Here is a 144,179-nt window from a genome sequence, read left to right as displayed (position 1 = left end):
TTTCTAACTAAGCTAAACTCCTATGAATGTAGAAATCCAAATTTATGAAAAAATAGCTCAGTGATGTTTTTAAACAATATGTTGAATTTATTGAGGCCACCCAGCATTCAATTCATAATTATAGATTGTGTATCTTTTTAACTGGACCAACAGGATGAAACACTTTTGAGTAAGCTGGGAGTTAAATACCATTCAACTAGGTCTAATGAAAACCAGATAAAGTGATTTTACTTCAATCTTATCTTGTTGAATATAGCTCCAACCTCAACATCCATTTTTATGCTTAATATAAGTTGTCTAGAACTCATTTGTACCCCTTCCCATTAGCCTAGTTAAAACTTGCCCTTCCTGTATGGTTGTGATTTAGCATATTTTATTTATCTCATTGAGTCAAACCCTGCCCACACCACAGATGCTGATCTTGACAAAACCTAATGGTCAACCCCAGAACTCTGTAGATAAGTTCTTCCCTTCCCATGTATTTTCTTTTAGCTAGTCAATTCACAACCCTTATTGTGAAAGCTTAGAGAAAAAGGCCCACAGGCCTTAATAAAACTGTAGTCCCACGTACCCTCTTTCTTTTGCTCCCACCTGCTAGTTGAGCTCCACAACACCTATGTACTTCCTTTTTTTTCCTGTCTTATCTACTTTGGTACTGGTATTGAACCCAGGGCCTTGCACATGCTAGGCAAGCACTCTACCTCTGAGCTACATTCCAGTCCTGTACTCCCTGTCAATGTCCTGTGTGCACCCCTAACCTCTCTGGAACTTGTGTGTAATCAGTTCCTTCTGTTATATGTATTTTAGCTTCATGTTCTCATTCCCCACCCCACACACACCTGAACTTTCCTCCTCCCCCATCAAAACTCTCTTCAGAGTGACTATCATGGAATATTGTCATTTTCAATGAGGACATTTCAAAACCAAAGTAGAAAGATATAATAAATATAGAAATCTTGACTATGATAAATGACTAACCAATTTTCAAGAGTCATTTTTAGTAAGAATCTTCTTGAAAAAATATCTAAAGTAAATCTATCATTCTGTGCTGGAGAGCAGTGGGGAATCCTATCTCTGATTTATTAGCACTACTTTTTTTTTCAAGAGAGGGTCTCATTATGTAGCCCAGATTGGCCCTATAAACTTGATCCTTCTTCTTTAGTCTCTTGAGTGCTAAGATTACTCACACAACGTCTGGCATTACTGATCTTTTGATTGTCAAGATGGTGAGAAATTACATTAATACATATCTGATACCAACTGATGCTTAATAAATGCATGACAAAATTGTACTTTTGATATTTTTATATCCTCATTTTATCCATGATAGTTTCACAATGATTCTTGTTAGTGTTATTTCATTTACTGATAATCTCCTTGCCTATTCCCTAGCATGTTACTTTATTTTCCTCAAAATAAAATAACAACAAAGAGTACCTGGTTTAGAAAGACTGAAAGAGAAATGCAGAAGAAGGTAGAGATGACTCTTTGGTGAATGGTGCTATCTTACTTTGGGGTGCTATAGTACCATAGACTGGATGGATTAAATAACAAGTTCATTTTTGGTGTCTTGACATCCCTAAGATCAGGGTGGAATTATAATTGGAGCCTTGGGGACAGCATTCTTCTTAATTATGTCCTTATATTATCTTCTTTGGTATATGTGTGCAGAGAGAGAGAGAGTCCTTGTCACCTCTTTTTTCATAACAGAATCAATCTCATCATTTTGATAGCACTCTCCTGACCTGTTCTAACCCTAATTGCCTTCCAAAAGCCCCCTCTCCAAATGTGATTCCATGGAAGTTAGGTTATTCACATATATTTTTGGGAAACAAAGAGACAGATAGTCCATAACAGGTGGTTCTTTAAGTTGTCCCTGTTGCTTTCTTATTAGAACCTATGCTGCTCACTTACCAACATCAAACACTCCAAAATATTTTTTAATTTAAATTGAGATATAGACTCACCAGCAAGAAGGCTTACGAAAGACACCAGATACACTCCCCACTGAAAAGAAGAATTAGAAAAGAAGAACAAACAGCTAATATTTGGCTAGAATATTTGGAGGGGAGTGCTAGAATGCAGAATAGAAAAAACAGAAACTGTCAATCATGAGGACTCTGGTAAGGAAGGGAACAAAGTACCTCATATGTAGTACCCTGTTGCTCCAGTAAAGACCTGTTTGAACCTGGAAAAGTCCTCCCACAATTCAGAACATGTAAATGGGAGAGTCCAATTGCCTCCTCCAACTGTGTAGACACCTGAAGTTATTGCTGTTAGAAAATCTTGCAGTCCTATTCAGGAGTTTTAACGGAATGGGTACCATTTTACTGCTCCAGAAAGGGAACCCCAGTACATCTTGTTCACTTGCCTACCTAAGCTATTGCTGCTTGGTAGGTTTTAGACCAAACCCAACTATACCTCACCTCCACTGTCATATACAACTCTGCAGAGTGGTTCTACCTCTGCACCATCCAAGAAGATTGGTAGCTGCATATTGCACAAGTTACACAACATTACCCAGTCATGCTAGATGTAACATAAACCCCATGCACAGCAGAGACTGACAGGTGTGCTCTGTGCTACAAAGGTGCCATGCCCTGGCTATCACTCCAGTTGTGCCTTGCTCACACGGGTATGCTTGAGTGATCCCAGGAGGCCTTCACAACATCCAGAGTCTTAATGGGTTAATGTTACATTTCAAAGGCACCCTGAACCTACTGCCACATGAGCAATGATACCTCTCTAGAGTATGCTGAAATAGCTATGTCCCATGCTCATTGGAGACTCAGTAGTACAACTTAGTCACTCACTTGTGCACTGCACCACATCTACCCAAGCCTGGTGGAATGGAACCACCCTCATGTGGCCCACAGATACACTTCTGCCACCATGCACCACATCTACCTGGTCCTATTGTATTGGCCACACAGCAGGTGCCCCACCTTCACTTCTGTGTACATCACACCTGCTTGGGCTGCTAGAGTGTACCAACACCTCTGTGACCAGGTTCCTTGATGCTACTCCAGTATTTATCAATCCCCAAAGTCATCAACTGCAACTGAAGAAAATTTATGAGGACTATACAATGATACTCAGCTGGAACCAATGTAACCTATAAACAAATGCCCTAAAACACACAGCTTTTCACTACTTAAAGCCACCCCATAAAATTAGTATAGAAAACTGGTCTACAAATGCACATTTTTCATAGATGAAAAAATGAAGTAAAATGTCTACAAATGTACACAATGATCCTCTGGCAACAGAACCCAAAAGAAAATGAAATGAATGAAATCCCTGAAAAAGAATTGCTTTGAGGACATTCACTAAGATACAAGAGAACACAATTTATAGTATGAATGAGAGATTTAACCAAGAGATAGAGATCATCAAAACCCAAAAAGAAATGATAAAACCAAAGAACTCAATAAATCAAATAAAAACATAGTTGACAGTTTCAACAATAGGCAGAAGACAGAATTTCTGAACTTGAAGGCAGGTTTTCTGAAATAACTCAGTCAGACAAAAGGAAAAAAGAAAAAATTAAATGAAGAGAGCCTTATGAAATGATGGAACACCATTAAAAGGATAAATATTTGAATTGTAGGTATTCCAGATAGCCAAAGGAAAGGACAAGACGTAAAAATCTGTTCAAGGAAATATTATCTGAAAAGTCTCTAACTTTGGGGAAGATATTGACATCTAGATCCAGGTAGCCCAAATGAAAGCAAATACATTTGGTTCAAAAAGTTATTCTGTTTCTGCCTGGTAGAGAGGAGGTGAGGGGAGAAGGAGGGGGTGGAGGGAAAGGGAAGGGGTGAGGGGAAGGGGGAAGAAATGACCCAAACATTGTATGCACATATGAATAAAAGAAATTTTAAAAAAAGAAAAAAAAAGTTATTATCTGAGGTGTATTAAAGCCAAAGTGTTCCAAAAGTCCCAGATGGGGAATTATTAAAACAGTATAGTGAAAGCGCTAGATCACATTTAAGGAAAGCCCCATTAGATGATGGCAGGTTTCTCAGCAAAAACCCTACAGTTTGGAAGAGAAGGGGATGACATATTAAAAGTTTTGAAAGAAAAAACTTTCAATCAAGAAATAGAAGAAGGGCTGGCAGAGTGGTTCAAGTGGTAAAGCACCTGTCTAGCAGCTCTATCACTTGAGTCAAATCCCAAATTCTTTTTTGCTTTAGCTATTTTTCAGATAGTGTCTCATTCCTGAAAACTAAAATTAGCTGGCAGAATGGCTCAAGTGGTAGAGTGCCTGCCTAGGAAGCATGAGGCCCTGAGTTCAAACTCCAGTACTGACCATAAGCATTATCATATATACAGAACATGTTTCTAAATGTGAGGATGTTAGAGAAGACTAAGTGATGAGGAAAAGAAGGAAAGAATGATAATGAATAATAATGAAATATTGCATCTTTGTAGGAACAAGACATAACAAAACATACTGAAAACTGTTGAACAACACAGGACAGGAGGAAAAGGTAAGGAAGAGTAATGTAAGAGGGTTAGATTGGCTTAGGCACAATATATTTACAGGTAAAATAACCACAGCAAAATTCCCACTGAACAGGAACAAACACCTAACCATGAAGAACAGGAACTTAAAATAGGTCATACTAAGAAGAGAGCACTAGTGGGAGGGGGAGGATAAGTGAAGAAAGTAAACAGGATGAATATTGTTGATATACTTTGTATACATGTATGAATATGGAATATTGAAACTTGTTGAAGTCCCCACAAAAAGGGGAATGGAGTAGGAGGGAGAATAATGGAGGGACTATATAATACGTACGTATATGGAAATGTCACAATGACAATCCCTGTGCAGCTATCATAAACTAACAAAAGTTTCTTTTAAAAAATGAAGGACAGAAAGATAAAACAGGTCCTGTCCAGGGTTGGGTATTGGTGGGAAGGGGAGGACATAGGACAGGTGAAGGCGAGAAAATATGGTGGAACTATTTTGTATTCATGTATGAAAATAGAACAATGAAACATGTTGAAATTGTTCTAAGAAGGCAGAGGGTGGATAAAAGAGAAAGATGGAGGGGGTGAATCTAAGAGATATTTAAGCACTTAGGTGAATGTCACAATGTACCCCCTGGACAACTTCAATATGCTAATAAAAAAGAATACTATACCCAGAAAAGCTGTTCTTTTGAAATTAAGGAGAAATAAAGACTTCCATGAAAAGCAAAAACTGAGAGGATTCATTACAATCAAGCTGGCATTTTAAAGGGTGCTCAAAGGAATCCTAGATCTAGGAGGGAAAGAAAGGTAAATGAGAAACTAAAAAGCTCAGGAGAAGAACAGATACACAAAAGAAAAAGGCAAAAAATTCAAAGCTTGTCAATAAATAAAACTACCAAGCCATAAGAACAAGCAATAAGAGAGGAAGAAAAGGACAAAAGATATCTCAAATAACCAGAAGAAAATTAACAGAATGATAGGAGTCTTTACATATCATCAATGAACCCAGAATGTAAATAGATAAAAATCCCCAAAATATTGGCTAAGAGCATGAAAAGCAAAAACAAAAACCAAAGAAGATGCAATGATATACTGCCTATAAGACCCTCACATTACAGATAAAAACACGAACAGACTGAAAATAGTGAGAAAAAATATCCTATACAAATGGAGCCCAAAATTTATCAGGAGTACCTACAAGTACATATTTTAAGTAGGAAAAAAACCCCCCACACTTGTAAAAACAGATAAAGAAGGATACTCTATGAGTATCATAGGGTCAATTTAAGAAGTGGGTATATAATTGCAATCATATATGTGCCTAGTTACAGAGCACCAAATTTTATAAAGAGAACATTATTAGACTAAAAAGACACAATGCAATAATTATTGGGGATTCCCATACCACACATTCACCAATGGACAGACCATCCAAACATACAATCAACAAAAATATCATAGTTAAAGCTATACCATAGAACAAATGGACTTGCAAGGCACTTATAGAACATTTTACCCAATAATTGTAGAGTATGCAATCTCCTCTTAAGCATGTGGAATATTCTCTAAGATAGACCATACGTTAAGCTACAAAACCCATGTCAACAACTTAATGCAACATCTAGACCAATATGCAACAAAATTAGAAATCTATAATATAAGGAATTTTTACATATTGTAAAAATACATGAAAACTAAAAACATTAAAAAATTGTTAGTGCATATTAATTGTATGAAGTAATGAGCTTCATTATGACATTTTGATACATGCATATAATGTACTTTGATAATATCCATGCATTCTATTGTCCTTTCTTTTCCCCCTTCCTGCTTCCTCTTTCCACTTCCATATCCCTAACAGTCCCCTATCCCCAATACCACATATACAGAAAACATGCGATATGTGTCTTTGTGAGTCTGGTTTGTCTCAGACAACATGAAGAGCTCTCAGGAAGATCTTGTTTTGAGCCAGCCAGGGCCAAAAAAATTGGTGAGATTCTTATTTCAACAAATAAGCTGAGCATGGTGGTTCATGCCTGTAATCCTAACTATGCAGGAAGCATAAGTAAGAGGATTACAGAACAAGGCCAGGCCTGGGCAAAAATGTGAAACCCTATCTGAAAAATACCTAAAGCAAAAAGGGCTGGAGGTGTGGTTTGAGTGGTAGAGTGCTTGCTTAGCAAGCCCTTAATTCAAGACCTAGTGCCGCCAAAACAAAAATGATAATTTTCAGTTCCATCTGTTTTTTTCTGCAAACAACAAAATTTTGTACTTCTTAAGGTTGAGGAAAAAGAATATCTTACAAGAGAAGAAAAAAAATGCAGTAGCCCCACTTTTGATTCCAAAAAGAAGATAAAGAGGGTTTTCTGCCTCTCTTGAGCTTTCAACAATTGAACTCCCATGTTATTTGATCAAATATATTGCGACTGTTTCCTAGGAACAATGTAAGAAATATAAGGATGACTTCAGTGCTAAATATGAATACAGGGTTTTGTACGGCATCATGGAGACTGATGGCATATATCTAGTAAACTAGATGCACAACTGAAACCTCTCATAAGAGCTCAAAAGACTGTATGAATGTACAGAATGAAGTCTTACAAAATTATCAGATGAAGTCTTGACCAAATTAACATGAAGAAAATACGATGTATCTGCATAACCAGCTGATTCACATCAACATTAATCAGGAATCTGGCCAACAGAAAGCAGAATCATGGTACTAGGACTTTCCGTGGACAGTAACACAGGAATAAAAATAAGCTCATTCATTAAAAAATGTAACATTGTTCATGCATAGTATAAGGAACTAGAAAGATCCATGCCAAATTCTTTGTGGTATAATTATCTTTAGGGAGCTAAAATAGGGTTTGATGATTTTTTAGTGTTTTATGTTTGTTTTTTTGTGGTACTGGGGGGTTGAATTCAGGACCTCACACTTGCTAAGCAGGTGCCTTACCACTTGAGCCACGACCCCAGCCTTTTTTTGCATTTTATTTTTTGGAATATGGTCTCATGTTTTTACCATGGGCTGGCCTGGACTGTGATCCTCCTATTTATGCTTTACACGTAGCTGTGACAGCAGGCACTCCCAGTTGAGACAGAGGGACCTCCGGAAACCTCCATTATGAATTTCCTGTGACCTTAAAGGGTGGAAAGAAGGAAAAGCACGACAGACTAGAAGAAGGACAGTGTGAGGACTAGTACAGAACCAATCAAAACGCTGCAGGCACAGCCAACAAGAATGCTGCTTTCTGCACACCTAATTAGTATAAAGATTGAGCGATGCCCTGGAGAAAGTGGATAAAAGCCTGAACCACAATCACTTCTCAGGCACCCTCTGCTGGCACACTCCCACCCCCAGCTACTCTGGGGACTCTACTCTGCCGCTTTACACTTTTCAATAAACTCTCCTGTTTTACCCGTTCTTGTTGTCCGTGGAGTTCATTCTTGGGCTTTGTGAGACAAGAGTCCTGAACACCGACCTTCCCTGTGGCTAGACACCTAAGCCAGCAAGGTTGAATGGAGGCTGTCTGTCCTACACAGACCTCCCGGGTCGTGTTTGGTACGTTGGCTGGGAATTGCATTCATCGCCCTCAGGAGACAATGAACTCTGCGGCTGGCTAACAACACTAAGCCTCAGCCAGTGCAGAGGATCTCCGATCTCACAAGAAGATTCTGGTTTCATCATTTGAGGCGCTGCTGTGATTTCATGACTTCTTCAGAAGGGGTGAGTAAAACTGAGCAACAGATCCATTTCTCTGCTTTTTTCCCCCAAATCCGACTGCTCCTCATAGCTACTGACTGGAACCGCCCTAATCATGGAGCCTGGAACCAGAGACGCTAGCCACTTCTTCTCCATGGAAACCGGCGCTCTAGCCCTCAACTCCTCTGCTCTAATCCTGGCGACCAGACCGCTCTAGCCATGAGGAGCCGATCTCTACTGCTCTTTCCTATGGGATCCACCACTAAGGGCCAAGAGGCCAGCTCACTTGAAACCCTCCCTAAGCTTTGATCAGAGCCACTCTCTCATGAGCTATGAAAAATTCGAGGTAGAGCCTGCTCCAAAACCCTGCCTGTATAGTCAGCCCGATGCCCAGTGGGCACACATGTGGGCTTCCTCTGTGCTTCTTGGGTTCAGCTATGACTCTCACTGGTGGCTTTGTCCCACAAGACCACCAGCCTCTGGGTTTTGACCTCTCACCTCGGAAAAGAAACCTTCCTGTTTCAGGTAAAGCTGTGAGGACCTCCTACTGGCCATTATTCTTAGTGTTATCCAACCCGCATGCCAGACCAAAGTAAAAGGCTTCCCTTGGTAGAAACAAGCTGCTCCCAGATAGGCGGTTTTTTTTTTTTTTTTTTGACACTTTCTTAGATATGCACCTTCTCACAAACTCCAACATTCTGGCAGTAGATGCTTCACCATTTGTTTATTTAAACCTCCTTTACTAAGGTCTGGAACCTGACCAAATAAATGGGGCTGTTTGTAAGTCAATTTATATCACAGAGGTCAAATGATAAGGATGGAGGGAAATACAGATCTCAGATACTTACAGAAATCAAGATACTCACAGCTACTTACTGCTAAATCAAGATGCATAGGCATATCCCTAAAGGACTTTGGGTCAAATGCAGGTTAAAGGTGCCTAGTCCTACTAAAGCCTGATTCACCAGTGCTAAATTGTTTACACATCTATAGGTCCACACAAGGTTGAATGGTGTGGGGTAGGCCAAGCAGGTAAGGATGACTGTAGACCTTGATTTCCCTCCCTCCCCCAGGTAGAGTGTAACATGTCCATACACATCCCTACCACAAGTTTGGACGTTTTATTACAACCTAAGATACACTCCAGACCCAAGGGAGACAGGAACACACATGGGAAGAAAGCCTCCTGGTTTGTTTCTTATCTTTCAGATGGGTAACCATCTGCAATATGCCCTCAGGAGTGTATCACTGGAATTCCTTTTAACTCATAGACCTAACAAAAAGTGCCTAACAAATTGGCTAATAGAAAAGCTTCCCCCCCCAGAAAATCTTTCACCCTCCTTAGACCTTTGTTTCCTTTCTGTGATGCACAAGTCTTCCAGATGCACAAGTCTTCCACTCATCTTATCTTGTTCTCCAGTCTATTCTTTAGTTTGAAAAAAGTCTCTTAAATTGGTTCCAATCCCTTCCAACTTCTAGGGACTTCTGGGAGCCCAATAGGGAAAAAGAAATTCCCCATTTGATTGCTCTGTGCTCAATTTTTGTTTTGTCCATATATGTTGTATGTAACATGGCTTTATGTTCCATCTAAACACCCTTTGGAAAACCACTAGGAGGTGGAGGTGTGCCTTAAGTGGTAGAGCGCCTGCTTAGCAAGCATGAAGCCCTGAGTTCAAATGCCAGTATGGCCATAAAAAAAAAAAAGCAAAAGAAAACCATGTGGTCATAGAAAATGTTGCCACCATGATGGGGCCTCCACACTTCCTTCAATGGCCCACAACTTCAGCAGCCATTTGTACTGTGGTGCTGGATGGCCAACACATGGCCTGTGCCACCTTGTTTCCCCCTAGGGGGATTATAATTAATCTACGGTTAAATTGTTTAAGAGTACTCGAAATTCATATGATTATATAAATGTGTGTATTAGTCTGTCAAGCACTGGGCAAAAACTTTTGCCTCTGGAATTCCAGAAACAACTGACTAGTTACTCAGGCTGATTTTCAGGGGTCTTGGGTTTTTTTTCATTTTTGTGTATGCTTCAGTCTTGGTATTCCTAAAACATTTTATACATGTGTACTTGTGTATAGACAACTGTAAAATGATTCTTAAATTATTATTCTAAAGCTAACAGAAAAAAATTGTACAAGAGATTTTGGATCTCCTGTCCAATGGCTTCTCTGACCATTTGGGGCTATTTAAAAATTTTGTGTTAATAATTGGCAAAAATACCAAAAATAAAAACAACAACAAAAAAAGTAAGATAACAAAAAAATCCAGGGAGTTTGTGTTGGCGATCTCTGTTGTAAACTACCTAAACTTTTTTATATATACTTATGTAAACATCTTAAGGATAATTCTTATTGTAGAGTTAATGCAAAGGAATTGTTGCATCTGTTCTCTGTCCCCCCCATCTCTTCTACTGCTACATAAAAAAAACCAATTTCTAAACTTATTTCAAACAGATCTAACTAACATAAAAGCATTCAAGAATTGTCCTGAAAAAGGACTCTATGAATAGTAATCTTAATATGTTACATTCTGTCATAAGTGTAACTTACACTCAACTCTTACAATCACATCTATTAACAAATGTGTTTTTGTAAATTATTTTTGTACAGGGAAACAGTTTTGAGATTGCTTTCTTTCTGTTTTTCTTTTTCATATAAGAACATTAGGCTACTAAGAGTGTTTTATTTTACTTGAAAAACCATTTCATTTAAATTTAAAAGTTTTCTAAAAGTTATTTTAATATCCAAGTTAAGAAAAGCCAATAAGTAAAAAGGATATAAAAAGGTATTGGGTATGCTTTTTGAAAAAAAAAAGGTTAAAGGAAAATGTTTTTAGAAAAATGAAAGGATTGTGTAGGATAAGGTTTGTCTTAAAGGCTTGTTTCAATATAAAAATGGACAACACCTCAATTTTCAAAGGGTAACAAAATATATAAGTAAGTCTTAAGTATATAAAAGATGAAACATAAAAAACATGTATTTGATTAATATGAATATGACTCAAATAGTTATATAAATGATTTCCTAAAGTGAAAATTTAGTAAACTAATATAAAGCTAACATCTAATTCTCTGTCTTAAAAATATTTTACTCTTAGTATTTGCTAAAAACTGGCTTATAGGAGAGGTTTTATCAAGATACATAATTACTTGTGCTCTCCTAACTTTATCAGGGTTTTGACTACTAAGGTCATAATAACTAAATGAAATTTTATTTGAGAGTCTGTTTATGTCAAGTCTTCTAAAAGACCACCTCATAATTGTGGTTAAACCACTATTACCCTAAGTGATTCTAATACAGTTAGTGCCCTATACATCTGTAACTAAAAACATATAAAGCTGTGTGTCTAAACTTTATCCAAATATTGTAAAAACATATATAGAGCAAAAATGTGTAAGTTTAGTACAGGTAAGATGACCAGCTGATGTGTTCCTCTCTTTTATCTATATATAGAACACATTTGTACATTAAAAGATAAGGCTATTGGGGTCACTGACACTGCTCCTCTAACTGGTGAAAAAATCTAGGATTTGGGGTTTTGGTAATGCTGTACACCTGTTATCTATCAAAAAATTCAAGATTTTATTCCCAAAGGTAAAAACTAAGTTAATACATGTGTATGATATGTATATATATATATATATATATAAAACTATAATTCTAGTTGTTGCTGACTCCTTTATATGTTAAATGTATTTGTAAACTTTCTAAAATACAATGTCAAAAATACTATATCGCCTGGCTCCGGTGGCTCATGCCTGTAATCCTAGCTACTCAGGATTACAGATCGGGAGGATCACAGTTCAAAGCCAGCCTGGAGAATTAGTTCGAGAGACCCTGTCTCAAGAAACCCTTCACAAAAGTTGGGCTAGTGGAATGGCTCAAGGTGAAGGCCCTGAGTTTGAGCCCCAGTACCACAAAAAAAAAAAAAAAAAAAAGAAAGAAAGAAAAAGAAAAAAAATACTGTATCAAACTGGTATCCTCTAAATTAAAACTTTTATGATGGTAGGCAGTTACAGGGTTGTGTACAAGTGTTCCAAATTTTAATAAGGAGTGCTAATGTAATGCTGTCAATTAACTGTGTCAACACCAAAGATTTAAACGTTTTAACAATGACTGTCATCTGCAATGTGGATCCTTCTCTGAGGCATTTACAATCAAACTCATGAAAAACAGCTCTAGCAAGTATTCATTTTTCAAACATTTATTTTTTTTTACCTCTGCATTGTGAAACTTCTGAAGAGGACATATACTAAGCCCCTAAATTACTCCCAGTTGTCTTTGGCCACACATGGTCCTGAGGAAACTCCCTTGGCCTTTTTAAAATAGATTGAAAAAAGTTTGACCAAACATACTAATATGACCTTTAACTTCTATGAGGGACAATTAATATCAAAACATAAGTTCATAAACCAGCCTGCTCCAGAAAAAAAACTTCAAAATATTCCATTAGGACCTAAAAAATATCTTAGTCTTTAAAAACTGACTACAAAAATATTTTGAACAGGGATAAAAAAACAAACTTCAGGAAAAAAGGCCCTAAAAAATGTCAGCCCCAGTGGCCACTCTGAGAGAGACTAATATAAATGGACACCGCCCCTAATAGAGAGGATATAGTCAAGCCTGCTTTAAATACAGTCATAAAGGGCATTTCCAATGACAATGTATCTAGAGAAAAGAATACCCAAAGCCCCTGTCCCCTTTGCAAGGGAGATCACTGGAGGTCTGACTGTCCCCAGCAATGAGGGTCTCCATGGCTAGATCCATTCAAAATGGCTCAACAACAGGATTGAGGTGGCCAGAGGTGTCTTAATTAACTCCCATTCTTTGAACTGACATCTCCAAGCCAGAACCTCTGGTAATTTTAAATGTGGAGAAAATACCCATCAATTTCCTCCTCCAAAGGGGAGCTAGTTACTTAGTCCTTCTCCTCCACCCACCAAATAACTGTAAAGGGTGTATCACGAAAGCCTCTAACCAGACACTTCTCTAGCCTCTCAGTTGTAAATGGGATGACTTCCTTTTCACACATGATTTCCTAAATATGGCAGAGAGTCCAACTTCCGTATTGTGAGAGACACTTGGCATATATGCACACTACTATTCTCATGGCACTGGGGCAGCTGTTATATCGACCTTCAGTGGAGGTAGACATGGATCCAGAAGTGTGGGGCACTCAAGTAAAATAAACAGAGCAATTGAAGCCACCCCTGTTACAATTCATCTTAAAGACCCCACAGCTTTCCCTCACCAGAGACAATATCCTCTAAGCCTAAAGCGAAACAAGGATCATAAACTAACAGCTATTAATACTGTTTCTATAAATGGCAGGAGTTTTCAGTAGATGCTATACATTTCCATAAATGTTTTTATGTTTCTTCTTTAAAATCCTATTAGTTTTATCCACATATAAACATCTTTTTCTTTAAAGGATGGTTTTCACTAATTTCTGCTTGATTTCTCTTTTAGTCAATAATAACTGGATTTTTCCTGGCAACTCATCAACTAAATTTCCAGACAACTAAGTTTCCTTTGTCATCTCTTAAACTTAAGATAGAAATAGGAGCCTCAAATAAAGACCTCCATCTGCTACCGTAGATGGCCCTCACTGCTGTCCCCTACTGATGCCCCTTTCTAGCTTGAGGCAGCCAAAGAGTAGTCATTGTCTATTTTTCCTAATGGCAATTAGGGTTACTTCTTCAGAGGGAGGAATGAGACAGAAGGAAGGGCCCCTGGAAACCTCCATTATGACCTCCCTGTGACCTTAAAGGGTGGAAAGAAGGAAAAGCAGGACAGACCAGAGTAAAGATGTTACAGGCATAGCCAACCAGAATGCTGCTTTCTGCACACCTAATTAGTATAAAGATTGAGTAACGCCCTGGAAAAAACAGATAAAAGTCTTGGACCACATCACTTCTCAGGCATCCTTCTTGGTATCCCCACCCCAGCTACTCTGGGGGCTGTACTCTCCTGCTTTATACTTTTCAATAAACTCTCCTGCTTTACACTTTCCAATCTCAATAAACTCTCCCAGTTTACTTGCTCTCATTGTCCATAAAGTTCATTCTTTGGCTTTATGAGATCAGAACTCAGAATACCAGCCCTCCCAGCTAAGCCAGCAAGGTTGAGAGGAGGCTCTCAGTTCTACACAAATCACCCATTTCATAGCTATTGTTTGTGATGGGGACTCACTAACCTTTTGCCTTGGCTAACCTCAGACCACATTCCTCCCAATATCTGCTTCTCAGCCACCATGCCTGGTCCTGATTTTTTTTTTAAGTATGTAAGTATTACTTTTAAATGCAATATTGAAAGGGACAAAAGTAAAATTACAAATAATTCACTCAGTTCTCTACATTATTTCCCAAAAAGAAGTCGGCAGATATTATTATGGTAGTCAATATCCTTCTAAACGTGCATCTGATAATCTTTTCAAATCCTATCACTCCGTGACTGGAAAAATAAGAAGAAACCACTCTAATAGATTGATTGTTCCAATAAGAGCCCTTGTTAACTCTCACTTTCCAGGTTTTTCACAAACCTCTGGCTCTCCCTAGCTCATCCCTTCTCTTAAACTTAGTCCACTCATTATCAAAGCACCATCTTTGATATCTCATATTCTAGGATGATGCACTTAATCTTCAAAGCTATGTGCTCTGAAAAGACCCTATTTTTCCATTCTTTTCACAATTATCACATTGTTCTAAAATCACATTTTTGAGCTTTTAAGGTCATTAAGGGTAAGAATATATACATTATCTTGCATTATGTGTCCATATCTCAGCACCTGATACAATATGTGATTAATATAGTTATTAAATATGTGGATGATTTAATAAATGGATGAATGAACAAAATTGGGTTTTCCAGTTAGGAAATGAAAAAATAATTCAAGTATATTTGGCAAAGGGCCAAAATAGGATCTACTCTCTGATGGTTTCCCTCTGAAGAATACATCTATGATGGTTAATCTTGATTGTCATCCTGACTGGATTGAGCAATGCCTGGGGATTAGTAGCACATATCTGTGTGTGTCTCAGAGGGCATTTCTAGAGAGGGCTGTCATGTGGGGAAACAGTTGAGGGGAAAAAACTGAATGTGGGAAACACTGTCTAATAGAGAGAGTGATAGGTAGCAGCTAGACATAAGTGGTTGCCACAAGAGGAAGAAAAGAAAAAATTCATTGTAATTCAATTTACCAGCTCCACTAATCTCCAGTAAGATCAAGTAGCAAGAACTTAAGGTTTATCACTGGATGCTTTGAAGTCAGCCATTCACCTAACGCTTAATCCACTCTTTACTCAAGAGTAATCCACATCTTAAACATCAGCTAGGCCTGGGAGTTTACACAGGTAAGTTTAACAAAACAAAGACCCAGACCTAGGAGCTGGATAGAGTAGAGGTTAACAATTTCAAACAGAAACTATCAATTAAAGCAGGAACTGGTAGTTTACACAAGTAATCTCTCTCTCTCATTTAACAAGACAATGACCTAAACCCAGGAAATTATCCCAGGGGCCAAAAGGGCCAAAAGCTAAAATTTATTCAATAAATATTCTAACTTTAAAACCTGCTGGGTTGTTTTCTCTCTTGAGGCAACCCACTTTCAGTCTGTTGAAAGTGTATTCCTTTCCTAATAAAATTTACTATTACTTTTACTATAATCTTTGTGTCTTGCTTGAATTTGTTTCCTGTCAAATGCAAGAACTGAGGTATTTTATCAGTGATATTTTTCCCAGTAGCAAGGGGACTCAGATGGAATAAAAGTAGAAGAGGAGAAGCCAGCCAGTGTGTGTAAATTCCATTGTTCCTGAGTGCATTATTGCTGTTGTGTAAGGATATCACTCTCCATCCAGCCTGAAAAGGCTTCAGACTAGGATTGCAGCAGTGTGCCAAAATATATCTTTCCTCTCTTAAATTGCTTTTGCCAGGTATTTTGCCACAGTGAGGCAAGTTCTAACTAAAAGAAAATTGGTACTTGACAAGTGGGGCCATTGCTGTGATTAACTATTGAGACTGGAAACTAGGAGATAAGGACCAGTTAGGCAGGTTAGGGAAAAGGAGACTCACTGGGATTTACATTGGCCCAGAGGCAACAGAAGCACAATGTGACGAGTCTTGAAATAGCTTGCTGACACCTTGAAACTGTTATAGGAAACTTGAACAGCGACATGGGACTCTGAAGCAAGGAAGCAATGCTTTCCTTGAGCAATAAACCATGAGCCGGCACAGCAGACTCATGTCTAAAGGCTTAGCCACAAGAACAAAGGGGTCTCACCTTATGTACCCTTGCAAGCAGATTACAGAGGCAGTAAAATTTTAACGTAACAAGATTTAAACCATATGTGGTTATGTTGGGTCTGGGAACCTAAGGGACAGGTGAGTGAATCAGCACCCCATCCCCCATGGAGAGCACTATGAGCCCTGCACTCTGAGGAGGAGTTACATGTCCTCATAAATCTGCATTCCTGCACTCTGAGGAGGGGATACATGGTCTCTTAAATCTTCCATGGGGCTGACAGATAGGATTCTTTCAAGGTTGTTTCCCCCTAGTAAGGGGCAAACAGACTAGCTCATTAAAGAGAGCCCATGCACACGAATCCACGAGCAATGGAAGGAACCCACCTAACCCTTACCCTAACCAACAAAAAAAGCATCCATAAAAAGGCCCCGTCTTCACCTCATCAGGGAGCCACCATCTTCCGGGCTCTGTTGCACTGCTCCAGTTGCAGCCTTTTCTTTTCCTAATAAATCTATCTCTGTGTGCACTCTCTGTTTCTCATGAGTTTATTCCTAAGCCTAGCAAAGACAAGAGCCCCTGGAGTGGCCCCCCACTACCCCACAACATTTGTGGCAACCACAAAGGGATCCCCCCAAAAAACAAAGGTTGGAACTAAAAGTGCCTAACCAGCTTGAGGAGCCACCATGAGCATCCAGTGCCCGTGCGGATTCGGATTCTCTCCTTGAGGGAGACCCCATGACACAAACTAGTCAAAGGCAGAATTCCCTGTGTGCTTTCCCTTCACTTTCACCTCCTCTTTTCACTGTTGTAGGGACTTTCCCTGGCCAGCCATTGTTTTCTCTTGGGCCGAGCTCACTAAGGCTCATCAGCAAACTGTGACACATCCCTCTTTGGAGTGCAATGCATCAAGTTTGCTTGGGGATTTTATGAGACTGCCTAATGCTATGGGAGTAGCTGAGAGAGATAACTAAAAGTCAGATCTTTTCCTCTATGATGGGCCAGACTTTCTGTCCCTACCAAACACAGCAGACATACTTTTACTCACACACCCCCTCCCTGGTCCCTCTGCCTTGTTCTTAGTCTCTGTCTGCCTTCCCGTCCCTGTGTTTACTGTGACCCTGGCTTCCCATGGGGAACTCATACCATAGTGTCTTATGACTTTCTGGAGTTACTCCTGCACCTAGTTTGCCATGCCTCTTGGTCCGCACCAGTTCTAAGTTGGCTATTAGGTACTGGTGGAGGTGAAGGAACCACACAGACCCACAGCCTAGGGGCAGACCCAGCGGCGGTGGTGAAGACTGACATGTGCCCTAAGACTGACATGTGCCCTAACCACCCCCCCATATGAGGGGAGGAGGGGAAAACGCGCGCACACACACACACACACACACACACACACACACACACACACCAGCTTGTCCTGCCGGGCTCCCTGGGTGAGGCCATTATGCCTGCTGTAGCTAAGGAAATCCATGGGAAGGGCCTGGCTCATGTCCAGAGTTGCCACTGCTGCCAGTCTTGCACAGCAACAAACTACGACCCCTTGCCACTCCCCTGAAAAGGGATGGGGGAAAGAAACGTGCATGGGCGAGAGAAGGAGCTGCGGCTGCAGGGCAGGCCAGGCGGAGGGGGAGGGGTTGCTCACCGTGGGTGGGGGTTGCTCACTGCGGGAGGGGGAGGGGTTGCTCACTGCAGGTGGGGGAGGGGTTGCTTTCTGTGGGAAGGGGTTGCTCACTGCGGGTGGGAGAGGGGTTGCTTACTGTGGGTTGGGGAGGCGGTGGTGCTTTGGGGAGCTGCAGCACATGCCCAGCCTGGCCAACTTGGCCATTAGAGCCTGGGAACAACTGAAAGAAATGGGCGTTGCCATGGTCTTCAGACCCCTCATTTCAAACTTCTCACACTTTTGGCCTCAGCATACAGAGTTTCTTCCAAATACTGACACTAGTCATCCCTTTGTGACACTATGATTGTCCTGGAACTCCCTCTGAGTGCCATTCTCTAACTTCACAGGCACTTCTCCAGGTGATTCATCCTTTTGTTAAGGAGGTAGCCTTCCATTTGGCTGCTTGCTTTGGGTAAAAACACCTTAAATACCTGGGATGTAAGGCTAACAGGCAGGAAAGGTTGTCTTTCTCCTAGACAGTGGAGCCCATTTCTCTGTCTTACTAGTCTCTCCTGGTCCCTGGTCCAATAACAAGCTTATCATTTGGGGCATATCTGGCCAGCCCCTAGATTGTTATTTTACTCAGCCTCTGGCCTGTTCTTGGGGAGACCTCCACTTCTATCACTCTTTTCTCATAGTCCCTGAGAGTCCAGTGCCCCTGCCAGGATAGGATTTATTATCTCAACTAAAGGCTCATTTCTACTCCCCCTCAGGAGACTATCTCGGTTTTCAGGAACAAGTAGTTCTCACAGTGTAGACTGATGGAATGACTGTAGGGAAAACAAAATGGCCCTCTCAATTGAAATACCAATATAAAATGAACCCATCCTGCCCCTCAATGCCTCCAAAGTTTACAGGGGTCAATTCCACTGGGGGAAGTTTCCAAGAACCTTTATGTGAATATCACATAGTCAACAAAAAACACTCAGTCCTTGTTTTCTCCTGGAACTTATTTTGTTTGTGGAACATGCCTTTTCCTAAACAAGGAATGTTGCTTTTATACTAACAAATCTGGGTGGTCAGAGACATGGTCTGTCAGCTAAGAGAACACATTACAAAAAGGAGACAAGAGCTAGCCAATTTGTGGTCCTTCTGGAACAACATCTTGAGCTGGGCTCCTTGGGCACTACCTCTGGCTGGCTGCCTTTTTATGCTTCTTCTAATACTCCTATTTGGGCCTTGTATAATAAATGCTCTCTCCAGGTTCATATCTCAACAGGTCCAATGGATCAAATTCCAGCTCTTAGTCAAGGAATACTCACCTCTGCCTACTTATGATCCCTCTGTCCAGTTTTATTAGGTTCCTCTGCAGACTACATGCATAAACCCCCGAGACAAGTACCACCACACCTACCCCCTTCATCCAATCAGCTAGATGAGTCATCGCCCCTCTCCCCAACAGCAGTTGGGTACTTGTCTCAGAGGGAGGACTTGTTGGGTCTGGGAACCTAAGGGATAGATGAATGAGTCAGTATCCCAACCCTCATGGACAGCACTATGAGCTCTGCAGCCTGAGAAAGAGATATATGGTCTCATAAATCTGCATTCCTGCACCCTGAGGACGGGATACATGGTCTCATAAATGTGCCACAGGGCTTGTAGAAAGGATGCTATCAAGGTTGTTTCCCCCAGTAAGGGGCAAACAGACCAGCTCATTGAAGAGAGCCCGCATGTGCGAATCCATGAGCAATGGAAAGAACCCATCTAAACCTTACCCTAACCCATTAAAAAAAAGCATCCACAAAAAGCCCTAGCTTTCATCTCAGCAGGGAGCCATCAGTTTCTGGGCTCTGGTGCACTGCTTCAGTTGCAGCCTTTTCTTAATAAATCTACCTGTGTGTGCACTATGTGTGTCTCATGAGCTTATTCCTAAGCCTAGCAAAGACAAGAGCCTCTGGAATGGCCCCACTGTACCCTGCAAATTCTACAGGCTACTTCACCCTAGTGCTAGTGCCCTTCTACCCCTAATGCTATGTGACCTTTTTCATGTTCGGATTCTTTAGGTTTTATCTCTCTGCTATGCCCTCCCTTCCCCCTGCTACTTTATCAGAATACAGGCATGTCTGTTTCTCTTCTGGTCATCCTTATGCTACATCATTCCCCCATTTGATGCTCAGAACCACCTAGGGTCAAAGAGCATCGCCTTTATTTAGAGGTTTATATTTCCATAGCATCATTACATGGGTGGCTGTTTTTCTATCTATAGTGTCCTCTCTAATGGTCCTGATGGACCACAATACCAAGGGAACAAGGCAGAGTTACATCAAAAATGCTTCCAGCACAAAACCCATTATCCTGCTTTCCATGCTGAATGTTGCCTGCGTTATTTTCTTTACTCTGAGACTTTTAGTATCAATTACTGGCAACTTCACAAACCTGGGGAGTATATGAGCCAATGTAACACCCGACCTGTTGGTGGGTGTATGTTACAAAGTATGGCTGTGAGGAGGTCCCAACAATGGCTTTCTTGTAACATTTGGTACATGGGGGAAACCTTGCAAGGGCCAAGCCAAAAGGTAAGAGTACAAGTATGTAGAGGAGAGCAGGGCTGCATCCCATGTTTGAGCTTCTGCTGTGTGTAGACTAGTCAGTTTCCAGAGTGACTAGAGCAGGGCTGTTGTCCCATTGTTCATAGTTTCCTGTTGTCTCCTGGGAAGTGGGGTCCTGCTGAGGAAGGGTGCAGGCATTTCGGAGGGTGATCTTGCATGGTGAGGCTGGGTCAGGGATCCAGTCCCACTCAGCTTTACTCAGCTGTGGTAGATCCAGGGAGCAATTTTTGCTACTTTAACTGCAGTGGGGATAGACAAGATAACAACAAAAGGGCCCTTCTAAGGGGTTTTAATGGTTGGACATTTTATTCTTTTACCCAGACAGTGTTTTTTGGTTTCTTTTTTCTTTTTTTTTAATTGAGTAGAATTACAATGGCAACAATATATTATTAATATACATGTCCAAGAAAATGCGTTGTTTAAAAATGTTAAAACCCCCATCTTTCAGTATCAAGGGACATGTTTAAAGCCAGTAAAAATAGTCATTTTGTCTCTATTTAAGTAGAAGACCCTGTCTAAAAGTAGTTTATGTCTGGAAGGGCTTTAATGCCAAATAACCACACATATATAAGAACTATTTCCTCAATCCTCTTGGCCTTGAGAGGTCTGGGATGAGTGACTCCACTTGAACTTTGATGGCATTCCCCCCTTGTCTCCAAACTGTTTGTCCTTGAGCAGTCTCCTCTGAAGATCTTTTTCCCATCCAAGTACTAACCAGGCTCAGCCCTGCTTAGTTTCTGAGACCAGATGAGATTGGGGGTGTTCAGAGCGGTATGGCCATAGACTGAAAATCTTTCTCAATTGGCCATTTTCTTTCTTTATCATGAGGATTTGCTCTTTCCTGAGTTTTTGTTTGTTTGATTTTGGTCCTATGTTGAGGCAGGAAGTAATGAGTGATCTGGTGGGAGTCAGTGTCAACTAGTCCCTTTTGCCAAATTTAAGCAACAAAGAGGCTTAGAAGGAGTGGCCTTTAGGCAGTGGGCTTCTAGACAAGGACAATATAACACAAAACACAACAAAGGCAGATGTCTAAAATACTAACCTGGTTGACACATAAGTACTCATTAGAATCATTCTTTATGGACTTGATTGTAAATGTCCCAAAAGGATTAGAACTATAATGACAAAAACCTAAAAGATCCAAGGTTAAATTTTTGATGGACAATTTAGTTTGTCTTTATCCTTTTTTTAAATTTAAAAGTTTTTTTAACTTTTTATTTTTTAAAAATCATATCCTTAATACCTTATACATATATGTTTTTTTACTTGTTGAAAGTAAATCATGTACTTTTTAACTTAGAGTGTTATGTTTGTATGGAAAAAAAACAAAGAAAGAAACTTGAAAATTATTTTTTATATAAAAACAATTTATAGAAAACCCATTTGTTAATAAATCCATGTATTATAAGGGAGAATTAAATCCCAGATTTTATTTATGACAGAATGAAACAGGCTAAGGTCAACTTTTAACTACCCAAATTTTAAGATTCCTGCTATAGATTGTGGCCCCACTTTTCTTTTTCTCTCCTCTGGTCTGAGACAGAGTGTTAACCCTTGAATGTCTGCATTCTAGTGAGATCTGATTGAAATAAGTTTGAAAACCAGTTGTCTTAAAGGAGCAGTAGAACAGAGTAAAAATTTTTTTACATTGACTCTATAATAAGAACCATCCTCAAGATATTTACATATTCATATGTAAAAAGCTTAAGCAGTTTATAACAGAGATCTTTAAAACAAACACCCTGTTTTTTTGTTACCTTGAATATCATATTAACCTTATAATAGCAGTTTAAGAACCATTTTGAAGATGCTTACACGCACACACACACACAAAATTTTTATAAATTAAGCATGCCAGAAAAAAAATGTCTCCTTAAGTCCACTTAAGATGAGCTGGAATTTCAGGAGCAAATTAAATTTGTCCAAAGCTTTAAACAAATTCACACACACACACACACACACACACACACACACAATTAGAATAGATTGTCAAAAAAAGAAAAATCTTTAAAATTATACCCAGAGGGCTATCTGGTAGAATGGTGGATGATGCATCTGTTCTCTTGTGAGTCTCCCTCTTTGGAATTGAATTTTTGCTACCCATCCCTTAACCTCGGATGTGGCTATTTCCCAGGAAAATCTCAACCTCTCTAATTTCCAGGGGTGTCTCACACACTTTCATCCCACCCACTAAACCTGAGAGACACAGTTTCACCCCAAAAGGTGGTTACTAATGGTCCCTGGGAGGTGATCAGGCTTGCCTTCTGCCTCCCAAAGGCAAGCCTATTATTTGAACCTGGGTTCTTACCATTCTGATGGGTGGTTCTCCCCTTGCTGTTTCCTGCACCTCACCAAGTTCCATTGTGTGTCCAAGGTCCTCACCCGGACTCACTGAGAGCAGGAATCTCTCCTTTAGATTAAGTTGTGCATTAGCACCTGGTGGGATCACTTCTCCCAGTGGTGTGGAGTACACGCTCCAGTGACAAGGGAGATGGAAAAATCACACTCTCTGCAAATTCTGGCAATGAGCCCCCAAGAAATGTTATAGGAAACTCAAACAGAGACACAGGACTCTGAGGCAAGAAAGCAATGCTTTATTGCTTTATTACTGGCACAGACTCAGTGGACTAGTTTCCAAAGGCTCAGCCCCAAGAACAAAAGGGTCTCACTTTATGTACCCTTGAAAGCAGGTTACAGAGGCAATAAAAAAAAAGCTTTCACTCATATATGGTTATATGCAATTCTATAGGCTAATTCACTCTAGTGCTAGTGCCCTTCTACCCCTAGTGCCATGTGACCTTCTTCACATTTGGATTATTTAGGTCTTATCTCTCTGCTATACCATCCCTCCCCCCTCTGCTACTTTATCAGAACACAGGCCTGTTGGTTTCTCTTCTTGTCCTCCTCCCTGCTACAAAGGTACTACAGCCTATGGACCAAGGGTGATTGAACCCCAGGACCAATGAGAGATGGACAAGAAAGTATACATGGCAGACTGATGACAGCTACTGGTTGACACCAGTAGGCAATTTGAATGAGCAAATGGTATTGGGACACAGTGGTCTTCCCTTCAAAGGGGAAATAAGAATACAAGACAAAGGATCCTTGAGCTGCTCAGCCTTTCTGAGAACCCTTCTATATGGAAGCTTTTCTTCTCTTTTCCTCTCTGCTTAATAAAACCTTACTCTTTTGCTCACCCCATTGTCCCTGACTTTCATTCTTTGATTTCATGAGACAATGTTCCCAGCAACTACCATAGCACTCACAAGACCATTGCATCAATATGACCATGTGGTTGATAAACCTTTGGAATTTGTTTGTGTGAAGAATTTGGTGAAGCAGTCTGATAGTAGCAGTTAGACATAAGTGGTGGCCATAAGAGGAGACAGGGAAATTATATTATTTTAACAAATATTTAAAGGGTCAGACTTTGACATGGGAACAGGGAGATGCTAAAGTTACAGAACCAGTGAGACAAAGAGGAGCTATCTGCTTCTGCTTTCCTCTCTGAGATGTTAAGAAGCTACCAGTATCCTTGGATGGGTAGAGAGTAATGAATAGGAAGTTCTAAAGCATACCTATTGTCTCTGTGACTTGGGTGGGATATGGGTGTGAGTGGGTTGATTTGGGAGGGTGACCCTCTCCTTGTTTTGTCAGCCATCTCAGCCATCTAGACCTGTTATCTTTGACCAAGTGTATTTCCCCAACTCTCCAATATAAAACTAGGAGTTGGAACCACCATTTTGAGTCTTTGCTCCCATTTCCTGTGTGGGGAATGGGGAATGCTTCTGTCTCTTTTCTTCCCCTGACTCTGTTGTTCTCACTCTAGAGAAAACTCACTTTTAGTCTGTTGAAAGCATATTCCTCTCCTAATAAACTTTACTGCTATTTTTGCTAAATCTTTGGATTTTGCTTAAATTCTCTTGCTGAACACAAGAACTGAGATAATTTTCAGAAGCATTTTTCTGGTAACACAGGCTAGAAAAACCTTAAAATTATATAAGCAGAGCTTAATAGGTAAGTTGGTGTGATTTCAAAAGACCAGGTGCCTGACAAGAATGTGGACAGTGACAGTCAGGCTCAAGAGATTTCAGGTGCAAATAGGAACTCTGTTAGGAATTGGACTAGAGGACATTCATGTTACAGTCTGGCAAATAATTTGTCATATTTTTTCCATGTCCTGAAACTTTGAAATAGGCTGAATTTATAAGTAATGGACTAATTAATTTGGTGGATGAAATGTCAAGATAGCATAGTGATCAATAGCAGTTAGACATAAGCAGTGGCCACAAGCGGAAGGCAGGAAGAAATCATGTTAATTCAACTTCCTAACTTCACTAATTTCTACTTAAGATCAGGTATCCAGAGCCAGAATGCAAGACTAATGGCACTAATCTCTTTAACAACCATATTTTCCTTGTCTACAACTTTATTTATTTATTTTTTTCATTTATTCATATGTACATACAATGTTTGGGTCATTTTCCCCCTTACCCTCCACCTCCTCCCTTTCACCACTGCCACCTCCATCTCCCCCCACCCCTTGCTTTCAGGCAGAAACTGTTCTGCCCTTATCTTTAATTTTGTTGAGAGAGAGTATAAACAGTAATAAGAAGGACAAAGCATTTTTGCTAGTTGAGATAAGAATTGGTATACAGGGAGATTCCTAGCATTGCTTCCATGTACACATGTGTTAAATTCTAAGTTGATTCTTCTCGAATTGACTTGTTCTCTAGTTCCTGATCCCCTTCTCCTATTGGCCTCTGCCACTTTAAAGTTTCTGATAGAATAATAATGTTGCCATTTTGTGAATCAGCCAAGATGGCAGCCCTGCCCTTAAACAAATTCCCGTGCTCTAAGACAGCCCTACCCCTATCAGAGACTACTGCACATGTGCTAACTTCCTTACCCTCCCCTTTCTATAAAAGCCACTGCTCGAACAGGCTTGGGGCTGGGCCATCTTTTCCCTGGACAGCCTGGCAGTTTGGGCCTGCCATTAAGCTTTGCTCTATGGACGTGAGTTTTCTCATGAGCTTTCTTTGAGAGCTGCGTTTTTCCTAACATTTGGTGCCAAGACTGGGGATTGGGTTGAGTTCCTGGCACTGACCTTGCTCTCCTGGCTTTCCTCCGGGATCTGAGCTGCTTTACCGGGACCCCTGATCCTAGAAAGTGCCACTCTCTCACTAGCGCATAGAGAAGTTCCTCTGCCCCAGTGCACCTCCAACTGCCATCCACCACTGGCCAATCTTCCCTTACGGTCCTCTCTCCCTCAGTGAGTCCTCCTCGCATGCTGAGCTATGGTCTCTCATTTCTTCAAAAACCCTAGCACCAGGTTGCAGCTCGCTCTCATCCTGGGAACTGGGTTCCCCACTTGGGACTCTGGACATCCCCATGGTCAAGACGTTCCCTCTGGGGGTTGTTTTCCACATTTCTCTCTCTCCTGAGGACCTGATATTTCGGGGATGCCCGCCATATCTCTCCTCAGGTCAGGCCTTCACCATGGGAGTTGGATCATCCCAAATTCCTTCAGACTCCCCAATGGGATGTCTCCTGGCCAACCTTGGGCCCCTCTGCCTAACACCTAATCTTAAGCCACGAAAGCTCATTTTTCTCTGTAATCAGGCCTGGCCCCCAATATCCATTAGACAATGCCTCCAAATGGCCACTTAATGGCACTTTCAATCCCAATATCTTAAGGGATTTATACAATCTCTATGAGTGTGCTGGTAAATGGAAGAAACTTTCCTACGTCCAATCCTTTCCCTATCTCTGCATCAAACCCTCCCTCTGTACTTTCTGTTCCCTTGCACAGATTCTTTTAGCCTGTAAACCAGTTTCTAAATCAGCAAATTCCTCTCCCAAACCTCCTCCTTCCCCATGTAAGCAGACTTCTTGCACTGCTTACCATAGCTATCTCCTCCTATCTTCCTGAAAAACTTTCCCCGTCATGGAGTTAAGCAAGCCACTCCTTGCCAATTCTGGCCTCAATGTGGTTCCAGCTCTGGAGAGCTCATGCTCCCTTCCTGTTTGCTGAGACAAAGCCCCGGATTTATTTGGCAGCCAGAGAGTAGAGGTTTCGTTTTGCTGAAAGCCTACAGGACCAATAAATGGGAGCAACCTAGAGACACAGGTGATGGCTAATCCCTCAGGCCTGTGTCATGCCTCCAGGCTCTGCCTTCCCCTCCCTTACCTAAGATGGCAGCTCACCTTTTCTGCCTCCTCCATGGTCTCACCACGTGTCCTTTGTCTTTGCCTTCCCCTCCCTGGGCTTACTGGGACCCTGCCTCCCATGAAAAACCTGTAGCATGGTACCTTATGACTTAAGTTATTCCAACTAGTTTGCCAGGCCTCTCAGTCTAAAGTAACTTTAAATCAGCCACTTTACAAAAGTGCTTACAAAAAACTGAGGCTGCCACGCTTATGCTCTAAGCATAAGGTAGGGAGGAGGGAAAGCAAACAGGCGCACCTGTGCACAGGATGCCGGCTCCTGGACACAGCAAAAACACCTGCCATAGCTAGAAAAATCCATAGAGAGAACTCAGTACATCCTGGGCTGTCAGCCACACATGGTGATGGCTGAGGCCCCCCGCCACTACTTCCCCTAGAATAAATGTGCGCAGAGTACACAGGAAGGGGGGAGGGGCGATGGGCAACAGGATCAGGCCTAGGCAGTCAGGGTCATTTGTCCCAGGTGTGTGTGGAGGGAGTGGTGCCTTGCACAAGTCCTGCTCCTAGCCCCACCTCACACCTCAGGGCATCAGACCCTTGTAAGTCAATTGTTAGCTCAAGGTTATAGCTCCAGAAATAACAAAATAGACATTACTGTGGTCTCTAAACTTCTCATTTAGAATTTTCTATACCTTTGGCCTCAACATAAATTTTCCCTCCAAATATTAACACTAGTTGTTCCGTATGGCACTGTTATTGGCCTGAAATGCCCTCTGAATGCCCTTCTCTAACTTTACAAACGATTTCTTTGTTAAAAAGGTAGAATTTTATTAAAGAGGCTGCCTGCTGTTAGCTAAAAGACAGGATCCTAACGTTTTGTTCTTTCTAGATGGGACCTGCATCTTCCAGTCTTCTGGCTGGTAGATGTTGGAAGCTTTGTACTGAGGTCGGCCTCAGTATGCCTTGGGTGACCAAGAGAAGTGGCTTTCACAAGGCTCCTTAAATTACAACAGATCTTTTCTATAAAAGTAAAAAAAGTAAACTGAGGTCCCCTATACAAATTTCTACCTTCTAAGTCACTCCAATACTCAGAACCTCTTAACGAGTGCTTCCTTCTTCAACAGGCAATGGTAAGAGGAGGACAAATCGTATGTTCCCTTCCAGTTATCAGATCTAAGGGAAATTTAAAGCCACCTAAACAGCCCAAATACATTCAAGCCTTTATCTCTTGACTAGATCAGACTCTTATCTCATTAGAAAAGCAATGTGTTTGGGCCCAGGCCACTCAGGTTGGAAATGATTATATGGCTCAAGCAGTAGAGTGCAGCTTTATAAGCATAAAGTCCCGAGTTCAAGCCCAGTACAGCCAAAGTAAAAAAAAAAAATAATAATATTTGGGGCTGAGGAAGTAGCTCAATGGGAGAATGTCTGCCCAGCATGTGCAAAGCCCTGGGTTCAATTCCCCAGCATTACTAAAAAAAAAATAAAAATAAAAAAAATTAAAAAATGGTAAAGAAGATAAATGGCATTAATGTCACTTCAGCCATCTCATAGTAGAAAACGTAGTTTAACCTAGACCAGATCCCTCATTCTTCAAGTGAGGAAACTGAGGCCCAGAACAGTTCAGAGACTTCCTCTCCAGAGTGTCAGGTGTCAATGTAAAATAACAACTTTACTTTACAGCAACAACCTATCAGAAAGCATACCACGGTGGACTCAGAGTCACAGGTGAGATAGGTTCTCCTCAAAGATAAATTTCTAACAGTCACTCCCAGATATTTTTAAAAACTCAGACTGTGGCTGAAGGGAAAAGTCATTGAGCCAAGTAATAAAGCTAGCCATGTCTGTATGTCCAGGACCTTACTAACAGGAGAGAAAAAGATAAGAGACACCATGGCCTCATTGCTGCTCTCAGAGAGGGCCCCACCCGACTGGGGCCTGTATCCTGAACTTGCTACCATGGTGGACAGGAGGGGCACTTCTGCAGAGAATGCTTAAGGGGGGACAGCCCCGGAGACAGCCCCACCCCCAACTGGGACCCTGCCCTCTCAAGGGTAACCACTGGAGGTCTAAGTGCCCCCATCACCAGATGGAAGACAAGGTGCCACCTTCCTATGGATTGATGGATCCAAGCCTCCTTGCCACACTCCACTTCTTGGCATCAATGTTGAGAAGCCATAATGGCAGGAAAACAAAAGGTCATTTTCCTCTTAGACAGTGGAGCCCATTTCTCTGTTTTACTTTTTTCTCCTGGTCCCCGGTCCAATGACAGAAGTTATCATTGGGGCAAATCTGGCTAGCCCCTAGAGCACTAGTTTACCTGGCCTCTGGCCTGCTCTTGGGGAGACCTTCTCTTCTGTCACTCTTTCCTCATAGTACCTAAAACTCCAGTGTCCCTGCTGGGATGGGATTTACTATCTTAATTAAAAGCTAAAATTCTCCTCCCCCCAGGCAGCTATCTCTGTTGTCCCCTCCTTCAGGAACAAAGAAGATTCCACAGTGTGGACTGATGAGATGAGTGTAGGGTGAGCCAGGATGGCCCTCCCTATTCAAATAAAACTCAAAAATCCCTCACAGTTTCCACACCTAAAACAATATCCCCTCAAGCCTGAGGGATGATGAGGCCTTATGCCGATCATAAATTCCTTAAAACAACAAGGGCTACTAGTTAGTTGCTCCAGCCCCTATAATAAATTTAAAATTCTTATAAAAGTTAATTTTAAAATACAAGTTACAAAGTAAACAACTGGAAAGGATATAGATAGGTAATACATGTATTTTTTGAGATGTTAAAGGAAAAAGGAATTTTTTTTTTTGGATGAGAAGGGATTTTTTTTTTAAAAAAGGGTTTATCCTAAAGATTGTTTCAAATAGGAGGGATAAAAACAAGCCATCAAAGGGTTTAGTATATTATATAAAGATCTAAGTAAGTTTTAAAAGTGCATAATAAGAAACTTCAGTGTGTGATAAAGTTAAAGTTAAATATAATCTAAGTGTTGCCTAAAAGATTTTTAGGGTCATGTCAAACTAAAATCAAATCCTTTATGTATATAAAATAACAAGGTTATCTTAATATTGTTCTGCTCTGAGAAACATCTACAAAAAACCATTACAGAGAAAGATTTTATCAAAGAAATTATTTGTGTTTTCTGCTGATCTTGTCAAGCTTTTAAGTACTACTAAATCAGAGTTCATTTATATATTTGCTTATGTGTCTTAAATGACCACATTGTAACAGTGTTATGTTATACTTTATCTAAAAGTGTAACTTGTCAATTTATATAAAAAGTGTCAATTTATATAAAATAATGAGCTAAAGCTCTCTTTTATCCAAGAGTGTTACATTTAAATCCTGATAGCCCCTGCCTCCCACAGGTCACCTACCTAGGTGTGGCCTTAAAGGGACAGACTCACTCCCTGAGTCATAAGTGCATCAACCCAATCTTCTGTTTCCCAACCCCCATACCATAAAACAGCTTACAGTTTTCCTGGCAGTTATAGGATTTTGCAGAATTTAGATCCCTAGGTATGTAGTCCCTGAACAGACACCTTTTTATGTTCCTCGTAATATTCCTATTTGGGTCTTAGATAATGTATGGCCACCCATTTCTCTCTCTGTAGTTGGAGGACTCTTGAAATTGTCTAGGGAACAACATTTCACAGTGGTTCTTCTGGCCAATGCCCATCCTAATGCCTATGTTCTTGCTCTCCTATTCTTAAGCTTCCTCCCTTGTATCATACTGCATTTCTGTTATTGCTAATCAAAAGTTTAACCAGTTGTACTTCCAGGGATATCAACCTCTCCAAAACCACCCTGAAAACTACTGTGAAGGCCCCATTCAGGACACCACAGGAGCCTGAGGATCTGCCCCACACAACGCCCCCTGCCAGCAGGAAGCAGTTAAAGAGATCAATGCTTCGCCCCAATTCCTGATCCTCAGCCCCTACCCTCATCATTATTAAAGAAAGAATGGGGGAATGATAGAACAATAATGTTGCCATTTTGTGAGTTAGCCAAAACGGCAGCCCCGCCCTTAAACAAATTCCTGTGCTCTAAGACAGCCCCACCCCTACCAGAGACTACTGCGCATGCCCTAACCTCCTTACCCACCCCCTTCTATAAAAGCCACTGTTCGCCCAGGCTCGGGGCTGCGCCATCTTTTCCCTGGCCAGCCTGGCAGTTTGGGCCTGCCATTAAACTTTGCTCTATGGACGTGAGTTTTCTCATGAGCTTTCTTTGAGAGTGGCGTTTTTCCTAACAGTTTCTATATTAGTTCCTTTGCATTGAGGACATCAAATACTATCATGTTTTTTGGGTTTCTTACCTATCCTCATATCTCCCTTGTGTGCTCTCGCCTTATCATGTGACTAAAGTCCAATCACCTTGCTGTATTTGCCCTTGATCTAAAGTCCACATATGAGGGAAAACATATGATTAGTGGTCTTCTGAGTGATGGGAACTGTCTCTTCTGCAGCCTAAGCTGCAGCTGGTTTCACTACAAACAAAACCCACTGTTCCTTATCTCCCACCCCCCTTCCTTTACCTGCCCCTAGACCTTGCTTCAGCAGCCAGTTTCATCCTCTGCTGGTCAAGGCTCACTGTTTCTTATTTCCCGCCTCCTCCTTTGCCTTGCTCCTGCAGCTGGTTTCTTCCTTTGCAAATCAAAGACCATCCCTTGTCCTGCTTTCTCCCAAATGCTACTTAAGACTAGACTGGCCAAGAGAAGCTGCTGTGCCATTTTCTCTCGGCCAGCCACCCTGCTTATTAAACTTTTGGACATGAGATAACTCTTGTGAGCCTCCTTTGTGTGCGGTGTGTGGCATTTTCCTAACATTTGGTTCATTGGCTGGGAACAGGTGAACTTCCAGCATTGATCTTGCTCTCCCAGTCTGTGACTCCAGGCATTCCCGAAATATACTGCACTCCCAAGCCTACTTTGGCCACAAGGCAGACATTCCCTGTATAGGGGTGCTGGGCTGAGGGTTTATATCAGCCTGTCAATGCTACATAGGTGGGAGCTGCCTTCCTTAAGCCTGGATAAACTTACTGGGATCTGAGCTGCTTTGCTGGGACACTTGTTCCTGGACTAGTGCTGTCATCACCACTCTTACTCACAGGGAACCTCCTCAAGGTCAGTGCGCTTCCTGTAACTCGCCCACCACTGGCTGATTTACTTGGCCCTCCCTTGGTGAGTTCCCTCATGCTGCCACACCTTGAGTCGTGATTCCCCCTCTCAGTTGGGAAATTCCTAGTACTAGGTCCTGACTCACTCAGCTCAGGAACTGGGTTCTTGAGGCATGGGCGATCTCTCAGTGAAGACGTTCTCTTGAGGTCCCTCCATTTCTCTGTTTCGTCCAGGAAAGGAATATCTCGGGGATGCCTGCCATATTCTTCCTCAGACCAGGTCTCACCATGGGCACTGGATCTTCCAAAATTCCCTCAGACATCCCTCTGGGCTGTCTGCTGGCCAACCTCAAGCCCCTATGTCTTTAGCCTGATCTAAAGGCAAAAAACCTCATTTTTCTTTGCAATCAGGTTTGGCCAAAATACCAATTGGACAATAACTCTAAATGGCCACTAGATGGCACACTCGACCATGACATTCTTGGGGATCTCTATAACTTCTGTGAACGCACTGGGAGATTACAGGAAATTCCCTATGTCCTAGCGTTTTCTTATCTCCACTCTAAACTTTATCTCTGCACCTCTTGCTCCCCTGCCCATGTCCTTCTGGCTACAAAAACCCCAGTTACCCTCCCTGACCCTGACATTTTCCCTTCCTTCAATCCTGCTAATGAGCCTCCACCTTATCAGACAGGAGCCTCCATTGCTCAGCAGCCGGCCCCGCCGCTTCCCTCGCTGCTTCCCCCGCCTCTCCTTCCACTCCTTCCTCCACTCCTCCTTCCGTTCCCCCTTCCACTTGCCCTTCCACCAACCCAAAGCCACAGGATCCCCTAAGTACCCCCCACACTCACTCTCACAGCCCCCCCCCCCAGCCAGTCAGCTTCCCTCTACCTTCTCCGGGAGGTGGCCGGCGCTGATGGTATCATGTGAGTTCATGTACCCTTTTCTCTCACAGACCTGTCTCAAATTGAAAAACACCTTGGTTCCTACACCACTGACCCTGACTCTTATATTAAAGACTTTCAACGTTTGGCTCAATCCTATCGCCTCACCTGGCATGACATTTATACCATCCTCTCTTCAACCCTCCTCCTGGACGAGAGACAAAGGGTCTGGGACAAGGCTAAGACACATGCAGATGAGATTCACCACACCACCCCTGCCCACCCTGTGGGAACGCTGGCAGTTCCAGAGGCAGAACCCCACTGGAACTATCAAACTAATGACCTAACTTCCAGGGACCAGATTGTCAACTGCCTAGTGGCAGGGTTAAAGAGGACTGCCCAAAAGGTTGTTAATTTTGACAAACTCAGAGAAGTTCAACAAGAGGAAAATGAAAACCCAGCCAGTCTCTTGTCCAACTTACAGAGGTGTTACGAGGCCACAAAAGTAGACCCTGAAACTAAGGACGGGACAATTATCCTTATGACCCACTTTATCTCCCAGTCAGCCCCAGATATTAGAAAGAAACTTAAAAGACTGGAAAATGGCCCTCAGACTCCACAGGCTGAAATTGTAAATGTGGCTTTTAAGGTTTATAATTACTGTGAGGAACAGCAATGGGCTGATAAGGAGAGGAGAGATAAGACCAAATTCCAGATGTTGGCCCAAGCCCTCCGGCAAAACCCTCCAGCTCCCAACTCATAAGGCCAGGGAAAATCCCAAATGCCTCCTGGCCCATGTTTTCAGTGTGGCCTTGAGGAACACTGGTTCTGTGTCTGTCCTAAGATACGCCTCCCACCAGGACCATGTCCTAAGTGCAAACAGGAGGGCCACTGGGAGAGGGACTGCCACCCCCATCTCTCAAGACGGGGGGGGGGGTCTAGACCCCCTCAATGTTCCTCCTCCCTAAATGATTTTCTAGGATTGGCAACAGCGGCAGAAGACTGACGGAGCCCCAGACTCCCAGGCCCAAAGACCATGACTTCACGGGAGCCCAGGGTAATGGCCATCATTGACAGTAAGCGTATCTCTCTCCTCATAGACACTGGCACCATTTTTTCTGCCTTGCCGGAGTTCTGGGGACCTACCAAGCCTTCTTTATCCTCCATAGTTGGGGTGGAGGGAACTCCCACCCAGCCCTTAATGACCTTTCCCTTAACATGCATACTGGGAGATACCCTCTTTACCCACTCCTTCCTAGTGCTACCTAATTGTCCCACTCCACTCTTAGGTAGAGACATTTTAACAAAATTTCAGGCCACCCTCACCTTACATCCATCCCCACAAAAGCCGCAAGCCATCAACCCCTTGTCTCCTTCCTCACAGTCCCTCCTCATCGTCATAGGTGCCTTGCTTCCACAAACTTCTCCCAACTACTTGCCCTTACTGGCAACATTAGTGGACCCCATTGTACGGGATCTAAAAACCCCTCCATTGCCTCACATAATGAGCCAGTTGTCATTACTCTCAAAGATCCTTCTACTTTCCCAAACCAATCTCAATATCACATCTCTCTAACCCGCCTACAGGGGCTAAAGCCTATTATCTCAGAGCTTCTTGCTAAGGGCCTGCTTCGCCCAACACAGTCTCCCTACAACACTCCTATTCTGCCTGTAGAAAAGCCCAGTGGATCTTACTGGCTGGTGCAGGACCTCCGCTTAACCAATGTAGCAGTGACTCCTATACACCTGGTGGTGTCCAACCCCTACACTCTCCTGTCTCTCATCCCTGGTACCACCACCCATTTCACAGTCCTGGACCTAAAAGATGCTTTCTTCACTATCCCTGTCCACCCACGGTCCCAAAACCTCTTTGCCTTCATCTGGACTGATCCAGTTTCTCATACTTCCCAACAATTGACCCGGACTGTTTTGTCTCAGGGGTTCTGGGACAGTCTCCACCTCTTTGGCCAAGCTCAGGCTAGGGACCTCCTCACCCTCCATCTCTCCCCGAGTAAACTCCTCCAGTATGTAGATGACCTCCTGCTCTGCAGACCCTCACTCGAGGATAGCCAACAACACACTGCCCTCCTGCTTAATTTTCTGGGGAAAAAGGGATACTGGGTGTCCCCTAACAAGGCTCAACTGTCTCTCACCCAGGTAACTTACCTGGGCCTGTCTATCTCCCCTGCTCATAAGGCTATCACCATAGATTGTAAGGCCTTATTGGTTTCTCTCTCTGTCCCCACCACCAAGGCTGAAATTCTCTCCTTTCTCGGTCTGGCAGGCTACCTCAGGGGCTGGGTACCTAACTTTAGTCTAATAGCCAAACCTCTATGTGAGGCATCCAAGGGCCCCATCCAAGAGCCCCTGGACCCCTCTCAGCCTGTGTCAGGTCATTTCCAGTCCCTCCTACAAGCCCTAGCACAGGCCCCGGCACTTTGCCTGCCGGACCACGCTCATCCTTTTTCCCTTTATATCTCTGAGAGACAGGGCTTTGCCCTAGGAGTTTTAGGACACAACATAGGGCCCTCCTTTGCTCCAGTAGCCTACCTCTCAAAACAGTTAGACCCCACAACCAGGGGATAGGCCCCATGCCTCAGAGCCCTAGCAGCTGCTTCTCTCCTAATTCAAGAAAGTAAAAAGCTCACCTTTGGGTCCCCCCTTACTGTTTACTCCTCTCATAGCCTCTTGGAGCTCCTTACATATAAGGGACTTCACTCCATGCCCCCCTCTCATATCCTGTCCCTTCATGTGGCCTTGGTTGAGGACCCCACACTAACTTTCATCTCATGTCCCCCACTTAACCCAGCCACTCTTCTTTCTCTCTCTTTAACACCCTTCATTCACTCCTGCCCTGAGATCCCTGAGGAGCTCCTCCCCTGCCCAGACCACATTCAGGAGGGCACCCTTTCTCAGGCTGACTACACTTGGTTCATTGATGGCAACTCCTTTATTCACAATGGACAATGAAAGGCAGGATTTGCTATTGTCTCTATTTCCACTGTCATTGAGGCATGCCCTCTCCCTTTAGGTACAACTTTTCAGAAGGCTAAACTAACTGCTCTGGCCAGAGCTCTAACTCTGGCTAAAGACAAAACTGTTAATATTTACACTGACTCTAAATATGCCTTTCACATTTTGTTGTCCCACTCTACAATCTGGAAGGAAAGGGGACTCCTAACTACAAAAGGAACCCCCATTATTAATGCTGCCTTAATAACCCAGGTCCTGGAAGCCTTGTGCCTCCCTTCCCAAATAGGCATCACCGATTGTAAAGCTCATCAGACTGATTCCTCCATTTTTACCAAAGGAAACAACCGAGCACATACAGAGGTAAAATGAGCAGCCCTCCAACCTGCACCCCAGACCATGTACCCCCTTAACCTGGCCTCCCTTCCTCCTCTCACTAAGCTCTCACTCCCCTCTTCTGAGGTCAAAACTCTTCTGTCCTATTTACATATGCTTTTTCATCCTAATCTTCATGCCCTCTGCACCTTTCTCTGTCAGTCTCTTTCCCTATCAACAGAAGACTTACAAAACCTTAAACAGATCACCCAGTCTTGCTCTATTTGTCAGTGTACAAATCCTAACTCCAATGTTAGGTCCGCTCCCTTTCCCATGCACCAAGCCAGAGGATACTTCCCAGCCATGGACTGGCAGGTGGACTTTACCCACAAGCCCCCAGTAAAGAAAATCAAATATCTCCTGGTACTGGTCGATATCTTCACAGGATGGGTGGAAGCCTCCCCACAACTAACAAAAAGGCCTCCACAATAACAATCCTGGTCATAGATATCATCCCATGGCTTGGCCTCCCGGCCTCCATCCAATCAGACAATGGGCCTGAGTTTGTTTCCTCTATTTCTCAAAGGCTGGCACAAGACTTAAATATTCACTGGAGATTTCACATCCCCTATCACCCCCAATCCTCAGGCAAGGTTGACTGTGCCAATCGCACACTCAAAAATACTCTCACAAAACTCTCTGTTGAACTCCACCTAGATTGGGCAAAGCTCCTGCCCTTAGCCCTTCTCTGCCTCCGGGCTCTCCCAAAGAGACTACTTATGCTCAGCCCCTTCAAGCTCCTCTATGGCCAACTGCTTCTCCCTATCACAGTTCAGCCAAAGCCCCCCAATATTCCCTCCTCTCTCCTCAACCCTCCCCTTACCTCTCTTAGCTCCCTCCTCTGGTCTTATGCTCATAACCAACTACCACAACCCTCTGATGCTGCTAAAGTGCCTCAGTTCTCTAGGTGGGAGATCTTGTCTATCTAAAAGACACAGCCACCCCCGGCCATCTAACACAAAAATGGAAAGGCCCATTTAAGGTCATCCTTACCACACCTATGGCTGCAAAGCTAGCAGGATTCCCCTCCTGAGTACATGTTCAAAACCTAAAACTGGCAACCCCACAAAAAACCTATCAATCTCTTCTTACAGGACCAGCTAAAATAAAGATCTCCTGCCTCCCTAAGATGCCAGAAGATGGAGACACATATATGGAAATTCCCAGGACATAAGTAGGAGCCCTATGCCTGGGGACCTGGCATCTCGCCTACTCACTCTTTTTTTTTTTTTTTTTCATTTTTCTTTTATTATTCATATGTGCATACAAGGCTTGGTTTATTTCTCCCCCCTGCCCCCACCCCCTCCCTTACCACCCACTCCACCCCCTCCCGCTACCCCCCAATACCCAGCAGAAACTATTTTGCCCTTATTTCTAATTTTGTTGTAGAGAGAGTATAAGCAATAATAGGAAGGAACAAGGGGTTTTGCTGGTTGAGATAAGGATAGCTATACAGGGCATTGACTCACATTGATTTCCTGTGCGTGGGTGTTACCTTCTAGGTTAATTCTTTTTAATCTAACCTTTTCTCTAGTTCCTGGTCCCCTTTTCCTATTGGCCTCAGTTGCTTTAAGGTATCTGCTTTAGTTTCTCTGCATTAAGGGCAACAAATGCTAGCTAGTTTTTTAGGTGTCTTACCTATCCTCACCCCTCCCTTGTGTGCTCTCGCTTTTATCATGTGCTCATAGTCCAATCCCCTTGTTGTGTTTGCCCTTGATCTAATGTCCACATATGAGGGAGAACATACGATTTTTGGTCTTTTGAGCCAGGCTAACCTCACTCAGAATGATGTTCTCCAATTCCATCCATTTACCAGTGAATGATAACATTTCGTTCTTCTTCATGGCTGCATAAAATTCCATTGTGTATAGATACCACATTTTCTTAATCCATTCGTCAGTGCTGGGGCATCTTGGCTGTTTCCATAACTTGGCTATTGTGAATAGTGCCGCAATAAACATGGATGTGCAGGTGCCTCTGGAGTAACAGTCTTTTGGGTATATCCCCAAGAGTGGTATTGCTGGATCAAATGGTAGATCGATGTCCAGCTTTTTAAGTAGCCTCCAAATTTTTTTCCAGAGTGGTTGTACTAGTCTACATTCCCACCAACAGTGTAAGAGGGTTCCTTTTTCCCCGCATCCTCGCCAACACCTGTTGTTGGGGGTGTTGCTGATGATGGCTATTCTAACAGGGGTGAGGTGGAATCTTAGTGTGGTTTTAATTTGCATTTCCTTTATTGCTAGAGATGGTGAGCATTTTTTCATGTGTTTTCTGGCCATTTGAATTTCTTCTTTTGAGAAAGTTCTGTTTAGTTCACCTGGCCATTTCTTTATTGGTTCATTAGTTTTGGGAGAGTTTAGTTTTTTAAGTTCCCTGTATATTCTGGTTATCAGTCCTTTGTCTGATGTATAGTTGGCAAATATTTTCTCCCACTCTGTGGGTGTTCTCTTCAGTTTAGAGACCATTTCTTTTGTTGAACAGAAGCTTTTTAGTTTTATGAGGTCCCATTTATCTATGCTATCTCTTAGTTGCTGTGCTGCTGGGGTTTCATTGAGAAAGTTCTTACCTATACCTACTAACTCCAGAGTATTTCCTACTCTTTCTTGTATCAACTTAAGAGTTTGGGGTCTGATATTAAGATCCTTGATCCATTTTGAGTTAATCTTGGTATAGGGTGATATACATGGATCTAGTTTCAGTTTTTTGCAGACTGCTAACCAGTTTTCCCAGCAGTTTTTGTTGAAGAGGCTGCTATTTCTCCATCGTATATTTTTAGCTCCTTTGTCAAAGATAAGTTGCTTATAGTTGTGTGGCTTCATATCTGGATCCTCTATTCTGTTCCACTGGTCTTCATGTCTGTTTTTGTGCCAGTACCATGCTGTTTTTATTATTATTGCTTTGTAATATAGTTTGAAGTCAGGTATTGTGATACCTCCTGCATTGTTCTTTTGACTGAGTATTGCCTTGGCTATTTGTGGCCTCTTGTGTTTCCATATAAATTTAACAGTAGATTTTTCAATCTCTTTGATGAATGTCATTGGAATTTTGATGGGAATTGCATTAAACATGTAGATTACTTTTGGGAGTATAGACATTTTTACTATGTTGATTCTACCAATCCATGAGCATGGGAGATCTCTCCACTTTCTATAGTCTTCCTCAATCTCTTTCTTCAGAAGTGTATAGTTTTCCTTGTAGAGGTCTTTCACGTCTTTTGTTAGGTTTACACCTAGGTATTTGATTTTTTTTGAGGCTATTGTAAATGGAATTGTTTTCATACATTCTTTTTCCGTTTGCTCATTGTTAGTGTATAGAAATGTTAATGATTTTTCTATGTTGATTTTATATCCTGCTACCTTGCTATAGCTATTGATGATGTCTAGAAGCTTCTGAGTAGAGTTTTTTGGGTCTTTAAGGTATAGGATCATGTCGTCTGCAAATAGGGATATTTTGACAGTTTCTTTACCTATTTGTATTCCTTTTATTCCTTCTTCTTGCCTAATTGCTCTGGCTAGGAATTCCAGTACTATGTTGAATAGGAGTGGAGATAGTGGGCATCCTTGTCTGGTTCCTGATTTTAGAGGGAATGGTTTTAATTTTTCTCCATTAAGTATAATGCTGGCTGTAGGTTTGTCATATATAGCTTTTATAATGTTGAGGAACTTTCCTTCTATTCCTAGTTTTCTTAGAGCTTTTATCATGAAATGATGTTGGATCTTATCAAAGGCTTTTTCTGCATCTATTGAGATGATCAAGTGGTTTTTGTCTTTGCTTCTGTTAATGTGGTTTATTACGTTTATTGATTTTCGTATGTTGAACCACCCCTGCATCCCTGGGATGAAGCCTACCTGGTCGTGGTGAATAATCTTTTTGATGTGTTGCTGAATTCGATTTGCCATTATTTTGTTGAGGATTTTTGCATCAATGTTCATTAAGGAGATTGGCCTATAGTTCTCCTTTTTGGAGGTGTCTTTGCCTGGTTTTGGGATAAGTGTAATAGTGGCTTCATAAAATGTGTTTGGCAGTTTTCCTTCCCTTTCTATTTCATGGAACAGTTTAAGGAGGGTTGGTATCAGTTCTTCTTTAAAGGTCTCATAGAATTCAGCAGAGAATCCATCAGGTCCTGGACTTTTCTTTTTGGGGAGACTGTTGATTGCTGCTTCAATTTCATTTTGTGTTATAGGTCTATTCAGGTGATTAATTTCCTCTTGGTTCAGTTTTGGATGATCATATGTATCTAGAAATCTGTCCATTTCTTTTAGATTTTCAAATTTATTTGAATATAGGTTCTCAAAGTAGTCTCTGATGATTTCCTGGACTTCCATGGTGTTTGTTGTTATCTCCCCTTTTGCATTCCTGATTCTACTAATTTGGGTTTTTTCTCTCCTCATTTTAGTCAGGTTTGCCAGGGGTCTATCGATCTTGTTTATTTTTTCAAAGAACCAACTTTTTGTTTCATTAATTCTTTGTATGGTTTTTTTGGTTTCTATTTCGTTGATTTCAGCTCTTATTTTTATTATTTCTCTCCTTCTATTTGTTTTGGGATTTGCTTGTTCTTGTTTTTCTAGGAGTTTGAGATGTATCATTAGGTCATTGATTTGGGATCTTTCAATCTTTTTAATATATGCACTCATGGCTATAAACTTTCCTCTCAAGACTGCCTTAGGTGTGTCCCATAGGTTCTGGTAGGTTGTGTTTTCATTTTCATTGACTTCTAGGAACTTTTTAATTTCCTCTTTTATTGCATCGATGATCCATTCTTCATTAAGTAATGAGTTATTTAGTTTCCAGCTGTTTGCATGTTTTTTGTCTTTACTTTTGTTGTTGAGTTCTACTTTTACTGCATTGTGGTCAGATAGTATGCATGGTATTATTTCTATTTTCTTATATTTGCTGAGGCTTGCTTTGTGCCCTAGGATATGATCTATTTTGGAGAAGGTTCCATGGGCTGCTGAGAAGAATGTATATTGTGTAGAGGTTGGATGAAATGTTCTGTAGACATCTACTAGGTCCACTTGATCTATTGCATATTTTAGATCTTGGATTTCTTTATTGAGTTTTTGTTTGGATGACCTATCTATTGATGATAATGGAGTGTTAAAGTCTCCCACAACCACTGTGTTGGCGTTTATATATGCTTTTAGGTCTTTCAGGGTATGTTTGATGAAATTGGGTGCGTTGACATTGGGTGCGTACACATTGATGATTATTATTTCCTTTTGGTCTATTTCCCCTTTTATTAGTATGGAATGTCCTTCTTTATCTCGTTTGATCAATGTAGGTTTGAAGTCTACTTTGTCAGAGATAAGTATTGCTACTCCTGCTTGTTTTCGGGGGCCATTGGCTTGGTAAATCTTCTTCCAGCCTTTCATCCTAAGCATATGCTTATTTCTGTCGGTGAGATGAGTCTCCTGTAAGCAACAAATTGTTGGATCTTCTTTTTTAATCCATTTTGTCAAACGGTGTCTTTTGATGGGTGAATTAAGTCCATTAACATTAAGTGTTAGTACTGATAGGTATGTGGTGATTCCTGCCATTTAGTTATCTTAGTTGTTTGAAGGTTTGATTGTGTGTACCTAACTTGATGTTACTCTCTACTGTCTTGCTTTTTCTTATCCTGTGGTTTGGTGCTGCCTGCCTTTTCATGGTTAAGTTGGGTGTCACTTTCTGTGTGCAGGATCCCTTGCAGAATCTTTTGTAATGGTGGCTTTGTGGTCACATATTGTTTTAGTTTCTGCTTATCATGGAAGACTTTTATTGCTCCATCTATTTTGAATGATAGCTTTGCTGGGTAGAGTATCCTGGGGTTGAAGTTATTTTCATTCAGTGCCCGGAAGATCTCACCCCACGCTCTTCTTGCTTTTAATGTTTCTGTTGAGAAGTCTGCTGTGATTTTGATGGGTTTACCTTTGTATGTTACTTGTTTTTTCTCTCTTGCAGCCTTCAATATTCTTTCCTTAGTTTCTGAACTTGTTGTTTTAATGATGATATGTCGTGGAGTAATTCTATTTTGATCTGGTCTGTTTGGTGTCCTGGAGGCCTCTTGCATTTGTATGGGAATATCTTTCTCTAGATTTGGGAAATTTTCCGTTATTATTTTGTTGAATATATTACGCATTCCCTTCGCTTGCACCTCTTCTCCTTCTTCGATGCCCATGATTCTCAAGTTTGGTCTTTTGATGGAGTCAGTGAGTTCTTGCATTTTCTTTTCACAGGTCTTGAGTTGTTTAATTAGTAGTTCTTCAGTTTTTCCTTTAATTCCCATTTCATCTTCAAGTTCTGAGATTCTGTCTTCTGTTTGTTCTATTCTGCTGGATTGGCCTTCCGTTTTGTTTTGCAGTTCTGTTTCGTTCTTTTTTCTGAGGTTTTCCATATCCTGGCTGTTTTCTTCTTTATTGTTGTCTATTTTTGTCCTCAGTTCATTTATCCATTTATTCATTGTGTTCTCTCTTTCACTTTGGTGTTTATACAGTGCTTCTATGGTTTCCTTTATTTCTTCTTTTGCTTTTTCAAATTCTCTATTTTTATTGTCTTGGAATTTCTTGAGTGTCTCCTGTACATTTTGGTTGACCCTATCCAGTATCATCTCTATAAAATTCTCATTGAGTACTTGTAGTATGTCTTCTTTTAAATTATTCTTGTAGGCTTCATTGGGTCCTTTGGCATAGTTTATCTTCATTTTGTTGGAGTCTGGCTCTGAGTTTCTGTTCTCTTCATTCCCCTCTGGTTCCTGTAGTAATTTTTTGCTGTGGGGAAACTGGTTTCCTTGTTTTTTCTGTCTTCCCGTCATTGTCCTTGGTGTTGTTACTGTCCCTGTACTGTGTGTAATTAAGTATTTTCTAGCTTGTAATAATAACAATGGTAATATTGAGAATGGAAGAGTGAGCTGAGATGGAAAGCAAGAATTTAAAGAAAAGGGGAAAACAAATATACAGACAAGAGGGAGAAAGCAGAACAAGGTATCAGACAAGAGAGTTTCAAAGGTATAAACAGGGAGTGTTAGTGTACTAATCGACAGTAAGCTGAACAGACAATAGAGTGACAGAGAGAGGATTGAAAATCAAAGATAAAAAAAAAATAAAAAATAAGTATATGAAAGTAATATCTATTTATAAAAATGAATTAAAATAAAATGGAAAATAGAAAATTAAAAAAAACAAAAAAAACCAAAAAACCAAAAAACTTCCAAGTTTATATGCAATGCAATTTCAGTCTTAATAATTTGGATGTCCGTCTCAATCTCCAGTCCTGGAGTTGGTGCCTCAGATGTTGTTCTGTAGTTGTCTCATCAAAGGGGATGCATAAAGTAGAACAAACCTACACTCACACACACACAGAAGAAAAAAAAAAGCCCCACCAAGTGTCCCCAGTTCAAATGCAATACAGTTTCAGTAAGTTTTTCGGCTTGCAGGTGTAATTCGGTTGTTCTCTCATCAAAGGTAGGGAGAAAAAGAAAAAAAAAGCGTCTGGAGGCAGTTCTGAGAGTGGTATCTGCAACTGTGGCTTGCCTGCCTGCTGCTCTCAGCCTGTAGTTGGCGGCGTTATTTATGCAGATCTCTGGGGTGAGCTTAGCACTCACCTGGTCCCACAGGCTTTGTTTGCTCAGGGTTCTCCTGTGCGGGGAGGGGGGCCTCTGCTACAGGCTTTTCCCTTTCCAAGCACTGGGAAAGGCGACACTGCCCCGCTTTGTCAGGCCTGCGTGTTTATTTACAGTTCACGTGGGAAGTGGGTCTTCCCTCCTCTCACAAGCGTCCCCGCTCCTGGTTGCTGGGCGCACCCCGCTCCCGCCAGAGCCTCTCCGGCCTGCCCGGCTTGTTTCTTTACAGTCCCGGGAAGGATTCCCTTCCCCCAATCTTCAGCGCTCAGGGCGCCCCACCCTCTTTCCAGCGTGTCTTAACTGTTCTTATTGCTTAGTACTCAGTTCTCTTTTTTTCCTGGGTGGAGGTCAGTCTGTCCAGGGGGCTATGCTGCTCTGGCCCAGGCTTGTCTGTGGGGGAACCACGGTACCGCGAAGCTCACCTGGTCCGCGTCTTCCCAAGCCTATGGGCGCCGGCCACTGGCGGCCCCGGGGGCCTCCTCGGTTCTCCGTTTAACGTGAAGTGGAGATTCTCTGCGCCGGCTGGAGATGTGGAGGAGTCAAAGTTATGCCTTTTCTCGGTGATTATGCCTGCAAAGTGTGTCTCCAGCGTCTCTCCAAGATTTCACTATAGGAGGGTCGCTTTCTGCTTCCTACCTCTAGCCGCCATCTTGGAATTCTCCTCGCCTACTCACTCTTTATACCTCTCCTCTCCCATTCTTTCCTGTTAGTGCCTGCCCACACTTTTTCCTTTTCATATATATACTCTACTCTGAGGTCTTACACTTCCCACCTCCCAACATGATCAACTTCCCTCCTGTCTTATACCTCTTTTACCCTTGCTTTATAGATTGGATATCTGACCTTCATCTCCAGGGTACTCTCTCAGACTTCACTCCTGAAGAAATCTACTCATTTTCCAACCTACTCTTTGGATTACTGTAAGCCACTTCACCCATGCTTCCACTCCATCCCTTCCTGTGGGTAGTTCTTATCCTCGTCCTGCTTCTCCTGAGTGTCAGCCTGTGGACAGCCTCTCCCCCTGAGTGGAGATGGCCCCATCGCACTCTGCCTCGGGTACATTGCCCTCTGTGGCCTATTTCTTATACTTTCCTTATTCTTATAACCTGTATATTCATTGCCTTCCTGGCCATTTCTTTATCCCCATTATATCTCTGGAGGTTTAAGATCCGAGAAACCTATAAGCCAGGCTCAGCTGACATCACACATCACATGGGCTCTGGGGACTGCCCCCTACAGGGTGTAATCAGGCTCTCACCATCCCGTTTGCGCCTAAGTCCATTGTGCCACATCCTGTGGGGATAGACATCAACCTCCCTTATATCTGCTTCTTCTTTGATCAAATTCAACCATATTGTAAAAAAGTGTGCTAAGTGGTCAGAGGAATATGGGGACTGCCAATATTGGAGCTGCAAAAAACACTGGATCTCAGAACAGTGTCCAACAGGTAATATGGTAGGTGCCTATTATATTGACTCAGATTTCTTCCTATACATCCCCGATCTCTGGCACCAGCATTTGCAGGATGGGGTCAAAGGCTCCATGTACTACTCAGGTGCTAGTTCACAACCCTCAGGAACACTCTATATCTAGGGAATGGGTTATAGCCCCCCAACCACAGATAGACCTCTCCTCAAGCATCTTAAAGGCTGAGCAGACATTCCATGACCAACTCCCCAAAGGTCCCACACACACAATCCTATCATCCTGGATCCAAATTATAGAAATCTCTATACAGTTTTTTAACTCCACTAGTTCCATAAACACTACCCACTGTTTCTTGTGTGCCTCCCTCCAGTGCCCCCTGCTGGCAGCAGTGCCCATCAACCTCTCTATCCCTGCCCCCACCTCTATGCGCCAAAGCTCTAAGTGCTGCCCCTCTTTGACTTCTATACCTTTGTGGGAACCTGACCCAGATCAATACTCACTTTCCTCCTACACCTGCTATTACACCTCTGTCCACTCCTCTTCTGGGGCTAGTTTCCTCAAATTCTGTCACTCTAATGTCTCTATAACTACTCAGACCTTCCTACCCTCTGGACTGAACCTCTGGTGCAATGGCTACTTACACACCTGTATAAATGCCCCTACTCCAGGCCCCTGCCTCTCAGTAATAACAGTTCCCCAACTTACTCTCTATGGGAAGGTTGAATTCTTCCGGCTATACTTGCCCTGACAACCACGAGCTGCCTTCTTACCCATTATGGTTGGGATTAGCCTGCCCTCCCCCATCGCTGCTACTGGGCTTGCAGGTGGAGCCTTGGGCCATAGTGTCATCTCTGCAAAAGATTTTGAGGAGCACCTGCAGGTCACCCTTGACTCAACCTCAGTTTCTCCAGCCTCCCTTAAGCGACAACTCACCTCATTAGCTCAAGTTGCCTTACAAACCCCAGGGCCCTAGATCTCTTAACCGCTGAAAAAGGAGGCACTTGCCTTTTCCTATGAGAAGAATGCTGTTACTATATTAATGAGTCAGGCCTAGTAGAATGAAATATTGATACTCTGTCTCACTTAAGTAAAGAAATTCAACTTGGCAGAACTAAAACTCCTCTTTCTGAGACTGGACTCAATCTCCTCTGCTCTCTTGGCTACTGCCTTTTCTAGCGCCCCTTATTGTTGTCTTTACCCTCCTGAGTTTTCTCCCTTGCATTATAAAAACCTTACAAAATTTTTTACTAGATTGCATATCTGCAGCCACCAACCAAAGATTCAATGAACTCCTCCTCCAAGGATATTAACCTCTCTGGGGCCACCTAGGGGACCCCCACATTGACCCCTATGAAGACACCACACCCTAAAGGACACTACTTGAGAACATGTGCCACTCCCCCACCAGCTGGAAGCAGCCAGAGGATCAAACTGTGCCCCAATACCCAACCCCTCTTCTCTCTCTCTCTTTATTAAACAAAAAATGGAGGAATGACAAGGAGCTGTCTCTTCTGCAGCCTAAGTCACAGCTGGTTTCACTCCTTACAAACAAAACCCACGTTATTTATCTCCCACCCCCCTTCCTTTACCCACCCCTAGACCTTGCTTCAGCAGCTGGTCTCATCCTCTGTTGATCAAGGCTCACTGTCCCTATCTCCCACTTCCTCCTTTGCCTGAGACCTTGCTCCTGAAGCTGGTCTCTTCCTTTGCAAATCAAAGACCATCCCTTGTCCTTGCTTTCCCCCAAATGCTATGTAAGACCAGACCGGCCGAAAGAAGCTGCCGTGCCATTTTCTGTCAGCCAGCCACCCTGCTTATTAAACTTTTGGACATGAGCTAACTCTCGTGAGCCTCCTTTGTGTGCGGTGTGCAGCATTTTCCTAACACAGCCTGGCTAACCTCGCTCAGGATGATGTTCAACAGTTCCATCCATTTACTTGTGCATGATAAGATTTCATTCTTCTTCATGGCTATTTTTGGTGTCTTGTGTTTCCAAATGAATTTTAGTGTAGATTTTTCAATCTCTTTGATGAATGTCATTGGGATTTTGATGGGAATTGCATTAAAAATGTAGATTGTTTTTGGTAGTATAGCCACTTTTACTATGTTGGTTCCTCCAATCCATGAGCATGAGAGATCTCTCCACCTTCTGTAGTCTTCCTCAATCTCTTTCTTCAGGAGTTAATAGTTTTCCTTGTAGATGTCATTCACATCCTTTGTTAAGTTTACTCCTAGGTATTTGATTTTTTTGAGACTATTGTAAATGGAATTGTTTTAATATATTCTTTCTCAGTTTGTTCATTATTAGTGTATAGAAAAGATAATGATTTTTGTAAGCTGATTTTGTATCCTGCCACCTTGCTATAGCTGTTTATCATGTACAGGAGTTTGGGAATAGAGTTTTTTGGGACTTTAAGGAATAGGATTATATCATCTGCAAATAGGGATATTTTGACAGTTTCTTTACCTATTTGTATTCCTTTTATTCTTTCTTCTTGCCTAATTGCTTTGGTTAGGAATTCCAGTACTATGTTGAATAGGAGTGGAGATAGTGGGCATCCTTGTCTCATTCCTGTTTTTAAGGGTTTTTCACCATTGAGTATGATGTTGGCTGTAGGTTTGTCATATGCAGCTTTTATAACGTTGAGGTACTTTCCTTCTATTCCTAGATTCTTAGAGCTTTCATCATGAAATGGTGTTGGATCTTGTCAAAGGCATTTTCTGCATCTATTGAGATGATCAAGTGGTTTTTGGCTTTGCTTCTATTAATGTGCTGTATTACATTTATAGTTTTGCACATGTTGAACCACCCTTGCACCCCTGGGATGATGCCAACTTGGTTGTGGTGAATGATCTTTCTGATGTGTTGTTGAATTCAGTTTGCCATTATTTTATTGAGTATTTTTGTATCAATGTTCATTAAGGAGATTGGCCTAAAGTTTTTGGAGGTGTCTTTGCCTGGTTTTGGGATGAATGTAATTATGGCTTCATAAAATGAGTTAGGCAGTGTTCCTTCCCTTTCAATTTCGTGGAACAGTTTGAGGAGAGTTGGTATTAATTCTTCTTTAAATGTCTGATAGAAATCAGCAGAGAATCCATCAGGTCCTGGACTTTTCTTCTTTGGGAGACTCTATTGCTGCTTCAATTTCATTTTGCATTATAGATCTATTCAGGTGATTAATATCCTCTTGGTTCAATTTTGGATGATCATAAGTATCTAGAAATCTGTCAGTTTCTTCAAGATTTTCAAATTTATTAGAATATAGGTTCTCAAAGTAGTCTGATGATTTCCATGTCGTTTGTTGTTATCTCCCCTTTTGCATTTCTGATTTTACTGATTTGGGTTTTTTTCTCTCCTCATTTTAGTCAGGTTTGCCAGGGGTCTGTTGATCTTGTTTATTTTTTCAAAGAACCAACTTTTTCTTTCATTAATTCCTTGTATTTTTTTTGTTTCTATTTCATTGATTTCAGCTTTTATTTTTATTATTTCTCTTCTTTTGATTTGCTTGTTCTTGTTTTTCTAGGAGTTTGAGATGTAGCATTAGGTCATTCATTTGAGATCTTTCTGCCCTTTTAATATATGCACTCATGGGTATAAAATTTCCTCCTGGACTGTCTTTGCTGTGTCCCATACGTTCTGGTAGGTCGTGTTTTCATTTTCATTAACTTCCAGGAACCTTTTAATTTCCTCTTTTATTTCATCGATGACCTATTTATCATTGAGCAATGTGTTGTTCAGTTTCCAATTGTTTGCATGTTTTTTGTTATTATTTTTGTTGTTGAGTTCTAGTTTTAATGCATTGTGATCAGATAGGATGCATGGTATTATTTCTATTTTCTTATATTTGCTGAGACTTGTGTTGTGCCCTAGGATATGACCAATTTTGGAGAAGGTTCCATGAGCTACTGAAAAAAATTGTGTAGAAGTTGGATGAAATATTCTCTAGACATTGGCTAGGTCCAATTGATCTATGATGTGATTTAGATCTAGGATTTCTTTATTGAGTTTTTTGTTTGGATGACCTATCTATTGGTGATAAGGGGGTATTAAAGTCTTCCACTACCACTGTGTTGGAGTTTATGTATGTTTTTAGTCCTTCAGAGTATGTTTGATGAAATTGGGTGCGTTGACATTGGTTGCGTGTAAGTTGATAATTGTTATTTCCTTTTGGTGTTTCCCCTTTTATTAGTATGGAATGTCCTTCTTTATCTCATTTGATCAATGTAGGTTTGAATCTACTTTGTCTGAGATAAGTATTGCTACTCCTGCCTGTTTTCAGGGACCATTGGCTTGGTAAATCTTCTTCCAGCCTTTCATCCTAAGCCTATGCTTGTTTCTGTCGATGAGATGGGTCTCCTGTAAGCAAGAAATTGTTGGATCTTCCCTTTTAATCCAGTTTGTTAAACAGTGTCTTTTGATGGGGAAATTGAGTCCTTTAACATTCAATGTTAATATTGATAGATATGTGGTAATTCCTGTCATTTAGTTGTCTTAGTTGTTTAAGGGTTTGTGTGCAGCTAGATTGATGTTACTCTCTACTTGCCTTTTCTTCTCCTGTGATTTGGTACTGCCTGCCCTTTCATGGTTTTGTTTGCTTTCACTTTCTGTGTGCAGAATTCCTTGAAGAAGTTTTTGTAGTGGTGACTTGGTGGTCATGTATTGTTTTAGTTTCTGCTTATCATGGAAGACTTTTATTGCTCCACCTATTTTGAATGATAGTTTTGCGGGGTAGAGTATCCTAGGGTTGAAGTTATTTTCATTCAGTGCCAGGAAGACCTCACTCCATGCTTTTCTTGCTTTTAAGGTTTCTGTTGAGAAGTCTGCTGTGATTTTGATGGATTTACCTTTGTATGTTATTTGTTTTTCTTCTCTTACAGCTGTCAATATTTCTCTATATTCTGTGCTTGTTCTTTTAATGATAATATGTCATGGGGTAGTTCTATTTTGGTCAAGTCTGTTTGGTGTCCTGGAGGCTTCCTGTACCTGAATGGGCATAGCTTTCTCTAGATTTGGGAAATTTTCTGTTCTTATTTTGTTGAATATATTACACATTCCTTTTGCTCACACCTCTTCTCCTTCAATACCTGTGATTCTCAGGTTTGGTCTTTTGATGGAATCAGTGAATTCTTGCATATTCCTTTCACAGGTCTTGAGTTGTTTAACTAATAGTTCTTTGGTTTTTTCCTTTACTTACCATTTCATCTTCAAGTTCTGAGATTCTGTCTTCTGCTTTTCTAGTCTGCTGGAGTGGCCTTCCATTTTGTTTTGTATTTCTGCTTCATTGTTTTTTCTGTGGTTTTCCATATCATGGGCCACTTCCTCTTTAATATTGTCAATTTTCATCCTGAGTTCATTTATCTCTCTATTTATGGTGTTCCCTGTTTCACTTTGGTGTTTATTCAGGGCTTCTATGGTTTCTTTTATTTGTTCTTGTGTTTTCTCATATTCTTTATTTTTGTTGTCTTGGAATTTCTTGAGTGTCTCCTGTACATTTTGGTTGACCATATTCACTATCATCTCTATAAAATTCTCATTGATTACTTGCAGGATTTTTTCTTTTAGGGTGTTTTTGCAGGCTCTGTTGGTTTCCTTGGTATAGATTATCTTTGTTTTGTTGGAGTCTGAATCTGGGTATCTGCTTTACTCATTTCCCTCTGGTTTCTGTACTCATTTGTTACTGAGGGGAAAATTGTTTTCATCCTTTTCCATTTTCCCATCATTCCACTTGGTGCTGTTACTGTCCCTATACTGTGTGCAATTTAGTATTATCTAGCTTGTAATAATAAAGGTTATGATATCTAGAATGGAAGAGTAAGAGGAAAAAGAAAGCAAAGAAAGAAAAGAAAAACCAAAAAAATAGAGAACCAAAGAAATTAACAGGGAAGATAGAGTACTAATCAACAGTGAAGTAAACAAGCATTTAAAGAGAAAGAGCAAAAAGAAAAAAGAAGAGAGAAAAAGAAAAAATATCCCAGGTTCAGATGCAATAAAGTTTCAGTCATAATAGTTCTTGTGTTACTCCTTCAGCATCTAGTCCTGGTGTTGGTATTTAAGTAGTAGCTCTGTCATCTCACCAAAGTAAAAAAAAAAAAAAAGAAAAAAGAAAAAATAATTTAAAAAGTAGAAAAGATATATAAAACTATAAAAAATAAAAATTTCAGGTCTAGGAACAATGACATTTCAGTCTTAGTAGTTCTGGTGTTGCTCCTTCAGCATCCAGTCCTGGTGTTGGTATTTAAGCAGTAGCACTGTCATTGTCTCACCAGGTGGTTGGGTCAGAAGACAGCTTTGTGAACTGCTATCTGCCCTGTTTCAGGCTGCAGCTCACATGCCACTACTGCCAGCTGGCTACTGTTGCAGGCTTTATGTTTTTAAAGTTCCCTGGGAGAGCTACCATGCCCACCTTCTCTAGTGGGCTTTGTTTATTTAAAGTTCACATGGGTGCCTGCCCTCCCCTCTTCTCCAGTGAAGAGTCCTGCATGTCAGTTACTGTTGCAGGCTTTATTTATTAAAGTGTGCTGGGGGGAGCAGTCACACCCTCCTTCTCTGGCAGGCTTTGTTTATTTAGAGTTCATGTGGGAGCCTATCCCTCCTCTCTTCTCTGGTGGAGTGTCCTACATGCCAGCTATAGTTGCAGGCTTTCTTTATTTAAAGTTTGCATGGGAGATTGCCCCCCCCCCCTTCTCTGGTGTGCTCAAGGCACCCTGCCCTCTTTGCTATGTGTCCTTTTCAGTTCCTTGTTTATTATTCAGTTTTTTTTCCCCAGGGCAGGGGTCAGACTGTCCAGGGGGCTAAGCTGGTTTATCCCAGGGGTGGCTGTGGGGGTACTGCATGCTGCTTGTTTGCTCAGCTGTTGTTCTACTTCTCTCACGCAGGTTAGGAGTCAGTGTCTGGTGGCATGGGAGCCCTGGTTTCTCCATGTAACGTGGTGTGGAGAAGCTATGTGCAGGCTGTGGGCTCAGGGTGTTGGAGTTTTGCTTCTTCTTGGTGGTTTTTCCTGCCAGGGGTGTCTCCAGTGTCTCTGCAAAATTTTTGCTTTACAGAGCTCACACTATCTGCTTCCTCCCTCTAGTTGCCATCTTGGTTCCTCTGTCTACAATTTTAACATGTTCCTTTTCCATATAAGCTGCTTATTTTTTCAAATCTTTTCTGCTCTACTTTTTGCTAGCTTTCATCCAGATTTTAAAGGAAATCCTGGGAGTTCAGGCAATCAGAGTTGGGTTCCCTACAGGGAGTCACTGAGAGACTGATGTGTTAAGCCTAAGCTACAAAGGAGACCCCAGAATGTTGGAGATGACAGGAATGTGGGATATTTGCTGAATAAAAGGTCAAAGGCTTAGGCTAGCACAAGAGAGAGACCATGTAGACTGCAATAGAAAGGTTATAGGTCTGGGGCTGCCAAAACCTATTGGAACTCACATCATACTGCCACACTGTACCCCAGATGCTAACTTGTTTGCCCTCATTGTTTTTGGTCTTGCTTTTGTCCCATTCATCCTTTCTCTACCCTGTTTCTCTTTTTTGGAATGGAAATGTTTACTCTGGAACTTGTATCTTGGAAGTATGCAATTTTCTTTGTGATTTTTATCAGAACTCACAACAAAGTGTTTGACTTTAGTCTCAGCAGAGCCTCTGGAATTAAGACTTTTGAACATTGTTGGAACTGTTAAGATTATGGAGACTTGTGGAGACATGCTGAATACATTTGCATTATGAAATGGATGCAACCCTTTGAGGGTTACATCAGAGGTAAAATGTTATGACTTGAATATGGAGTGTCTTCCCCAAAGGTTCATATGTTAGACACTTGGCCTCCTTGTGGGTGTGCTATTTTGTTAGGCTCTGGAAACTTTAGAAGGTGAGATCCAGCTAGAGAAAGTAGGACACTGGGGATATGTACCTTGGGGGTATATTGTCCCTGGCCCTTGTCATTCTCTGTGATTGCTGTTCACCATGAGGTGAAGAATCACTTCCTCCATGTGCTCCTGTCACTGTGATGTGCCTCACATGAAGTCAAGTAACTATGAACCCTTTGAAACCACGAGGAAAATAAATATTTCCTCCTTTAAGTAGTTCTTTCACATATTTTGGTCATAGGGATGAACAAGTAAGAATTTTCAGAGCCCACAAACATCAGATATCTGTGAATCATCTCCCTAATCCTGTTTTATAATTCTAGAAATAATCCTCATCCTCATAAAAAATTATTTTGCTCTGAGAATTGTAGCTATTTTTGACAGGTAGGAAGATGATTGATAAATGAAGTAAAGAGGGTTAGGAGAAAATATCCTAGTTATTTTCTCAAACAGGGACTACCTCTGTCCTCAAGCCTCAGCTAAGGATTTAGAATACCACTGTCCAATAGAACTTTCTGCTATACTGGATTTATTCTATAACTTATGCACTGTCCAGTATGATACCAACTCTCTACAAAATGAGCAACTCTTTACATAATCACTACAACAAATGAGGAACTTAATTTTTTAATTTCATTATAATTAACTTAAATCCAAACTTAAATAGACATAGTACTAAAAACATAATGGTAGCATAAAATATTATTTTATATTAAAAATATCTCACTCTTTTTTCCTGCTAGACAGGAAAATTGGTATCAGCTTAACTAGCTTAACTGGGTGATCTGCTTAACCTAGGTAGGGACTGAGCTGTTTCAAGAATGAGTTGCAAATTTGGTAAAATTCAGTTCACTTTTGGTCACAACTATTCTTAGGGATCATTCTTTTAGTGTTTTCAATTCATATGCTGATGGTTCATTCTCTTTAGTACCAGGAAAATCCATAATATCATCTGCATGTTTTATATGTTTCCAACTTAGCTTTTTAACTTGACATCTACATAGTCCCAGAATTTGGCAAATGTCTTGAATGGGAGACTATCTTGTTTTTTCAGACAACAAGTCACCAGTTTTGGCACTTCAGTCTCAAGCAATAGGCAATAGTTCTGCTGGTATTTCTGTCTCTCACTGGCACCCTTTCCCTCAGTTGAACCTGAGTCAGCTTCTTGGCATAGCTTCAAATCACTAAATGCCTTTGGGGAAGGTGTAGATCTTGAGTTTGTCTGTGAATATCACCTCTTCTTGAAACTTGCTGTTTAGTCTTCATTGTTTCTATAATTCCAAATGCTTTTTATGCATGATTTGATTTTGAAATAGGTCTGGTTTTCCTATTTTTCTTAGTGAGAGTATTAATGAGCTGTTAACTACTCTATCCCATCTTACATGGAGCAAATTCTTCATTGATTCAAGATATACAGTTCAGGAAAGACTTCCTATTAACTGGACAATGAGAAGTATGATCAAGGAAAGTAAATTTATTATGTCATATGCTACTGTATTTTGACACTAGGAACTATATAAGTTGTGGCTCAAGGAACAAATATTTATTCCCATTAGAACCTGCTGCTTAATTGTAAAGAGTGAAATCATGATATTTCAGTCATAAATCTAAATGATTAAGTCTTGATTTATAAAAATTGAAAACCGAGTGAATGAGGAGCAAGATTTTGTGTCACTAGCAGATTTGAATATTACTGTCGAGTTTTCCCTTGATCCTTTCTGTCCCAAATAATCCATACTTCAAAGTCCTTTATCCCTAGTTCTACCTATAGCTCTCTTTTATAAATAAATAACTTCTTTGCCTTATTCCCTACCAATTGGCTACATTTCAGGATGTATTTCAGTCTAAAGGGCACTGAGCTTTCATCTGCTTCAGACAGTAATGACCTGTTATTATAAATCAACCTTCCACTAATAAAAACAGGATAAAAGAAATACAGTTGGAGATGGGTCATAAGGAAAAGATATTTGAGCTGCACATTTAGAGCTACTTTTTCATGTAATGGTTTTCAACTCTGTAAGCAACAATTGAGAGTCTGAAAATCTGAACAGAGGTATCAGAGGGGAGAAAAACTAGAATTAGGGCCTACTAAGGAGAAGCAGATATGCTAAAGATCCCAGAGTTTGGATAAAGGGAGACACTAGGAATGGAGAATCTGAGAATTAGCCTCCAAAGACAAATACTGACAGGAGCCAGAGGAAATGAACATAATCCCTTTGTAAGAAAAACAACAACTATGCTAAGGAAAATTCAGGAAAATAGAATGATACATGCAAAGTATGAAGAAAAAAATTATTTCACACCTGAAATGCTAAATTTATTGAAACAAAATCCTTCAAGTGTTAAATAAAAAACATTTATACATAATCATAAACTGAAATCCTCATTGCCAGCAGAACTACACTAAAGCAAATACTATAGGATGTTAGGGTACAAGCAAAATTGATTTCATAGGACACTCTGTGACCCAGGAGAAAAATAGAAAGGCCAAATAGGGTGATAAAACTAAATTAATATACACTGAATTAAATAATAATAAAATATATGGGGTTTAATGAATACATGTATAAATATATTATTTGCATGTTTACATATGTGTGTATAAATTAAAATACAACTAAAATATACATCAACAACAGAACATAATTGTAGAAAACAGAAATGGAGATAAGTTTCTATATTTGCCCTGGAAGAGGAAAAAGTACTGATTTTTCTTAGAACTGAAGAGATTTAAATTATGCTTCTAAGGTAAACACAAAAGGATAAGCCAAATATTTACCTACCATGCTCAGGAAAACATGGAATACTAAAAATTCAGTAAATGCAAAAGAAGAACAGAAGAAAAATAGAATAGGCAGAATAAATGGACAACAAATAGTAAGATGATAGACAACCCCAAACCTATCAATACATCATCAAATATTAATAAACTACTTGGTGCACAAATGGCAAAGATTATCAGATTTTAAAAGCTACATACTTAGATGCACATTTTAAGTAGGATTCAGAAATTTTGTATATGAATGAAAAATACATCATTCAAACACTAATTAGAATAAACCTAAAATATCTATATTTATGTTGGACAGAGTATGCATGAGAAAGCTTTTTATTTTAGTTGCAATACCAACAACTAACAAATACTAGAAAATTTTGTTCTCCATGTGACATGCACACATTTCTATTTGAAATGTGTACATTTCTAAGATATGGTTCTATATAGTGTAAAATATTCTTCATTACAAGAAAAAGATGTCTTTCAAACTTTAGATAAAAGGAAGTAATCATACTATGGTTTCACTGTGCCCCACGCACCAAGATTGTATGTCTCTTAGTTTACATGTGGTTTGTGTTCCTTATTCTAATTCATGACATTTCAGTTTCTAAGACATACATGTTATTTTCATTGGGGGTTCTGTGAATTACCATAGCAGATATTTTGTCTATATTCCTGTGAAGCAAGCAAAGGCAAGAGAGCTGCCTTAAAAGTAGCAGAAAGCACACCTGTAGAATACAAGACTAACGAAATTTAAGGGGAAAAAGATGATGAAAAAGTGTGTTTATTCCAGAGCACTGGAATACTCTGACTTAAGACAGAATACCAATTAAGATAGGATTAACACTGAAGAAGTGTTTGGAGGAGGCTGAAAACATACCTGCTGCTGGATGTACCTTTGCAGTGACTTGTCACGATGGAATGGGTGACTGGTCTAAAATTCTGAAGACAAGACACAAACCATGTCACTTATGTATGTGATCCAAGTAACCTGGACAAGAAATCTCTGATATTAAACAAAGGAAAAGAAACTATAGAATGATTCCACCAAATGAGATATTTTTTTCATGTTCCTTCTAGTTATCTCAGTCACTGAAGCAACCACTGCTGTGATGTTTTTCCTACCACAAATTAATTTTGTCTACTTCAGAACTTAATACAAATCATGTTTTAAAAAATAGTATATATACATATATACAAATATATATATAGACAAATTTGTATGTATGCATAAAGTGTGTGTATGTATATATTTAGATCAGTCTTGGTACTATAACTTTATGGAAATACTAAATTAAGCAGTAAGTTGTCAAAATTCATTTTTCCTTTTCAAGATTATTTTGGGTATTTTAAGTCTTTTATATAACCATTTGAATTTGAGAATCATTTTGTCAAATTCTACATAAAAAACATCTGCTGAGATTTTAACAGGGATAGTGTTAAATCTGTACACAATTTTGGGGAGACGTGTTATTTGGATGATATCAAGTCTTCCAAACAGTGAACATTCTCCATTTATTCTGGTCCTTTCTCAGTGTTCTCAGCACTGTTCTACAGTTCTCACATAGTTTATTAGGTATATCCATATTTTACATTCTAATGCTATTGCAAGTAATATTGTTTTAAATTTTGATTTCTGATGGTTCCTTGCTTATTTTAATATATTTATCTCATACACTAAGTCTTTGCTAAGCTCAGTCATTAGTTTCTAGTAGCCTTTTTTTTAAATTAAGGATTTTCTGCATAAAGCACATCATTTACAAATGAAAATAGAGTTTTACTTCTTTATTTCCAAATAAAGAATAAATTTCCAAACTGAACTTAATTCAGTTTGGCTTATTGAACTTAGCTTAGGCATATCATCATTAAAACAAGTTCAGAAACTAGGGAAAGAATATTGAAGGCTGTAAGAAAGAAAAAGAAAGTAACATACAAAGGTAAACCCATCAAAATTACAGCAGACTTCTCAACAGAAACATTAAAAGCAAGAAGAGCATGGGGTGAGATCTTCCGGGCACTGAATGAAAATAACTTCAATCCCAGGATACTCTACCCAGCAAAACTATCATTCAAAATAGATGGAGCAATAAAATTCTTCCATGATAAGCAAAAACTAAAACAATATGTGACCACAAAGCCACCACAACAAAAGATTCTTCAAGGGATTCTGCACACAGAAAGTGAAACCCAATATAACCATGAAAGGACAGGCAGCACCAAACTACAGGAAAAGAAAAAGCAAGAAAGTAGAGAGTAACCTCAACTTAGGTACACACAATCAAACCCTCAAACAACTAAGACAACCAAATGACAGGAATCACCACATACCTATCAGTACTAATGCTTAATGTTAACGGACTTAATTCACCCATCAAAAGGCACCGTTTGACAAACTGGATTAAAAAGGAAGAACCAACAATTTATTGCTTACAGGAGACCCATCTCATTGACAGAAATAAGCACAGGCTTAGGATGAAAGGCTGGAAGAAGATTTACCAAGCCAATGGCAACTGAAAACAGACAGGAGTAGCAATACTTATCTCTGACAAAGTAGACTTCAAACCTACATTGGAGAAATAGACCAAAAGGAAATAATAATTATCAACCTATATTCACCTGATGTCAATGCACCCAAATTCATCAAACATACACTGAAAGACCTAAAAGCATGTATTAACTCCAACACACTGGTTGTGGGAGACTTTAACACCCCATTATCATCAATAGATAGGTCATCCAAACAAAAAAATCAATACAGAAATCCAAGATCTAAAATACACAATAGATCAAATGGACCTACTTGATGTCTACAGAACATTTCATCCAACTTCTCCACAATATACATTCTTCTCAGCAGCCCATGGAACCTTCTCCAAAATAGATCATATACTAGGGCACAAAGCAAGTCTCAGCAAATATAAGAAAATAGAAATTATACCATGCATATTATCTGATCACAATGCAGTAACAGTAGAACTCAACAACAAAAGTAAAGACAAAAAAATGCAAACAGCTGGAAACTAAATAACTCATTACTTAATGAAGAATGGATCATCGATGCAATAAAAGAGGAAATTAAAAAGTTCCAGGAAGTCAATGGAAATGAAAACACAACCTACCAGAACCTATGGGACACACCTAAGGCAGTCCTGAGAGGAAAGTTTATAGCCATGAGTGTATATATTAAAAAGACTGAAAGATCCCAAATCAATGACCTAATGATAATCTCAAACTCCTAGAAAAATAAGAACAAGCAAATCCCAAATAATAGAAGAAGAGAAGTAATAAAAGTAAGAGCTGAAATCAATGAAATAGAAACCAAATAAAACCATACAAAGAATTAATGAAATGAAAAGTTGGTTCTTTGAAAAAATAAACAAGATCAATAGACCCCTGGCAAACCTGACTAAAATGAGGAGAGAAAAAATCCAAATTAGTAGAATCAGGAATGCAAAAGGGGAGATAACAACAAACACCATGGAAGTCCAGGAAATCATCAGAGACTACTTTGAGAAACTATATTCAAATAAATTTGAAAATCTAAAAGAAATGGACAGATTTCTAGATACATATGATCATCCAAAACTGAACCAAGAGGAAATTAATCACCTGAATAGACCTACAACACAAAATGAAATTGAAGCAGCAATCAAGAGTCTCCCCAAAAAGAAAAGTCCAGGACCTGATGGATTCTCTGCTGAATTCTATCAGACCTTTAAAAAAGAACTGATACCAACCCTCCTTAAACTGTTCCATGAAGTAGAAAGGGAAGGAAAACTGCCAAACACATTTTATGAAGCCAGTATTACACTTATCCCAAAACCAGGCAAAGACACCTCCAAAAAGGAGAACTATAGGCCAATCTCCTTAATGAACATTGATGCAAAAATCCTCAACAAAATAATGGCAAACTGAATTCAACAACACATCAAAAAGATTATTCACCATGAAAAGTAGGCTTCATCCCAGGGATGCAGGGGTGGTTCAACATATGAAAATCAATAAACGTAAAAATAAACCACGTTAACAGAAGCAAAGACAAAAACCACTTGACCATCTCAATAGATGCAGAAAAAGCCTTTGATAAGATCCAACACCATTTCATGATAAAAGCTCTAAGAAAACTAGGAATAGAAGGAAAGTACCTCAGCATTATAAAAGCTATATATGACAAACCTACAGCCAGCATTACACTTACCAGAGAAAAACTGAAACCATTCCCTCTAAAATCAGGAACCAGAAAAGGATGCCCACTATCTCCACTCCTATTCAACATAGTACTGGAATTCCTAGTCAGAGCAATTAGGCAAGAAGAAGGAATAAAAGGAATACAACTAGGTAAAGAAACTGTCAAAATATCCCTATTTGCAGATGACATGATTCTATACCTTAAAGACCCAAAAAACTCTACTCAGAAGCTTCTAGACATCATCAATAGCTATAGCAAGGTAGCAGGATATAAAATCAACATAGAAAAATCATTAGCATTTCTATACACTAACAATGAGCAAACTGAAAAAGAATGTAAGAAAACAATTCCATTTACAGTAGCCTCAAAAAAAATCAAATACCTAGGTGTAAACCTAACAAAAGATGTGAATGACCTCTACAAGGAAAACTATAAACTTCTGAAGAAAAAGATTGAGGAAGACTATAGAAAGTGGAGAGATCTCCCATGCTCATGGATTGGTAGAATCAACATAGTAACAATGTCGATACTCCCAAAAGTAATCTACATGTTTAATGCAATTCCCATCATTTCAATCTTTCATTAAAGAGATCGAAAAATCTACCGTTAAATTTATATGGAAACACAAGAGGCCACGAATAGCCAAGGCAATACTCAGTCAAAAGAACAATGCTGGAGGTATCACGATACCTGACTTCAAACTATATTACAAAGCAATAACAATAAAAACAGCATGGTACTGGCACAAAAACAGACATGAACACCAGTGGAACAGAATAGAGGACACAGATATGAAGCCACACAACTATAACCAATTTGTCTTTGACAAAGGAGCTAAAAATATATGATGGAGAAATAGCAGCCTCTTCAACAAAAACTGCTGGGAAAACTGGTTAGCAGTCTGCAAAAAACTGAAACTAGATCCACGTATATCACCCTATACCAAGATTAACTCAAAATGGATCAGGGATCTTAATATCAGACCACAAACTCTAAAGTTGATACAGGAAAGAGTAGGAAATACTCTGGAGTTAGTAGGTATAGGTACAAACTTTCTCAACGAAACCCCAGCAGCACAACAACTAAGAGATAGCATAGATAAATGGGACCTCAAAAAACTAAAAAGCTTCTGTTCATCAAAAGAAATGGTCTCTAAACTGAAGAGAACACCCACAGAGTGGGAGAAAATATTTGCCAGCTATACATCAGACAAAGAACTGATAACCAGAATATATAGGGAACTTAAAAAACTAAATTCTCCCAAAACTAATGAACCAATAAAGAAATGGGCAAGTGAACTAAACAGAACTTTCTCAAAAGAAGAAATTCAAATGGCCAAAAAACACATGAAAAAATGCTCACCATCTCTAGCAATAAAGGAAATGCAAATTAAAACCACGCTAAGATTCCACCTCACCCCTGTTAGAATAGCCATCATCAGCAACACCACCAACAACAGGTGTTGGCGAGGATGCGGGGAAAAAGGAATCCTCTTACACTGTTGGTGGGAATGTAAACTAGTACAACCACTCTGGAAAAAAATTTGGAGGCTACTTAAAAAGCTAAACATTGATCTACCATTTGATCCAGCAATACCACTCTTGGTGATATACCCAAAAGATTGTGACACAGGTTACTCCAGAGGCACCTGCACACCCATATTTATTGGGGGCACTATTCACAATAGCCAAGTTATGGAAACAGCCAAGATGCCCCACCACTGACGAATGGATTAAGACAATGTGTTATCTATACACAATGGAATTTTATGCAGCCATGAAGAAGAACGAAATTTTATCATTCGCTGGTAAATGGATGGAATTGGAGAACACCATTCTGAGTGAGGTTAGCCTGGCCCAAAAGACCAAAAATTGTATGTTCTCCCTCATATGTTGACATTAGATTAAGGGCAAACACAACAATATGATTGGACTTTGAGCACATGATAAAAGCGAGAGCACACAAGGGAGGGGTGAGGATAGGTAAGACACCTAAAAAACTAGCTAGCATTTGTTGCCCTTAATGCAGAGAAACTAAAGCAGATACCTTAAAAGCAACTGAGATCAATAGGAAAAGGGGACTAGGAACTAGAGAAAAGGTTAGATCAAAAAGAATTAACCTAGAAGGTAACACACACGCACAGGAAATTAATGTGAATCAACTCCCTGTATAGCTATCCTTATCTCAACCAGCAAAAACCTTGTTCCTTCCTATTATGGCTTATACTCTCTCTACAACAAAATTAGAAATAAGGGCAAAATAGTTTCTCTGGGTATTGAGGGGGTGGGGCAGAGAGGGAGTGGGCAGAGTGGGTCCTAAGGGAGGGAGTGGGAGCAGGGGGAGAAATGACCCAAGCCTTGTATGCACATATGAAAAAAAAAAAAAAGAACTTAGTTAGGCCTTCTGAACATTGTTCAATGGAAATAACAGAGGAGGCATCTTTGCCTTGTTCTTTGTCTTAGAGAAAACTACTAAGTCCTTCACTGTATTATGTTAGCTGTAGGTTTTTCACTTGCTTTTTTTCTGTTGAAGAAGTTTCTTTTTTAAATGTTGGAATTTTGTCAAATATTTTTCTGCATCTATTGAGATAATCATATGGTTTTTATTTTAATCTGTTAATGTGGTAACATATTGATTGATTTTCAAATTTTAATCCAACCTTGCATTTCTGAGATAAACTGCTCTTGGTATTATCCTGTTTATATAATGGTGCATTCAATTGGCTACCATTTTGCATCACTGTTTATGAGAGATATTGGACATTAGTTTTGTCTTACAGTATCTTTTGAATTTGCACCAGGGTAATGCTGGCCTAATAGAATGAATTGAGAACTGTTTCTTCAGTTTCATGGAAAACCTTGGGGAGAATCCCTCTTCTTTTTCTTCTTCCTCTTCCCCTTCCCCTTCCCTTCCCCCTCCCTCTCCTCCTCCTTCCTCCTTCCTCTCTCTCACCCCTCCTCATCCTTTTGAAACAGGATCTTGCTATGTAGCCCAGGCTGTCCTAAAATTTACAATCCTATCGCCTCAGCCTCCTGGGTACTGAAATTACAAGAGAGTGTCACCACACCCAGCTCTGTATTTCTTTTTAAAATTCAGTTTGGTTTGGGACAGTTCACCAGTGAAGTCAATTGGGCCTGGAGTTTTAGTGGAACGGGTTTTAACTACAAATCTAAGTTTCTGAAATTGATGTATGGTTATTTATATTGTCTATTTCTTCTTGAGTAAGCTTTGGTAGTTTCTAAGTTTCAAAGAATTTTCCACTTTACTTAAATTATCTACTTTATTTATAATCTTTCCTTCTTATCCTTTTGATATCAATAAAGTCTATAGTTTGGGACTTCTCTCCTTTCTAATTTGGATATTTATGGTCTCTTCTCTCTTCTATCCTGTTGAGCAAGACTCGTATCTTCTCAAAAATCCAGCTTTTATTTTCTCTATTTAAATTATGCTCTGAAAAGAACATTCTGCTGTTTACAATGCATTTCATTTTTCTTTTTCTTAGTTTCTTAAGATGGAAGTTGAGTCACTGACTTGAGACCTTTCTTCTTAACTTATATATTAATTTAGCACTTTAAATTTGCCTTAGTACTGATTTGAAGGTATCTCCCCCACACAAATATGTTATATTTTCATTTACATTTAGGTAAAACATTTTATTTTGTTTTTATTTCTTCTTTGACCTAATACATTATTTATAAGTGTGTTATCTGGTTTCCAAATATTTGTGCATTTTCCAGAATACTTTTCTGGTATTAGTTCCTGATATAACTTCCCAAGAGAATGACCTTACCTTTCAAATTTGCTGAGATTTCAAATTTGTTTTGTGGCCCAGAATATCATCTATCTTTGTAAATGTTCTTCATTTACCTGTAAAAAATGAACATTTTGTCATCTTTTGGTAGAATTTTCTACAAATATCAATGAAGTCAAATTGGTTGATGTTGCTGTTGAAGTCTATCATAAATAACCTTGACGCCTTATCAACTCTGTCAATTATTGAAAGAAGATTGAATTTTCCAACTATAATTGTAGATTTTTCTATTTTTTGTTGAAGTTTTATCAGGTTTTTCTTTATATAAAGCTGTATAATTAAGTGCATAAAGGTTTAGGGTTATGTCTTCTTTACACGTTGATGTCATCATTATTATTATGAACTCACTTTCTTTATCTGCATTGATTATTCTTTGTCCTGAAATACATTTCATCTGATCCTAAAAGAGGCCTTTCAGCTTTCTATTCACTTATGTTATCATGGTATATCTTTTCCATCCTTTTAACATATTTGAGTATTTTTAAAAATAAAAAGTAAATTTTTTTTCTTAAAGGCAACATATAAATGGCCTCTGCTTTTTTGATCCAATGTGACAATCTCTTCCTTATTAAAGGAAGTACGTTGTGGTGATTTGTATTCATTCTGATTACTTATGTCATTAGACTCTGATCTTTTTTAACATGTGTCCCATCTGCTCTTTGTTCTCTTTTCTTATTTTCCTATCTTCTCTTGGATTAAATGAATAACTTTTATGATTGCTTTTTTATCTTTTATTAGTCTCTTAGCTAGAAATATTTTGTTATTTCATTGGTTTGTGTGGCTTTTATGCTATACATTTTTAGCTTATCCAAATCTACTGGCGAGTAATATTATACCCCTTCATGTAGAACATAAGAACCTTACAATACGGACATGATCATGTTTACTAGCATCTAAGCATGTAGGCACTTTAATAACAAGTAGTAATTTGGCCTACCTTTGGCAGTTACAATTGTGAATGATGTGACACTTTTCACATAGCAAAATCTGTGAGCTTTCTAAGACTTTCCTTAGATGAGGAATCCCAAAGCAATATTAGTCATTTGATTAAACTTCCGGTTGATCTTCTCAACAACGAAATCTAAGGTCAGGATCTTCTTTTAATTTTTTGGTACAATCTTTAACAAAGAGAGTATCATTGATCAGAACATACCTCCCATACATTTTTCTGTATGTTCTAGTTCTAGAGAGTCAGAGCCTCGCACAGTCACTAAATATATTAAATTAATAATATTCTTTATATAGGGATCCTCTTAGCTCATTTAAAATTCCAACATGATTTCCATAGATTTATACAATAAAGCATTTCTCTGCCAATATTTAAGAGAGGTCTTTTTTAAACATTTTAAGGATTAAAATTAAAATTTTGATTAAAACATTGATTTTAAAATGGAGGTTTATTTTAATTAATAAAATTGGGTAAATAAATGGAACATCTTTTTGCACGTATCACAAATCAAAGCCTAATTCAGAAAACATTTTAGAAGTAGTCATGTATTGCAGAAAGGAGGAGACAAGAGAGGTAATAAAACATAGTGGTTAAGAATGTGGGCTCTGGAATCAGAATACTTGAGTATTATGATTTCTGATTAATGGAAGCTAAATTGCTCTTTGTGGTATTTTAATTTTATCTTAGGTATAAAAGAAATAAGTTGAAGGCAATCTCTCTCTCTTTTTTTTTTTTTTGGAAGTACAGGGGTTAGAACGATGGGCCTTGAGCTTGATAGGCAAGTGCTTTGCCACTTGAATCACACCTTCAGCCCTTAAAGGCAATATTTCAGTTTTTAAATTTTATTTACTTAATGGAAAAGTTGGCCTTTAAAATATTATTATCATCCTTTGTGTGAAGATGCTCTTCTTTTTTAGTTTATTTACTTTCTTTTGTTGATTTAAGACCCTCAGCAATTTAACTGAGTTCATAACATCAGGTTTCACAATGACAGGCCATTTAGATTTGTGCTGCGTTTGTTTTCAGGATATCATTTCCTCAAGGTAATTGTCACTCAGGAACTTTGCTTTCTCCACATGGGAAATTCTACACCGCAAAACACCTTGCCACTTCACATGTCACACGTACTCAGCTTGAAGATTTGTGCAGCAATGGAATATTCTTTTATTAGGGGTTTGTTAGTGAGGTGGAATTGCATAGATCCTGAGAACCTGAATCACCCATGTCCTGTTGGGGCAGTGGATGCAGTTGTAGACAAACCAAGAGGAGAGTTTGCTCCACTCATTGGGACTATGGCCATAGATCAGCAGACCAGGTTCCTCATGCTTGTACTTGGCCTCCACCAGGTCTGCTCCTACCTTCTTGACAATAGTGGCAAAATATTCCCCGTTAATATAATTGTCTGCCTTTAAGTAGAAATCTCACAGCTCACGTGCTCCCAGTGTTGTACTTGTCATTGAACTTATCAAAATGCATCATGAAAGTCCAAATAACCAACAGTCAGGTCATAGGGAGGCATTTTCAATGTAGCAAAGCATTCCTTTAGGGTCAGATTCCCTCTCTTTGGTGCTATAGACCAACCATTCTGTTGGCAACGATGTGGTAAGACTTCTTTATAAGTGCAGCAGATGTTTCTGGTTCATGCAGACAGCTGCATGGATATGAGTGTTCATCTACTTGCAGTTGCAAAAATCTTGTTCTAGCTCCTTTAGCTGATCCATCTCATTGAGCATGTGATGGATCTGGAATTTGGAGGAGACGAACTTCAGGTGCCTGTGGGTATAGGTCTTAATATGTCCTTGGACAATTAAAGCAAGCAAAAAAGCTCCTTTCATCTAAGAAATAGTCCAGATTTGGATAAGGATATGGCTCAGGCTCATCTTTGCTGGCTGGGGCTTCATTAGAATAGATATAAACTACATTATCCTACATTTTGAGGTGATAGCTCAGGTTTTCAGGAAGGTCATCTGTTCAGAAGAGTCTTCCCTCTTCTTTGCAAGAGGGGTGAAGACTGGATAGAAGTCCTCTCTTGCTACCCAAGCTTCACTGTTGATGTTCTGTAAGTACTTCGAAGGGGTTTTGGGTAACCTCTGAAATGACTTCTGTATATATTTCTCCCGTATACACAATGCCTGATACAGACCTTTACAAACCATTTCAAAATCTCCACTGTTACCCCTATAGTTGCCAGTGTTTTGCACGCTGGAAATCAGGCACATCCTTTTTTTTGTTTTTGAAAATTAACATTCCTAATTTTATTCCCCAAACACACATATTTTAAGACAACATACTGCCAAACAGTCCACTAAGGCACATTCTTGTAGGTTGGAGATGAAGAGATGAATTCATCGATGTGGGACAGTTTGGTGGAAGACATTTCGCTTTGTGGAATTGACAAATTAAACATCTCTGTCCTTGGAAACACTTTTTTCTGGGTTTGAAAATTTAAAAGTAAGAGGACTTAGCTTGTCTTCATCAGGAGTTTCATTGTAACAGGTAGATGTTTTACTATGATGTTTTATTTTGAGGACAGAAAGTAAAAATTAAAATGTGGCTTGGAATTCAGAAACAGGACTAGTATAGTAGAAGTGATCACTGGAGACACATGAGAACATCTGTTCTTCTGAGTGTATCCTTAAGAGGCCTTAGGGAACATACTAGAAGGCCTTCAGTATGACCCCATTCTTCCCAGGCAATCTACTCTTAGCAGAATGGGAGTCTGGGTACTGCAATGAGCAAGGCCATGTCAGGTACAACCTGCACATTCCGCTTATGTTCCTTAAATTCTGTGAGCTTCCACTTCCCCATCTGAAAAGGTACTGTAAGAAATGGCTACTGTTACTTTCTGGCTCTGAAATGTCTCCCCAAACCATCAAGATGCTTTTCTATCTGATAAAAATATTCTAAGAGGACAGCATGGTGGCGTGTATTGATGTAGCAAAGAAAGAAGCAATGATGTGTGTGATGTCTGTTATTAATTCTGTGCAGCATCTGGCCCTGTGAAAAAAATATAACTCTTTAAGAACTATAGTCTGGAGGAGATTCCAGAAAACCATCTCAAGCTTGAGATGTGTATGACAGGCTAGAGAGTGGAGGAATGATTTGATAGCAAGTTTTGTGATCTCTCTCTTTCCTCATCATGTCAAAAACACAATGTTTACCTATGGCAGAAGTATGTCAAAAAAACCTCTTATTAGTTTGGCGGTAGAAAAAAGAAGTTGTGTTTTCACAGAACATCTGATCTGTATAAGTACACCTCTTAGAACACTGAAACATTTGTGTTTTAGCTTGTTGATGTGATTATTTTAACTGTTGAAATTTTATAGCCATTCAAATATAAAAAGACTGAACCTAGGCTTTCAACTTATGAATTGATTTGTTTTTATTATTTGTTATTTGGTTTTGTTCATTTTTGTTTTGTTAACTAATAACTAATATTATTATTGATAATATGTGATTTGTTTGGGTATATATATATATACACATATATATATATATACATACATATATATATATATAAAACACTAGGGATTTGAACTCCCTCATGCTTCCTAGGCAGGTGCTCTTACCACTTGAGACATTTTGCTAGCCCTGTTTAGAAATATTTTAAGGTAAAATAAATGTATCTGCAAATGTGGTTAGGAATCATTTTCAGTGTGAGATGAAAGTGATTACTAGTAAAGTATCAAAGATATTTTTAAAAATATGAAGTGACCAGTATAACCTCATAATTTAAAAAATGTTGTCTGTACTCTCACCAAGTCTGTTGATGACAGCCTATATCCAAGGATGTCTCTTTGGTAATAAGCACCAAAAGCAGCCATATTGGGGGTCTCAATAACCATTGCCACTAAGAGGAACAGTACTCCTTGGACAAATGGCTGACTCCATGTCTGGCAGAGTGACCATAACTATTATTTAAGAGATTTTATTCTAAATAGGCATTGAATTTTTGTGAAATAATTTTTCTGAATCTATTCAAATGGTCAAAATATTGCTATTTTAGGGTACTGATATGAATTACACTAATTGGTTTTGTATTTTGAATGAATTTTGCATTCTTGATTAAGACCTATTGGGCCATGATGTACTTTAATTTCAAAATACTGCTGGGTTTGATTTTAAAAATATGCTGTTTAAGATTCATTGTGTATGGTCACTAGGTATTTGTTCTTATACAGTCCTTGTCTGGCTTTAGTCACAAGGTAATGCTAATCTTACATTAGGAAGGGATCTTTACTTTTCTCTTTTCTGGAAGATAAATTGTGGAATTGGCCCTTTTTTTACTTAAACATTTGGCTGGATTCAAATCTTCATAATAACTTTCAAGAATCTATAGATTATGAATTGATGGTCCCCTTCATTGTACTGGGAATTTAAGCTTTATTTATCTCTATCTGTACTGCCATGGGGTTATCAATTGCATTATTCTTTTCAATCAACAATGTTTTCTTTTCCTAATTAATTTGTATTTTTTTCCTTATTTATCATCTTTTATCGTGTGTCTTTTGCTTTTTTGGAGATTATTTCACTATGTTTTTATTTTAACCTCTTGAGATAGAAGCTTAGATATTTTTAGACATTCTTCTCTCCTGATCTCTATTTGTTCTATGTAATTCTCTGTATTACAAATTTGGGTGGAATTGATCTTATGAACTGCATACAAAAAGACTGAGATTTTATTTTCTGTTTTACAGTGATAATTGAGACAGAAACATTGCCAAGGTTATTTTCTCTTACTGCTCTAGTGTGCTACCTTTGTCATAATTCAAGTATCTACAGGTAATTATACATATCTAAATTCTCTTTACCTTTGTTCTATTTGATTACCCATACGTAATACCCTATTGTCTTAATTAACATCAGTTCTTAGTTTGGTAAATTCTCCAAATTTTTTCTTCAGAAGTATCTTGGCAATTCTTGACTTGGAACATTTCCACATATAAATTTAGAGCCAAACTGTAAGATTTTTTCTTAAAGAAGTTTATTGAGATTTTTGGTATGAAATGCATTGACTATTGTGGGAAACAAAACTGATCTAGCATTATAGAGGAATGTTAAGGTATATGACCAATTGTGTGTGTTACATGCACTGTCAGGAGCAACCACAAGATATGCTGATAAAGAATGATGAAGAAATGAGCATTTGAGTAAGCCTGATGAGGAATTAGGCAAATCAGAACATCAGAGTAAACTCAATGTAACTACTGATGAAAACTGAATATCTGCCATTTTCTAATCAACAACAGGATGATTTATAACAACTGTAGCTTTAATTCCATATAAATAAATCTAAAAACCCACTAGAGCTTTATAATTTCATAGCTATATGTTATTATTGTTCAATAATAAAATTAGTTGTCTCTGTATTTATAAATGGGTCATTCCTTTGGATTTCAACTTCTTTACCTATCCTGAACAATTAATATTTAGAGGAAGTTTAGCATCCTTAGTATTGAGTCCCACATCCCTGTTAAGTGCCTTTCCTCTATAGAGGACCTTGCCCAGATGAGTCTCACTTTTATATCACAGACAGTTTAGCATTCAAGAAGGATCTATTGGATTGGAAATGTGAGGGAATTAAGCAGAAATTATGTACAGATACTGTGTCTACCCCAAAGATACTCTTATCCTTACCAATTATGTTCCCCTACAGAGTACCTTCAGCAGAGTGTTGGTCTAAAGCTGTTCATAAAGAAATAGGTGGAACTACAAGAGTAGAATGAAGACATTTTAGTGATATCAAGTTCTCTAGTCAATGCAGGCATGTCCTCTCTTCCTAAGAGTTTTTCTCTGTAACTTCCCTCAGTTTCCAGGGAAAACAGTTGGGGTTTCAGAGTTGGGGTCAAAAAAGACCCAGAGAGATGTCAGGCAGATTCTTTATTTTAAATTCAATTACATTTACATAAGTGTATATAAAATAAAAAGTATTCAAATGCCATTTTATCATAGCAATATTAAGGCCACCAAGGTCAGAGAGAGTAAAATAGACCAACTATAAGAGTTAGCAACCAAAAGCAGAGAAAGCTTAGATGTGGATTTTTACACAGTCTTAGCATCCTCTTGCAAGAGAAAAGAAAGATTAAAAAAGACTAACATTAGCTGAAAATGTGCCCTACACTGTATTTTTATTTACTGATAAGGAAGAAAATATTCAAACAAGTGAAGCATGCTTGTGTGATGTCACATAATCTCTGAGTATTTGAGCCAGCATAAAAACTCAGACTATCTGGCTTCAGTACCAAAGTCTTTCCAGTACACTAACTTCTTAGTTGGATAAAATGAAGGGAAGCCCAGGTGAAAATGCATCAGTTTCAAGGTTCAGTGTCCTTTCAGAGATGCAGGTCAATTTACATGCTTGAGATAGAAAATACATATGTATCAAGTTTATTGAAACTGCTCAATTCACCTTTCCATCTTTGTACAAGAATTTTACAAGTAGCTCAAACCCCCTCTTACAATACAGTTTCTAGGAATTGAACCTTGTGTTTATTTTTTACTCACACTTTCTTCCATGTTCTTTATGGAGAATTACTACCTGGTTGTAATTATGCCAAGCAGATACTAGCAGGTTCAAAATTTGGTTATGGCATAACAAGGAATATGTAAATGAACAATATTTTGTATATATACTTCCCTCTACTGATCAGTGACTTCATAACTCCAAAAGCTTTAGAAACAATATTAAAAATGTATTTATATACTTATTTATCATCTTTGCTGAAAAAGTAAAATCAGCAAAGTAGAAATATTAGTTCCCTTGGAAAGTTTTGTCTATAAATGTTTTGGTCTCAAATTTATTGAATTAATCAAGTTTTTGGTAATTATTAAGGTTTGAGTAATACTGAAGGCTTTTTCACAGTCAGTTCATTATTACTTTACCACTGTATGAATTCTCTGGTGTACAGTAAGTTGCGATTTCTGAATGAAGGCTTTTCCACATACAGCACATCGATAGGGTCTCTCTCCAGTGTGGATTCTCTGATGTAAAACAAGGTCTGACTTCTGGGAAAAGGCCTTTCCACATTCAGCACATACGTAAGGTTTCTCTCCTGTATGAATTCGCTGATGCCCTGGGAGGTGAGACTTCTGAGAGAAGGCTTTCCCACATTCCCTACATACATAGGGCTTTTCTCCTGTGTGAACTCTCTGATGCCCAATGAGATGTGATTTCTGACAGAAGGCTTTGCCACATTCATTGCATTTATAGGGTTTCTCTCCAGTGTGTGTTCTCTGATGTATGATGAGTTGTGATTTCCGGGAGAATGTCTTCCCACACTCAGTGCATTCATATGGTTTTTCCCCAGTATGAGTTAACTGATGTGTAATGAGTTCTGTCTTCCTGCTGAAGGCCTCTTCACATTGAGCACATTTGTAGGGCTTTTCACCTGTGTGGATTCTTTTATGTATAATAAGGTGAGACTTCTCACAGAAGGCTTTCCCACATTCAGTACACTCATATGGTTTTTCTCCAGTATGAGCTCTATGATGTATAATAAGTTGTGACTTCTGCGAGAAGGCCTTCCCACACTCTCTACATTCATACGGCTTCTCTCCAGTGTGAATTCTCTGATGAATAATAAGGGGTGACTTCTGGGAGAAGGATTTCCCACATTCTCTACATTCATAAGGTTTTTCCCCAGTGTGAATTCTTTGATGTATAATGAGAGATGATTTCTGAGAGAAGGCTTTTCCACATTGAGAACACTCATAAGGTTTCTCCCCAGTATGAGTCCTCTGATGCACAATGAGATGAAACTTCTCACTGAAGGCTTTTCCACATGCGCCACAATCATATGGTTTCTTTCCAGTATGAATTCTTTGATGCACAATGAGCTGTGACTTTTTAGCAAAAGCCTTGCCACATGTTATACAGGCACAGGTTTTTTCCCTAGCTTCACAATTCTGATATTGAATAAGAGGCTGTTTATTGCTAAAGATGTTACTACATTGGTTATCATTATAAACCATTACTCCACTGGGAATTTTCTCAAGATTACAATTGGACCCACTGTGGCCAGATGATCTTCCACAACCAAAACACTCATCGAGGTTTCTTCTTGAATTACTCTTATTACAAGTAGGTGTGTCAATATTAAATTTTAAGTTCTTTTTAAAGGCATTATATTTATGGAGTCTTTGTTTTGATATATCTGGATCTATGTACTCCTGAAGTCTTCTTTCTAATGCATTATATTTATGGCTTGATGACTCAGTCACTGTTTTGCTCTTGACAAATGTGACTTGCCTGAAAAGTTTTTCTTGATTTTCCTGACTTTTCTCCATCTGGCCATCACCTTGACAGCCTTTTAAAATGGAGTAAAATGAGCCGTCCTTTGAGACAACTTTCAGTATCTTATTGTGGAAGGAAACAGTCCCTAAAATCCATGATTGGGAATTATGAAGGTTATTCTTCCTGTCTAAAAAAAGGAAAAATACAATCAAAAAGTCATAAGTGACAATTAACTCACACTATTTTTAGTGTACATAAGTGGAACAAATGGATGACTCAATATAATTAAGGGAACTAAGAAAATAGAGATGGAGTCAGGGAATGTTGGAAGACATGATATATTATGATTAAGTGAATTGATAGAAAGGGATGCTAAAGAGAAATTGTTCATGTAAAAACTAGACTCAAAGGAGACAGAAAAGTGTCTGGGTTCTTTCCACTATAATCTTCTATTACCCTTCTAGAATCTTCCCAGTTCCCCTGTATTCCAGATACAAACCTTTTCACCTTTTGAATTCATCTTATAAACATTTGGTTACTTATATTTAACTATTACCCTGCCACTTCTCCAAAGAAATGAGGTCTCTTCTGTACACAAAATACTTTCAGTCTATATTCCAGATTAACAGATAAAATAAACAACAGGAAAACCCAAGATTTTGTTATAGGCTCAAGGTCAGAGGTGTGGCTCAAGTGATAGAGTGCCTACCCTGCAAGTGTGAAACCCTGAGTTCAAATCCTAGTCCCATCAAAAAAAAAAGAATATTCACAAGAATTCCACTGTTCCTGATAAAATACTTTCTATATGTATCAAATAAAACTAGCAAAGTTGTTCCATAAAAGCCGTATCTTCCTCACTCCAGTGTTGTGTTCATATATGCTCTGTTCCACCTTCTTCTTTCAACCTCATCAGCACTTATGTCATACAGAGCAAGCTATAGGTACATGCTGTGGAAAATGCCTTCTCAAATTCTACCACATCTCTTTAGGCTCTGATTTTCTCTACATTTAAAAGAGTTACTGTACTCAATATTTATGTGTGTATAGTCACATATTGGGGGGGGGGTGAAGGAGAGCGAGAGACAGAAAGAAATAACTCTTCACTGAAGGGATCACAATTTTCTTTCTTCTACTTTTTTTTTTTTTTTGGTGTGACTGGGGTTTGGGCCTTCCTCCTTGCAAAGCAGGCACTCTACTGTTTGAGTCATACCTACATTTTATTTTGTTCTATTTGCCTGGGCTGGCTTTCAACTGTAATCCTTCCCATCTCAGTTTCCAAAGTAGCTAAGATTACAGGTGTAAGCCACCAGTGGCTGGCTTACTTTCATTTTTTGAATGATCACTAAATGCAATTATTGCTGAGTGTCTTACTAAATTCTCAGCACAGGAACAAAGAATAGTAGATTTTTAATTAGGTTAAAGCAAAAGTCTCAGGCAGCAATCAACTAAAAAATAACAACAACAAAACTGTTATTTCACTTCCCTTGTCTCTCATCTGTGTGATTTCCATCTGTATAGATCCAGTTTGGTAGGTCTCTCTTTATGATAGATGGATCTTCTCCTTGTTCCAACTTGGAGATGACATCTGGTTTAGAAACTGGATACCCTATTAAATTATGAAGGAATTGGAAAGACTGCACTGAATGGAGAAAAGAAGGTACAGTTTCAGGTGGTCTATAATGAAGACGTCCAGTTAGTCCTCACCAAAGTAATGCCTTCCATACGGGAAGGTACAAAGGTCATAAATGTCATTACATATTTCAAGACCCACCTAATCACAGAAACTGATTAGGAAAGCAATTGACTGGACAGCTATTAGTTACTGTTGGGAAGCCATTCTTACCCATTGAGACCAGGTGGCTGTAGTTCTCCAGCATCACATCCCTGTATAGGCTCCTCTGAGTAAAGTCCAGCTGCTGCCACTCTTCCTTGGTGAAATCCACAGCCACATCCTTGAATGACACTAATCCCTGAAACAGTACATTGCTGTTCAATCTAAAGTGATCATACTCATCATTTCTACGATAGTATACAAAACTATACCCATATCTAGTTTTGAATCACAGTTTTTTCAGAGAAACAGTGTAAAGTCTTATCTTTAGCAAAAACAGCAAGAAAGATCAGGAAAATAGAAAAGATTAAACCATAAGATGCCTGCCTAATACATACAGTAACTAAAAAAATTATTATAGTAGCATCCAAATAACTGGAATGAAAACAGATTAATGATTCCATGAATACTAATAAAATACTAGGACAGTCAACAGGAAAATAATAATATTGAATCCATATATAATGGGTTGAAATGTACCTCTTAAAAATTAACATGCCAAAGTCCTAATCCCTCTGTACTGTGGCTGTACTTGAAAACAAAAGTCAATGAAGATACAACTAGTTATATGAAGTCAGTAGGGTGGGCTTGGTGTCCTTATGAATAGGGAAAGTTTGAATAAGAGACAGACAAGCATAGATGGAAGATGATATGAAGAGACAAAGGAAGAAGATGACATCAATAAGCCAAAGAAAGAGTCCTTGAATAGATCTTTCCTGACAGTCCCCAGGAGGAACTAACCCTACAGAAATCTTGGTTTGGAATTCAGGTTTCCAGAATTGTGAGACAATAAAGTTCTTTTGGTTGAGCCATCCAGTTTGTGGTACTTTGTTATGGCAGTCCCAGCAAGCTAATATACTGTATCTTACATGGTGGAAAACAAAATAATAAAATCTGATGGACAAAAATTAAAACTCTAAAAAGTCCTAGAAGCCATAAAAGTCATGGGAAGAGGGAGAAAAAGGAGATTTTAATTTATAATTGTAGGGCAACCAGTCCTTTTTAAGTACTAACATTAAAATAATATATTTAAGGAATCACAGAATGTAAGCATTCTTGAATACGGTTAAGAGTCCCCTCATTTAACAGGAAAAAAAAATCTTAGCTTCCTCCAAACTTAACAGCTCTTTTATACACATGTAATAGCTAACAATGTAATGAAATATATCATTAAAATAGCAACAACAAAAATTCCCAAATGACACACTCAACAAAAAATGTAGGAAATGTTCATGAAGGAAGCCAAAACAAAGTACTTATATAGCATTGAAATAAAGGACTTGGGTAAATATAGAACTATAGAATTTTTCTGGAGAGAAAATCAGCTATTTGCATATGTCACCAATAGTTGTCTTTTTTTTTGGTACTGGGGTTTCTACTCAGGGTCTACACCTTGAGCCACTTCACCAGCCCTTTTTTTGTGATTTTTTTTTCAAGATAGGATCCCATGAACTATTTGCCCAGGCTAGTTTTGAACCATGATCTTCCTGATCTCTGCCTCCTGAGTACCTAGGATTATAGGCGTGAGCCACCAGTGCCTGGCAATAGTTGTCTTCTAATAGTGGAAAATAATTTAATAGTGACATGATTAGTATTATTTTAAGCTATTTTTAAAGATTTTTCCCTAATATTCTATTAAGTATTACTTTCAAAATTAAAACAAATTTGTTTTAATTATCAATTAAATATCAACATATACCCTGCTTGAAAAGCTCCACTGTTTTGCTCCTTGTATACCCACTCTGACCTCAGTCATCCCACACCAAATTCCCCATGTATACCATCATGCTGCCAAGCATTGTTTGGTATGACAACCCAATTCATTTTCCTATTTTGCATATGAGAAAATTGAGTGCAGTGGCTTAGCAATTCCTTGCCAAAGGTTATATACTGAATACCTTGACTCAGATTTACAGAATTATTCTACTCCCTTGCCTGGACTACTGCCTCCCCTTCCCCTGATTTTGTAAACATGATTGCTTATATTTTATCATTTCAATATCATCCTTAGTCAACCTTTATGTGAAGCACTTTCCATTAAAATGGAGGTTTCCTCAAATTCTCAGCTTTGCTAAAATCACTCTGCACCTTCTACTTTTACAAATGCTGCATCCCTTCTTTACCCTACTTGTGTCATAACCCAAAGGTCAACAATTTTTTAAGCCTGTTCCTCTCGTTCTTACAAAGCTGCTTGCTCCCTTCTCTTTGTGACAATGGTACTGCTCCCATGTCTGTTGTTGAGCTTTATGAATTTCCACATTTCTTTACCCTCGTTTTTTCTCTGCAGTACTCTCCTGAAAAGCATGCATAAGTCTTCTTGAGATATTCAACAGCCAGCCAGTGCATATGACATAAAGGAAATACACAGGAAATGTTTGCTAAAATGAATAAAGATTATAGAAGTTAACTGAAAAGTGATGTTTAGTTTAAAATAGTTTTATACATTACCCGGCTTATTCTTTTGATGTGAAGAACAGTAAAATGAGAAAGATGCTTCAGGATATTTAATAGGTCTAAATTTTGTTAATTTTGAGAAAATACAAACCATACTAGCTAACTAACTAAGGTGGTTAGATCTATTGGGCACACATATTTATATCAATATATTACTGAAATATCGTTTCAATATGTAATTAATCTTTAAAAACTATTAGTGAGTTTTTATGAAATTATATCTTCAAATTATGGTACAAACTTAACATCTAAAACATATTTCAATCCAGACTAGCCAATTTCAACTGTTCAATAACCACACGTGGCTGGTGGCTACTGTACAGGACAGAACAAGTCTAAAGCTACTGACATCCAAGAAGAAAAGTGATCCCATATTTTTGCAATATAATTCAGTTGTTAAACTCTACCATAAAAGAGACAAAAGCACTCCTAATGTAAAAGCTGATTTAAGATTTGACAATGATGATAGTTATGTAATAAGGATTAACACTTGCATTTGGTAAAAACCATGCCCCAGTTATAGTTCTAGGCATGGTTTTTACTCATTTAATTCTCTCAACAATTCCAATCTCCATTTTTACATATGAGGAAGGAGTTCCAGAGAATCAGCCTACAAGGAAATATTATGCATCTGATAAAATAATAAAGGAGAATTCTATGTATTGAGATAGGAAGATACAAATTACAAATATATACATATATACCCTCATACTGGGCAATGAGTTAGATACCAGACTGCAGAGCAAAATGATAACTACACCATTATTTTTCCAAAAGAAAATTACAGGTCAAATAAGAGACATTCTGCAATTTTTTTTCACATAGACATACTTAACTGCAGTTATACTAATAAAAGATTGGAAGGTTAGAAACAAATAATTAACATTGATTATCTCCATAGCAGGAGAGTTTAAGTTAAAAGGTCTTTCTGCATATAATTTTGTATAGTTTTAAATGTTTATACTATTCATATAGAAAATGTTAACAAGGAGGAAAAAATAAAGATGTTTAAAAATGCAAGAGCAGAGAAGGAACAATCTTGAATTGGCCAGTAATCCTACAAATTCTGAAAGCACAGCAAAAGAGGTGGAACATCAGTTTTGTCCTCCAAAGTTTTTCCAGATAAATGTAATGTAAGAACTTCTTTCAAGAGAAGTAAGTATTTTGGAAGATCATTAAAAATGTGCCTATCCTTTTATATTACCCAGAAGTTACCTCTGTATAAAGCTGGACTATAGCAAGTTTCTATGATGAGACTACCTTCCTCTAATGCAGTGGTGAGCAAACTTTTTTGGTAAAGTGTGTATTTTTGGTATTGCAAGTCATGTGTTCTGTTATAACTACTCAACTTTAACATTGTAGCTCAAAGGCATCCATTGACAATATGTAAACAAATGAAACAGCTGTGCCTGAATATAACTTTGGTTATTGAAAAAAAACAGTCAGAGAACTGGATTTAACAGGAGTAATAACTTGATAACACTTGCTGCTCTGAAGAAAAAAATCCCAAGAGTTTGTCTAAGGGATTATGATAGCTGTCATCCATAAACAAACAAATAAACTGCCACCCCCGCCCCACCACCGCCAGTAAGTTTAAGATACAGCAACAAGAAATCTACTGTTGCTAACCAAAGGAGTGTTAGTGAGCATACTGTGCCAAAAAGGAAATTTGTTTTTAGTCTTGTATGGCAAGAAATGTTTTCTTTCCATGGAAATTTATCTGCTTTTTCTTTAGTGGAATCAAAATCATGTGATAATATTTGTAAGGAATATCAGAAAAGTTGATACAACAATTTATGAAAATGATTTCTAGCCAGGTTTTCTACATATTACTCAATAACTCTTTCTAGGTCTTGATCATTATTTTGCTACTTTTCCCCTAATCCAAATTTTAGCTTACCTATACTTTCCATTTGACTGGATGGAAAATCAAAGTGGTAAGTAAATAGAAAACAACTCACCTGAGATTTCATTTTCTGTTCTTTTTCAGAAGGGCAAATATCTGGAAAAAAAAAGCATTAAGTAAAATTTTTATAACCCAAACCTGAAATACAGTATTCACATTCGGCATTCTAGAAACAACTACCATCAGAAGTCAGGTGGATAATGAGCCACAGGTTGGGAGGTTGTTTGGGTTTTAAAGAAACAACAGCAATCACCATTTGGAGAAAGTATCAACTATCAATCTTTACTTCTCTTTTGTCCATAAAATGATCACATAAAACTTGGATAAGTTTATTTTTTTTAATTGAATTGATGTGAGAATACATTTCCAGTTGATTTACTAACAATATACTCTTTCCAGCAATTCTATTTATAGAACATTATTACAAAGCAATAATCATGGATAGACATATAAAGATTTAACTGCAGATGGAGTTCTCTGGCAATACAAATGGCAATGACTAAATGGAAAATTGAGGAGTATATTCCTTTTTTTCCCCAGAAAAAAACAGCAGCTTAAATTCCAATAATCTCACAAGAGCTCTCATATTTTCCTCCACTTAGAAAACTCTCCAGCAAAATTAATATTCTTGGGCTAAAATGTTAACTTCAAGATGTTTTTTGTTCAAATTTTAATTGCTGATATTCAACAGTGCTATTGTATGCATACAAATGTTAGTAAGTTGGAACTCCAGATAAAAGAGAAAATACCACAACACATAGGTACAAACTAGGTAAATATTTTTCAGTCCCAGAAGGATCGAGCTGAACTGGTTCAGAGGAAGTGGAGGTCCCCATGACAGGGACACTGCTTTATAGGGTATCCCAGGCTTTATCAAAAACAGATCTGGAAGGGAACAAGAGAAACAGCCATATTCATTCCTGGACACCCAGCAGATGCTCAGTGTTTCTTGAGTAAAATATAAAATGATTTCGGTGAAAGAGGAGGACTGAAATTCCACTTTTCATTATAATCCTGTTCCTTCTGATTTGCTTGGTCTTGTTCTAAAATGACCATTTCTGAGTGGGGCTCCAGGTTAAGGGGCAATGGCAGACTGAGAAAAGATGTGAGAGGGGCTTGACCTTTAAGTATTCAACAACCGCCCGTGACCTGTGGAAATTAAATGCAAGTAAGAGCTTTTCTCAGTACATGTGGATGACAACCATGATGCCATAATCCCATTATTTTTATTTTTTATTTTTTTTGGCGGTGCTGGGTCTTGAACTTAGGGATTCGTGTCCGCTAGGCAGGCTCTCTACCACTTGAGCAATTCTGTCAGACCTTAACCCCATTATTATCCCTCCATATCTCGGAACCCTTGAGCCTAGCAATCACACATTCCACATCGATGCCATCATCATTCAGTCCGCCTTCCCTTCCTCCTATCAGATTACTTAGAGCAGCTGAAATGACTGCACTCAGTTATCCTTAATAGGTAGTCTGCCCCCAGGCCATTCATGACCCCACAGACACCCCACCACCTCATCATTGCCTAACTACAAATCAAATAGCTCCATCCCTGACTCCCAAATAAGTCCAGCACTAATCCTGCATACCCCCTTACCTGTGACTTCATAGACCTCCCATCAGAGACTCTCATTGACCCCTTCCCATTACCAATCCCACTGACTCACTCATCACTACACATGTCCCTCTTCTGACCCCCTGCTCGATGATCAGGTCCCGAAGCGACCGTCAAGGCTTAACGGAGCCGGCTGGCTGTCATATTTATACTGGCGAACTCTCCCGCTTTTTGTCACTGCACTGCGATCCAGAGCTGCGCTGTTCCGTACTGGCGGCTTTGTTCAGGAGGCAACATGGCTGCTCCCAGGAGCCGTTTCCGTAAAGGGGCTGCCATCTTGCGTCCTGTCTTTCCGTACGAGTGGGGGATCCGCCCTGTTCCGGCACCATCCTGGCAGCGGAGGGAAATGACAGAAAGGGGAAAGATGATACAAACCAGAAAACCGCAAACTTTTGCAGAGGGATTTTACAGATTTTACGCCGGGCGGGGTTGGAGAAACAGTAAGAGTGATACTGTCGTCTATTGAAAGAATGCTTCGGGTGAAGGATGGATGATTTGAAATGGTAAAACATTAACGTTAGTGCAAAGGACGAACACGTTGGTTTGGTGCAGTCTTCTCCCGGGAGCTTCCACTGCGGGGTCCAAATCTGGGGGCGAAAAAGGACTAAGTAACAATCATGAACTTTAATTATACTAATGACAACGACAAGGACTTCTAGGGGAAGTTGGAACTCAGTCCTAAGTCGTAGGGGAGACCGAATGAAAAGGAGAAAGGAGTCGGGGAGAGGGGAAGCAGAGGATCACACTGAGAGTGGCGGCCGAGGAGAGGCGGGCGTGAAAGGAGATGGAACGCTGGGCAAAAATGGCAGACACGAGGTCGGGGAGGGGGAGAGGAAATGAAGAAAGGACATAAAGTGAAATACTGCAGAGGAGTTTAAAGAAATGAACACACACACACACACGTGTCACACAATTTAAAAGAAAAAAAACCGAACAAGATGCTGCAGAAAAGAGAATATTAGAAATTGTTTTATTAATCTTTAGACTTACATCAAGCTTTGTACTTAAAATATGAACAATATCAAACATGATTCCTGTGTAAATGTGTATCATTTTAATTATCATATTTTTCTTATGGGCCATGATTTTTGGCATAATTAAGTCAGCAGCATTTCATTTTGCAATTGTATTTTTTTTTCCGTTAAAAAATCACTAGCATATTGTATTAAGGGTACATTGTGACATTTACAAAAGTGCTTACAGTATATCTTAGATCCCCCTCCGCCCTTTCTTAGAACAGTTTCAACATGTCTCATTGTTCCATTTTCATACTTTCACCCTTTCCTTATGCCCTCCCACTGGTACCACCCCACCACAGGATTTGTTTTACCTTCCTGTCCTTCATTAAAAAAAAAAAAGACATTATTATTTGTTTATGATGGTTATATGGGGAGTTTTACTGTGTCATTTCTCTCTCTCTCTCTTATACTCTGAATTGGTTCATCTTCTCCGTTATTCTCTTTATGCTTTATTCCTCTTACGATGATTTCAACAGGTTTGGATGTTCCATATTCATACTCCTATATAAAATGCATCCCCCATATTTACCTTCATTACTTTATTAGTTTACCCTTTAGTGCCTTTCCTTTAGCATGACCCGTTTTACATTCTTGTTCTTCATTGCTTAGGTTTATGTTCATTATTCAGTGGGATTTTCGTCTTGGTGTTTTACTAGTAAATGCATTGTGCTTAAGTCAATCTAACCCACTTCCACTGCACCGCCCCACTCTTTCCCCCAGTCCTGCATTGTTCAGCAGTTTACAATGTGTTTCATTGTGTCTTGTTCCTATACAGATGTGATGTATTTTCATTATTATTCACTATATGTCTTCTCTTCTTTTCCTTCTCACTTAGTCTCTTCTACCAGTCCCACTTTTGGGTCATGCTCTGCATATATTTATATGTATATATAATGTTGCTTATATTTGTATTGGGTCTCTATTCCGCATATGAGAGAGAACATGTGACCTTTGGCTTTCTGAACCTGGCTAACTTCAAAGATGCTGTTCTCCAGTTCCATCCATTAATGTGCAGATGATAAATTTTCATTCTTCTTTATGGCTGAATAATATTCCATTTTATAGAAATACCACATTTAAAAAAATCTGTTCATCAGTTTTGGGTCATCTTGGCTGTTTTCAAAGTTTAGCTATTGTGAATAATGCTGCAATAAACGTGTGTGTAGGTGTCTTTATTGTAAACTGACTTACATTCTTTTGGATATATGCCTAGGAGTGGAATTACTGGATCATATGGTAGTTCTACTTTTAGTTGTTTTGAGGTGCCTCCATACTATTTTCCATAGTGTTTGTACTAATTTACATTCCCACCAATAGTGTATGAGGGTTACTTTTCTCCCACATCCTCACTGACATTTGTTGTTGTTTGTGTTCTTGATAATAGCCATTCTAACAGGAGTGAGGTAGAATTTTAATATGGTTTTGATTTGCATTTCCTTTATGGCCAGGGATGTTGAACATGTGTTTTTTGGCCACTTGTACTTCTTTTGAGAAAGTTCTGTTCAGTTCAGTTGCCCATTTATTCATTGCATCATCGATTTTGGGGGCAGGGGAAGTTTAGTTTTTGAGTTTCTAGTATATTCTGGTTATTAATCTCTTGTCAGATTACAAAGATTTTCTGCCATTCTTTGGGCTGCCTCTTCAATCTGGTGGCCATTTCTTTTGCTGTGAAGAAGCTTTTTAGTTTCCTGTAGTTCCATTTGTCAATCCTTTCTCTTAGTTGTTGAGCCATTAGAGTTCTATTGAGGAATGTATTGCCTATATCTATATGCTCCAATGTATTGCCTACTCTTTCCTGCACTAGTTTCAAAGTTTCAGGTATTAAGTTCCTTAATCCACTTTGAGTTTCTGCATACAGACACTAGATTTTCCAGCATTATTTGTTGAAGAGGCTGCCTTTCTCCATCATATGTTTTGAGCACTTTTGTCAAACATAAGATGGGCATAACTGCATGGATTCATATCTGGGTCTTCTGTTCTGTTGGTCTTCATATTTGTTTTTATGGCAGTACCATGCTATTTTTTTTGTAAGATAAAGACTTGTTTTATTTTAATGACTGATCACCAAGGCCACTATGTATAGACGTGAGAGGGGAGCTTCACTTCTTGGTCTCTTCCTTCTTGGATGGAGTCTTGGTGATCTCCTTTTTGGCATGGAGGAGCTCCTCAGAAGCTTGCGTGCTTCTTTGGTCTCAGCCCTGTGGGCCTCAGCTGTGGGCCTTGTCTGCCTTCAGCTTGTAAATGTGTTTCATGAGAATCTGCTTGTTTTAAACACATTCCTCTTCACCTTCAGGTACAGGCTGTGATACATGTGGCTGTCAGTCTTAGGTTCATGGTGTCTCCTGCAGCCTGCACAGAATCCGCACCCTCCTTATCCAGGTCATTTGGGCATTGACTGTACCCTTTTGCTTCCCTATGGCCATATGCCTGCTCTTCCCGTGAGCCAAAGTGCTTTTCCTGTATTGAGCCTGAGAATAGACAGTCACAGGCTTGCAGATGATCAGCCCATCTTTGATCAGCTTCTGGATCTGCTGATGAGAGTTGGCATTGGTGATTTCATTGGTCTCATTGGGATTCAACTAGACCTTCTTTTTGCCACAGTGGGGGACACTGGAGGCAACCCTCTTCTGAAGCCTGAGCATACTCATGGCTGCCACCCCAGAAGTGAAAGGAAAGCTTGATGATTTTTTTTTATTGTGGTACTGAGCTTGAACTCAGGGCCTCATGCTTCCTAGGCTGGGGCTTTACCACTTGAGCCACTCTGCCAGCCCACCATGCTGTTTTTATAGCTATGGCTCTGTAATATAGTTTGAAATCAGGTATTGTGATACCTCCCATGTTTCTCTTTTTGTTCAGAATTACCTTGGCTATTCTTGGTGTTTTGTGCTTCCATATATAATCTTTAGGGTTTATTTTTTCAATTTCTGTGATGAATGTACATGGAATATATGTAGGGATTGTATCAAACATGTAGATTGCTTTTGATAATATGACTTTTCCCAATATCAGTTGTACCAATCTATGAGTTTGGAAGATCTTTACATCTTCTGTAGTCTTCTTTGATTTCTTTCAGTGGTTTATAGTTTTCCTTGTAGAGGTCTTTACTTTTCTTTGTTAAGTTTTTTCCTAGGCATTTTATTTTTTGAGGTTATTATAAATGGAATTATTTTCCTAAATCCTTTCTCAGTCTGTTTATTGTTGATATTTAGAAGTATTACTGATTTTTGTAAATTAAGTTTGCATCCCACTACTTTGCTGAAGGCATTTATGATGTCTAAGAGTTGTTTTGTGGGGTTTTTCCAGTCTTTTAGGTATAAGATCATGTCATCTGCAAATATTGACTATTTGACTTCTTTCATTCCTATTTGAATTTCTTTTATTTCTTCTTCCTGTCTTATTGCTCTGGCTAGGAACTCCAAGACTTTGTCCAATAAGAGTGGAGAAAGTGGACACCCTGGTCTCATTCCTGACTTCAGAGGAAAGGGTTTCAGTTTTTCCCCCACTTAATCTGATATTGGAGACAGGCTGTTTATATACAGCCTTTATTATGTTGAGGTACATTCCTTCTATTGCTAGTTTTATCAGAGCTTTTATCATGAAAGGATGTTTAATTTTGTCAAGGCTTTTTGTGCATGTATTAAGATCATGTGGTTTTTGTCTTTGCTTCTGTTCATATGCTATATTGCATTTAATGATTTATGTTGAACCATCTCTGCATCCCTGGAATGAAACTGACTTGATCATTTTGTATTATCTTTTTTGTTATGTTGCTGAATTCAGTTTGCCAATATTTCATTGAGAATTTTTGTATCTTAGTTATTAAAAGAGGTTGGCCTATAATTCTCTTTTTTTGTTGTTGTTGTATCCTTGTCTGGTTTGGGATGAGTGTGATACTGACGCCATAGGATGATTTTGGCAGTGTTATTTCCCTTTCTATTCCATGGAGAAATTTGAGGAGCATTCGTATTAGTTCTTCTATAAAGGTGTGGTAGAATTCAGCAGTGAGTCTATCGGGTTCTGGACTTTCCTTTTTTGGGAGACTATTTATAAATTTATTTAGGTAATTTATATCCTCTTGGCTTAAATTTGGATGGTCAGATGTGTCTAGAAATATATCCATTTCTTCCAGATTTCTAATTTATTTGAATACGGGTTTTTGAAGTATTCCCTAATGATCCTTTGAATTTTGTTGGTGTTTGTTGTGATATCACCTTTTTTTATATCTAATTTTATGAATTTGGTTCTTCTCTCCTCATTTTAGTCTTCAGAGCCAACAGTGGGTCCGTGCCTGTGTGATTTGGCATCTGGCCTTGTGAGAAAGCTCTAAGGAACTGAGGCAAAGGTCTCAGAACCAGACCTCCAGAAAAACAACAGTGCTCAAGGTTCCCAGATGGTCATGTCCTTCAGATGTAAATAAAAAGGTTATGCTGACCGTGTGCTTCTCCTGCCTCTCTGTTCCTGTTTTAAAAGAGACATAAAAAACAATTAATTTTAATTGTGCTTCCCTGTACTAAGGTAACCTTGACATGTAATACTTGGCATGCTTTTTCTGATCAAATGCTCTCTGTGAAAAAATAACTTATGAAAAGCAGAAGCAATCTTCAAAAAAGTGGCTATTGAGCACAGACTCGATAGTCCCTCCATCTTTTCCGGCTCTGGTCACCCAGGTCCCGCCATTAAATGGCAACAGTTGGTGCCTGAACAGGGACCTGAAGGATAATTTTGAAAGTGATGTGGAGACCCTCACAGAAGGGAAGTAAGTGAGACAAGATGGGGCAAAATCAGTGCAGAGTTCAGCCTTTTCTTTCACTTGTGCATCATTTCTTATTGCAAAGAGGAGCTCACGTTTCCAAACAACAGTTAAAGGACTGTTTAAAAGTTGTTTGTGAGTATAATCCTTGGTTTCCTGAGGAAGGTACTTTAGGTAAAGAAGTTTGGGAGCGAGAACGTAAAATGTTGAAAGGCATACAGACAGGGAGAAAAGATACCTGTTCATTTTTGGATAACATGGGCTCTGGTTAAATCTGTAAGTCTTATACTTGGGGGAGAGAGAAGGGAAGGAAATTTAGAAAGAGAGACTGTTGCATCCCTTCATGAGTATACATTAGATGCAGGAGATATAAAAAAAAGTCACTGAGGAAAGTAAAGAGTGCTGTAGTCATGGCTTTACTGTGCCAGAGGAAACCAAAAGTAAACCACTGCTGCTTGCAGCACCAGCAATTGCAATGGCTCCTCTGAGAGAAACTGCTAATCTTTATCCTCCTCCTCCAGAGGACGAGGATTGGGATAAATATCCTGAAATGGAAAACATTAAAGAGGAAATGCATTATTTACGTATTTGCCCCAACAAGATCTTGGGAAGAAAGAATGGCCTTTGATTGTTTTAGATTTACAAGATGGCTTTTATACTATACCTATACATCCCAAAGATAGGGAAAGGTTTGCATCTTCCATTCCTAGCCTAAATCAACAAAAACCTTTACAAAGATATCAATGGACAGTGCTGCCAAAGGTTATACTAATTTCCCCACTCTTTGTCAGTATTTTGTAGAAAAAATATTACAACTTATTAGGGTAATATTTCCTGATGCATATATCATCTACTATATGGATGACATTTTAATTTCTCACACGTTCTAAACAATTACATAAAATTTTTAAACCACACAAAAAGCTTTACAAGTAGGAGGATTGGTAATAACTCCTGAAAAAAAAATTCAAACTGCTACTCCTTTTCAATATTTAAGTCATACAGCTGAGCGACTCACCATTCGTTCTCAAAAATCTACCATATAAAGAGACTCATTAAAAACCCTAAATGATTTTCAAAAGTTACTAAGAGACATTAATTGGCTTTGCCCTTCTCTGGACATACCAAATTATAAACTTACTAATTTGTTTTCTATCTTAGAAGGTAATACTGCCCTGGACAGCCCTCAGACTTTAACACCTGCTACTAAAAATGAATTATAATTATTTAAGTCACTATTACAGACTACATTTTTAACCAAATTTGATCCTTTAAAACCTATTTCCCTGCTAATAATTCCTTCTCCTTCTAACATTACCTTTACTGTTTGTCTTGTCATTTTTGGTATAAGATACTCCTGTCTCTAATGACAATTAAAATCTTTCAAAACTTCTAAAGCCACAGTCGTGCTGGGATTGCTACATTTAAAAAATAAAAAAGGGGGAATTGTCAGAGCCAACAGTGGGGCAGTGCCTGTGTGATTTGACATCTGGTCTTGTGAGAAAGCTCTAAGGAACTGAGGCAAAGGTCTCAGAACCAGACCTCCAGAAAAACAACAATACTCAAGGTTCCCCAGATGGCTTCATGTCCTTCAGATGTAAATAAGAAGGTTATGCTGACCATGTGTTTTTCCTGCTTCTCTGTTCCCATTTTAAAAGAGACATGACAAAGAGTTAATTTTAATTTGCTTCCCTGTACTAATGTAACCTTGACATGTAATACTTTTTCTGACCAAATGCTGTCTGTGAAAAAACACCTTATAAAAAGCAGACGTGATCTTCAAAAAAGTGGCTATTGAGCACAGACTCGATAGTCCCCCCATCTTTTCTGGCTCTGGTCACCCAAGTCCTGCCATTAAACGGCAACATTAGTCAAGTTTGCTGAGGGTTTTTAAATCTTATTTATCTTTTCATAGAACCAAAATGTTTGTTTTGTTGATTCTTTCTTTAGGAGTTTTTCTGGTCTCTATTTCATTGATTTCAGTCCTTATAATTTTATTCTCTCTCTCCTTCTATTTGCTTGGGGTTTAACTTGTTCTTGTTTTTCTAGGAGTTTGAGACACAGCCCTAAGTCATTTATTTGAGATCTTTCTGTGTTTTAGTACATGCATTCATGGCTACAAACTTTCCCCTTAGCACTCCATAGCAGTGATATTTCTCATGTAAAATAAAAAGAAATCAGGACTTAGATATGGAGAGATTTTATTCAGAAAGACTATTTCAACATGAAGAATGTTCTAATCTCAGAAATCTGCAAGCTTCTCAAAATAAATCAAAAAAAAGGGGGAGGGGAGAAAAAGGGAGGAGTAAGATGGTTTAGCAGAAACTTTCAGGGATAGGAGGAAGGGTGTGGTGTGCAGGTGGCAAAACTAGAGCATTTCAACAGGAATTATTTTGCCCTGAGATTCTGAGAACAAGCTGTTAGAATGTCCTGCATCTTAGTGCTATAGTGTGTCTTTAAACTTGGAGGTGAGCCAAAGTTTCAGAGTCTGTCAGGAGGAGAGGAGCCTAGTTAAAGTTTGGCCAAAACAAAGCTGAGGGTAAGAAGAAATAGTTGGTTGTGAGCACTGGCCACTGACCTCATTTTAAACTTCCATAGTTATGATAATATTTGATAACTTTGTGCTTAAGATAGTGTAGTCACTACATTAGGTGTTAAGGGTATAGTGATGATTAACTCTGAACTCCCAATTCAAGGGATGATGGCAATGGAAGTTACAGAGACAGAGAAGGACCACCCTCTATTCTTTTTAATGTGGAGAGCTATCTTAGTCTTTTTTGTGTTGCTATAACAAAATACCAGAAGCTGGGTACTTTATTCAAAAAGAGGTTTATTTGGCTCATATTTTGGTGGCTGGAAGTCCAAACAACATGGCACCAGCACCTGGCACCATCACAACATGGCAGAGAAGCAGACTGGTAAATAGCTGCATATAGAAGGAGGTCAAGCACATGGGGATCCTTGTTTAATAACACACACTTTCATTAGAACTCCAGGAGGGCTACATTAATGCCTTAAGAGTGGTGCCCCAGAACTAATTATGTTCCACTTGGTCCACCTTTTAAAGATTCAAACCTCCTAATTTGTTACATTGGGAACCAAACTTCTAGCACATTAATGTCCCTTGGAGGGACATTCTCAAACCATACCCAAACCACAGGAATAACTTTGTAGGGATTGTAAAAATTTTAGTTCTTTGAATTTTCTGGGAAGATGCTCTACAACTTGAGCCAGTCTGCTAGCCCAACTGCAGCACTTTATCCTGATGAAATACTCTCCTATGTAGTTACTCACTAAAAAGGAAATTGAAGGAGAAGTCTCTCTCATAATGAAAGAAAAATTAAAGCCACAGTAAGATACCATTTCTCATGTATTAACCTGTAAAAACTTAAAAGTTTGGCAGCACTGTTGGTAAGCCATGAGAAGTGGAAATTCTCTCATATTACTGGTACAATAACAAAATGATATAGCTCCTATGTAGGGAGTAGTTGGTAATATCTAGAGAAACTGCATGTATTAATTATCTATTGCTGTGTAACAAGTTACCCAAAATTTAGCAGCTTGGGTTTGCGAACACTTGTTTCTTATTTTCTATGAGTCAGAACTCTGGAAACAGCTCATATGGGTGGTTCATGTTGTGGTCAAGCTAGAGGCTTGGTTCATGACCTTGTAGTCAAGTGACTGACCAGGGCAGCAATTATTTCAAGGTTCAATGGAAGGAAGACACGCTTCCAAACTCAGCTGGTTGTTAGAAAGCCTCAGATGATCAGTTGCCAAGCTCATTAAATGAACTTTCACAGTCACGTGTGGTTTTCACGACATAGCAGGTATCTTCTCTTTCCCCAAGGCTGACTTATGATATGGTAGCTGATATTTGTATAGACCAAGTAACTCAAGGAAGAGAAAACTCACAGTAGACAGAAACCAAAGTCTTTTTAAAATGCATTAGAAGTGACTTCCCATTACTGCTTCTGTTTCTGTTTGTTAAAAGTGAATCATTAAGGCCAGAATCAAGGGGATGGGAATTGATTTCCACTTCTTAAGGGAATGACTATTTAATAATATATGGGCATATCTCTAAAAACACAGTACTGCGTATCTTCCACACTTCATACAATTCAGAAGCCCCACTTGAGGAATATATCTCAATGATATGTCAGGAAAAATTTCAAAAGGATATTCATTGCTCTACTATTTTAAAGATCCAAACATTTACTAACAGAAGTCTGGTTGTATAAAGTGTGTAATAACACTGATAAAACAGTCATATTCAGGAGGCAGGGAAGAGAGAGAGAGAGAGAGAGAGAGAGAGAGAGAGAGAGAGAGAGAGAGAGAGAGAGAGAGGAGATGATTGGTTATGTGTGGATAATGTTATGTAAAAAACACACAGTAGACTAGGCACTTGTTTACACCTCTAATGCCAGCTACTTAGGACACTGAGATCAGGAGCATTGTTTCAGGCCCATCCAGGATAAAAGCAGAGCAAAGCTCAAAAATAAGCAGTACATAAAAGGGCTAGGAGAGTGGCCCAAGCAGTAGATAGCCTGTCTACCAAGCCCTGAGTTGAAACTTCAACACCAAAATAAAATTAAACAAAACAAAACAAACAAACAAACAAAAACCCCCAAAAACCCAGTGGAAAAAAATAAAGTAGTGCTACAACCATTTAGTTTTTTATTTTTTAATTAAAAATTGTTTTTATTCATCTATTCACATGTACATACGTTGTTTGGGCCATTCCTCCCTTTCCCCCCACCCCCTTGCTTCCAGGTAGAGCCAGTTCTACCCTCACCTATAATTTTGTTGAAGAGAAGACATAAGCAATAATAAGAAAGACAAAGTGTTTTTGCTATTTGAGATAAGGATAGCTATACAGAGAGATTCCTAGCATTGCTTCCATGCACAAGTGTATTAAACCCAGGATTGACTCATCTCTACCTGACCTTTTCACTGGTTCCTGACCCCCTTCCCATACTGACCTCTGTTGCTTTAAGGTTTCTGTATTAGATCCTCTGCATTGGGAATGTCAAACACTATCCTACCTATCCCCATACCTCCCATATGTGTTCTCCCCTTAACATGTGACCCAAGTCCTACAACATTGCTGTATTTGCCCTAGATCTAAAATCCACATATGAGAGAGAACATATGATTTTTGGTCTTCTGAGCCTGGCTAACCTCTCTCAGACTGATGTTCCCCAGTTCCATCCATTTACTTGAGAATGATAAGATTTCATTCTTATTCATGGATGAGTAAAACTCCATTGTGTATAAATACCACATTTTCTTAATCTATTTGTCAGTAGTGGGACATCTTGGCTGTTTCCATAACTTGGCTATTGTGAATAGTGCTGCAATAAACATGGGTGTGCAGGTGCCTCTGGAGTAACTTGTGTAGCATTCCATTGGGTATATCCCCAGGAGTGGGATTGCTGGATCATAAGGCAGATTTATGTTTAGATTTTTAAGAAGCCTCCAATTTTTTTCCAGAGTGTTTGCACTAGTTTGCATTCCCACCAGCAGTGTATGAGGGTTCCTTTTTTCCCACATCCTCACCAACGCCTCTTGTTAGTGGTGTTTTTAATGATGGCTATTCTAACAGGGATGAGGCAGAATCTTAGTGTGGTTTTGATTTGCATTTCCTTTATGGCTAGAGTTGTTGAGCATTTTTTCATGTGTTTTTTGGTCATTTGAATTTCTTCTTTTGAAAAACTTTTGTTTAGTTCACTTGCCCATTTCTTTATTGGTTCATTGATTTTGGGAGAGTTTAGTTTTTTAGTTTTATCAGTCCTTTGTCTGATGTATAGCTGGCAAATATTTTCTCCCACTCTGTGGGTGGTCTCTTCAGTTTAGAGACCATTTCTTTTGTTGTGCAGAAGCTTTTTAATTTTATGAAGTCCCATTTGTCCATCCTTGCTCTTATTTGCTGAACTGCTGGGGTTCTATTGAGGAAATCCTTGCCTATACCTATTACGTCCAGAGTATTCCTTGCTTTTTCCTGTATTAACTTCAGAATTTGGGGTCTGATATTAAAGTCCTTGATCCATTTTGAGTTGATATTAGTACAGGGTGATATACATGGATCTAATTTCAGTTTTTTGCAGCAGATGAATAACCACTTTTCCCAGCAACATTTGTTGAAGAGGCTGTCTTTTCTCCATCATATGTTTTTGGTGCCTTTGTCAAAAATAAGGTGGGCATAGCTGTGTGGATTCATATCTGGGTGCTCTATTATGTTCCACTGGTCTTCATGTCTGTTTTTGTACCAGTACCATGCTGTTTTTATTGCTATTGCTTTGTAATATAGTTTGAAGTCGGATATTGTGATACCTTCAGCATTGCTCTTTTTGCTGAGTATTGCCTTGGCTATTTGCAGTCTGTGTTTCCAAATGATTTTAGGGTAGATTTCTCAATATCCTTGATGAATGTCATTGGGATTTTGATGGGAATTGCATTAAACATGTAGATTGCTTTTGGTAGTGTAGACATTTTCACTCTGTTGACTCTACTAATCCATGAGCACGGGAGATCTCTCCACATTCTGTAGTCTTCCTCAATCTCTTCAGGGGTTTGTAGTTCTCCTTGTAGAGATCATTCACATCCTTTGTTGAGTTTATTCCTAGGTATTTGATTTTTTGGGGGCTATTGTAAATGGAATTGTTTCCATATATTCTTTCTCAGTTTGTTTGTTATTGGTATATAGAAAAGCTAATGATTTCTTTAAGTTGATTTTGTATCCTGCCACCTTGCTATAGCTGTTTATGATGTCTAGGAGTTTTTGGGTAGAGATTTTTGGGTCTTTAAGGTATAGGATCATATTGTCTGCAAATAGGGATATTTTGACAGTTTCTGTACTTATTTGTATTCCTTTGATTTCTTCTTCATGCCTAATTGCTCTGGCTAGGATTCCAGTACTATGTTGAAGAGAAGTGGGGATAGTGGCATCCTTGGCTCATTCCTGATTTTAGAGGAAATAGTTTCAGTTTTTCACCATTAAGTGTAATGCTGGCTGTATGTTTGTCATATAGAGCTTTTACAAGGTTGAGGTACTTTCCTTCTCCTCCTTAAGAGCCAGATAAGGCTACCTTCCACTGGGAATCCTCAAAGATCATTCATTCCATGAGACATGCTTTAAGTTTCTATTTCCCAGGTCCAGTTATATCTGATCAGTACCCTTAACTCTGTTCATTCTTCTTTATATTCCATTGTGTATGTATACCACATTTTCTTTACACATTCATTACTTATTGGACATCTAGGCTGATTCCATGTGTGGCTATTGTGAGTAATGCTGCAATAAACATGGGCGTGCAGGTATCCCTTTTGTAAGCTGGTTTATACTCCTTCAGCTATATGCCCAAGAGTGATATAGCAGAATCATAATGTAGGTCTATTTTTAACTTTTTGAAGAGCCTCTATACTGATTTCCATGAGACCCTCTTGTAATGTAATGAATCTGAACTAAAATAATAATTCAAAAAACTCTCTGTTCATGATGACCCCAAAATTTTGCTCACACAGATAGGGCACATCTTTTTGAGGTGTGCCCTATTCTCTGCAGAGTTTCTCATATAAGAGGTTTTTACTTTGCAAGGTAAGCATTGTAGCCCTCAGGAAAAAGGTCAAGCAGACAAGGAATGTGGAAGAAGGAAATTTTTGTGCAGACACTATGGTTAGTCATGTAGGTTACTACCTCCCTGCCAGATGTGACTTTTCATTAGAGGTGCTTACCTGAAGAGTCACATGGGAGAAGAGTTGGGTCCACTGCAAAGAACATAGTAGCATCTTAGGGAATGTCAGGTGAAATTGATATGCTCTGATGTAATACTTGCTCTGCAATCTCTACCAGGTACATCTTCCCTACTCCCCAAGGTTTTTTTTTTTTTCCCTTGGAGGGCCACTTAATTCTCAGGAGAAACATTTCAAGTTTTAAGGAAACAAACAGGAGCTCTGAAAAAATAACACAGGGTTTCTTTATGTCCAAACACCATAATTCGTATGTGTTTGAAAAAATAAAATAAATAGCTCAGTGCCAGTGGCTCACACCTCAAGAGTCAGAGATCGTGAGGATCGTGGTTCAAAACCAGCCTTGGGTAAATAGTTTGTGAGACTCTATCTTGAAAATACAAAGTACAAAATAGGGCTGGTGGAGTAGGCTTTGAGTTCAAACCCCAGTACCACAAAAAAAGAAAGAAAAATAAAATAAATGAAAAAATAATTAAATCTCATAAACATAGTGTGAGATAGACCAGCAAACAGATGCGCAAAGAAAGGCACTGATAAGCAGACAGGAAATCTTCTGGACAGTAAGGAGCAGAGTGACTGGAGTGCAAATTGAGTTTAAATGTATGTACATTGGGATTAGCAGCCTACTGCTGGAATATGGAGACAGAAGATAAAGGGGACACATATTATCTATGAACATACCCTCTATATGAATTTCATATAAAGAGGAAGAAACAGAAACTTAGGGTTGAATTAGCCTTCCTTAAATTACACAACATGTGAGAAATGGTACTAGGATTAAAACTCTAGGTCATTTGGCTTTAGAACCAATTTTCCTACCATATCAAGCTCCTAGTGAGGTGGGATAAAAGGGAAACATGGCTAAGAAGTGTCAATTTTAAGTCTAGGACCATCCACAGACAGGTCGGCTTATATGGTTGATATGGAAAAATATAAAAAGCCATGTTTATTGAACCCGATTAACCCATTTTTCTGTGTTTTCACACAAGGAATTTTTGCATAAACCTTTAGGAGTGAAGGTCAAGTTATCTGTCTCAAGTAAAGTCTCTAGATCTTGGTATCTTATTTTAAGCTCTCTCTTTTTCCATGGCTAAAATTATGCTAGCCTAACATTAACAATATTATCACATGACGGTCACATACATGCTGATATGTAGGAAACCAGTAACAAAAAACTTGAGAACAGACTATATATGTAATTTGTAATTTGTTAGACTAATCATTTAGTTCACAATTTTAAAAGTTTTACATGTCATGCAGAAAATGTCTATCATTTATACATTAAGATTTCTATGGAACATGGTTTTGCTTATAATTTTTTTGACAAAGATGTACTCCTCAAACATCAAATCTATTGTTTTTGTAGTCTCTACAAAGGTTTGAAGTAATACTAAAGGCTTTTTGTGCTCAGTCCATTCTTATGATTTCATTACTATATGAATTCTCGGGTGTACAGTAAATTGTGACTTTTGATTGAAGGCTTTTCCACATACAGCACATATGTAGGGCTTTTCTCTAGTATGAATTCTCTGATGTACAATAAGGTCTGACTTTCAGGAAAAGGCCTTTCCCCATTCAGCACATACATAAGGTTTCTCTCCTTTTTTAATTCGCTGATGCCCTGAGAGGTGAGACTTCTGAGAGAAGGCTTTCCCACATTCCCTACATATATAGGGTTTTTCTCCTGTTGAACTCTCTGATACCCAATGAGATGTGATTTCTGACAGAAGGCTTTGCCACATTCATTGCATTTATAAGGTTTCTCTACAGTGTCTGTTATGAGCTGTGACTTATGGGAGAATGTCTTCCCACATTCAACATATTTATATGGCTTTTCCCCAGTGTGAATTATCTGATGGATAATGAGTTCTTACTTCCTGCTGAAGGCCTTCTCACATTGAACACATCTGTAGAGTTTCTCACCTGTGTGAATTCTTTTTTTTTTTTTTGTGGTACTAGGGCTTGAACTCAGGGCCTTCACCTTGAGACACTCCACCAGCCCTATTTTTGTGAAAGATTTTATTGAGATAGAGTCTCATGAACTATTTGCCTGGGCTGGCATCGAACTGTGATACTCCTGATCTCTGCCTCCTGAGTAGCTAAGATTACAGGTATGAACCATGGCCCAGTCTGTGTGAATTCTTTTATGTATAATCAGGTGAGACTTCTCACAGAAAGTTTTCTCAGTCAGTATACTTGTATGGCTTCTCTCCAGTGTGAGTGCTGTGACTTCGGGGAGAAGACCTTCCCACAGTGATTATATTCATGTGTTTTTTTTCCCAGTGTATGTTCTCTGATGTATAATGAAGGATGATTTCTGGGAAAAGGCTTGCCCACATTCACTACATTCATAAGGATTTTCCCCAGAATGACCTCTCTGATGTATAGTGAGAGATGATTTAGGAGAGAAGGCTTTTCTACATTCAGGGCATTCATAAGGTTTTTCCCCAGTGTGGGTTCTTTAGTATACAGTGAGGTGTGACTTCTCAGTGAAGGCTTTTGCACAAACACTACAATCATAATGTTTTTCTCTGGTATGAATTCTATGAAGTATAATGAGCTGTGGCTTTTTAAGAAAGCATTTTCCACATTCAATGCATACACAGTTGTTCTCCCCTATTTCAACATTCACATATTTAACAACAGACTGTTTATTGCTGAGAATCTTCCCATACTGGGTGCCTTCACACTTTCACTCCAATGTGAACTTATTTCTTGTGCTTAAAGCAGGAAGAATTGTAGCCAGATATCCTCCCATATTCTACATTCTCATCAATGTTTTTTCTTGCATATTTCCTATTACAACTGAGTAGGTTCATATTAGGCCTTGAGCTTTTATCTAATGGATCACATTTATACAGTCTTTGTTTTGAAGAGTCTATGTCTGAGCAGCTATGAAGTGCTTTTACCTATACGTTGTTAGTATGGCCTGATTCTTCGGTGATTATTTTGGTGACCTGCCTGAGAACTTTGCCTTGGTTTTCCCAATCTCTTTCTAGCTGGTTTCTATCTTGCCAGACTTTTAAAATGGAGTATAATGAATGATACCAAGTGATGGTTTCTAGTATTTCCCCATGGAAGGAAACATCTCTTGATGAGGCTAGTTGAGTGGTATCAATTCTGCTCTCCCTGTCTGAAAGAGTAAAGAAAGAAAATCAACCAGATAAAAAGAAGCATTAATAGAGGCAGAACAAGTGGATGACAAATGATATTTCAAAAGCACAGTGACTTGGGAGGAGATTAGGCCATTAAAAACTGAGTGAAACTGAAGTGAATAAATAAAATTGATGTTATTTATAATTCTGAATGAGGTAGTCACAGGATTATTCTCCTCAGAAAACAAGTATAAAACTGAATAAGTTTATAACTAAAGGCATGCCATAAGTTGAAAAGTGTTTACTCACCAAAGGGACTTTATGATATTCCTTCCTACGATCTCCCACAGCTAACTAACTAACTAACTAACTAACCATCAACCAAATAAAGATAACAGCAAAGGCACTATATTGGGGGAGAAGTTACAAAGTTTGAATTGAAGCCTCAACTTTTGCTGTTTTTAAAACAAACCAACAACCACCAGAAAGAGCAAGAAGAATGTAGATAGTATGACATATTGTCCACAGTGTTCTTACCTGCCCAATAATACTAGACATGTAAAGAGACAGGAAAATGTGAACCATAATCGGGAACAAAAGCAGTCAATAGAAATGTCCCAAAATGGTGTGTGTGTGATTTGACAAGCAACAACTTCAAGAAGCTGTTGAAAACACCTTTAAATAATTAAAAGAAAATATGCTAAAGAATATGAAATTTCAGCAAAAGGGACAAGAAAGAAGAAATTTTGAGAGTAACAGAGCTATTCTATATCATGATTGTGACAGCGGTGAAGTTACACATTTTTTTCCATCGAGATTTAAAGAAAGTGTAAACTATATGAAAATTTAAAAATAAATTAAAAAGAAAAGAACCAAGTAGAAAATTTCAAGGCTGAAATGGAAAGGTCACCAGCTAAGCTAATACAAAATTTCTGTATTTTTCCAGAAAAAAAAGTAGTGCTAGCTAAATAGGTTTTAACAATATTATATTGTAATCCTTAGAGTGAGGCTTCCCTCACACATATGCACATACTGAATCACAACTAAAAACTCACTAGAGGAATGAAAACTACATAGCAAAATTTTCCTTTTAACATAAAAACAACAACAAAAAAGAGAAACCAAATGAGTGATTAGACAAAAAAAAAAAAAAAAAAAAAACCCAAATACAAAGGAAACCAAATAAGTAATTTACTAACTGGAAATACACTAATACACCAATCAAAAGACAGAAAGTGTAAACTGGATAAAAGAGTATAAACCAATTATATGTTGTCTAAAAGAGATTCTTTTTAAAGACAAATAGGATGGAAATGAAAGGATGGGAAAATATACCATGCAAATTATAATATAAGAATTGTAGAAGCTATATTAATATCAGATAATATAGACTTCAATGCAAAAAATATTAGAAACCAAGCTGAACAGCTGAAAACTGTAAAAGGATCTATACAGCAAGAAGATACAATTATAGACTTACATACAACTAGTAATAGAGCCTCATTATACATGAAGCCAAAATTCACAGAAATGAAAAAAATAGAAAAATCAACAATTATAGCTAGAGACTTTAATAATCTTCTTACATTTATTTATAAAACAAGCAGACATAAAATCAATAAGTATCAACAAACCTGACTTAATAAATATCTATAGACATTCATCCAATAAAAATGAATATACATTTATTTTAATAACACATAAATCATTCATTACTATGGACAATATCCTGTGTCTCACAACAAATGGCAATAATTTTATAAGGATGAAAATAATACACAGTATATTTTCCAATCATAATAAAGTTAATTAAAATAAATAATAAAAAGAAATTTCACAGTTTCCCTCCAAACAATATAAAATTAAACAATACACTTATAAATAACCTTTGCATCAAAGAGAAAGGTAAAAGAGGAATTAGAAATTAACTTGAATTTAATTAAAAGTCAATACAGAATATCAAAAATTGTGGGACATAGCTAAAGTAATACTTGGAGAAAAAATTGTATATAGGTAGTCCTCACTTGGCACAATTTTGACATGTAGGAATTTCAGCTGCCACAGCTTAATAACACCAATCTGCCAACAAGACGGTTCAAAATTCACCAGGGTTTATTGTCTGTGAATAATGACAAAAGTACAAACATTGCAAGCTCTTCAGTCCATAGATTGTATCAATAAAATATACACATTATAGTCAGAGACCAATCACTTAATTTCTTCTTAAGTCTGTTGGTCACCAGTAACTGCGTATCTGTTGTCTAGTATGATCACAGACAGCAAAGTGTGAACTTCTAGTCTCCTAGTGATAAACCCACATAACATTTTACAAACGTGGGTAATTAAAAGAGGGATCTGGTCAATAAAGATTAAAAATCCACAAAGAAATAATACTAACATTACTATATGTGATGAGAAGATAGATGACCACAGAAATGTTCACACTGCTGCCATTCAAGAGGCCTTAGATATGCAGATGGAATATTTGTTGACATAAATATGAAAGAGGTTGAAATGAAAAAGATAAAGGTATTGTAAAGAAAGTGACACCATCAAAAATATTCATATTCAGAGCTGGCTGCTGGTGGGTCACCCCTGTAATTCTTTTCACAAATAAATGCAATATCAATAGCAATCATAAGTATAGTATTGGCATAAGTCTAGATATTTAGTTCATTCCAACAGTCTTGACAGATAAGAAATAAAATCTCAGTACTTACGGTTAATTATTTTGTGATAAGAGGACCAAAGCTATTTAGTGGGGGAAAAGTCTTTTCAATAAATGGTATTTGAATAACTAGATAAGCACATGCAAAAATAATCATGTCAGACCCTTACTTCACACTAAGCAAAAAAATTAACTCCAAATCGATCAGATACCTAAATGTAAGAAATAAAGCTAGAAAAGTGTTAGAAAAAACAGGTGTAAATCTTGCTGACATAAAATTTAGAGATGGATTCTTAGATAAAATACTAAAAGCATAAGCAACAAAAGAAAAAAATTTAAAAACTTAGATTTCATCAAAATTGTAAACTTTTCCTGCAGTCTTACAGAAAAACAGACAACTCAGTATTACGAGCTCTGTAGCTACACTTTCCAGGCAGTTTTAAACCATCCACCTGGCCTCCACGCATCACAGGATATTTGTTAAAATATCACGTTGATGAGAATGTAAATAAAAATTGGTATGAACTTTGTGTAGGATAGTTTGTGAACATGAATTTTAAATTGACCCACCCCATCAACGTGCACTTGGAATTGAAAATTTGTGTTTAATTTCTTATTAAAGTTGAGTTCATGTGTCGGAATACGTAAGTAAATGTACCTCTGCATCCTAGGGATTACATAAATGACATAAATATGGCATTGTTGATATTGTCTAAAAAACTAAAACAACTTAAATATCCTCCATTAAAGTTTAAATTATGTATGGCTTAACTATACTGTGGCATTAGCATATTAAACATTTAAATTTTTCCTATAGGTTGAATTTAAGGACATGTAAAAACTTTACATAGGTTTGTTATCGTTTTTGAAAATTACAGGTAGATATGTATTCAAAAGGACATATGAGAGAACTCCATGGAGTATTAACTGTGGTTTTTATTTTGTTTACACTTTCTGTATTGTTTAGCTTTAATAACAATAATAATGTCATTTTTCATGGTCAGAAAATAATTTTCCGTTTTCAGGGAACAAAAAAGTTCTAAAAGAAATCACAAACTTGGTTTCACTCTTCATTATAAAAACTTTATAAAATAAATTAAATCCAAATATCTGCCTCTTGATTTTCAAGACATTGTTCCAGTATTTATGGACATTGAGATACCATTTAGATTTCTATTTAGTAAACAAGCCCAGCAGAACATAAGGTGTTTTTGATTTTTAAACCCCATTTAAAATAAAATTTTTAGATAGAAGCATTAAATAGTTTTTTTAAACATATATCTTGCTTTTTTTTTGTTTTTTGTTTTGGTGAAACTGGGGTTTGAACTCAGGCCTTTATGCTTTCTAAGCAGTCACTCTACCACTTGAGCCACTCCACCAGCCCTTACATATTCTTTTATATGTAACACATTTGCATCTTTGCCATCATTAGAGAATTTTAATATAAAAAAATTTTAAACAATTAAAATTTGTGAAGGGTTTTAAACATACTAATGGGCTATAGTACCACTGTATTGTTTTCTCATTGTCTTACTATTTTGTCCTATTTTTAAATATGAACAATAGATACTGTTGTATTCTAAATAGAAAAAAATTGTAAACTCTTATGCTTCATAGTCAAAGTAAAAAAATAATCTGCATAATTGGAGAATATATTTATAAATCATACATCTGATAGTGGTCACAAATCTAAAATATATAAAGAGGTTTTTTTTTTCCCTTGGCAGTACTGGGGTTTGAACTCAGGGCTTCATGCTTGCTAAGCAGGCACTTTACCACTTGAGCCACTCCAGCAGCCCTTTTTTTGTGTTGGGTATTTTGGAGATAGGGTTTTGCAAACTATTTGCAGAGGCTGGCTTTGAACTGTGGCCTTCTTTTTCTCTGCCTCCTAAGTCACAGGTGTGAGCCACTGGCACCTGGTTGTATAAAAAAGTTTCATAACTCAATAATAAAAAGATGAGTAACCCAATTCGAAAAATGGTCAAAGGATCTGAATAGACATTTTTCCAAAGAAGGCACATGAAAGGATATTAAATGCATGAAAAGATACTCAACATCTTTGATCATCAAGGAAATGCAACTGAAAAACAAAATGAAATACTACTTCATACCCACTTCTAGAATAAGAAAGTCAGATCAAAACAACTGTTGACAAGGAGATGGAAAAAATAAGTACCCTCATATGCTGTTGGTAGGTGGTGGTGGGGAGATAAATCCAGTGATTCCACTTCTGGGTAACAAAACATAAAAGAAAGCATGCCTACAACAAAACATCTAAATGTTTGTAGTAGTAGTATTCATAATAGATAAAAGTAGAAACACCCCAACTGCCCAGCTGATGGGTAGACAAACAAAATGTGGTATATCTTTATAATGAAATATTATTAGACCAAAAAAAGAAAAAGTGCTGATACATGCTAAAATGTAAATGAATTTGCAAAATGAATTTTGCAAATGTCATGTTAAGTGAGAGAATTCAGACACAAAAGACCACATATTACATGATTCCATTTAAATGGAATGTTCAGAATAGACAAATCTATTGAGATAGAAAGTTGATTAGTGGCTGCTTAGGGCTGGAGGAAAAGTAAATAGATGGTTGATAGACAAAGGGTACAAGGCCTCATTATGAGATGATGAAATGTTCTACAATTGTGGCGATGGTTGCATGTACCGGTAAATATATTAAATATATTTGAATTGTCTGCATTAAGTGTGTGAATTGCGAGACATGTTGTACCTCGAAACTGTTCAAAATAAAAGTTTCAGTGTACCACTAATGAAACATTAACTATAGACATTCCCACTGAGTTTCCAACCTTATATTCTACTACCTGTACATTATCTCAGAGTGAAGCCAAGTAACCCTAGCAAATTTCTGCTAGACAAACCATGTCGGTTACTAATTCCAGGAATTCATACATGTCTTCCTTCCTAGAGCTTGTCCTCTTCCTCCTTCTGCCTAACTCACTCTTAAGATATGCTTTAGGATGGGAAGATAGATCAGTGGTATAGTGCTTACCTAGCATGCTAAAGGCCCTGGGTTCAATCCTTAGTAACACACACACAAGAAAAAAGAAAAAAAGATAGGCTTCAGAGCAGCTACTATATACTCTGAAAAAAATGCTTTCTTAAATTCTGCTACATCTCTTTTAACTATTATTTCCAATGACTACCTAAAATAGTAACTGTATTTGACATGAAATTTTATATATCCATGAATCTCGATGAGTTGTCTTTCAAGTACAACCTATGTTCCTGAAAAGCAGTTGCTTTCAATTGCTTTGAATTTCTTTTAGAAGGTACTAAAAATGGATCAGTAAGGACTATCCCTTAAGTACAAGGCTCACTATAAATTCATTAGTTGTGGAAGGCTTACTATATGCTGTTCAGTCAGCAGATGAATGAAAAGGAACAGAAGATACCAGGTAGAGATTTAAACCTCAGCCATGAATCAATTAAAAACAAAATAAAGCAACTGAGTTTTCCCTTCCCTTGTCTCCCTTCTGCCAGATATTCACCTGGATAGATGTAGTTTAGTAGATCTCTTTTTATGATCCATGGCTCTTCTCCTTGTTCCAACTTGGACATGAGACGTGGTTTGGAAACTGGATACCCTATTGTAAGAATGCACAGAGGAACTGGGTTGGCTACACTGGAGAAGGAAGAGAAAGCGCAGTTTCAGGAGCCTACAATAAAGCTGTCCAGGGGGCACTTAGCAAAGTAATGACTCCACACAGGAAAGGGGAAAGAGCACAAGGCATGTCAGGAATCCACGAATTATGCAGGGAAGCCATCCTTATCCATAGACAGCAGATGGCTGTAGTTCTCCAGCATCACCTCTCTGTACGGGATTCTCTGAGGACAGTCAGCTGCTGCTATTCCTCCTGGTTAAAATCCACAGCCACACCCTCAAACAACACTGGATCCTATAGCAGTACATTCCTGTTCAATCTGACGTGATCAATCTTGTCATTTTTAATGACAGTGTGCAAAACAATGTGCTCAGTACTACATCATGTCTTTTGAGGAAAATGATGTAAAATTCTTTCACAAGAGACAGATACAAATCTATGCCATTTTTTTTCTTTTTGGTTGTTCTGAGGTTTGAACTCGGCCTCATGCTAGCTAGGCAAGCACTCTACCACTTGAGCCAGTCCACTAGCCACACAAAATCTGGTGCATTTATATAGGAGTACAGGCAAGGAAATCACCTATAGGAAAACCAGAAAAAAAAATAATAATGGTATTATATATATCATATTTTCTTATGATAAAAAATTCAGCTGATTTCTCTTTGTGAAGAATGCAAATCATGTATACCATGTCCTCTCCCTTTCTACTGTGGTTGCTAGAAAGATTAGACAAATTTGTACTTTAAATTGTACACTTATATGAAATATGTAGAATATAAATATTTATATATAATTTATATTTAACAAACATATATTTGTACTATAGTTTAATAGTGCTTTTATATGACTTAACTGCACACATAATCTGTATATTATACAGAAGCTTTTTCTAAGTCTTCTTGTTCTCTCTACATTTTCATAATCCCAATTTTTAGCTTTCTAAAAAATAAAAATCATTTAATTGCATGGAAATCAAGTACCAAATAAATAAGCAGCTCACCTGAGACTTGACCATTTTCTGCTTCTCTTCCAGAAGTCTGAGGAATTAGGATAAGGAAACAGAATAGAGTCACCAAGGGTCAGAGCTGACATTCACCAGTCTAGAAACAACTGCTTCCAGAAGTCAGGTAGACAACCTGAGTTTATATTGTGTGAGGTTATTTGAGTCTTACAGAAGTTCAGCAAATATGGTGTGGAGGCACCAACATTAGTCCTTTTGTGACTATATTATGATCACACAGAATTTTGACAAGGCATTTTTAATTGGATGAGTTTAAAGATATGTTCCTGGTGGATTTACAAAATTTTATAATAACCTTTGAACTAGCAATTCTATTCAATTTGAAATTCTAGTTGGAGAGCTCTATTTTAAGACAATAATCATGGAGATTTTATAAAGAATTAACTGTACAAAGAGCAGCTACCAGGTAATAGTAATGTAAAAATGACCAACTGACAAATGCATTCCTATATTCCTTAGACAGATACCAATAAAAGCTTAAGAGCTCTGTTATTGACTATCCCTCCAAAATTCAAATGCTGAAACTACACTTTAAAGTGATGGCATAAGGAAGTGAGGTCATAGAGAGGCAATTGGGTCATGAGGGTAGAGCTCTCATGAATAGGGTTAATGCCCTTATCAGAAGAAATACAAGACAGATGATTTGACTCTTGGTTATGTGAAGATATAGTGAGAAGATAGCCATCTACAAGCCAGGAAGAGTGCCCTCCCCAGACACTAGATTGGCCATCACCTTGATTGTGAACTTTCTGGCTTCCAGAAATGTGAGAAATAAACTGTCAAAGAATTTTTTTTTGTTTAAATTGTCATTGGTGATTTTCAACAGTGCAGTTGTTTTCATAAAAAAAATAGTGATAGGTTAGAACCACTGATAAATGAGACTAAAACACAATGTGGGGAGGCACTTAGCTGATAAACTGTTCCCAGTCCTAGGATGGGTCATGAAGACAAGGATGAACTCACTCTGAGGAAGTAGGGGATCCTATAATGGGGAGGTTGTTTCATATGTCATGTCTCAGGCTATGTCAAATAAACCTGGTAGGAAACAATCATGTAAGTCATGCTTCTGTCTGGACACCCAGCTCTGCATCAAGAATCAGCAAGTTCGATAAATAGTTGTTAAGTAGACTGTAGTATGATTTCAGTAAACCTTTCATCAGGGAAAAAAGAAAATATGCTCCCTGACACCTGAAAATTGGCCTGTCTGAACTCTTCTGTTTATAGCAAAGAGTTACACAGAATAGGACACCATCTGTGACCATGAGAGATCAAGAGAAAAACAAGAGCACTCTGAAATCAGGTCTGAATACCGAACATAAACATTGTTTAATCCACAAAATACCAAGCGTTCTCTTCCCCTCCCAACTGCTACTGCTTCAGTCTAGTCCTTCTTTGAGAGATTAAAATTTTCATTCACTGAGTTATCTGCTTCCTGACTGCATCCAAATCAGAACAAAGCCCACTTAGTAAGTCCCTCCCCCAAATCACCTAATGCAAACCCCAGTGTTATAAAATGTCCCTTGTAACATCCCCTTGCTGATACACAGCAATGGTTCCGCGTGGTGTAGCCTTCCTCCTTGCAAGAGCAATATAGCTAACTTATTTTACTATAAGGTATTACTGGTGGTCTTTGGTTAGAAGGAATTCACAATAATAATCCTATTCCTTTACATTTGTTTGGTCGTATGTATGAATGATGTTTTCTTCTGTGAAGGCATGAGTGATGGGGAAAGATGGTTTGAAAAAACTTCTGTGACCCGCAGAAATTGTAAAGTAAACACTTTCCCAGTAAACTGGGACTGTACGTTAGGGTCCCCATTTATGACTCCTATAAATCAACAGATCACCAAAATCCAGAAATCACAAATCTCATGCAGCACATCCACCTCCCACCCCTATCATGGCACTGCCTATATTGGTCCACAAATCAGTTAGCCACACGGACACCCCACACACAGCTCAGTGCACAGACCCTCCTCCAACCCTGACCCACAGATCATACAGCTATTCCCTACTGTTGCTACAGGTCCCCAGCATTCATCCCAGAGACTTCCCGTCACTGACCTCATCGACCTTCAACCACTGGCCCTTTCGGACTCCTGCCCAATCCCAAACTGCCCAATGATTCAACCCATAAATCCTCCTTCTGACCTCCCAGCTCGATCACTGATCCTGAAAAGCCCATCAAGGCTTAAAGGGCACAGCTGTTAACATCTACATTGGAGAACCTCCCGCTTCCTTTCCGCAAGCGCAGTGCAGGTTTCCCGAGCCTGCGCTGTTCCGTACAGGGCAACTTTGTTCAAGAGGCAATATGGCTGCTCCTGTGAACCATTTCTATAAGGGCTCTGCCATCTTTAAAGTCCAGTCGGTTCCGTACAAAACGGGGATTCGCCCTGACAATGGGATTGGGTTGTACCACTATGTCAGAGAAGGGCGGGAAAGATGATGGAAAGCAGGACTATGATACAAACCGATAAACTGCAAATTTTTGCAGAGAGATTTTATAGGGGTTGAGGAAGGATTTGGTCTGTGGTCTGTTGGAAGAATGCGCTTTGTGGAAGAGAAAGAAATGGGAATGGTATATTTTCGTCAGAGATTCTATACAGCGTGTTTGTAAATGGTATAGTCCTACACAAGAGGATTTAACAGTGGGAGGGACCAAAGTGATGGGGAGGGGGAGGAAAGGTGTAATAATAATAATGAAGTGCAATTATGTTAATAATGATAAGAAATACTCCAAAGAGGAAATTGCAATACGGTAATGTTTCATGGTCTGACTGGAAGAAAAAGAAAAAAAAATTGAGAGGGAAGTGGAGACTAAGGCACAAAGAGACTGAGATAGACTGAGTTAAGAAGACCCAAGAACAAGGAATGGAAGTTCCTTAGAACTGCATGAAACACGAGACAGATGAAGGGGTAGTGAAGGAGAGGAAAAAAATGAAGGTCTCTAAAGGAATGGAAGCAGGAAATGGTTATAGGTAGCGGATAGACCTAAGCAGTGGCCACAAAAGGAAGAAAATCATTACAATTAAACTTCCCAACTCCACAGGAACCTATCAAGGCCAGAAGATATCATGGAATGCTTTGAAGTCATGTCTCACTTGAATCTTAATCCATTCTTTTAGTGAACAGTAAGCCAAGCTCTAAACATCTGCAAGGCCTGGGGCTTAGAGTTTCACACAGGCAATCTCTTTAATTTAAAGAGATAGATAAAGACCCAGGCTCCAGAGTTGTACCCTAAGTATCAGGTAGATCAAAGGCTGAGAATTTTACACAGGTAATCTCTTTAATAAGATAAAGGCCCAGGCCCAGGATCCCATCCTAGGAATCAGATGAATGTGGGGCTGAGCATTCCTCAATAAATACTGTAGTATTCTAGCTCCGAATGCTGATATGACCCACATGCAGTCTATTAAAAGTGTACTCTTAATAATAAACTTTGATATCACTTTTACTATGTTATTACACATGGCCTGAATTCTTCTCTGCCAGACACAGGACAGAGGTAGATAACCAGCAGAAACAATGGCATTCTGGATTTGCCTGAAATTGTTAACAGGATTTGTAATGAAAGTCCTATGTCTTAGGAAATTTCTCCCAGAAATCCCACATTTCAGTGATAGGTGGGATAAGTAAAAAGCCCAAAAGTAGGGCTGAGGTTTGAGGGTGCAGCTGAGTGGTAAAGCATTTTCCTAGCATTCAGGAGGCCTAGTAGTATTAAAAAGAAAACCATGTGGGGTGGTATCTCTAGCAATAAAGGAAATGGAAATTAAAACCACACTAAGATTCCATCTCACCCGTTAGAATAGCCATCATCAGCAACACCACCAACAACAGGTGTTGGCGAGGATGCGGGCAAAAAGGAACCCTCTTACACTGTTGGTGGGAATGTAAACGAGTACAACCACTCTGGAAAAAATTTGGAGGCTACTTAAAAAGCTAAACATTGATCTACCATTTGATCCAGCAATACCACTCCTGGGAATATACCCAAAGATTGTGACACAGGTTACTCCAGAGACACCTGCACACCATGTTATTGCAGCACTATTCACAATAGCCAAGTTATGGAAACAGCCAAGATGCCCCACTACTGAGAATGGATCAAGAAAATGTGGTATCTATACACAGTGGAATTTTATGCAGCCATGAAGGAGAACGAAATGTTATCATTCACTGGTAAATGGATGGAATTGGAATACATCATTCTGAGTGAGGTTAGCCTGGCCCAAAAGACCAAAAATCATATGTTCTCCCTCATATGAGGACATTAGCTCAAGGGCAAACACAACAAGGGGATTGAACTTTGATCACAAGATAAAAGCAAGTGCACACAAGGGAGATATGAAGATGGGTAAGACACCTAAAAAATTAGCTAGCATTTGTTGCCCTTAACGCAGAGAAACTAAAGCAGATACCTTGAAAGCAACTGAGGCCAATAGGAGAAGGGGACCAGGATCTAGAGAAAAGGTTAGATCAAAAAGAATTAACCTAGAAGGTAACACACATGCACAGGAAATTAATGAGGGTCAACTCTCTGTATAGCTAACCTTATCTCAACTAGCAAAAACCCTGTTCCTTCCTATTATTGCTTATACTCTCTCTTCAACAAAATTAGAGATAAGGGCAAAATAGTTTCTGCTGGGTATTGAGGGGGTGGGGGGCACAGGGAGGGGGTGGTGTGGGTGGTAAGGGAGGGGGTGGGGGCAGGGGGGAGAAATGACCCAAGCATTGTATGCACATATGAATAATAAAAAAATAAAAATTAAAAAAAAAACAACAACATGTGGGGTGGTGGTAGGTGGGGAGAAGTAGAGCTTAAGCAAGATTTTCTATTAAGTGAGTAGGTTTTATGCCTTTCTAGTCACTTTGTGTATCCTTCTAGTTCCTGATGTTGGCAACCATGATTTGCAGTTTACAATAATGGACTATCCATTGTTGCATTATTCCAGAGTATTGTGATTGAAGCATTGCAATCATAAGCACTAATGATCAGGTTTGATTGTGGATTAACTGCTTTGCTTTGTTACCATTATAGTGTTAGTTTAATTTTTAGCATTGTAAGTATTGTAACCATATTTTCTAAGAGGGCAGCTAATGAAAATTGCACATTTTAGTACTTTTTAAAGGAAAACAAATTAAACATAGTTTAATTAAAAAAGAACTTGGCGATACTCAGGTCCAAAGGTAGTTCAGAGAGCTCTACCCAACAATCCGAACAGGGCATATTTATAGCCAAAAGACAGTGATATACAGATCTAGCATTATTGATTACAGTTCTGAAGTTGCCTTATTTGGATATGTTTTGGCATTTTTTTCAGCCTGTGATTGGCTGGAAGTTCATTTACTATGATTGGCCAAGAGTTACTTGATATAAAAATGTATTCTCAAGTTACTTTGCAGTGTTTTGCATATTACATTAGTTATTTTTTGTATATTAATATTAGTTATTACAGCTGTCTAGTGCAGAGGCAGCTTTAGGTCAAATTTAATTGAATTTAGCAATATCAACACTAAAATGATGCAGACATTTCAGGAAAAGACCTATTTTAAGTATGAGTGCAAAAACAAATATGCCCTTCTCACTAAAACTGAGCACATGGCACAATATGCAAAAAAGATTTGAGAATTAAGCATAATGGAGAGGGGATCGGGAAGCACATACACAGCTTACTTTTATAAGTGTAGGATGAGATAGGCAAGTGCTTCTAGCAAATAAAAATTTTCTCCTTTCCTCCAAAGACACCAAATAGTGGTTATGGGGAGATCACACAACCTTAGTACATAGTTCGCTGCATTAGTTTGTAAAACTGAATAGTCACATTTCTAATTTAGTTGCAACAATTAAAATGTTCTAAATGAAAGAAGAACCAATTCTACTTTCAGCAGTATATCAATTTTTTTCTTATACATGTGGCAAAAGTTGTAAGTGAAGCTATTAAGTTTAGAGATTTTCTCTTTTTTGAAATTTTATTTTATTTATAACAGATAATTACATATTTTATGAGGTAAACTATAATGTCATATATACAGGAATACATTGTGGAATGAATAAATCAGATTAATGAATATATCCCTCATCTCACATATTTAGCATTTCTGTTTGGTGAGAACATGTAAAAAATCTGCTCACTTAGCAATTTTGAAATATAAAAATATGTCTATTTAAATAGACTTTCTTCAGATTTTCTGTGCAAATAGCCATATCTTAAATGATACACTATTTTCCTCATTACTTTTTGATAGTTTTTTGCTTATTTCATTTTCTTGTTTTTTTTTCTTTGCTTATAATTTCAATGCATGCTGAATTGTAGCATATTATACTTGTTTTGTTCCTGACATTATGGGATTAATAGCGTGGTTCTAGTGATTCTTAATGAAGTACAAAGTTTGTTATAGGTTTCTGTATGACCTGGTGCTGGGGTGGACCTGAAGCCTGGGATCCAGGGAACTGGCCTAGAGTCTGGGGTTACAAGGGCCACCCTGGAGGCTAGGTGTTGGGGGTTGGTCAGCAGTGGATTTTACTTAGATGGGCCTTGTGCATGTGTCCATGGCATAGTTGAGTGCTCACTTTGCTCGCCTTCCCCCAGACAGCATGTCTCTTCATGCTGCCTGTGCTTAAGTGAGAGGTGTCTCACCTGAATGCCTTAAATCTTGTGAAGGTATTTTTGAGGCACGAACAGTTGTTCAAATTGATGTTTCTGCAAGGGATGAGCACCAAAATGTCCTAATCCACCATCCTTGCTTATATCACTTCTGGCTTGACATTCTTTTCTTTTACAACTTAGAAAATGTGCCACTTTGTTCCAGTCTCCATGATTTCTGATGAGTTATTAACTCTCATTCAGATTACATTTCCCCATAAGCAATACGTCACTTCTTTCTGACAGCTTTCATGACTTTTACTTTGTCTTTGGTCTTCAGAAATGTGACTATAATGTGACTTGGCATGGATTTCGTTCATTTTATCCTGTGTGAAATTCACTTGGCTTCTTGAATCTGTAGGTTTAAGGGGTCTAGGAGCAAATTTGGGAACTTTTCAGCCATTTTATCATTGTAAATGTTTTTAGTCTCCTCTCCTCTTCTTTATGAATGCTAGAGACATGAAGGTAAGACCTTTTGATATAGCCCCACATTTCCACGAGGCTTTATTCATTTTTCTTTTCTTTTTTCTTTGTTGTTCAGGTTGCACCACTACTATTCTTTCAATTCACTGATGGTTTCTTCTGTCTCCTCCATTCTGCTGTTGAGCCCATTTACTGAGTTTTAAAATTTCAACTGCTTTATGTTTCCATTCTAAAATTTCCATTTGGGCTTTGATTATATCTTCTATTTATTTGGTAAAACTTTCTTTTTTCTTTTTCAGTTGTTTCAGGCATATTTCTCTCATTGAAGCACTTTTATGATGGCTGCTAATAAAACCTTGCCCAATAATTCTAACATACCTGGATGACATATCTGTCATCTAGATTGACATTCAATGATTATGCTCTTTTTCTAGACTCTTGGCCAGATGAGTTTTTTGTTAAATTGAAACCTGAACCTTTTGGACATTATAGTACTGGATCTTAGTTAATCCTTTTGTTTTAGCTTTTTGTGACAACAGTCTAGCAGAGGAATTGGGTAATACCACCTGGTTACTTCTGAGCACAAGTACAAGTCTAATTTCCCACTTAGCCTTTTGATGCCCAAGGTGAGGGAGCCTCCTCATCCACGCTAAGGTGAATGAGGGTTCTATTTACCTTGCTTTTCCCTACTAGGTCTCCACTGGTACATCTCTGGCTTGTAGGCAGGAGTACCTTGTTGCTGCTCTCCTCCCCATGTTACCTACACTGACATTGCCAGGGGAGAAGCCTCGTTACTGTGAGACAATGGTGAAAGCTCAGACTCTTCAGTCCTCTAGCATCCTCTGATATCACCCTAGTGGGAAAGGAGAGCGGCATCTCATAACAACAGAATTGTGGTGAAAGTTCAAGCTCTATACCTGATCTCCAGTGAGATCTACCTTAAAGGTAGAAGGGCTCTTCATCTTCCAATAAGGACAAAATTCCTGACTCTTTTCTTAGTCTTCTTCATTGCAACTTGGCAAGGGTGGAAGTCTAGGCTCCACAGTGAGTTTTTCTGACATCAGTGGCTGCTATAATTTGAAGTATCTCCCAAAAGTTCATGTGTTGGAAACTTAATCAACAAATTCATATGTTAATTGTATTTGATGGTATGGTCTTTAGGAGCTTATTAGGGTTAGATGAGGTTATGAGGGTGGGACACTTGAGATGGTATTAATAATTTTGTGAAAAAAAGAGAGACCTGAGCTAGCACACTTGCTCCATCTTGCCATTTGAGGCCCTATACCACATTGTAAGGCAGCAAGAAGGCCCTCACTAGATGCCAAGAGGATACCAGTGACATATTCTTAGACATTTCATACTCTAAAACCATAAGCCAGGTGAACTAATATCTTTATAAATTACCCGTTCAATGATACCCTGACACAGCAACAGAAGGCAGGTTAAGACAGTGGATGTACTAATCTACTCAGGTTGCAATAGCAAAGTATCATAAAGCTGAGTGGCTTAAACAACAGAAATTTATCTTCTATCAGTTGTAGAGACTAGATGTCCAAGATCAAGGTACCATCATGGTTGGTTTCTGGTTAGATGCCACCTTTTGTCTGTATTCCACATATGTGAATGATGGGAGGGAGTAATAAGCAGGAATGGTGAAGCAGAAATAAATTTCTCTTTAGATGACTTTGGGAAGCCCTTGCAAGGTATAGGATTAATTTTGTATTCTGGAGAAATTCTGGACTAAAGGGAGATCTGGAGCAGGTTTTGGCTTAGGCAAGGATATGAAAATAATTTTTAAGTAAGAGGTAAAAAATATAGTGGAGTTTAGTTTCATAATCAGGAATTTGAAAGGGTAGCACAGAAGTGTTTTAAAGTGAGAGAATGTGGGGCATCTCAAGAGGATATAGGCAACAGTGTGAGGAGGGGAGTTTGAATGATAATAGAAAACAAGATACCTTTGTGCTTTTGTCAGCGGGTTAAGAAAACAGGAATATAAGATGTGATGGAGCTCATTCTGATGCTCTTGGATGTGAGTGAGCCACTGGGATTGTTTCATTCTATGTTATCCTGAGGGGCTTTCTTTTCTGCTCTTTAGACCAGAATAAGAGGGCTTCTTCTAGAGCTCGTCCTCTTTGCATCTTATGTAGATTTCTGGTTTCAGAGACACTTTTGACTGTATGGCCAGAATATAGAGGCAGAAAAGAGCAAAAACTAACAACTAGATTGACCTTTGAGTTCTGTTGATAAAACAGAATAACGTCTCACTAGATGGCTATCATTTACTTTTTTAGAATCTCAATAACTTCCTGATGCATTCTGTGCAGGTTTTTTTCGTTGCATTCAGTGGATGAGACAGCGTGGAGAATGCTTTCTCCATCTTAACTGAAACCATGTCTGGAATCACTGTCTTTTAATTAAAAATCAGTGGTTTTGTATATTGTTCTTCTTGAGCTCATTTTGTTCAGTTAACAGAGAGCCCAAATTATCTTCTTTCCTTAGATTTTTCAGTCCACTGTTAGGGATAAACATGGGGTGATTTAAAAAACATTACTAACCACACATGTACTTTGCCTTGCATATGGCGAAAGACACTAGAAGTAGAGGGAATTGCTATTTTAATGAACATGCAAGCATGTCAAGACCTATTTGGAGTTTCCTTTAAAAGTTTCTTCATTCATTGCATGTTTAAGTTTTCAAATTGAAAGAGAATAACCTGAAATTCATTAGAGCAGCAGGATTCTTATTAAACTTCATTTCCTGGATGTCTCTTTTCCACTTTGCTTTGAAAGTATGGGATGGTACCCCAGGCTATAAGCCTGCTCAGTTTTCTTTTCAAGGACTAGCTACAGAGCTAGTGCAGCATATTGTAGTTGACATCACAGGGACCACATGACTGACCTTTATTTTGAAAGTGATTTTATAGTTTCAGAGCAAATCTAGACAAAGAGCTTATATTCTCCAGGTAAAAGCAACAAAGAGAAAACATTCCTCTCATTTGCAAGGGATAAGAAGTTCAGAATTTAATAAATGCAGTTAGAAGGATTTTCCACATGTGTACAACCACAATAAAAATACTTTTGAATTTGGCACAGTATAATTTCTTGAGAACAGAGAGTCACCATCTTCACTATCACCATTACCTGCAACAGAGAGGGAGAAGAGGAAGGGAGAGGGGAAAGAGGAGTGAAAAGGAGGCAAGAATGCATCATTTAGTTAATTGTGCCTTTTATTAGGTTTAAGAAATAATCATTGCAGTTTGTTCTTAAAACAGCAGGTGGCTCCTTAGACCTGAAATGGTTGCGAATAGTTTGTAAAGACAGTATAGAAATATAACTTAAATAGGAAAACCTAATGCCAAGTTCTGTTACTAGAAAAGCAATCTTACTTAAATGTTTAGAGGTCAGCCAGTCAGAAATTTATTATTTGAACTTCCCAGAATTGGTGTTGTTGTTGAGGGAGGAATCAATAATAAGAGTTATGAAATCCAATTTTGTTATCTATTCACTGTGAGATCCTTGTAGCATTGCTGGGAATCTTGCCATGGGTGCTATTGTCTCCAGGGTCATGAGATGCTTCTGTGAACACAAGACTCAGTACCTCTAACAGATAAAACAGGAAAAGTCACCACTGAAAACATGTTTTGGAACGAATAGCTATATTTTAGAATAGGAAAGGAGAGTGACACCATGGATTTATTTTAAACTAAAAGAAAAGGATAGGCAGAATCTTTGGTTTTAATATAAATGTCAGAGAATTATTTTGTAACAAAAGCCTGAGAAATCCTAGTTTGGCTACCTTTGTGATGAGGGCTCCATGCAGTTGGTGGTAGCTATTCATGCAAACTTGAAAATCAAAAGTCAGGTGTGTGGAAGAGCAGGAACAGCGGGATGAGATGACAATCAAAGCAGTAGCAGTGTTCTGTTTTTCATGCCATTCAGCCTCTGTCTCTGCTTCTTGTTGTCCTGATAATAATCACCTCCTTGAGTGAGCACTCTGCTTTATATGCTTTTTTTACCTCCTAACTTCTATTTAGTCAGTTTTGTTCTGTCATAATTTCTGCTTGAATATTGTCTGTCATGGCTTCCTTCTTCAATTTCTGTAATTAGACCACCTTGCTTCTGTTTCATTTTTCATTACTGTTCCCTTCTCTTGGTTTTACTTGATTAAAATTCCTAAGGGAGAGTAATATTCTTCATTTTTGAAGAGAGGGTCTTCATTTTTGCCACAGGCCACATTGTATTTTGTTGGCAGTTTATTGTTGAATGTGCTGTTCAATCAGGTTTCTTCCCACATATCTGTTAGAGTGGAAAGTGCAAAAAGTATGGCTGCATAAGCCAGCTACATGTGGAGGGTAAGAGACAAGGCAGAGGACCTAGATCTAGGGTGACTACATGTTCCAGTTCTCCTGCACAGCTTAAAATTAAAATCTGTTTTTCAATATTCAGGGAGGTTGAGCATTTGTTTCAGATCTTTTTCCCTTTTGGCCCTCCCCTCACCTTCACTCCTTTCCCTTTCCTTCTTTCCTCTCTTTTCTTCCTTCCTTCCTTCCTTCCTTCCTTCCTTCCTTCCTTCCTTCCTTCCTTCCTTCCTTCCTTCCTTCCTTCCTTCCTTCTTCCTTCCTTCTCTTCCTCCCTCCCTCCTTCCCTCCCTCCTTTCTTTCCTCCCTCCTTCCTTCCTTCCTTCCTTCCTTCTCTTTCCTCCTTCCCTCCCTCCCTCCCTCTCTCTCTTTCTGTCTTTCTTTTCTTTCTCTTGTACTTGGGAGCAAACCCAGGGCCACATATGCTAAGCAAGTGTATAGCACTCTCTTCCTCCATCCCTCCCTCCCTCCCTCTCTCTCTTTCTCTCTTTCCTTTCTTTCTCTTGTACTTGGGAGCAAACCTAGGGGCACATATGCTAAGCAAGTGTATAGCACTGAACAAGTGAACTATATCCTTATCTCCCAAATATTCTTTTTTCTTTTTTGTGAGGCTGGGAATCAAACTCAGGGTCTTGTACATACTAGTTAAGTGCTCTAACACTCACCCATACCTCCAGTCCTTCATTTTTTTTAATAAGAAAATTAATAGTGTTGTCATAGACATAGATATAGATTGCCCAGATCTGCCTGTGGAAAAGATTTGCTTTCTGGCTAGGGCAGTGCAGTCAGCAGACATCTCTAGCTGTCAGCTTCTTCAGGATCTGCTTGAGCTAAAGAGAATCATATCTTCTACAGTTATACCCTTTTCAAGGCAGTCTGCATCTGGTGACTGAATGAGGTGGCCATTTCATCCTAGTGGTGGGATGTGTGTGTGTGTGTGTGTGTGTGTGTGTGTGTGTGTGTGTGTGGTATGTGTTGTATTCTGACTGGTACTATTTTCTCCAGAGCTCTTTGCCATGTTCACCAAAGTTTTGTTAGGTCTGTGTCATATCTCAACTTTTGTCCAATCTGCTTTGTCAATCTTTCCTTCACAGACATTGATCCTTAGTAAAACATCTTATACCCCAAACTCCATCTCAGCATCTATTTCATAACTGGTAGTGGTTGGTAGAATGTGTTTTCTGAAAAACCAAGTTATAAGATGTAGCTTTAGAGCTGGATGGCTCACTGTCTACTTGACAAAGAGGACCTTATGCTGGTGGTGGATGGAACATTGCACTTACTATTACTCACTAGTAAATCTCTCAAGGTGAATTGAGAGATTTTATCAGAAAGGAATATACTTCCAGACGTAATGTATCAAATGTTTGAAATTATAGAAAAAATAATAAGTATAGGGAAATAGATTGATTAGCTATTTCTAAGAACCACTGATGCTCTTCAGAAAGGAAAGGAATTGCTGAGTGCTAGTTACACACATGAAAGCTAGGTGCAAAAGCCAGAGTGCCTCATCGGTGGTGTGTAAGAAGAGCTTATCTTCTACTCTGACAAAATAGTTGAAACTGAGGGTCAAGCAAAGACCTAGTAATAGTCTTATGACTGTACTTCATAGTTTGTTAAATAAATGCCCAATCAAGTTGGGAATACTATACCAAGTTCAGCCCTTGATTTGGAAGACCCAAGACCTTGACACATTGGAGGGAGATCTGGGTGAATGTCCTCAAAAACTATAGCTCCTCAGACACTTCTGAAACTTTTTGATGGACAGACGGGGTCTACCACTCTAGCAAAGGTCACCACTCCTCCTGTGCTAGAAGACAATACACAGTATTCTCCTTTGTAAGGCCAAGGTGGCCTCTGAGGATCTGCGTCCACCTTCCTTTCTAGTCACTAGATTTTTACCTGGAGGTAAATCTTATTATACCCCAGCTAGGGATGTGCCAAGCCTGATAAGAGAGGAAATAAAATGTACTCCAAAGGAGCTGCAAGATCTAGCCCACATGTCAGAAAAAACCATGAATACGTGTAGGCCTACATTCTTTGGGTGCTTGATTAAGGGAAACAGAACATATAATTGGAAAAGTCAAAGTACATAGAGATGATGAAAATTTGTTACTAGAATACATAGAAAAAGCAATGGCCACCAAGGCATGGTGACTTACATCGGTAATCTCATTTTAAAAGGTGGAGATTTGGAGGATCACAGTTTGAGGCCATGCTGGGCAAAAATTTGGTGAGATTCCCATCTCAACAAACAAGCCAGACGAGGTGGCTAACCTATATAATTGCAGCTATGTGGAAGGAGTAGGTAGGAGGATCAAGATCTGAAACTGGCCCTGGGCAAAAAGTGAGTGACCTTATCTGAAAAATTACCTAAGCAAAAAAAAGTCTGGAGGCATGGCTCAACTAGTAAAGTGCTTCCCTAGCAAGGAGTTCAAACCCTGATACTACCAAAAAGAAAAAAAAAAAAAAGCAATGGTCCATACTGTGCAAAGATGAAGTGCCATGATTTCTGTGGTAGATGATGGGGGAAGGGGTTAAATGGCCCAGGTAAGTGGGCCTGCTGAAATGGATATGCTATATGTAGCTGGAAGACCCACCAGAAGATTATCCAAAGTTGCTAGCATGTGATTCATGCTTTTCTTGTGGTAAAATATATGTGACATAAAGTGTACCATTTTAATCATTTGTAAGTGCATTAATTATTTGTCAGGAGAAGCCAGTGCATTCACATTGCATGCAAGCATCTACTCTATCCATTTCCAGAACTTTTCTTGTCTTCCCAAACTGAATCTCTGTACCCATTTAACAACTCACCATGCTCACCTCAAACCTTGAAAATGACCATTCTACCTCTGTCCTATCAATTCGGTTTAATTTGACTGCCTCATAAAAGTAGAATTGTAGAATAATCATCCTTTTGTGGCTGGATAATTTCACTCAACACAATAGCATGAAGATTCATCCATGTTGTTTATGGCATATGTTAGAATTTCCTTCAGTTCTAAGACTAAATAATTTTACCTAAAGATATCTATATCTATATACCTATATATCTATGTCTATATCTATATTTATATGCCACCTTTGTCATTTATTGATGGGTACTTGAGTTTCTTCCACCTTTTGGCCATTGTGAATAAAGCTGCTATGAACATGGATGCCCCAACATCTATCTGAGGTCCTGCTTTCAATTGTTTTACATATATACTCAGAAATGGAATTGTTGGATCATATGCTATATTTAAAAATTTTTTCCATTCTTCAGGTGCTTTTTTTGAACATTTAAAAAAATATTTTATCATTTTACATTTACTCACCTGTGTATAGATTGTTTGCCACTCCCCGCACAGCCCCCCTACCCCAGCTTCTGGGCAGAAACTGTTCTGCCCTCTTATTCTCTTGATTTTGTTGAAGAGAAAACATAGAGATAATAAGAAAGACATAGTGTTTTTGGTAGTTTGTGATAAAGATAGCTATACAGAGAGATTCCTAGCATTGCTTCCATGCACATGTGTAGTACAACCCACACTGGTTCATCTCTACCAGACATCTTTGCTACTCTCTGATCCCCTTCCCATAGTGGCCTCTGTCAGTTTAAGATTACTGTATTTGCTCCTCTACAGTGAGCACATCAAATACTTTCAAGTTGTAGATTTCCTTCCCTTTCCCTATTCCTTCCATGCATGTTCTTTCCTTAGTGTATGACCCATGTCCAATAATATTACTGCATTTGCTTTAGGTCTATAATACACATGTAAGGGAAAAGAAAATATGCGATTTTTGGCCTTCGGAGTCTGGCTAACTTCGCTTAAGATGATATTCTCAAGTTCCATATATTTACCTGCGAGAAACAAAATTTCATTCTTCTTTGTGGATGAATAAAATTCCTTTGTGTATAAATACCACATTTACTTAATCCATTCATCAGTAGTGGGGTATCTTGGTTGTTTCCATAACTTGGCTATTGTGAATAGTACTGCAATAAACATGGGTGTGCAGGTGCCTTTATAATAACCTGAATCACATTCCTTCAGGTATATCCCTAGGAGTGGTATTGCTGAATCATATGGCAGATCTATGTTTAGTTTTTTTAAGAAGCCTCCATGTGTTTTCCAGAGTGGTTGTACTAGCTTATATTCCCACCAGCAGTTTATGAGGCTTCCTTTTCCCCCACATCCTTGCCAACATTTTTTGTTGGTGTTAGCTATTCTAACAGGAGTGAGATGGAATGATAGTGTGGTTTTGATTTGCATTTCCTTTACGGCCAGAGATGGTGAGCATTTTTCATGTGTTTTTTTTTTTTTTTTTTGCCTTTTGGACTTTGTTTGAAAAAGTTCTGTTTAGTTCAGTTGCCCATTTCTTTATTGGTTCATTGAGTTTGGGGGAGTTCAGTTTTTTGAGTGCCCTGTATATTCTAGTTATCAGTCCTTTGATGTATAGCTGGAAAATATTTTCTCCCACTCTGTGAGTGGTCTCTTCAGTTTAGAGACCATTTCTTTTGTTGTGCAGAAGCTTTTTAATTTCATGTAGTCCTATTTGTCCATTGTTTCTCTTAGTTGCTGGGGTGCTGGAGTTCTATTGAGGAAGTCTTTGCCTGTACCTATTGCTTCCAGAGTATTCCCTGCTCTTTCCTGAACTAACTACCAGGTTTTGTGTTTGATATTAATGTCCTTAATCCACCTTGAGTTGATACTTGTACAGGGTAACAGGCATCAATCTAGTTTCAGTTTTCTGCAGGCAGATTATCACTTTTCCCAGCAACATTTGTTGAACAGGCTGTCTTTTCTCCATTGATTGTTTTTGGTGCTTTTGTCAAAAATAAGGTGGATGTAGCTATGTGGGTCCTTTATTCTGTCCCACTGGTCTTCATATCTGTTTTTGTGCCGGGTACATTTTTCAATCTCTGTGATGAATGTCATTGGGATTTTGATGGGAATTGTGTTGAACATGTGGATTGCTTTTGGTAGCATAGCCATTGATTTTGTCAATCCATGAGCATGGGAGATCTTTCCATCTTCTATAGTCTTCCACCATCTCTTTATTCAGTAGTTTGTAGTTGTCCTTGTACAGGTCTTTTAAATTCTTTGTTAGTTTATTCCTAGCTGTTTGAATTTTTTTGATGCTATTGTAAATGGAATTGTTTTCCTATATTCTTTCTCAGTTTGTTCATTGTTGGTGTATAGAAAGACAACTGATTTTTGTAAGTTGAGTTTTGTATCCTGCTACATTGCTGAAGCTGTTTATAGTGTCTAAGAGTTTTTGGTGGAGTTTTTTTGGTATTTGAGGTATAGGATCATGTTATCTGCAAATAGGGGTACTTTGACTATGTCCTGGCTTATCTGTATTCCTTTTATTTTTTTCTTCTTGCTTTATTACTCTGGCTAGGAATTCTGGGACTATGTTGAATAGGAGTGGGAAGACTGGGCATCCTTGTCTTGTTTTTGATTTTAGGGGAAATGGTATCAGTTTTTCTCCATTAAGTATGATGTTGGCTATAAGTTTGTCATATATAGCCTTTATATATGAGGTACATTGTGGTGAGCTGACAAGTGTATTGAATAAGCTGCATGTTTGAGTTTGGAACAGCCCCAAACTGCAGAAGGGAGCAAGCTTAGTTATGTCCAATAAACTGCATGCTTGAGTTGGCACAGCCTCAGCTGCAGAAGTGGACAAGATGCAGTACAGCTATTTTTCCTAAGATGTTTATGTTCAGAGAGAAGCTGTCATAGGTTTCTTCTGTTCCTGAGGATCACAATGTAATGCTCCCTTCCCCCAAGAACTGCCTCTCCACCTCATTTTGCCACTGTATATAATAAACTCACTGGAGGTGGAGGGGGCTGCTGTGTGTCTCCATCTGAGTGCCCAGCCTACCTGGCCCCAGGTTTGTGCATGTTTGGTCTTCTGTCTGTTGTCTTTTCCAGCATCTCCTGTCGGCCCCAGTTAAGGTTTCTAGGACAAGCTCATGTGACACATGAGAGTACATTCCTTCTATTCCTAGTTTTCTTAGAGGTTTTATCATGAAGTGGTGTTGAATCCAGAAAAGTGGTGTTTTCTGCATCTATTGAAATGGTCAAGTGTTTTTTGTATTTGCTTCTTTTAATGTGCTGTATTACACTTATACATTTGCATATGTTGAACCACCCCTACATCCCTGGGATGAAGCCGACTTGGCCATGGTGAATGACCTTTCTGATATGCTGTTGGATTCAGTTTGCCATTATTTTGTTGAGGATTTTTGCATCAGTGTTCATTAAGGAGATTGGCCTGTAGTTCTCCTATTTGGACGTGTCCATGTCTGGTTTTGGGATGAGAATAATACTGGCTTCATAGAAAGAATCAGGCAATGTTCCTTCCCTTGCTATTTCATGGAAAATATAAGGAGGGTTGGTATAAGTTCTTTAAGGGTCTGGTAGAATTCAGTGGAGAATCCTTCAGGTCCTGGACTTTTCTTTTGTGGGATATTCTTTATTGCTGCTTCAATTTCATTATGTGTTATAGGTCTGTTTAGGTGGTTAATACTCTCTTGGTTAAGTTTTGGATGGTCATAAGTATGTAGAAGTTTGTCCATTTCTTCAAGATTTTCCAATTTATTGGAATATAGGTTCTCAAAATATTCTGCATTTCCTTGCAGAATACAAGGAAACACCTTCCTTGGTGTTTGTTGTTATCTTCCCTTTTTCATTTCTGATTTTACTAATTTGGATCTTTTCCCTCCTCATTTCAGTCAGATTTGCAAGGGGCTTGTCAATCTTGTTTTTTTTTTTTTCCAAAGAACCAGCTTTTGGTTTCATTTCATTAATTCTTGATATGTTTTTTTTTTGTCTCTATTTCATTAATTTTGGCACTGTTTTTTTTATTTTTTTATTTCTGTCCTTCATCTTGTTTTGCATTTTGGTTGTTCTTGTTTTTGTAGGAGTTTGAGGAGTAGCATTAGGCCATTTATTTGAGATCTTCCTGTATTTTTAATAAGTAAACTCATGGCTATGAACTTTCCTCATAGGACTGCCTTTGCTGTGTCCCATAGGTTCTGGGAGGTGGTCTTTTCATTTTCATTAACCTCCAGGAAACTTTTTATTTCCTCTCTTATTTCTTTTATGACCAACTGATAGTTGAGTAATTATTTGGATATTTTTTGCTGTTGTTTTTGATGTTGAGTTCTAGTTTTAATGCGTTGTGATCAGATAGAATGCAAGGAGTTATTTCTGTTTTCTTATATTTGCTGAGGCTTGCTTTGTGCCCTAAGATATGATCAATTTTGGAGAAAGTTCAATGGGCTGCTGAGAAAAATGTATATTGTGTGGATGTTGGATGAACTATTCTGTAGACATCAATTAGGTCCATTTGATCTATGGTGTCATTTAGTTCTATGATTTCATTGTTAATTTTTTGTTTGGATGATCTATCTATTGGTGATAGAGGGATATTAAAGCCCCCCACTACTACTGTGTTGGAGTCTATATGTGCTTTTAAGTCATTTAGTGTATGTTTGATGAAATTGGGTGCACTGAAATAATTGTTATTTCCTTTTGGTGTATTTCCCCATTTATTAGTTTGAAGTATCCTCCTTTATGTTGTCTGACCAATATAAGTTTGAAGTCGACATTGTCTAATATATGTATTGCTACTCCTGCCTGTTTTAGGGGGCCATTGGATTGGTAAATCTTCTTCCAGCCTTTCATCCTAAGCCAGTGTTTATTTCTGTCAATAAGATGGATCTCTTGGACACAACAGATTGTTCGATCTTCCTTTTTAATCTAGTTTGCCAAACAGGGTATTTTGATGGGAGGGTTGAGTCCATTGACATTCAGTGATAGGTGTGTGGTGATTCCTGCCATTTAGTTGTTTTTATTGTTTAAGTGTTTGATTGTGTGCAGCTGAATCAATGCTATGCTCTGATTACTTGTCTTTTCTTCTCCTGTGATTTGATACTTCCCATCCTCTTGTGGTGTTTGCTTTCATCTTTTGTGTGCAGAATTCCTTGTAGAATCTCCTGTAGTGGTGGCTTAGTGGTCATATATTGTTTTAGTTTCTGTTTATCATGCAAGATTTTTATTGCATTGTCAATTTTGGATGATAGCTTTGATGGGTAGAATATTGTGAGGCTGAAATTATTTTCATTAAATGCCTGAAATACCTCACTCCATGCCTTTCTTGTTTTTAAGGTTTCTGTTGAGAAACCTGCTGTTATTTTGATAGGTTTACCTTTGTATGATATATGTTTTTTACTCTCTTACAGCCTTCAATACGCTTTCTCTGTTCTTGGTGCTTGTTGTTTTAGTGATAATATGCTGTGGAGAGGTTCTGTTTTAGTCTATTCTGTTTGGTATTCTGGAGGCTTCCCATACTTGAATGGGCAAAACTTTCTCAAGATTTGGGAAATTTTCTGTTATTATTTTATTGAATATATTATGTATTCATTTGGCTTGCAGCTCTTCTTCTTCAATGCCCATGATTCTTTTGATGGAGTCACTGAGTTCTTGTATATTCCTTTCATAGCTCTTCAGTTATTAGACTAAGATTTCTCCTGTTTTTTTTTTTTAAAGTGGACATCGCTGGGCTCCTTAATAACACTTATCATTATTTTGTTTGGACTGGGTATCCATTTTCTTCATTTCCTACTGAATCCTGTATTGAATTCTTTTTTTTTTTTTTGAAGAGCGTGGTTTTCATCCCTTCTTCTTCCCATCACTCTACTTGGTGCTGTGCAACTATGTTCTTAATAGGCTGATTGGTGGTTTTAATTGCCAGTTTTCTTTCCCTTGATTTAATTTTTGTGTTGTGACTAACTTGGTTGTTAGCTAGGTTGATGTTCTCTTTCTGAAGGTGTAATTTAGTAATAACAAATTCACAGGTTCAATGCCAGACTTGTCATTTACATATTATATAGAAACCCCTTGGTGGTAATATCTATAAACAGTGAGAGTTAGGGGGATAAATGTTATTAGGCTAGATATAGAAATTTGGGAAATTGAGAAAGGTGGCACTAAAAGGGGGCTCAGGAAAAGTGGTGTGTGGGTGGGGGAAGAAGTATGGGAGCTGCTGGGTTTTGTGCCTCGTGTGTGTGTTTGGGTATATTTCTGTTGTAGTGGAGTGTGCTTTTGTCAGGGATTTCAGGGGGCTATGGTTGTATACAGTTGATACAGCAGGCTAGACAGTGGGTGGCAAGTGTTTAGGAGGGGGGCAGTGTGGTGTCAGGTTGGGGGAGGATAGGAAGAGGAGGTGAAGATAGGGAGAAAGTGGGTGAGAAGGGGCAGAGAGAGTAGTTGGGAGAGAGAACAATGGATTATAGCACAGGAGAAGGAGGGAAAGTTAAGGGTGTAAGAATAAGGATAAGAAAGTAGTGATGGTGAAGTTCATAACACAGAAGAAAAACCCCACATACCCCCTAAACCAAAACACAACAAAAAATACCTGTTCAGGTACAGCAAAAAGTTCAGTCTTTTGGTAAAAGTTCTGGAGTTATTCCTTAGGTGTCCAATCCTGGTATTGGCATATAAATGGAAGCTCTGATGTGGTCTTTCCAGTTGACTGGCTTGTGAGTAGTCTTTGTTCCTTCTGTCTTCAGGGTTATTTGCAATTGTGAGGTGAGGAAAGTCTGCCAGTTCATGAAGGGTGGTCACAGCTGTTATTGTTTTCACTCTGCAGCAGCTGTGTTGTCCTTCAGCTGTAGCTCTGTTTGGTCAGCTCCTTCCCCAGCAAGGTGGGGCAATTCAGTTTTGAATGCTGTGCTCTCTCCTATGAGATCAGCTTCAGGATCCAGTACCTGCTTCACTGTGGGAGGGTGGTCTGTCACCCCACCCCCACTCTCAGCCTTTGTGCCTCTCCCAACTTCTGCTGGGTGCTAGTGGCTGCTCTGGGAGGTTGACTTCTTTCTCTGCCCTTGCTCTCAGCCTTTGTGCTTCTCCTAACCTCTGGTGGGTGATAGGTTCCTCTTGGAGGTTGGCTTGTCACCCCACTGCCACTCTCAACCCTTGCTGCTTTACCCATGTTTGTTCACTGAAATTTCATTGCTGAGAGTTTGGCTCCTTGCCCCATCCCTGTTCTCCAGGGCAAGTTCAGCATTCCACCCCCAAGTTTGCTGTCAGTGTTACAATTTGCTGTTGGGGGTGTTCAGTCTGTTCAGGGACTGTGCTGGATTGTGTTCCCAGGGGGTGGGTAGGAGAGTTGCACATGGTGTATGATGCTCACCTGTTCATTCTGCAGATTCACACAAGCAGCTTTGGAGATGGGCAGTGGGGAGAAATGGCTCTGTTTTTCTTGGTATAGGATGGCATAGGGAGGCTTTCCAAAGGTTAGGGGTCCAATATTTTGTGGAGTTTGATTCTGATCAATGCTCTGTTTTCTGCTTGTTGGGAGAAAAAAGAAAAAGAAAAAAAGACATGGCTGGGTTTTTTTTTTCCCCCAGGGCCAGACACACCTTGCTGGTTGTGCTTCATGGGATTTTTGTGGCTGTTAGGTGCAATTAAAGGCTGACTTAAGGGTTAGTCATTGAATTTCATCTGTACCTAAAATGATGGTGGTTAGTATTTTGGGTAGAAGCAATCAGAATTACCCAAGTGTAGCTCTAATGTCTCGTTTCTGGAGTCACATTGCTTAGGATTTCTGATTTCTTACCCTAGCTGCCATCTTGGATCACCTTCAGGTCTTCTTTCAATTTTTATTGTGGTAAGTGCATATCAAATAATTTACCATGTTAACTATTTTAAATGTATCATTCAGGTATCAAATACGTCTAAAATGTTGTACAGCCATCACTAACATGTCATCTACTTCCATAATTCTTTTCATTTTATAAAACTGAAACTGTTTACTTATTAAATAATAAATTCACATCAACTCTTCACCCTATGTGGTAATCATCCTTTTACTTTCTGTCTCCATGATCCCAACTACTTTAAGTATCTTACATAAGTGGAGTTATACAGTATTTGTCTTTTGGTGACTGATTTTATTTCACTTTACATAATGTTCTCAAGTTTCTTCCATTTTATAACACATGTCATAATTTCTCACTTTTTAAAATTGAAAAACATTTCATGTATGAATATATCACATCTTGCTTACCTGTTTATCCACAGATGGGCAGTTAAGTTGTTTCCAGTTATTATGACTAATGCTGCTGTGAATGTGGGCAAACAAATATTTCTTCAAGATCATGTCTTCAGTTCTTTTGGGTATATATAGCTAGAAGTGGAGTTGTTGTATCTTATGGTAATTTCACTTTTAACATTTTGGGGAACTGTCATACTGCCTTCTAATGGTGGCTGGACCATTTTACATCTCCACTAACAGTGTACAAGGGCTCCAATTTCTGCATTTCTTGGCAAACACTTGTGATTTTCTGTTTTTGATAGTAGCTGTTCTAATGGGTGTGAGGTATATCTTATTGTAGTTTTAACTTTCTTTTTCCCTAATGATTAATGATATCAAACTTTTCATGTGTTTCATGATTATTTGTATATCTACTTTGGAGAAATATCTGCTAAAGTCCATTGCTCATTTTTGAATCAGTTTGTTTTTTGCTGTTCAATGGTTGAAGTTGGAACTCTGTATATATTCTAGACATGAATTTCATTTTGTAAGTATGATTTGCAAACATTTTCTTACTATATGAGCTGCCTTTTTGCTTTGTTAATATTATCATTTGGGGCATTGAATTTTAAAATTCTAATCAAGTTCAATTTATCTATTTTTCTATTTTTCTTTTTGTCTTGTGGCTTTGTAATCATATCCAGGAAAAACTTGTCCTGTTCAACATTGTGAAGATTTTTGCAGTGTTTTCTTTCATTCACTTTGAGTTAATTTTTGTATATGGTATGATATAAAGATCCAATTTCATTCTTTTGCATATATATACCCAGTTCCTCCAGTATTGTTTGTCACAAAGACTGCCCTTCACCATTGAATAGTCTTAGCATCCTTGTCCAAAATCATTTGTCCATTTATGTGAGTGTTTCTGTCTGGGCTGTCTAGCCTATATATATGTCTTTGCTTTTGTGCCAATAGGACACTGTTTTGATTACTGTAGATTTGTAGTAAGTTTGGAATCAGGGAGTATGGGTCCACCAGCTTTTTTCTCTCCTAGAGTGTTTTCATTATCCTGGATTCCATATGAATTTTTGAATGTGGTTTTTTTTTAACATTAAAAAAATTTCAGCATATAATACTTGTTGAGAACTTTTTTTTCTAAATTATGGAATAGTGTTGGATACTATCCAATGCTTTTCTGCAACAGTTTAGATGGTCATGTGGTTTTCCCCTTTATTTTGTTACTGTGGTTATTGTATTGGTTGATTTTCATATGTTGAACCATCTTTCTCCTTCAAGAATAAAACCCACTTGGTTATAGTGTGTAGTCCTTTCAATGTTCTACTGAATTTGGATTGATAGTATTTTGACAATTGGCATCAATATTCATAAGAGATATTGGTCTGCAGTTTTTCTTTAGTGTCTTTGTCTGGATTTGATATCACAATAATGTTGGCCTCATAGAATACATTTAAATATGGTACTGGTGAAAGGGGGAGAGGATATAAAGAAAGAGTGTATGAGGGTGAATGTAATGGAAATATTATGTACTCATGTATGAAAATGGAAAAATGAGATATGTTTAAACTATTCCAGGAATGGGAGGAGAGGTGGATAAAGGAGAATGAGAGAGAGGGTGAAATCAACTATGATCATTGCAAGAACTTTTGTAAATATCATAATGTACCCCCAATACAACAATAATGTGATTTAAAAAAACACAAAAAGGCCCATTTAAATGTGTTTCATTCTCTAATTTTTTGGAAGAATTTGAGAAAGATTGATGTTTATTCTGTTTTAAATGTTGGTGCAATTCACCAATGAAACAATCTGGTCCTGACTTTCCCTTTGTTGATCGGATTTTGATCACTGATTCATTTTCCTTACTAGTTATTTGTTGTTGGTCTATTCAGATTTTCTATTTCTTCATGATTTAGTTTTGGTAGGTTGTGCATATCTAGGAATTTGTCCATCTCTTTTAAAACCATATTTTGTTGTGGTAAGAAAAGTTAACCTGGAAACTACCTTCATAAATTTTTAAGTGTACAGCATACTGTTGTCAACTATAGATATAACATTTTACAATAGATATCTAGAGCTTATTCATTTTTGCTTGGCTGAAATTTTATGCTCATTATTAGTAACTGCACATTTGCCCCTTCTTTCTATCCTGACAACCACCATTCCCCTTTTTGATTCTTTGAACCCGACTGTTTTAGATACATAAAATAAATGGAATCCTGTAGCATTTGTCTCTTGGTGATTTGTTTACTTCTTATTTCACTGAGCATAAAGTCCTTAAAATTTAATAATGTTTTATAATGCAGAATTGTACTACATGCATGAACCATCTCCTTTGTGTAGTTGGGAACTAGGCTTTTCTCCTTGACTATTTGATGTAGTGCTGGGGCCAGGGTCTCTGGTGAATGTATTTCCCTACTGGATTTGGTGAGCCTATTTATTCATTCACCTAGTTTGCAGGAAATTTTCATTAGGTTTTTGATTCATTACATTGAGAATTTGTCTGTGAATTGTAGGTACAATGGTGTGTTTTGGAAGAAGGAGTGTCCAAGCCATCCTACTCCATCATGCTGTTATATAACTCTCTAGAATTTGTCCATTTCATCTGGGTTATCCAATTTGTTGGTGTATAATTGTTTATAGTTGTCTTTATAATTTTTTTTACTTTTTAAAAGTTAAAATTTTTGTTTAAAAACTTTTATGTTTATTGTATGGATTTAAGGTTTTCAACATGTTCTGATATAACATACATAGTTAATTGATTCCTACGGTCAAGCTAATTATAATAGCCATGATCTCACATAGTTACTTTTTGTTACTTTTTATGGTAAGATCATCTAAAATCTAATCTCTTAGCAATTTTCCAGCATATAATTGACAATTATAGTCCTCATGCTCTACATTAGATTTCTACACTTCTTCATCCTATGTAGTTGTAACTTTGCACCATTTTACCTACTTCTTCCCCACCCCACTGCTACTTCTGATAACCACATCCTATTCTCAGTTTCTGGCTATATGACCTCTTTTTAAGAGAGATCGTGATTTTCTTTTTTTGGGTCTGGTTTATTTCCTTAGTACAATATCCTTTAAGATTCACCAAAGAAAACAATGTAGTCAAAAACTGAATGGAATGATGCTTTTTTAATGTAGAGAAGGGGCAGAGAAAGATCAGCTCCCATAGTGTGCATTAGTCTGTCCTGGCTAGTGAGTCACTTTGACTGTGGATAAAGGACAATTGGCCTCCTCCCACCCATCTCAGGCAATAGAAGAACCCTACCTTCTTTCCCATGAACTCTGAAATACTGAAAACTGGAGGTATGCCTGTGGGCCATTGGCATACACACTTAAGGAGAACAAAGGACAGGGAAAACTAGTCCCACACAAGGCAATAGACAGCACAGGCTGTGTGGGCTTTTTTTTCTCTTGGAATGAAAGTGTTCCAAGTTCAGGACCCATTCCTTTATGGATGAGCAGGGGTTGGAAGGCTACATGCTTAAGTTGACTTTCCCAACAAATACCTAAATAATGATGATGCAAATGCTTATAGAGGTAAAGGACATTAGATGAAATCTCATGTAAAAATGAAAAACATATTACTGGAAACTGTAGGAAAAGTCATCCTTGTTAAAGTGATAAAGAACTTGCCTCAGTAATGTCCACATTTTAATGTTTTGTGGGAGGTAATACTTTCAAGTGATGAAATTATATATTTAGCTCAAGATACTCTAAACAAAGGATTCATCGTGTGGCTTGATTCCTTATGAATATGTATAGTAAAATGCAAGAAGAGAGAAATGAGTTGATGACAGAATTACTAAGCAGATAAAAAGCAAAAGCTTCTTAGCCTAACCATCATATTTCCATGTTTCCTTCATTCTTTATGTTTTTGTTTTGACTGACTCTCACTATGTAGTCCAGGCTGGACTTGAACTCATGATCCTCCTACCTGCCTGTGCTTCCCGAGCACTGGGATTATAGGCCATACCATTATGCTGACACCTTAAATTTAGATTTCTATTTTATTCTTTTAAAAAATAACTCCCATATACTTGTTGATACTCTTTTTTGGTAAGGACACCATTCTCATGCTTTCATGAAGATATTAAGCACTTTGCTTCTTTGAACATGTGTGAATATTGAATTTAAAATCATTGTCTAGCAAGTTCTATACCTGGACATCCTTGGGGGCAGTTTCTATGGATCTTTTTTTTCCTTTTCTATGTTTCATAAATTTTGTTCAATGTTATAACATTCAAAATGTTTTATAATATGACATCTCTGTTATAGCTTTTGTTTGTCTGGTAACTTTTCTGAGCTAATTTTGTGAAGTATATATTTTTTGTTGTGGATGATAATTGAAGTCCCTGTTCTATAAATATAGTGGTCAGGGGAAATTTTCACAGAGATTTCCTTAAATGCCTGGGACAAAAACAATTATGAGTCTTTGCGGAATTGTTGTATGTATGTTGTAATGTGCAGCCAAGCAGATGACACCAGTATCTTGAGGTCAGAAGTGAGGGGTTTAAACTTTCTCAGATTTTTCTTGCACAGCTCCACATGTATATGTGGCCATGTAGGTTCCAGGAATAGGTTTGCACTTTCAAAGCCCTTATTCCCCAAAGCATTGTATTCCTCATCCTTTTCTTCCAAGCTTGCTTATTAGTCTACTGCTTGTTTTGATTGCTATCCTTCTGCCTCTGGAACAGGACTGAAACATTTGCCTATAGTGATTTCAATGACTATCCTCTGTAGTGTCTTTAACAATGGGTGCATTTCAAATTAGAGAGATAATGATAAGACTACTGAACTACATGTCAAGGAGCCACTAGGTAGATTAAAACAAAAAAATTACGATTTTTTTTGTGAATGAGTGCTGTTCTGTTTCTTTGGTGCTATGTGCTGTTGTTTTTAAGGCTACTGTTGAGCTGGGTGGTTGAGAGGGTATCATGGAGAGGTGAAATTTGACAAAGCTTAGTGTTTATGAGTTTTTGCATTACTTTTATAAAGGCACAGATTTTGGAGTTTACTTGCCATTTTTGCTAACATCCAGGGGCTTTAAAATTTAATTTGGTTTATATTGTGTATATGATTGAAGATAAATTGAGAAAGCCTGTGATTGTAACACCTAAATTTGGTCAAATGCTCAAAATAATCACAAATAACTTATTTGATGAGTTTTGGTCTATAAAAGTATTTTAAAAGGAAACTACCCTGAGTAATGCAAAAATGCTAAGACTTTGAAAATATTTACCTGAAACATCAATATATTTCAAAGGACAACATTTAAAATTGAGAGTATTTTTCTTTTGGAAAAAGTTGCTTTGACTGTAATGTGTAAATCAGCACCTGTAGGAAGCATATGTTCTCAATTAAAATATTGGTTCACAGAGAGAAGTCAGTTGAAAGTGCCAGAAATTACAAATTTCATAACTGCCTAATTAAATTTCAGGCAATTTTAATGGAAATAATGACAATAATATAACCAAATTTAAATGCTAGTTACCTGGTGTCTTAGTTTTCTAGGGCTGTTATTAGCACATTACCACAGATTTGGTGGCCTAGAAATGTATTCTTTCACAGATCTTAGACTATAAGTTTAAAATGAAAGTGTTGTCAGGTTCATGCTCCCTCTGAAGGCTCTGGAGAAGAATCCTGCAGTCTCTTCCAGCTTCAGGTGCTTGCCTCCAAATTTTGATTTTCCTTAGCTTGCAGATGCATCACTTCAATCTCTGTCTCCATCTTCATATTGCTATATCCTCTATGTGTCTACATCTCCCTGCCCCCTCCTTTACCCCCTCACCCTCTCCCTCTCCCTCCACCCCCTTGCTGCCAGGCTTCATCTTCATATTGCTATATCCTCCATGTCCAAATTTAATCCTTTTTACAATACATTAGTCATATTGGATTGAGGACTTACTCTAATCCCATATTACTTAATATTCATTGGATTGCATCTGTAAAAACCCTATTTCCAAATAAGGTCACATTTACAGGCTCAGAGTATACATGTATTTTCATAAAACATGATTCAACTAGCATACATGACATTAGAAATAGGTGCAGCTGAAAAAAATTATTAAATACCTGGATGTATGCTGAGAAAATTTATTCTGTTATATTATTTTTAGTGTTTAGGTCACTAATGCAGAGAGTTAATATTTTTGCTTTAGAGTGTAAAAATGTATTTTCTTTTACAAACAATTTTACTTTTGAAAATAGTTTTAGAAATAGCTTTATTGATATGTAATTCATGCACCTGAAGATTCACCCATTTTAAGGGTACAATTCAAGATGCCATCATTGTACAGAGTGTGTAATCATCATCAAAATCAGATCATAGAATATCTTCATCTCTCCTAAAAGAAACAAGAGCTGTCACTCCAGTTCTCACTCACATCTCCCCAGCCCTAAGTACAATCATTAAGCTACTTCTTATCTATATGGATTTACTTGTTCTTAATATTTTATATCAATGGAATCATATAATTTTGTGACATTTTTCACTTAGCATAATACTGTTAAAGTTCCTTTATGTTTAGCATGTATCAGCATTTCATTCCTTTTTATTGCTAAATAATATTCCATTGTAGGGATATGCTACATTTTATATTAAAATTGATCAATTGATGGACATTTGGATTTTTGTACATATTGAGTAATGAATAAGCTACTTTGCATATGTATGTGCAAAGTTTTTGCATGCACATGTGTTTCCAATTCTCTTTGGGGTGTGTGTGTGTGTGTGTGTGTGTGTAAGTACTGGATCATATGGTAACTGTTTCACTTTTTGAGGAACAGCCACCAGCAATGTGTGAGGATTCAATTTCTCCACATCTTTGTTAACCTTTACTATTGTCCGTTTTTTTAAAATTATTGACATCAATCCTAGTGGACGTGAAACAGTATCTCATTATGATTTGATTTGCCTTTCTTAATGGGGAGTGGTGCTGGGCATCTTTTCATTACTCACTGGTCATTTGTGTGGTTTTTTGGGAGAAATGTCTGTTCAAGTTGTTTGACTACTAATTTTTTAGTCTTTTTAATATGGTTATGAGCATTCTGTGCATATTCTGGATACAGGCCCCTCACCAGATTTATGGTTTGCAAATATTTTGTGCTATTTTTTGGTTGACCTTTTGCTTTCTTGAGAATAATTTTTAGTAAAATTATTTTATAATTCACTGATATTATAATCAATGTGTCAGCTAATAGATAAACATTACGAAATATGTTTGTGATAAAACAGAAAAATGATACTTTTATGAGTATCTCACACTACCACTGGGAGTTAGAATGGAATAGCTGGGGACAGAATATTGCTTTCCGTGCATGGTCACCTGCAGAATTTCAGATATTGACCTGAGGTCAATTTGTCTCGGGTGTCACTGGACTTTCTAGCCAAATCAGAGAAAACTTTATAACTGGTGGTAGTTTTTGTTTAGAAATGAAAGCTTTTGGGTAAACATAGGAAGGCAGAGAGGCTGTTTCAAATCATGGGATGGAGGAATTTCTATGGTAGATATTCAAATGAACATGGGGAGTGTGTGAAAATGCACAAAATGCTTAATTCATTGCAAGTGCTCAATAAATGACAGCTTGATAAATGACTGAGTCAATGAGAATATGTGACTTGGATGCCTTAGCATCTCAAGGTTCTACTTGCTGCAACGCTATGACCTTGATTGTGCTTAAGGTCACTGTGTATTTGGGACACAAAAGATGTGTTTCTAAGGCAAGTTGTAGTGTCACAAATAGGTAAACTGACCAACAATTACACAGATGAAAATTTTTTTTCTGAAAACTGCAGTGAGCATTTAAAAATTTTGATCTTTTATAAAGTCTAGCAGTAGTAATTGAGGTGCTTGTAAATACAAATTAAAAGATTTGCTTGGTGCTCAATTTCTAGGAAAGGTGTGATTTCAGGCATCCTGAGATATTTATATGCAATGGAATTTTTTCCAGCTATGAAGAAAAATGAAGTTTTGTTGTTTTCTGGTAAATGGATGGAACTGGGGAACATGAACTTAAGTGAAGTTAGCCAGGTTTAGAAAGCCAAAGGCTGCATGTTCTCTTTCTTATATGGAATATAGGTACAACACAAATACAAAAAATACCATATATACATATAAATATATACAGGTATTTATATATACATATAAATATATACCCCAAAACGGGGTACATGTACCTACACAAAATGGTTGTGTAGGAACAAGACTCAATGAAACACACTGAAAACTGTTGAACAATACAAGATGGAGGAAAAAGGGTATGGAAGTGCAGTGGAGGGGGGCCAGATTGACTTAAGCACAATACATGTACAGGTAAAATATAAAGGCAAAACTCCCAATGAACAATGAACAGACACCTAAACAATAAAGGACAAGAGTGTAAAACAGGTCACACTAAGGGGAGGACATTAATGAGAGGGGGAGGATAAAAGAAGGAAGTAAAGAAGGAAAAGTGATTGATGTACTTTCTATACAGGTATGAATATAGGGTATTCAAATGTGTTGAAATCACCATAAGAGGATTAAAGTAGGAAGGAGTCAGATGAAGACAAAACATATTGGTACACTTGAGATGACAGTGACTAAGATTATGTTAATCAGAGGGATTAAATAAATATTTTCTGTGTCTATCCTTAAACATGATGCTTTTAATGAAATAATGCCTCCATTGGTAATAAATGAATAAGGAAAGTAGATCAAGTACATTACATTTTATCTTAGTCCATTCAAGCTTTTATAGACTAAGTGACTTATAAGTAACAGAAATTTATTTCTTATAGTTTTGAAGGCTGGAAAGCCCAATCATGATGTCAGCACAGTAGGGTTCTGATGAGGAACCTCTTCTGAATTAGAGCAAGTCATCTTATGCCCTCACATGGTAGACGATTCAAGGCAGCCTTGGGTCTCTTATTAAGAGTTAAATTAATTCTTTAACTTGCAAAATAAAAATTGTATGTATCTATGGTATATAAATAGATGTTTTGATATATACATCGATTTACATATATACATTTCTGTGTGATTAAATCAAGCTAATTAACATATCATCTTGTATACTTTTCGTTTTCTTGTGGTGAGAACATTCAAAATCTTCTCTCAGTAATTTCCTAGTGTATCTTATTATTAACCCCTAGCCACCATGCCTATGATAGATTTCCCAAAATTCTTCCTCCTGCCTAACTGAAACTTGATACCTTTTGGTCACATTTAACCATTCTGTATCCCCCTCCTCAGCCCTTGGTAACCACCATTCTATTCTTTTACTAGTTTGACTTTTCTAAATTTCACATCTAAATTGTCATGTGGTATTTGTCTTTATGCACCTAGCTTATTTCACGAGCACAACATCTCCAGGTTCAGTAATACAAGGTGTCACAAATAATAAAATTCCCTTTGCTTTATGAATGAATAATATTCCAGTGTGCGTTTTTGCAGACCACAACCCCCACACACATTTTCTCTATCCATTCATTCATTGATAGATGCTTACTTGATTCCATATCTTGGCCATTTTGTTTCATTTTATTTTATTTATTTTTAAAAATTATTCATTTATTCACATGTGCATACATTGTTTGGGTCATTTCTCCCCCCTCCCCCCTTCCCCTCTCTCCCCTCCTTCCCTCAGTTCCAGGCAGGTCCTGTTCTGCCTTTATCACTAGTTTTGTTGAAGAAAAGAGACAAGCCTAATAAGGAAGACAAAGCGTTTTTGCTAGTTGAGTTGAGGATAGCTATACAGAAATATTCCTAACATTGCTTTCGTGTACATGTGTTATGACCCATGTTGATTCATCTCTAACTGATCTTTACCCTGGTTCCTGATCCCCTTCTCATGATAACCTCTGTAGCTTTAAGGTTTCTGTATTAGTTCCTCTGGAGTGGGGACATCAAACGCTTTCATGTTTTGGGTTTTCTACCTATTCCTACATCTCCATACCTTGGCTATTTTGAATGATACTGCAGATTAATAGCATTAGGACTTCAATATACTATTTCATTTCCTTAACCATGTGTCAGAAGTCAAATGGTTGAGTCATATGGTAGCTTTATTTTCAATTTCTTGAAGAAACTTCATACTGTATAATGGCTGCATTAATTTACGTTTCCACCAACAGTATACAAAAGTTCCCTTTCTCCTCATCCTGACCAACACTTATTCACTCTTAACTTTTTGATCATAGTCTGACTTCTCTTTTGTAAGAGAAATAACTCCACTTATGAAGCTCTGCCCTTATCACTTAATCACCTTCTAATAGTCATACTTCAATTAATATTGATTAAATTTCAATATTAATTTGGAGAGATATAAACATTTGGGCCATAGAAATCAATTAATTGAATTTTTTATTTTCTTTTGTTTTGTGTTTGAGACAGGATCTCCTTATGTAGCCCAGGCTGACCTTGAACTCATGATCCTTCCACTTTAGCCTCCCAAGTGCTGGGATTACAGATATGTACCACCACACTGGGCATTGAATTTTTATGCTCTGTGTCAAATGCGCTTGAGAACATGGAATTCAGACAATAACATCTAATGGGCCTTATAAAAATTATCTTTTACTTTTGGCATCATTCATTGTATCTTAATTAACATATGGTTATGTTAGTGAAACACATTGAAACACTGATACTACAATAGAGGAATGATTGTTTTGGAGGGAGACTTTGCATCCTTCTAAAAGCTATGTAAGCAAAATGAGTAATGGGTGATACTTATTTGCTCTTGTTTTTTAAAAGACATTTTTACCACTTTTTTTCAAAACACTAGGGCTGCATTCTACACAGGTCATATTTCTACTGATTGCTTGATAACAGACCAAGCTGTGGTAAGTACACAACTGATCATTAGCCATCTAACCAGATGATGGCATTCTTGAACATGTCTGATGGAGAACGAAAAAATTATAGTTCTTTAGTTCTGTCACAGCCTTTTTGAAAATACCTTAAGACAGAAGACATGAGGTTACAACTAAGATAAAAATTGAGGAAAAATTAATGCCGCCATGCCAATGGACTGACTGTTTTCCCCTGGTTTCATTAGGTTCTGAAGAATAGTTCCGGGAGTATATTTTTGTTGTATTTAACAGGACCATTGAAATGTCAGGCCAATAAAATGTCTGTCACCTGTCTAATTTGCCTGGATGTGGCTATGAACTTTGAAAGAGCCAAAGCAAGAGTTGTTGGATTAAATTAAACTGTGTACATTAGAGTATTTAAAGTGTTTCTACTGAAATAGTTTTTCATTCTGTAATTTTGCTGCATTATAAGTTCCCAAATTGTCACATTATGTCATTCTCTCTCTTTTTTTTTTTTTTTTTACTTTTGCAGTGCTAGAGATCAGACCCAGGGCTTTGTGCACAACAGGCAAGCATTCTATTATTGAGATTTACCCTCAGTCCTGTTCTTTTTTGTGGGGCAATATATTTTGTTATTACTTGAAGACCATGTCAGCTAAGAAAGGTTTTCCCCCATTCAACTATTAGAAATGTTATTGAAAAAGGAATTATATTGTTATTGTATGAAAACACATAGTATTGTCTCAATAGATTAAACGAATTATGCAATATCATTAAGGAAGTAGGTTTTTTCCTTGAATAATGTTGACATATAATATGGGTGCATATAAAAAAACCTATAATGGTAGCAGACATAAGTTTGGAGTTCAGGGTTAATATACTTTTGCTAATAGTTTCCCCCCATTTTCAATTGATGTAAAGATTACATACAGGAAAGCGATTACATCTTACATATACCATTTAATCTTTGATGACAGCATATCAAAGAAACAGAACATTTTCATCACCTTGGAAAAGTCTTCTCACCATTTTGCAGTCATCCCTCTAGAGCATCCACTGATATGATTTCTTTTCTCATATATTAGTTTTGCTTATTTTAGAAATCACATAGTTGAAGTCATACAGATACATTTTTTCTGTTTACATACTTCACTTGGAATAATGTAGTCATTTATGTTTTTGTGTGCATCTGTATTTTTTAATTTTATTGTTGACAAATATTACATTATACGAATAGTTGTTTTTTACATCATTTTGTTTATGGCCATCTATGTTGTTTCTACTTTTTGATTATTAGGAATAAAATTGCTATGAACATTTATGTACATGCTATTTTGTGCACATATGATTTTCATTTCTCTTAATTAAATAGAAATTGAATAGTGAAGAAGACAATAGGCTTGCTGATCATAGGTTAAATGTCTGTTTAACTTTTTAAGACAGTGCCAAATAGATTTCAAAGTGGTTGTAGCATTTTATTCATGTCAGCAATACATGAGAATTCTACTTGCTCCTTGTCCATTTCAACATTTGGTGTAGTCAATCTTTTTCATTTTATAATTTTAATTTGTCTTCTAAGGTAAATAAGTCAGTTTAGTAATTGCTCTGGGAGTGTTTGTCCTGGATTCTAATAATAAAAGAAAATGCAATGTTTGAATACTTGCTGTCTATTGGAACCTGTTTCCTCATCTCTATAAATAACAAAGAATAATGGAATACTTTGTTATGTCATGATATTATAGAAATAAATATTTATGAAATACTTTGATGGAGAACAAAGAAAGAAGCTATGAAGTGCCAACTGCTGGTTATTTAATCACATTCAATGTCTAAATCAGAAAGATTAAGTAATGGTTGGCATGGCAGCTGTTCTGCTTCAACTCAGTAAGTGACTTTTGTGAGGTGTTGATTAGTATCTTCTTAATACATATGAATTCAGCTATTAATTGCTATGTTGGCTTGGATAGAAAACAAAACTCTTTGTGAAGCTAAATAAAGACTTGAAAGGATTGTTACAAATCATTGTGAGTTCTGTAATCCAAAACAGTCTAAGTACAAATTAATGCTATATTTATTTGGATCTTTAGGCCACTACTACTCCTTTAGGTAGAAAAGAGGTTCAACACTAAATTTATTTTTGTTTTTGTATTTTTCAAGTTTGATTTAGAACTTGAGTTTAAAGCATTTGAACTTGCTAAAGTGAAGTAAGTTTAGAAGTAATTACCATTTCTAAGTTTATACATTTGATCTTTATTTACTTATCTGGTGTTAGTGATTGAACTCAGAGATTTATGCATGCTACCCCTTGCTCCCAATTTTCTAAGAAGTGTAATTGTTACTGAATATAATCTATTAGCACAAGAGTGGACAATCCCTACCAAGAAGATTGAACATGAAGCTCATGATGCTTGATTACTAATATCCAGAGAATGTTAGTCTACTACATTTTAAAGTTTCAATTCATATTAAGAATTAAAAAGTCTACAAAGTTTTATTAATAAATAATTATTTCTTTTTAAATTATTTGATTTATTTAAAAGTTATAGAAGTAATGAATATTCATTTACAAACATTAAAAGTTCATAGAGCAGGAAGTAAACATTTCCCCATCCCACATTATTAATACCAACACATTAAATATTCTTGAATAAGTATGTTCGTACTTCATATGTATAATTCTGTAAGAAACAGTTTGAAGCTGAGGGAACTAACGGTTTCAAACTTTTCTTTCCCCCTTCTTCTACTGTTTGGAAATTTTAGGGAGACATAAAGTGGCCCAGAATGAAGATTTCATTTTCCAGCCTGCTTTGCATCATGATATGGCCATGAAATTAAGTTATGGATGGTAGATTGTAAACAGAATTATTTTCAGCAACTTTAAGGAACTTTTTCCAGAAACAAATGCCTGTGATTTCTTTCCCTGAGTTCTTCATCCCTTCTTCTATCCTACTGCCTGAAATGTGAGCAGTAAGGGATGAGGCTCATTTCTTACTAGAGAGCTAGTAATGACATGGATCTCACTGGGCATCCTGGGACAGACCCACTATGGCAATCCAGACCAATGCATGAGAAAGAAAAAAAACTTTTTATTGGTTTGAATCACAAAATCTGCTTTTTGTGCATTTGTAGCTGATTCTAAATTTTCTGGAAGTTGGGGTCTAGGTAAATGTCATTTAAAGTTTTAATAGGTACTTCCAATTTTCCCTTACAAAAGTTGTTTTAATTCATAGTTTAGTAAGTGCTTTTTCCTCCATAATCTATCATCAGGATTTAAAATATTTTCCTATTTAATAGATAACCAATGAGTTTTCTTTCAGCCCCTTCCTCTTTCATTTTTTCCTTATCTTGTCTTCCATTCCTATTTTTTTCTCTTTAGAGTCTCGGATTTTATCTCTGTTTCTGTTGTAATGACTTTGTCATCTCCCCACACAGCCCCCATCTTTTGCCTTCTCTTTTTTCTCAAAGGGCAGATTCAAATATTATTTTTCTTCTTCTCATGATTCTGAATCTTGTTACTGTTCCACTGTGTTGGTTCCAGGAGCCTTAAAATCTGAAAGAAGTATAAGCATTCTCATAGTTATGCTCTTACAGATCTATGAACTATCAATATTATAGCATTTTTGAGTATATTCCAAATTTCTAGAACTAAAACTGCTTATGAAAAATATATACACACAAAAAGATAAAATAGGTGTTTAGAGCTAATTGCTGGTAGTTTGAGCAAAATGAGCCTTTGTAAGAAAGGAAATCATGCTACTTTAAGAAAGGAGCCTTACATAAAACTGTTTTGATAATTTTAAGTCTCCCATCATCTGTTATAAAGAAGGGGACTTTTGGCTGTTTCGTTTCCCCTGCATTTGCTAATAGCAAGCATGTCTCCTCATGACATTGTTAGTTTCTAACTTCTCCAACAATCCCAAGTTATTGTAACAATAGTCTTATCTTAAGAAACCATCCATATTCATCTTCTTACCCATAGGTCAACTTTCTTTGTCCACTGGATCCACTGCCCTGGCTTGCTATGTATATGTTTTCTAAGGTTTATACTTGACCCTAAGAAAGCAATCAATACACTTGCTACAGTCTCTGAGGTGAGCTGGTTCAAGGGTTGATAAAAGAGGTCATGAGAGAATTACTCAATAGTATTTCCCTTTTGAAGTCTGAATGAAACGGAAAGAAAGAGAAGAGAGGGGAGAGAGAAAGAGAGAGAGAGAGAGAGAGAGATGCTGTGGAAGGAATGATGGAATGAGGATACCTCATGGGATGACGGAAAGGAAACTAGAGAGAGAACATGGACCATGGCAGGGAAGCAGACATGAGATAAGCTACCACATGTATACATACCATAGTAGAACTACTAAGCAATGGGTGACATGTATCTGGATAAGACATTAGAACTTCAGTGACCCTAAAAAATAAGTCTTCCAAGAATCCAACTGTGTATCTTTTGAAAATGCTTTCTGTCTGTCCCATCTTCTTTCCTTTGCTTGTACAATAAGTCCTACCATCTTCATAATTTGAGAATACCTAAGATGCCTTTTATAGCCCTGTTTATTTCAGATTTTTCTTGTTACAGAATATAGTATTAGTCCTTCCTATTATTCTGGCTCTACTGGTCCATCAGCAAAGTTTCATACTCCTGAGATCCCGGATAACTTAAATTTGTGATCTCCCCATTGAAGGGCTGTCACAAAGAGAAGAGAAAGCAAAAATTGGGCACTAAGTTGTATTATGCATGTAGTTAGTTATTGTGTAACTGGTCTGAACTTACTCAATTGTCCCAAATATTCTCTTTCTCTCCTACGTGATTTCTTTACTGTATGGATCATTCCCATAAACATATTATTTTTTGCACCTAAAAAAACCCCCTTCTGTTGACTCTCATATTCCTGGCACTATCCCCTTCCCCATTCTTTGCTTCTCTTGGCAATTTGAAAGCATTTGTGCTTTCATTGTTTTAATTCTCTTTTCATTCTCCCTCCTCATAAATTCACTCTGATCTGTTTTTTGTCCCCACTGCACTACTGAATCTGTTCTCTGGAAGTGCACACTCACTTCCACATTGCTAAATTCAGTCATCGATTTTCCATCTTCATCTCAGTAGACTTAGAAACAGCTTATGACACAACTCTTAACTCCTCTTTGATGTTTGACTTCTGCAAACCATTGATTTCTCTCCCTCATTTCTTGCTTCATGGGATTTGCGCTTTCTTTCTTTAAAATCTTTAAATTTAGGAATATATTGTTCTGAGTTCTTTTTTTGTGCAAGGAGAAGATAGAATTGTTGCATTGTGAGGATGTTATAAATTCAGGTCTCATTAAATTATCTTTTTTATTCAAGTAGGACATAAGAATATATAGTAGAAGGCCAGATGTGAGAGCTACACCTGTAATCCCAGCTACTTGGGAGACAGAGATTGGAGGATTGTGGTCTGAGGCCAACCATGGCAAAAATATGAGAACCTATCTGATAAATAGCCGAAACAAGAAGGGCTAGGAGTGTGGTCCAAGTGGTAGAGTGTTTGCTTAACAAGAGTAAGGCCCTGAGTTCAAAACCTCACTATCACCAAAAACCAAAAAAGTACATGCAGTACAATTTTCCTTAGTCTTTTATTTTATTTTATTTTTAAGACAGGCTCTTGCTATATAGTCCATGTTGGCCTCAAACTCACAGTCCTTTTGCCTCAGCCTTTTAAGTGCTAGAATTACAGGTGTGTGCCACCATGCTGGACTACTGGCTCCCAATTTCCTAGTTTTAAACTGTCTATGACCTTGGATGCCCTATTGGAAATTCACCTCAAATTGATAGATGTATAAACACACATATTCTTTAAAATAAAATATGTGCATAATAGAACTACACAGTATTCTGTTCCTTTGTATGAAGCTATCATATTTATGTAGAAAAGGAGTTGTAGATCATTTCCAGTTTTATTGCAATACAGTGTTGGCATGGTTGAACTTATAGGTAGTTTATACGTATGTGTAAACATATCTGTAGGACATGTCCTTTAGGTGAAGTTGCTGGCTTGAAGAGCACATATCTGGCTAATCTTCTCTATTTGAAGATCCATATTTGTGAATTTATTCACAATTCCACAGTCAGTGCTTGCTGTGCTCTCCTGGTCATTCAGG

General features: G+C 38.2%; 2 protein-coding genes and 3 pseudogenes across 6 annotated transcripts; all 5 read right to left on the bottom strand.

The window, feature by feature from the left end:
- Positions 1-65,957: 65,957 nt before the first annotated feature.
- LOC109675353 (AMP deaminase 1-like) lies at positions 65,958-68,624 on the bottom strand (annotated as a pseudogene).
- A 1,002-nt stretch (positions 68,625-69,626) lies between these two features.
- Znf300 (zinc finger protein 300) lies at positions 69,627-81,163 on the bottom strand. The gene is made up of 6 exons (XM_020152079.2): positions 80,877-81,163; positions 79,973-80,088; positions 79,259-79,299; positions 74,856-74,982; positions 74,492-74,618; positions 69,627-73,195 (listed from the first exon to the last, which is right to left on the bottom strand). Exons 2-6 carry the CDS (start codon positions 80,037-80,039, stop codon positions 71,653-71,655), a joined length of 1,905 nt encoding a protein of 634 aa, XP_020007668.2. The 5' UTR covers positions 80,040-80,088; positions 80,877-81,163; the 3' UTR covers positions 69,627-71,652.
- A 2,779-nt stretch (positions 81,164-83,942) lies between these two features.
- Positions 83,943-85,788, bottom strand: LOC109675352 (large ribosomal subunit protein eL19-like; annotated as a pseudogene).
- Positions 85,789-91,213: 5,425 nt separating this feature from the next.
- On the bottom strand, positions 91,214-96,368 carry LOC141424292 (uncharacterized; annotated as a pseudogene).
- On the bottom strand, positions 96,270-107,018 carry LOC109675344 (zinc finger protein 300-like). 5 transcript variants are annotated; one of them, XM_074076630.1, is made up of 4 exons: positions 106,910-107,018; positions 104,738-104,774; positions 103,624-103,757; positions 96,270-97,472 (listed from the first exon to the last, which is right to left on the bottom strand). In XM_074076630.1, exons 1-4 carry the CDS (start codon positions 106,941-106,943, stop codon positions 97,249-97,251), a joined length of 429 nt encoding a protein of 142 aa, XP_073932731.1. In that variant the 5' UTR covers positions 106,944-107,018; the 3' UTR covers positions 96,270-97,248. The 5 variants fall into 5 exon arrangements, 1 of the variants encoding a protein (XP_073932731.1); XR_012448995.1 differs by lacking the exons at positions 96,270-97,472; positions 103,624-103,757 and adding exons at positions 99,176-99,553; positions 105,722-105,793 and having other exon boundaries at positions 106,823-107,006; XR_012448992.1 differs by lacking the exon at positions 96,270-97,472 and adding an exon at positions 99,176-99,553 and having other exon boundaries at positions 103,624-104,316; positions 106,823-107,006.
- Positions 107,019-144,179: the final 37,161 nt, after the last annotated feature.

This window comes from Castor canadensis, chromosome 6, assembly GCF_047511655.1.
Source record: "Castor canadensis chromosome 6, mCasCan1.hap1v2, whole genome shotgun sequence".
NCBI lineage: Eukaryota > Metazoa > Chordata > Mammalia > Rodentia > Castoridae > Castor > Castor canadensis.
Note: the sequence above shows the minus strand (reverse complement) of the source record. Positions and strands in the feature narration are given on the sequence as shown.

What these genes read in the sequence shown, in the direction of transcription:
- Znf300 (XM_020152079.2), bottom strand. Translation starts at nt 80,039, where the DNA reads ATGGGGACCTCCACTTCCTCTGAACCAGTTCAGCTCGATCCTTCTGGG. An exon ending in GACTGAAAAATATTTACCTA is followed by an intron (nt 79,300 to 79,972) that starts GTTTGTACCTAT and finishes TTTTTTTTCCAG; the next exon opens with ATATTTGCCCTTCTGAAAAA. An exon ending in AACAGAAAATGAAATCTCAG is followed by an intron (nt 74,983 to 79,258) that starts GTGAGTTGTTTT and finishes GTACTGTTTCAG; the next exon opens with GGATTAGTGTCATTCAAGGA.
- LOC109675344 (XM_074076630.1), bottom strand. Translation starts at nt 106,943, where the DNA reads ATGGGCTTTTCAGGATCAGTGATCGAGCTGGGAG. An exon ending in ATCAGTGATCGAGCTGGGAG is followed by an intron (nt 104,775 to 106,909) that starts GTCAGAAGGAGG and finishes CTAATTCCTCAG; the next exon opens with ACTTCTGGAAGAGAAGCAGA. An exon ending in ACTAAACTACATCTATCCAG is followed by an intron (nt 97,473 to 103,623) that starts GTGAATATCTGG and finishes TTACTCTTTCAG; the next exon opens with ACAGGGAGAGCAGAATTGAT.